Source organism: Pongo pygmaeus, chromosome 3 (assembly GCF_028885625.2).
Source record: "Pongo pygmaeus isolate AG05252 chromosome 3, NHGRI_mPonPyg2-v2.0_pri, whole genome shotgun sequence".
Lineage (NCBI taxonomy): Eukaryota > Metazoa > Chordata > Mammalia > Primates > Hominidae > Pongo > Pongo pygmaeus.
The window spans coordinates 80,381,243-80,525,421 of NC_072376.2; the positions used below are offsets into that span (position 1 = coordinate 80,381,243).

Here is a 144,179-nt window from a genome sequence, read left to right on the forward strand (position 1 = left end):
TTGATTCCTAATAGTTATATTCTTTTGGATGTTATTTGAAGTGCGATTGTTTTCTTAATTTCATTTTGGATATTTCATTGCAATTATGTAAAGTAATTTTTTTGTTTATTGATCTTTTATCCTGAAAATTTGCTTTGTTTATTGTTTCAATATTTTTTCTAGCAGATTCCTAAAGATTTTCTAGATGTAAGGTCATGGCATATGCCAAAAGTTTAACTTCTTTCTTTTCAATGTAGATTTATTTTATTTCATTTTCTTGCCTTTATCTTGACTAGAAGCTCCATTAAAATATTCAATAAAGAGTGGATTTAGTCTTTCTCCATTAAGTATGATGTTAGCTGTGCATTTTTTATAGATAACACTTATCAGTTTGAGAAAGTTTCCCTCTATCCCTACTTTACTGGGTATTGTTATAATGAAGGATATTGAATTTTATTAAATGAATTTTTCTGCATTTATTGAGATGATCATGCAGTTTTATTTCTCTATTCTAATTATAAGCTGTATTATGTTAATAGTTTTTAATGTTAAAGCAACTTTGCATTTCTGATAAAACTTTTACTTATTCAGGGTATATAATTGCTTCTGTATATTCTTGCATTCATTTTGCTAGCAAATTTTGTGGATTTCTGAGTTCATAATCATAAGATTTATCGACCTGTAGTTTTTATTTTTTGTGATATCTTTGTGTGGTTTTACTAGAAGGAATTAGTTAAATATGTTGGTAATGCATTCTTCTTTTCTGTGATTTGAAAGATTATTTTTGAGGAATTGTTAATTTTTCTTCTTTAAATGACTTATAGATTTCAAAATAAACTCATCTTGACCTAGGCAATTCTTTGTGGGTTGCATTTTGGACCAATTCAGTCTCTCTTTTTGTTATAGGTCTATTCAGATGTTCTGTTTCTTTTTGAGTCAGTTTAATATGTGTTCTTGTCTGTGTCTGCCTGTAGTAGAATTTATGTCAAATTAAGTTGGGAGTGTGTGAGGGAGCAGTTCATGGTTGAAATTAATAGGCTCTCCTTGTTTTTACCAGGACTTAGTAGATTTTCTTGAATAAATATTGCTTAATATTATGCTTTATAATTTTAGGTCAATGCCTGGACACTTTAATTTTTTATAGAAAACACAATATTTTAATGCTAAAGATGTGTTTAAATTGTTTCTTTTCTACAATCATGATGTTCTATGAAGATTTAAACTTTTGACTAGTTAACAGATGATTTAAATAGAAAAGTAGCATATGTACTCAGTATACATGTGTATATTCAGCTTGTCAGCATTGAGTTATCTTTCATGAACTTATATATATTTATTTGACACAACCAGGTGGGAGGGGTTCCCAGAGAAACACCAGACAGGCTGTGCACTGGGAGGAGTGCACACTGGAGTGGAGCCACAGAAGTTCATATGATTTGCAGTGAGGAGGAGCCTGGCCCCTCCTCTTCTTGGATGGAATCTGGAATTCAGTCTGTGAGGTGGCAAACCCACTGGCAGGGAAACACACTCTCTCACTTCACTAAGAGCCTCTGTTTCCCCTTTTCTTCCTTTTTAGCTAACAAAACTCTGTCTTATTCACCCTTCAAAGTCTGTGTGCCTAATTTTTCATGGCCATGTGACAAGAACCTTGCTTTTAGCTGAACTAAGAAAAAGTCCCATAACATATAGATACACACACACACACACACACACACATACACACACACAGGCAAAAATGCAAAAACATTCCTCATTTTATTGTGTTTTACAAATATGGTCTTTTTTACAAATTGAAAGCTTATTGCTACCCTGCATTGGGCAAGTTTACCAGTGCCGTCTTTCCAACAAGATGTGCTAACTCTGTCACCATGGCACATTTTGGTAAATTTCACAAAGTTTCAAATATTATTATTATTATTATATCTATTATGAAGATTTGTGATAACTGATTGTTAATATTACTGTAGTAATGTGTTGCGGGCTCCAGAAACTGTATTGGGATAATACGATAAACTTAACTGATAAGTGCTGGTGTCTTCTGACTGCTCTACCAACCAGCCTTTCCCCCATTTCTCTCTCTCTCCTTAGGCCTCCCTATTTCCCAAGGCACAGCAATGTTGAAATCAGGCAAATTAGTAATCCTACAAATGGCCTCTAAGTGTTCAAGGGAAAGGAAGGCTCTCTGATCTCGCAATATCAAAAGCTGGAAATGATTAAACTTATTAAGAAAGGCATGTTGAAAGCTGATACAGGCTCAGATCTGTACCTCTTATGCCAAACAGTTAGCCAAGTTGTGAATATAAAAAAAAAATTTGGGAAGGACATTAAAAGTGCTACACATGTACACATGAATGATATGAAAGTGCAATAGCCTTGTTGGTTGGATAAAAGATCAAACCAGTGACAATATTCCCTAAATTTAGCCAAAGCCTAAACCAGAGCAAGGCCATAATTCTCTCCAATGCTGAGAGGGGTGCAGAAGAAATCTTTGAGTCTAGCGGTGGTTGGTTCATGAAGTTTAAGGGAATAAGCCATCTCCATAACATAAAAGTGCAAAATAAAAGAAGCTACAGAAGGTTATCCAGAAGATGTAGCTAAAATAGTTACTGAAAGTGGCCACACTAAACAGGAGATTTTTCCTTGTGTACAGAGCATCTTTCTCTTGAAAGAAGATACCATTTAGCTCTTTCATATATTCACAGGAGAAGTCATTGTCTAGCTTCAATGCTTCAAAGGACAGGATGACTCTTTCATTAGAGGCTAATGCAGCTGGTGGCTTGAAGTTGAAGCCAATTTTTTTTCCTTTTTTTTTTTTTTTTTTTTTTTGAGATGGAGTCTTACTCTGTCACCCAGGCTGGAGTGCAGTGGCACCATCTCAGCTCAGCGCAAGCTCCACCTCCCAGGTTCATGCCATTCTCCTGCCTCAGCCTCCCGAGTAGCTGGGACTACAGGCACCCGCCACCATGCCCGGCTAACTTTTTGTATTTTTAGTAGAGACGGGGTTTCACTGTGGTCTCAATCTCCTGACCTCATGATTCACCCGCCTTGGCCTCCCAAAGTGGTGGGATTACAGGGGTGAGCCACCGCACCTGGCTGAAGTCACTGTTTATTTACCATTTCGAATATCCTAGGGCCTTAGATAAATTATTCTAAATCTACTCTCTCTGTGCTCTATTAATGGAATATCAAAGCTTGGTTGATAACACATTTCTTTACAGCATAAATTACTAAATATTTTAATCCCACTGTTGAGTTCTATTGCCCAGAAAGAAATATTCCTTTAGAAATATTAGCATTCATTGACATTGTACCTGGTCACCCAAGAGCTCTTATGGAGATACACAGGGAGATTAATGCTGTTTTTATGCCTGATAATACAACATTCATTCTGTAACACATACATCAAAAAGTAATTTCAACTTTTAAGTCAATTAAGGAATATGTTTTGTAAGATCATTGCTGTCATTAATAGCAATTTCTCTGTTGGATATTGTCAAAGTAAATTCAACACTTTCTGGAAAAGTTTCACCTTTCTAGATGATATTAAGAACATTTGAGTCATTAAATGAAGTAAACATATCAACATTAACAGGAATTTGGCAGAATTTGATTTCAAATGTCATAGATAATGTTGACAGCTTCAAGAATTCAATGGAAGAAGTAACCACAGATATGGTAGAAAGGGTAAGGGAACTATTACTGGAATTAGAAGAAGAACCTGAAGTTGTGACTGAATTGCTATAATCTCATGATAAAACTTGAATAGATGAGTTCTTTCTTATGGATCAGCAAAAAAATGTGGTATAGTGAGATAGAACCTACTCCTGGTGAAGATGCTGTGAACATTGTTGAAATGACAACAAAGTATTTAGAATATTACTTAACCTTATTTGATAAAGCAGCAGTAGGGTTTAAGTGGATTGATTCCAACTTTAAAAGAAGTTCTATCATGAGTAAAATGCTATCAAACTGCATTGAATGCTGCAGATAAATCCAAGTCAAAATCACAATGAGATGCTAACTCAAGCCAGTCAGAATGGCTATTTTTAATAAGTCAAAAACAACAGATGCTGGTGAGATTGTGGAGAAAAAGGAACACTTTTACACTGTTGGTGAGAGTTTAAATTTGTTCAACCATTGTGAAAGACAGTGTGGTGATTCCTCAAAGACCTAGAGGCAGAAATATAATTTGTCCTAGCAATTCCATTACTGAGTATATACCCAAAATAACATAAATTGTTCTATTATAAATACAAATGCATGCATATGTTTGTTGTGGCAATATTCACAATAGCAAAGACATGGATTCAACCTAAATGCCCATCAATGACAGGCTGGACAAAGAAAATGTGGTACATATTCTCCTTGGAATACTATGCATCCCTAAAAAAGAATGAGATCATATCCTTTTCAGGGACATGGTTGGAGTTGGAGGCTGTTATTCATAGCAAAGTAATGAAGAAACAGATAACCAAATACCACATGTCCTAACTTATATGTGGTAGCTAAATGAGGAGAAGATATGGACACATGCGGGGTAACAACCCACAGTGGGGACTTTTGGAGGTCAGGGGATGTGAGGAGGGAGAGGATCAGAAAGAACAGCTAATGGATGCTAGGCTTAATACCTGGGTAATGGGATGATCTGTGCAGCAAACCACGATGGCACACATTTACCTTGTAACAAACCTGGACATCCTGCACATGTACTTTGAACTTCAAATAAAAGTTGGAAATTTTTAAAAAAGGAAGGTCAATGGGTGCTGCAAACATTATTTTTGTCTTTTTAAAAGACATTGCCACAGCTCCCCAAACTTTCAGCAGCCACGACCCTGATTAGTTAGCAGCTGTCATTATCAATGCAAGACCCTCCACCTACAAAATGATTACAACTCACTGCAGGCTCAGATGATTGTTAGCATTTTTAAAGCAATGAAGTATTTTCATTACAGTGTGTACATTATTTGTAACATATTTATATTGCAGACTTAATAGACTACAGTATAGTGTAAACATAACAACTATATGCCACGGAAAACCAGAAAATTTTGTTTGACTTACTTCACTTCAGTGTTCTGGGACCAAATCTGCAATATCTTGGAAGTATGTCTTGTATAAGTGAAAATAAAATGAGATCTACTCGTTTAAAAGTATTTTAAGTGTATGATACATTATTGTTAACTATGGCCACAATGTCGTGCAGCAGTGCTCTGAAACCTGCTCTTCTTGTTTTTACTGGAACTTTATACTCATTGAACAGCAACTCTCAATTTCCTCCATTCTCCAGCCACTGGTAACCTCCATTCTACTCTCTGATTGTTTGAGTTTGACTGTTTCAAATTTCTCACACAAGTAGAATCATAAAGTATGTGTCCCATTGAGACTGGCTTATTTCACTTAACATTATTTCCTGAAGATTCATCTATGTTGCTACATATTGCAGGATGGGTGGATCATATGGAAGTTCTATTTTTAATCTTTTGAGCAACCTCTACACTGTTTTCATTTTGGCTATAAAAATTTATATTCCCACTTACAGTGTATGAAAGTTTCAATTTCTCCATTTCCTAGCCAACAATTTTTATTGTGTGTGTATATATGTTTGTGTGTGTTTGTGTCTGTATGTTGATAAAGACATTGTAAGAGGTATGAGGTGATATCGCATTGTAGTTTTGATTTCCCTGATGATGAATTCACATTAATTATTTTTCATACAGCTGTTGTCCATATGTTCTTCTTCCTCAGAGAAATGTCTTTTCAAGTATTTGCCTATTTATTAATCATGGCTTTTTTTTTCTCTTTTTGCTATTGAGTTGTTGCAGTTCCTAATATATTTTAGGTATTAACCTCTCATGAGATATATGATTTGAAAATGTTTCCCATTCCCATTTTATCTTTTCACTCTGTTGACTTATTTGCTGTGCAGAAACTTTTTAGTTTAATACAATTCTACTTTCATATATTTGACCTTGTTACCTGTACTTCTGAGGTCATACCCAATATACCATTGCCCAGACCAATGTCATAAAACTTTTTCCCTGTGTTTTATTGTGAGAGTTTTATAGTTTCAGGGCTTATGTTTAAGTCTTTCATTTGTTTTGTGTTGATTTTTGTATATGACATAAACTAAGGGTTCAATTTTATTCTTTTGCATGTGGACATCCAGTGTTCCCATCCAGTACCATTTCTTGAAGAGACTGACCTTTATTGAGTATATTTGAGACTCATTAAAGATAAGTGCATAGTATATTTGTGACTTTATCATCTGGGCTCTGTATTCTGTTACTTAGATCTCTCTCTATTTATGTCTTTATGTGAATACCATGTTATTTTAATAACTGTAGCTTTTAATATATATTGAAATAAGGAGATGTGATGCCCTATAACTGTTTTACTTTTCCCACATTGTTTTGGCTAGTTACTTCTTCCTGGATCATTATACATTTTAAGATTTTTTTGTCTTTGTATAAGTCATTGGTGTTTCTATAGAGATTACGTTTAATATGTTAATCACCTTAGGTTGTATAGATGTTTCTATAATATTAAATCTTCCAGTCAATATACTATGTCTTTCTAAATTAGTATAATCTTTAATTTCATTCATCAATGTTTTGTAGTTTTTAGTATACGTGTCTTTCTTCCACTGGTTAAAGTTTATTCCTATGCATTTTGTCCTTTTTGAGGCCATTGCAAATTGGAATGTTTTGTTAATTTCCTTTTCTGATAGTTCTTTGTTAATACACAGAAAGGTAAGTGATTTTTGTACGTTGATTTTATATGCTGCAAATTTACTGAATTTATGCACTTGTTCTAGTAATATTTTGTGGCATCTTTAGGGTTTTCCACATATAATATCATGTCCTCTGCAAACAGAGGTTATTTTACTGTTGATTCAGAAGCCTGTTGCTTTTTTTATTTTTCTTGCCTAATTGTTCTGGCTAGGATTTCCAGTATGGTGTATAATAGAAGCAGCAAGAGTGAACATCCTTTCCTTATTGTGAAAACAGATGAAAAGTTTTCAGTTTTTTTTAATCATTGAGTATGATGTTAGCTATGAGCTTTTCATATATTGCCTTTATCAGGTTAAGATAATTTCCTTCTATTTCTTGTTGTGGGAAGTCAGGGACCCTGAATGTAGGGACTGGCTGGAGCTGAGGCAGAAGAACATAAATTGTGAAGATTTCATGGACATTTATCCATTCCCAAAATTAATACTTTTATAATTTCTTACACCTGTCTTTACTACAATCTCTGAACATAAATTGTGAAGATTTCATGGACATTTATCACTTCCCTAATAATACTATTATAATTTCTTATGCTTTTCTTTACTTTAATCTCTTAATCCTGTTCTCTTCATAAGCTAAGAATGTATGTCACCTCAGGACCACTATTGTACAAATTGATTGTAGAACATGTGTGTTTGAACAATACGAAATCTGTTTGTAAAACATATATGTTTGAACAATATGAAATCAGTGGACCCTGAAAAACAACAGAATAACAGCAATTTTCATGGAACAAGGGAAGATAACCATAAGGTCTGACTGCCTGAGGGGTTGGGCAGAATAAGCCATATTTTTCTTCTTGCAGAAAGCCTATAAATGGATGTGCAAGTAGGAGAAATATTGCTGAATTCTTTTCCCAGCAAGGAGTAACCCTGGGGAAGGAATGCATTCCTGGGGGGAGGTCTATGAATGGCCACTCTGGGAGTGTCTGTCTTATGTGGTTGAGATAAGGACTGAAATATGCCCTGGTCTCCTGCAGTACCCTCAGGCTTACTAGGATTGGGACATTCCAGCCTGGAAAATTCTAGCCAGACTGGTTCTCTGCTCTCAAAGCCTGTTTTCTGTTAAGATGTTTATCAAAACAATATGTGAACAGCAGGACATAGAGCCTCATCAGTAATTCTAATTCTGCCTTTGCCTTGTGATCTTTATGGTCCTTTGAAGCATGTGATCCTTGTGACCTACTCCCTGTTCGTACACCCCTTCCTCTTTTAAAATCCCTAATAAAAACTTGCTGGTTTTGTGGCTCAGGGTCGTCAGCACAGTCCTACCAATATGTGATGTCACCCCCAGAGGCCCAGCTGTAAAATTTCTCTCTTTGTACTCCTTCTCTTTATTTCTCAGACCAGCCAACAATTAGGGAAAATAGAAAAGACCTACATTGAAATATTGGGGGCTCGTTCCCCCAATATCATTTCTATTTCTAGTTTGTTTAGAGCTCTCTTTTAAAAACTCATAAACAATTGATTTTTTTCAAATGCTTTGTTTTGCATTTACTGATGTATCAGGTGATTTTTGTTCATCATTGGGTTAAGGTGATATGTCACATTTTCTCATTTTTGTGTGTTCAATTATCCTTAAATCTAGGGATAAATTTGTCATTTATTTTAGGAAAGAAGCAATGCTGAGTCTTGAACATAGTAAAAGCCAAGCAACACTACTGGTCTTGTAATATCAAAAGAAAGAGTGAGACTTTCTTCACAATTTAATTATTGAGTAGTTTCTTTGCAACAGTAAAAACAACCAAATTCTGCTGAAAATGAAAGCAAAGTATTCTGAGTATTTGCAAAATGGTATTAATATTGTGAATGGATGTCTTAATATTGGGTCAATGTATAAAGTGTGAAACACAGCTCAGTAATTTTTGTGTGTGTGCACCACTTGTGAATAGAATAATGTATTCCACATAAATCCATATGGTTTTATATTATTTTTTCTTTTTCCTTGTTTTTAAGTATTTGACTAAGAATATTTCTAACTTTTAAATAGGTACTAAATCTCTGGAAAATAAATTTTGACCTAACAGGGTAAGTTATAAAAATGTGTTTTGTCACAGGAGGAAGGAAATCCTCTATAACAACCTCTTCATGCTGGAATTAACTGGAGGAATTCTGTCTTTTGGTCATTCCAGCTTCAAGCCTTTGATGTAACTAATCCCTTTTCCCCTTCTTTCCTGTTTTAGCAAACTTTCAGAAAGAAAACAGGCAACATCTTGTGATGATGAAGATCACAGTTGCCACACAGGCCAGCAGGAACCCAATCACATGCAAGTTGTGGTTTTGGAACCAGGTGAGGTCGTGGGCTGCAACCCGAAGGTGCTTGGCTCCTTTGTGCTGCATGACAAACTCAATCCAGAAGGCTGCTTGATCCAGGGGCTTAATTGGCAAATCACAGTGAATTCTTGATAACTTCATAGCATTCTCTTTGTAGCTGAAGGATAAACATAAAAATACCAACATTGAAAGTAAATTTATTTACTAAGTCTATGGATGGTCTTTGAAAAGTGTCACATCAATGCTTCAAAGTAAATATTATAGAATTGTCATAGGAATCGAATGTTTTGGTTTGGACAAACGTAGAAAGTTTATTTTTTAAAATGGAATTTTATAATGACAAATATTTTTTAAATTAAAAATGGAAGGTCAGGTGAGGTTAATATCTTTGTAGCAGAGGAAATATTTTGAGCCATTCTATGTGCTACAGGTAAGGCAGTGGAAATGCAATCTGAGATTGATCATCTTGATATTTTATTTTATTTTTTTTTTGAGACAGAGTCTTTCTCTATGGCCCAGATTGGAGTGCAGTGGCATGATTATGGCTCACAGCAGCCTCGACAGTGTGGGCTTAAACAATTCTCCCACCTCTGCCTCCTGAGTAGCTGGGACTGCAGGCGTGCACCGCTTTGCCCAGTAATTTTTAAATATTTCTTTGTAGAGATGGAGTCCTACCAGTTTGCCCAGGATGGTTTCAAACTCTTGGGCTCAAGTGATCCTTTTGCTTTAGCCTTCCAAATTTCTGGGACTACAGGTGTGAACTACCTTTATCGACCCATTTTGATATTCTTAAGGAAAAATTGTTTCACAGCTGGTGTAATATTTCTAAATTAGTCTTTCTCTTTCTACCCTACTATTCTGTATTCTACCATATTTTCCTCCTAGTAGTCAGAATAATTTTTTGAAATAAAAGCCAGATTATGGCATTCATCTGCTAAGATTTTCACCTGGCTTCTCACTATATTAAGAATAAAATTTAAATCTGTCTTTGTTCTACAGAACCCTACATGGGCAGGCATGGGCAACTTCTTCTAACACTTTTCCCATCCACCTTCTCTCCTAGAGGCATTGCCCTTCTATTGTTCTTTGAGCTCCCCAATGTGTTCTCACCTTAGCCCCTTTACACCCGTTGTCCCCTCTCTCCCTCTCTTGGAATATTCCTCCTTACAACAACTTGAGGCTTGCTTCTATATCTTTTTGAGACTTCCCCTTAAATAATACCTGTTAGAGAGGCTTTTCCTGGCCACACTATGGTAGTACCTGTAGGATTTCCTCTATTGTTTTGTGCTTATTTTGCTGTTTAATTCCTGGAACTTAAAAATATGTTACTAGTCTTCTCAAATAAAACTTTAAGTATAAAATACATAAATGTACACAAATTCAATGAGTAGCTCAAAATTTTAACATTACCTTGAACAATATCCTGATGTGAACACCAACTTACCTACTACTCAGATCATAATATGAAACATCACAACCTGCCTAGAAAAACTCTGTCTTCTTGGGCCATTTTAGTCACTACTTTTGTCCTCAAGTTAAAACTACCTTGACTTCTAATAGATTAATATTGCTTGTTTACATAATGAATTATATAATATATACTCGTTTGTGTCTTTTCTTGGGTAGAAGTTATTGGCTAATTCGATTGCTGTAATATGATTCAGTCAATTGACAAATACCACAGATTATCTCTTATTTTTATGACTGATGGATCTTTGGGTTGTTAAGATTTTTGAACACGATTACTAATTCTGGGGTAAGCAAATGTGTGTATATCATTAGATATACATATTAATACATTTTTGATGGGTGTACACTTGAGAGATGAGTTGCTGAGAAAAAGATGCATGTAGAATTATGATGTTATGTTGACTGGCTTTTTAAATACACAAATTTAATTTCCAAAATTTAGAGTTATTTTTTAAGTTGTAATTTTTTGGATAATTTTGAATTTATTTATAGTATGATTAGAGCATTTCCTTTTTATGCTTTTGAATCTTATCACATTTGCTAAGTCTTGATTTTTGGCCCAGTAGAAGTTCAATTCACTAACTATTCCATATACTCTTAATAAATGTGTATTCTCAATATACATTCACACTCACCTCCACACATAAATATGTATGTGTGTGTGTATACACATATATATATGCACACACACATATACACAAACATATATATATGCAATACATATATATGTATACACACACGTATATACAATAGGTTATATTTATGCTCTTCAAATGTTTATTTTTAAATCACTATTTTTTTTTTTTGGTCTGTGTAAATTTAGTATGAGTTCTAGTAGATTCACATTTAAATCTACTATCTTATTCTGTATTTTATTTTCTGTTTTCCAATCTGCCGTATGTTTCTTTTCTAATTCTTTCCTGTTTGCTTTTAAACTATTTTTAATCATTCATTGTCTCACTATCTTCCTGGTAAGGTATTTTCAGTATATTTCCTAAGGTGGTACCTCCTTATATATATTGATAATAGTAATCAATAGTCACAGCATTTTCTACATTATTTCTTTTGGAGCACAGAAAAATTATTACAGATTTATTTCCTCAATATAAAAACTTTGTGCTTCAAGGGACATCTTCAATAAAGTAAAAAAAAGAATCAACCTATAAAGAGTGGGAGAAAATATTTAAAAATCATAGACTGACAAGACATTCCACCAATAATATAAAAATAATTCTTATGAATCAATAGTAAGATAAAAATGTTAGAAATGTTCAAAAGATGGGAATAAAATTTTCTCAAAAGAAGATGAATGACTTGCCAGTAAGTGCATGAAAAGATGGTTAATGTCTTTAGCCACAAGGAAAATGCAAATTAAATCCACAATGAAAGATCATTTTATATCCACTGGGATCCCTGTAACAAAAAGACAGGAGATAACAAGTGTAGGGAAGAGTGTGAAGAAATTGGAACCCTCCTGTACAGCTAGGAGTAATGAAAAATGGTGCAAGTACTTTGAAAAACAGTTTAGCAGTTCTTCATAAACATCAATTTTCCATATGGCTCAGAAATTCCACTCCTAGTGTCTTCTCAAAATTAGTGAAAACAACTTTTTTCACAAAAAATATGTATAGCAGTGTTTATAAAAGCTAAAATTGGAAATAACTGAAATGTCTGAGAGCTGATAAATGGGTAAATTCAAAATGGTACATTCATCAAAGAATATTAGCAATAAAAAGAAAAAAGTTCTGACACTTTCAACAATATGGGTGAAACTAATAAAAGACATTGTATTAAGTCAAAGAAATCATTTATAGAACACCGTAAATCATGATTTAATTTACGTGAAATATCCAGAGAGAACAATCTATTGAGAAACTAAGTTGGTATTTCCCTAGGACTGGAGGTTTATCAACAGTGATTTTATGCATTTTCAGGTTTATTTTAGGGTGATAAAAATGTTCAAAAATTATATTATGGTGATGGCTTTGTAACTATGTAAATGTACTAACTAATTTAGATTTCACTTTTAAATAGGTAAATATTAGGCTAGGCAAATTGTATCAAAATAATGATAATAATAAAAATACATTATTGAGCATGAATACAGTTATACTTTCAGAAATTTTATGTATTGAATTGAAATACTTTATTGTATTTCTCCAAGTTCATTATTTCATTGTATTATAATCTGTCATTCAAAAAACTTATATTTTAAACAATTATCTATATATGTTTAAAAATATTTTTTGTGTAGAAAGTTGTTACAGTAATTATTGACCCATCAAATATATGGGATAAAATGTAACTGAAATAATTGGTGAAAAATAAAAGCAGGTTTCAAGTTGGTTAAATTATTTAAATTCTTTCAAAATTGGTCTCCTAAAAGGGATAAGACATGTATTCAGTGTTGTCAAAAGAATCTGTAAATACCACCTAGTAAAAAAAATTGTCATACTCACACAGGGTCATTAATGACTGTCTTCAGTGCAATGAGCAAATACTTGACATGGTCCTGATGTCCACATTGAGGGCCTTCATGTGAACAATGTTATCAGGTTGATCTGCAAAGGAATGGCCACCATAGGGATCCCGTGATAGATTGCCTCGTAGATGCCACTGGTTTCACCATGAGTCATAAAAGATTTGGTTTTTGGATGACCTAGGATTGAATAAATTTTAGCAAAATTATTCATAAGACTAAAATGAGAAATGCACAATAGAATGCTCTGAAAGGGGCAGTGTCTACTAAATAACAGATTATTACACACAACAAACTCCATTAGAATTGCTTTCAGATTTCAGAGAAAGAAGCACCTAATTCTTCTGGAGGTAAGTGAAGGCCACATGAAGAGGTGGTGGCGTGTGTGACTTCAGACTCAAAAAATGAATTGATATTGCCAGGTGGACAAACTGAAAAAGCACATTCTGAATGAAAAAAATGTGCAAAAAAAGAGAAAAGAAAATCAATAATATTGTGTATGTTAGAGCATTTTCCCTTAAATAAATACTGCGGTCACTGAGTGGGACATGTGGTGTATGCAAGGCAACAGGGAGTGTGGTGGTGGTATTGGAATAGAAGAAGGGCAGGCCACATTACATCAGGAAATGTGTTACCACTTTATGATAAAGATTGAGGATTTAGGCCGGGTGCGGAGGCTCATGCCTGTAATCCCAGCAATTTGAGAGGCAGAGGTAGGTGGATCACCCGAGGTCAGGAGTTCGAGACCAGCCTGGCCAACATGGTGAAACCAGGTCTCTACTAAAACTACAAAAATTAGAGAGGCTTGGGGACAGGTGCCTGTAATCCCAGCTACTCGGGAGGCTGAGGCAGGAGAATCGCTTGAACCTGGGAGGTGAAGGTTGCAGTGAGCCAAGGTCGTGCCAATGCACTCCAGCCTGGGGACAAGAGCAAGACTTCATCTCAAAAAAAAAAAAAAAAGATTGAGGATTTATTTTCAGAAAATGCAGAGTTATTGGTAATAGAAGAGGCACTGTTATTTTTTAGTGTCTTTTGAAATTAACCCTACAGTAGGGAAAAGGACAGGTGTAAAGCTGTACAAATAGGAGACAGAGAGACAATCCAGGAAGTTATTGGGAAACCCCGTGAGAGGTAATTATATCTGAAATAAAGATAATTTGATTCTGAACATAAAGAATGTGAGTGTCTATAACAAAATACCAACTATATAGTTATTTTCCTGGTAAGACTGGAAAATAAATATAAAGTAATCAGGCTTTATATTGAGTTTTTTGATAATAAATGTTCAGTAAGTTTCTTTCAGGTTGAACTATCCCTCTAATTGGCTGTTAGTCATATATTCAGTATTTGTTCTGCAGAGTATTACCAAGAAGGTCATTCTGGGATATCCAGTTGTACAGCTGAGTATTGGATGCTAAAGTATTTGGTCTCTTTCCATCCACAGAACCTGTTGGGGCAAAGAAAATATCTTGTTCCATAAGTAGAACGCCAAAGGTATAAGATGTTAGAACTCTAAAGAAATTGTCAATCAGCTAGTTAAACCCCTTCCATATGATAGATGAAAAAATGAGAACAAGCAATTTTAAGAAATGAGTACCACTAAAAGACTATTGAATATCCACATTTCATGTCTTTACTTTTATTATCAATTTGGTATGTAAGAAAATCATGATGTTTCCAACAGAGAAGCTTAGACACTTAAGAGTATCAATAAAAAATTCAAAAATTTAAGAAATTATTAGACAGTCATTATAATTCTACTGTAAAATACAGTAACAAATTAGTGACAACTTATACATTTATTTTATGTATTTTATACTACCTGTAATCTTCCAAATTTAATGTTAGTTTATTTCTTGAGTGAAATGAAAAGTGTTTACTTATATCTATTTTTCTGTAAGTTATTTTATTAGTGTTTGACATCTTTGATTTATAAAAAAATCTATAAAATCAGTTACCTGTGAGAAATAAATCAGTGCTACATAGGTAGTACATACAACTTCTTGCAGATTACACATTACCCAGCACTACATCCAAGAAAAATTTCGAGTGGCAATTTCTTTCTTTTCTTTTCTTTCTTTTTTTTTTTTTTTTTTGAGACGGAGTCTTGCTCTGTTGCCCAGGCTGGAGTTCAGTGGCACTATCTCAGCTCACTGCAACCCTCGCCTCCTGGGTTCAAGCGATTTTTCTGCCTCAGCCTCTCAAGTAGGTGGGATTACAGGCATGCACTGCCATGCCCAGCTAATTTTTATATTTTTTAGTAGAGACGGGGTTTCACCATGTTGGCCAGGCTGGTCTCAAACTCCTGACCTCAAGTGATCTGCCCGCCTAGGCATCCCAAAGTGCAAGTGGCAATTTCTGAGTCAAATTCAAAGTATAATCATTTTGCCAGTTTTGGAAATTCTTCCAATGTAGGCCAAAAGAGCCAATTGGCAATTTATGAATAAGAATATACACACTAAAAAATTGTAAAATTATATTTTGCTAAATTTTGCTTAACTGATCATTAACACTTAGATGCCGCTATGAAGCATCGACAGCATAGATTAATATGGGCTGCTTTAACCAAGCCATACCCATAGACAGTACCAAAATAAGATACTGATTTTAGATTCCCCAAGCAATCCTTATAAACTGGACTGTAATTTATGAGTGTTTTTCTTGTATTTGCTATGTGGTTGTTAAAGTAACTTTGTGTTTCCAGAAAAAAATTGGCATAGGTCGTTAGGAGAAGGCTATGTCAGGGAGGAAACTAAAAAGTAACTCACAAATACACAAAAACTTCAAGTGTATTCTGCATATTACAAAATAAGTTCCTACTGTATTTCATGGAGTGAGGGCATCTGAACCTCTTTCCATGCCTGGCTTCCTTCTGCTTGACTCCTTCTTATATTCCCTTCTCCTTCCTCAGTCGGGAGGAGGTGTTTATCTGATGGTTAGAGCAGAGGCTTTATGGTACCACATTTTATAATGCATGGAGTCTACCCTAAAAGCAGGATTCTGTTCCCTCCTTTTCTATCATATTTTCCTGTTTAAGACATTAGCAAGGCCCAGTAAACAGGGCAGGCAAGTACTTCTGTTTCTCTAAATCTACTTGGCTAGGTGGATACCTCCAGAATAGTGGTTTGTCAGGCTGGACATCTTTTCTCTGAATGCATTCTGAATTGCCTGCTAAATAGGTCTATTCCAAAATATGCAGAAAGTACAGGAGACCAGATTACTGAGCAAGCCTAAATTGAATGATGCACTTCAGACTTTTTTCAATACCTTATTGTTACTGTAATAGTGCAGTAACTGATTAAAATGTAAGTCATTTTAGATAATATCTATAGTTGTACCATGTTCTCAGGAAACTTGTAAGCAAAAGGGACAAATGACAGGGCAGAATTTGGTGATTTCTGTGTACATGCCTACAATACTATGATAATACCACAACTTCACCTGCACCTCTTAAATATATTTTTTTCTGATCACAATATTAATGTCAGAATTTTTATCAATCAAACACACCCTCGTTATTTTGGTATCTTCCATATATATTTTTGTTTTTGGACCAATATCTGAGATAATCAGAGCTATCATATCAGTTATTTTTTCTGGCAGAAAATTTCTATGATTGGACTCTTTACAGAGTTTAACAGACTCATTCAGTAGCTGTCCACCATTAAGACATTTTTTCTAACCTTTCGTGGAATCTGGGCAAGAGCTGATGCAATCACGTTGGCCCTTTCTTCTGTGATGTTACTGACCATAGACCTAAGTGAGAATGCCATGACACCATTTTCTCCAGAGCTCTGCACAAACTCTTCCATTTTCTGTGAAGAAAGAATTTGTTCTATCACAAAAGAGTGTCAGCATAGCAAACACTATAGAAAAGATTAGTACATACATCTAAGAAGAGAAAATCAAGCGTCATCAGAAATTTTTGGAGTAATGGCTATTTTTTAACTGACCTAACCTCTGTTTCTTTGGAAGAAGTTATGGAATATGATACACATGGCATCTGTTATGCCTATTTGTGTAAACATGTGTGTCTGTGTAAGGAAAAGATGAAAAACAACTACGACACTACAGAAGAAGGAGATAATGCTAGAAAATATTATACCCAGACTCTTCATTTACAATACTGTAATTACTAATATGGGTTCTTGGAAGATGGCATTTGTTGTGTTTAATTCCATATTGTTGTAGTTCTACTAAATTCCTTGTGTCTATTAAGGCAGGGTTTTTTGTTTGTTTGTTCTTTCTGTAGAGTTCTTTTAGTTGGGAGTCATTGGAACCATTACCTGGCTATGAGCAGTGAGGAAAAGTTACTATTGAAATAATTTTATATCTCTGTTTCTTTAGCTCTGTAATTCTTTATACCTCATTTAAAACTTGTCAGATTATCTGTCTTTTTCCCTAAAAAAACAATCTTTAAAAGCTGAGGTTTAATAATGATGGAGATTCAGGAGTCTGATACTGTGGTGCGAAATTTCTGTGAACTAGTCCTGAGAATCTCATTTATAATACAGAATTATGCAGTATATAGTTACATAACTGAGTGATCGTATTTCTCAGGTCATTGCTTAAATATTACTAAGACTTTTTTTTCTGAAATCACACTGCATAAATTGATATGCTACTGGCCAGGCATGGTGGCTCACACCTGTAATCCTAGCACTTTGAGAGGTCGAGGTGGGCAGATCACGAGGTCAAGATATTGGGACCATCCTGGCCAACATGGTGAAACCCCATCTCTACTAAAAATACAAAAATTAGCTGGGCGTGGTGGCACACACCTGTAATCCCAGATACTCGGGAGGCTGAGGCAGGAGAATTGCTTGAACCCGGGAGGTGGAGGTTGCAGTGAGCCGAGATTGTGCCACTGCACTCCAGCCTGGGTGACAGAGCGAGACTCCATCTCAAAACAAAACAAAACAAAATAAAACAAACAAAACAACTGATGTGCTACTTATAACTGCCTGTGAGAGACCCTCATCATCACTTTTCTGTGTCTCACAGGGGCACTTACACCTCAGTGGAAGAATCCACCAGTCATTTTTCCAGTGGAGATCTCTTCACTATCTTGAGTAGCTCATTCACACTGTATAAACCCCTTGTTGAATATGTGTTTGCTTGAAATTTATTGAATTACTCTGAATTGTGGTTTCCTATATGTTCTCATTTGTAAATGTAAATGCGTAGTATAATTCCACATTGCTCAATGCATACGCCTATCAAGACAAAATAAAGAGAAAGAGAAATGTAAAGCCAAAAGTTTTCAGTATATAATGTCAAAATTGAATACCCATCTTTTTGTTGTTGTTGTTTCTTTTGTTTTACATTTATTATTTGATTTATTTTCTCTGTAAAATAATGATGAACCCCTTCCAACATAACACGCATACTTTCAGATCCTAAACATGGGAGGTAAACCTTCTTTTAAAAACTTGTTTAAAAAAAGAAATCCTAAAGTTTGTGTATGCACAACATATATTGCCAAGTATTTTTCAAAAATATAATTTCAGCCTTATGACATTAGTTTTAATTGGACAGTCACTGTATTCCAGGTAGTTCATGGGGCTCCCAGGTATTCTGTGTGACTCATTACCTGTGAGAACCCAAAGTATCTGAAACAGTTCTCAATTTAGAAAGTTTATTTTGTCAAGGATAAGGACATGCTCATGACACTGCCTCAGAAAGTCTCAATGACATGTGCTCAAGGTGGCTGGGGCACAGCTTGGTTTTACACATTTTAGGAAGACATGAGACATCAATCAATATGCATATGATGTACATTGGTTTGGTCAGGAAAGGTGGGGCAATTCAAAGTGATACCTTCATGTCATAGATAAGAGACAAAAGGTTGCATTCTTTTTTGGGTCTTCAATAAGCCTTTTGCTGAATACACAGTATACATATGAGAGAAGGGTTGAGAAATAGTCACTTACGCCTTAGTCTGACTCAGTAGATCTGCATTTTTTCCATAAACGGTGGTGAAGGGATGGCTTTGAGTTCTGTCCTCTTTTGTCCCTCACCTGTGAAGATAAGCTATCAATTTACATTTTCAGGGTGAAATTCAACAGAAATGTTTCAGGTTAAAGATTTTGAGGCCCACAAGGAATTTCCTTGTGGGAAAATTGTAAGGGAGGTATGTAACTTAAAAACAACAACAACAACAAAAACCCAACTTTGTAGCTATCTTACTTAGGAATAAAATGGGAGGCAGGTTTGGCTGATACAGTTTCCAGCTTGACTTCTCTTTGACTTAGTGACTTTGGGTTTTCAAGATTATTTTTCTTTCAGACCTGTAGCCACATTTAATGGAACTTGTGTTTGATGTTTTGCCTCAATGCCTCACTGCCCAGAGTCTTCTTCATCCACCCAATATTGATGTAACATATTGTCTGTTTATAGACTCATCAGTGATCTCATTCTGGGATATCTTTATGAAAATAATACATCAGTGTACAAAATATTAAAGTATGAAAAGCTTAAAAAAAGAATTAAATTTCCCTCATACTCTCTGTCTAGAGATATTCCTCATTTAAATTTGTATGCTTTTATTATGGTTTTTATTCTATTTATATAATTCACTGTGATGTTTATTTAGATAATTTTAATCTTATTGTATATTCCTTTCCATCCTGCATAAAAATTGTGATCTAGTTCTAGTCATCATTTTGTTTCTCAGTTTCCAATGATACTTGTATTATAGCTGACACTGTAATTATACATATTTTGATAAAATGATTGTAATGGCATAGAATGCATGTTGTACACATTTTTACATAGTACTCAATAGTTTTTCAGGGCTTCTGCCCTTCTCTTCCCTCTGTAGTAGTCCCTACTGTCTATTGTTCCCATTTTTGTCTATGTGTACCCCAAGCTTAGCTCCCACTTATAAGTGAGAACACATAGTATTTAGTTTTCTGTTTCTGGGTTAATTATTCTGGTTCGTGTGTGTGTATGCACAAATCTCCATGTATTTGTTTGTTTATCTTGGCTTTAATCTGTCATTTTATTTTCTTTTTTCAAATGTTGCCTGCTTATCTATCTATCTATCTATCTATCATCTATCTATATATTTAAGAATGAGGACATAGAATGATTCACTGGGATATCTTTGTATCTGTGAAGGACTTAGGACCTGGTTGGCTTTGATTTTTATGCTGAACGCATACAACTACTAGACCTTACCTAAAGGGAACCAAAAATTTCATAAAAAAATTATACTTTGATGTGTTACATCAATTCTAGTTTTCTCATTTTACCCTGGTGAATTTATTTCAATTTCTTTACAGAAAAACTTTCTAGTTTTTGTGTGGAAAGTGCAAAGATGATGGTATTATGTAATACAGTAAGGGTTAGTGCATTTCATTTTCACATCTTTAGTTTCCTTTAGTCTGTAATTATCCCTTCATTTTTTGTCTTTGTTAATTTTTGACTTCTAGATGAATTATTGACCAGTTCTTTTATAGAATGATTCTTATTTTACATTTGTTTAATGTTCCTTTATGATTAAGTTGCTATCACACATTTTTTGGAAAGAATACTGCAGACATGTTGTTGTAGTCTTCACATTGCATCATTTTTGGGCAGCAGATAGTGTTGATTTGTCATGCTGGTGATGCCAACTTTGATTTCTTAGTTAAGATGCTGTCTACAGGTTTATTCCCTTTAAAATTATAATTTCTCATTTTGGAATTAGAAGTATCTTGACAGGAGACTTTGAGACTGTAAATATCCTGTTTCCATTACATCCTTTCCCTCTAATTTTAGCATCCATTCAAAGATAATTTTTGCCTGAATTAAATTATTGTGGAGTTTGTCTAATGATTATTATGTCCATAATTTTTTTAACAATTAGTAAGAGAAATTCTACTCTAAGAAAGAACATTTTTTCCCTTTTATTTCCTTATACTGGTTTCTGTCAAAATGATTTCATGAGTATTTGGTTTATTCCAAAGGTTACAATCCACAGCTATCATTATTCCATTGCTCAAATTGGTCCAGATTTGATTCATTGGGACTTCCTTCAGTTTCCTTCTATATTTTTCTGATCTGTTGTCATCATGTTGTATACTTGTTTACTTTCTGGCACCCCTAGATATTTCAGGCACATCCTGTACTTTTGTTGCCTCAGGGGTGATGTCATTTATATCTTGAGGAAGGCATGGTTCGTTTTATTGGAGTATAGTGTCTAGAAGCAAAATTTCAAGTACTTAGGGTGTTCATTTCATCTGGGATATTATTACTTCTAGGCCATTTAAGCATAGACGTTTTGGAAATATATACATAACTTTTCATTAACAACTTAAGAGAATAAATAAATTATCATTTCCACAAAATACAGAAAATGGAGAGTGTAGTAAGCTAAAACATGGTAAATCTAAATAGTAAATGTTTACAGATAAGTTCAAACTAATAATTTAATGTAAAAAGTTATTTTCATTTAATGTCATATAATAGTTATATATCAATTTAAATAAGAAATAAACTCACCTATTATGGTAGAGATTCTCAGATATTTCAATCCAGCTTTTATTTTTGTTTAAAAGAGAAACACCGAATAAAAATTACCCATATTACTATAAAATATATACAGATTTTACAAGAGGCATATACCCAATAGCAAATAAATGAAAATTGATGCAATGCTACAAAAATCAAACAAAGCAGAATTAAGATGCAAAGTATCAAATGTGATAAGTGAATCATTTCATGTGGATAGAAATAATTCACTTTAACAATAATAAATATTTTGAGATTGAAATATATCTCAGAAACTGATAGATTGAACAGAGAAAATAAATTCTGTGAAAGTTGATTGTATTAGCAACAAAAGTAACAAAAATAATATACTGAATCCCGCATCTTCAAATAGAGTATAAATATTCTTTTGAAGTGCACATGAAAACTTTTATAAAATTAAACTAAGTCAATGTCACAGATAAAATCTTCACAAATTCTGAAGTATATATATCATATGTATCTATATAATGCGATACAATTAAAAGAATTATAAACTTAAAGAGAATGTACTACCTTTCAAATATACACATTTAAGAATTTCATTCAGTGGAGCGGACTGTGCTTATCACTCATGACCCAAGTCTTTACTACCTCTTCTGCTCCAAACACATATATCATGTAAAGAAGACAGCATGGAATGTACTCAGATAGGTATACAACTGAGAAAACTTATACACCAGTTGTTAGCATTAGGGAAAATTGTATGAATAGATTCTTATAGGAGTTATAACAAGGTGGTTTTGGAAGGATAAAAAATGTGGCAAAAGCCTTAAAAGTGGAAAACAAAATTTACCTACAGAGTTCTGGGAATTTCTGTTCCAAAAAAATGTAAGTTGTAATAACTAAAAAATTAAAACAAATTAAAATGAAACTGATCTCTCTAGATGACAGCAGAGACATGCAGGAAATGAGAGTTTGCAGAAATTAACAGCTGTTGAAGATTAACTTATGAAAACCACATGAGGAAATAACCAATTCTACACAATAGTAAGATTTTCACCCAAGGTTTATAAATATAGGAAAAAATCAAAATAATTTTTTTTCTCAGAGATGAGAAAATAGTTAACATAAAAATGGAATGGGGTGAGAAGCGTGAATATAAGGAGGAACACTTAGAAATTGTGGAAATTAGAAATACAGTCACTGATTGTGTAAAATGTAATAGAGTTCACAAAATAAAATGGAACTGAATGAACGAATAAAAGAATGAACACAACCTGCAATAAGGTGAATTAGTAAACTTTCTCTTTTTCTGACTGAACCTTGACTGATAGAGCTTCCAACAGAAATCACCTAATACTGTAGGAATTGCCACTAAGCTGATTAAAATATGAAAGTGTTATTTGCTATTACCATATGTTAGAGCCCTCCTGATTGCCTGCTTTACTTCTGAAGCTCTGTCATTATGGTTTCCTGGTTTTAATCACTCATTCTATGTTTCACTGAAATATTTTGAACTGAGTCAATGTGTTTCTCTCAAATTTAATTTTATTCTATCCTGTCTCTTGCCTCCTGCAGGTTCTCACTTTGAGCAATCCAGCTCCAGAGCTTACCTTCTCTGACCTAGGGTTTCTCATTTTTTTTTTTTTTACCAGTTTATCTGAACTTCATTGACCTTGTTCCTTTGCCAATCACTCTGAGCCACTGTCATCATGACTCAGGATTCTAGAATTTGAACAAATTATAAATTTGCCGTTTGTATCTTCTGTACCCCAAAGAAGAACGAGTAGATGGTACCACAAGAGAAAAATGGGTGCAGTACATGAAAAAAACACCTGAATGAGTCACAAACAAAAAGAGATGGTTGATTAGATTTATAATTAAGCATTTGCCAATCAAATCAGTGATACATTTTTATATTATTTGGATTGGTAAAATTTAACATCCACCATAGATGAAGCACCAAATAACTGTCCACTCCAGTGCTGCACAGGTGGGTGTACACAGAAGGAGGTAGTGTTTGAAGGATACCCCTGGGCTCAACTGACTCAAGCTAGCTCAGTCTTGGTAAGAGGGAGACTGGACACTTCTGGTACGGTTGGGCTGCAGACACACTGTACCAACTGTAAGTTCACTTTAGTGAGAATCTTCATATGCCCTCACTTGAAAGAATTTTCTTTTCCAGATAAGTTTATGCCTTTTATTCATCCAAATTTTACCATGATGCTGTGCTCAAAGATACAACAATATTTGAGGTACTAAAAAATAAGAAATTTGAAATATTGTTGTCTGCTATATCAGTTTTCAATTTACTGAAGGTGGAAATTTTACAGATATTAAGAAATAAAGTAAACTGAAAAAACATAGGTGGAGTGAGACTGAGAGAAAAAGAAATGGAGAGAGTCATGGAACTCCTCCAAGCAGGGTGAAAATTATTGGATATTTATTAAGAAAAGAGATGAATGAAATGAAAATTAACATGGCTAAAAAAAGGTCTCAACACAACATTATAAGAGGTAGGGTGAATAAATGAGACTTTTTGAAATTAATCCAACCTAAAAGGGCCCCAAACTAGTCAGTTTCATTTATCACAGTGTAGAGTAGTTTAAAAAGCAGGAATGCAGAGATCACAATTAGAAAACTGCTTAATAATTTCTTCAGATAATGCTGAGGCAGATTAATCAAGATAAAAATTAACGAAAAAAAGGGTTTATTGGTTTAAGGCCCTGCTATTGACCCAAAGCCTTATGTAAGATTGTCAGGAGATGGGGAATAGAAATTCCAGAGACTCCTTAATACGGGACCCCATGTGCTATGCTACCAAGATGCATTGGGGAAGCCTTGACTGAGGTTATAGTTAGGTTGAGAAACCATAAAAATGTAAAGATTAATAGAATTATGAAATTTGTGATATTTAAACAGGCTTAATTTAAAGACAGTGTGTCTTTTTAACTTAAATGTCTTAAGAGATGGACTTTATGTCTGGCTGGAAACACTTGCTCTACCTATTAAGAATATTGTAACACAAAACCTGCTGATAAAGTCCTAAAGGAACTTAAGTAAAGGTTAATGAAATGAAAATGAAAATGTATAGGAAAGTTGGTATTTTTGAACATACTTTATGTGAAGTAGTATCTATTTTATCTGAATGTGTCAAGGTTGAAGGACACTGTATCTAACTAGGAAATGTTTCTTGAATCTAATATTGTATAACAGAAGGTATGCAAATTTGCCCTTCAGCCAACAGTAATTGGACATGCTAAATGAAAACCACTATGGTAGGGTGGAGCCAAGACGGCTGAATAGGAACAGCTCCAGTCTACAGCTCCCAGTGTGAGCGATGCAGAAGATGAATGATTTCTGCATTTCCAACAGAGGTACTGGGTGCATCTCTCTGGGGATTGTTGGACAGTGGGTGCAGGACAGTGGGTGCAGTGCACTGAGCATGAGCCAAAGCAGGGTGAGGCATCGCCTCACCCAGGAAGTGCAAGGGGTCAAGGAATTCCTTTTCCTAACCAAGGAAAGAGTGACAGATGACACTTGGAAAATCGGGTCACTCCCACCCTAATACTGTGCTTTTCCAATGGTCTTAGCAAATGGCACACCAGGAGATTATATCCCACACCTGGCTCAGAAGGTCCTATACCCACGGAGCTTCGCTCATTGCCAGCAAAGCAGTCTGAGATCAAACTGCAAGGTGGAAGCGAGGCTGGGGGAGGGGCACCCTCCATTGCCGAGGCTTGAGTAGGTAAACAAAGCGGCCGGGAAGTTCAAACTGGGTGGAGCCCACCACAGCTCAAGGAGGCCTGCCTGCCTCTATAGAGTCCACCTCTGGGGTCAGGGCATAGCCAAACAAAAGGCAGCAGAAACCTCTGCAGACTTAAATGTCCCTGTTTGACAGCTTTGAAGAGAGCAGTGGTTCTCCCAGCACACAGCTTGAGATCTGAGAACGGACAGACTGCCTCCACAAGTGGGTCCCGGACCCCCGAGTAGCCTAACTGGGAGGCACCCCCCAGTAGGGGCAGATTGACACCTCACACAGCCAGGTACTCTTCTGAGACAAAACTTCCAGAGGAACGATCGGGCAGCAGCATTTGCTGCTCAGAAATATCCACTGTTCTGCAGCCTCCGCTGCTGATACCCAGGCAAACAGGGTCTGGAGTGGACCTCCTGCAAACTCAAACAGACCTGAAGCTGAGGGTCCTGACTGTTAGAAGGAAAACTAACAAAGAGAAAGGACATCCACACCAAAATCCCATCTGTACATCATCATCATCAAAGACCAAAGGTAGATAAAACCACAAAGATGGGGAAAAAATAGAGCAGAAAAACTGAAAATTCTAAAAATTGAGCACCTTTCCTCCTCCAAAGGAACGCAGCTCCTCACCAGCAACAGAACAAAGCTGGATGGAGAATGACTTTGACGAGTTGAGAGAAGGCTTCAGATGATCAAACTACTCTGAGCTAAAGGAGGAAGTTTGAACCCATGGAAAAGAAGTTAAAAATCTTGAAAAAAGATTAGATGAATGGCTAACTAGAATAACCAATGCAGAGAAGTCCTTAAAGGACCTGATGGAGCTGAAAACCACAGCATGAGAACTACGTGACAAGTGCAAAAGCCTCAGTAGCCGATTTGATTAATTGGAAGAAAGGGTATCAGTGATAGAAGATCAAATGAATGAAATGAAGTGAGAAGAGAAGTTTAGAGAAAAAAAGAATAAAAAGAAATGAACAAAGCCTCCAAGAAATATGGGACTATGTGAAAAGACCAAATCTACATCTGATTGGTGTACCTGAAAGTGATGGGGAGAATGGAACCAAGTTGGAAAACACTCTGCAGGATGTTATCCAGGAGAACTTCCCCAATCTAGCAAGACAGGCCAACATTCAAATTCAGGAAATACAGAGAACGCCACAAAGATACTCCTCAAGAAGAGCAACTCCAAGACACATAATTGTCACTTTCACCAAAGTTGAAATGAAGGAAAAAATGTTAAGGGTAGCCAGAGAGAAAGGATGGGTTACCCACAAAGGGAAGCCCATCAGATTAACAGCAGATGTCTTGGTAGAAACTCTACAAGCCAGAAGAGAGTGGGGGCCAATATTCAACATTCTTAAAGAAAAGAATTTTCAACCCAGAATTTCATATCCAGCGAAACTAAGCTTCATAAGTTAAGGACAAATAAAATCCTTTACAGACAAGCAAATGCTGAGAGATTTTGTCACCACCAGGCCTGCCCCACATGTCCAAAAATGATAGACTGGATTAAGAAAATGTGGCACATATACACCATGGAATACTATGCAGCCATAAAAAATGATGAGTTCATGTCCTTTGTAGGGACATGGATGAAATTGGAAATCATCATTCTCAGTAAACTATCGCAAGGACAAAAAACCAAACACCGCATATTTTCAATCATAGATGGGAACTGAACAATGAGAATACATGGACACAGGAAGGGGAACATCACACTCTGGGAATGGTTGTGGAGTGGGGGAGGGGGGATGGATAGCATTAGGAGATATACCTGATGCTATATGGCGAGTTAATGTGTGCAGCACACCAGCATGGCACATGTATACATATGTAACTAACCTGCACATTGTGCACATGTACCCTAAAACTTAAAGTATAATAATAATAATAATAAAAAAGAGCTCCTGAAGGAAGCACTAAACATGGAAAGGAACAACCGGTAGCAGCCGCTGCAAAAGCATGCCAAATTGTAAAGACCATCATGGCTAGGAAGAAACTGCATCAACTAATGAGCAAAGTAACCAGCTAATAACATCCTAATGACAGGATCAAATTCACACATAACAATATTAACCTTAAATGTAAATGGGCTAAATGCACCAATTAAAAGACACAGACTGGCAAATTGAATAAAGAGTCAAGACCCATCAGTGTGCTATATTCAGGAAACCCATCTCATGTGCAGAGACACACATAGGCTCAAAATAAAGGGATGGAGGAAGATCTACCAAGCAAATGGAAAACAAAAAAAGGCAGCGGTTGCAATCCTAGTCCCTGATGAAACAGACTTTAAACCAACAAAGATCAAAAGAGACAAAGAAGGCCATTACATAATGGTAAAGGGATCAATTCAACAAGAAGAGCTAACTATCCTAAATATCTGTACACCCAATACAAGAGCACCCATATTCATAAAGCAAGTCCTGAGTGACCTACAAAGAGATTTAGACTCCCACACAATAATAATGGGAGACTTTAACACCCCACTGTCAACATTAGACAGATCAGCGAGACAGAAAGTCAACAAGGATATCCAGGAATTGAACTCAGCTCTGCACCAAGTGGACCTAATAGACATCTATAGAACTCTCCACCCCAAATCAACAGAATATACATTCTTTTCAGCACCACACCACACCTATTCCAAAATTGACCACATAGTTGGAAGTAAAGCTCTCCTCAATAAATGTAAAAGAACAGAAATTATAACAAACTGTCTCTCAGACCACAGTGCAATCAAACTAGAACTCAGGATTAAGAAACTCACTCAAAACCACTCAAATACATGGAAACTGAACAACCTGCTCCTGAATGACTACTGGGTACATAACGAAATGGAGGCAGAAATAAAGATGTTCTTTGAAACCAACGAGAACAAAGACACAACATACCAGAATCCCTGGGACACATTCAAAGCAGTGTGTGGAGGGAAATTTATAGCACTAAATGCCCACAAGAGGAAGCAGGGAAGATCTAAAACTGACACCCTAACATCACAGTTAAAAGAACTAGAGAAGCAAGAGCAAACCCATTCAAAAGCTAGCAGAAGGCAAGAAATAACTAAGATCAGAACAGAACTGAAGGAAGTAGAGACACAAAAAAACCTTCAAAAAATCAATGAATCCAGGAACTGGTTTTATGAAAGGATCAACAAAATTGATAGACCTCTAGCAAGACTAATAAAGAAGAAAAGAGAGAAGAATCAAATAGATGCAATAAAAAATGATAGTGGGGATATCACCACCAATCCCACAGAAATACAAACTACCATCAGAGAATACTATAAACACCTCTATGCAAATAAACTAGAAAATCTGGAAGAAATGGATAACTTCCTCGACACATACACTCTCCCAAGACTAAACCAGGAAGAAGTTGAATCTCTTAATAGACCAATAAGAGGCTCTGAAATTGAGGCAATAATTAATAGCTTACCAATCAAAAAAACGTCCAGAACCAGACGGATTCACAGCTGAATTCTACCAGAGGTACAAGGAGGAGCTGGTACCATTCTTTCTGAAACTATTCCAATCAATAGAAAAAGAAGGAATCCTCCCTAGCTCATTTTATGAGGCCAGCATCATCCTGATACTGAAGCCTCGCAGAGACAGAACAGAAAAAGAGAATTTTACACCAATATCCCTGATGAACATCGATACAAAAATCCTCAATAAAATATTGGCAAACTGAATCCAGCAGCACATCAAAAAGCTTATCCACCATGATCAAGTGGGCTTCATCCCTGGGATGCAAGGCTGGTTCAACATATGCAAATCAATAAATGTAATCCAGCATATAAACAGAACCAACGACAAAAACTACATGATTATCTCAATAGATGCAGAAAAGGCCTTTGACAAAATTCAACAGCCCTTCATGATAAAAACTCTCAATAAATTATGTATTGATGGGACGTATCTCAAAATAATAAGAGCCATTTATGACAAACCCACAGCCAATATCATACTGAATGGGCAGACACTGGAAGCATTACTTTTGAAAACTGGCACAAGACAGGGATGCCCTCTCTCACCACTCCTATTCAACATAGTGTTGGAAGTTCTGGCCAGGGCAATCAGGCAGGAGAAGGAAATAAAGGGTATTCAATTAGGAAAAGAGGAAGTCAAATTGTCCTTGTTTGCAGATGACATGACTATATATCTAGAAAACTCCATTGTCTCAGCCCAAAATCTCCTTAAGCTGATAGGCAACTTCAGCAAAGTCTCAGGATACAAAATCAATGTGCAAAAATCACAAGCATTCTTATACACCAATAACAGACAAACAGAGAGCCAAATCTTGGGTGAACTCCCATTCACAATTGCTTCAAAGAGAATAAAATACCAGGAATCCAACATACAAGGGATGTGAAGGACCTCTTCAAGGACAACTACAAACCACTGCTCAATGAAATAAAAGAGGATACAAACAAATGGAAGAACATTCCATGCTCATGGGTAGGAAGAATCAATATTGTGAAAATGGCCATGCTGCCCAAGGTAATTTATAGATTCAATGCCATCCCCATCAAGCTACCAATGACTTTCTTCACAGAATTGGAGAATACTACTTTAAAGTTCATATGGAACCAAAAAAGAGCCTGCATTGCCAAGTCAATCCTAAGCCAAAAGAACAAAGCTGGAGGCATCACGCTACCTGACTTCAAGCTATACTACAAGGCTACAGTAACCAAAACGGCATGGTACTGGTACCAAAACAGAGATATAGACCAACGGAACAGAACAGAGGCCTCAGAAATAATGCTGCATATCTACAACTATCTGATCTTTGACAAACCTGACAAAAAGAAGAAATGGGGAAAGGATTCCCTATTTAATAAATGGTGCTGGGAAAACTGGCTAGCCATATGTAGAAAGCTGTAACTGGATCCCTTCCTTACACCTTATACAAAAATTAATTCAAGATATATTAAAGACTTACATGTTAGACCTAAAACCATAAAAACCCTAGAAGAAAACCTAGGCAATACCATTCAGGACATAGGCATGGGCAAGGACTTCATGTCTAAAACACCAAAAGCAATGGCAACAAAAGCCAAAATTGACAAATGGGATCTAATTAAACTCAAGAGCTTCTGCACAGCAAAAGAAACTACCGTCGGAGTGAACAGGCAACCTACAGAATGGGAGAACATTTTTGCAATCTACTCATCTGACAAAGGGCTAATATCCAGAATCTACAATGAACTCAAAAAAATTTACAAGAAAAAAACAAACAACCCCATGAAAAAGTGGGCAAAGGATATGAACAGACACTTCTCAAAAGAAGACATTTATGCAGCCAAAAGACACATGAAAAAATGCTGATCATCACTGGCCATCAGAGAAATGCAAATCAAAACCACAATGAGATACCATCTCACACCAGTTAGAATGGTGATCATTAAAAAGTCAGGAAACAACAGGTGCTGGAGAGGGTGTGGAGAAATAGGAACACTTTTACACTGTTGGTGGGACTGTAAACTAGTTCAACCATTGTGGAAGTCAGTGTGGTGATTCCTCAGGGATCTAGAACCGGAAATACCATTTGACCCAGCCATCCCATTACAGGGTATATACCCAAAGAATTTTAAAACATACTGCTGTAAAGACAAATGCACATGCATTTTTATAGTGGCACTATTCACAATAGCAAAGACTTGGAACCAACCCAAATGTCCAACAATGATAGACTGGATTAAGAAAATGTGGCACATATACACCATGCAATACTATGCAGCCATAAAAAATGATGAGTTCATGTCCTTTATAGGGACATGGATGAAGCTGGAAACCATCATTCTCAGCAAACTATCGCAAGGACAAAAAACCAAACACCGCATGTTCTCACTCATAGGTGGAAATAGAACAATGAGAAAACATGGACACAGGAAGGGGAACATCACACACCAAGGCCTGTTGTGGGGTGGGGGAGGGGGGAGGGATAACATTAAGAGATATACCTTATGTTAAATGATGAGTTAATGGGTGTAGCACACCAACATGACACATGTATACATATGTAGCAAACCTGCACGTTGTGCACATGTACCCTAAAACTTCAAGTATAATAAAAAAAAAAGTTTTTCAGGATGATGGTCCATCCAGAAGTACATAGGAAAAAAAAAAAAAAAGGAAACCACTATGGTATTCCAAGTTCATACAATGTAGAATAGAAGCTGGAGTGTTAGTACAGAAAGCATTATCTGTTCGATAGCCTGGATAAACAACTTCAGGAAAGTTTCAATATACAAAATCAATGTGCAAGAATCACTAGCAGTCCTATATACCAACAAAACCCAAGTCAAGAGCCAAATCAGGAACACAATCCCGTTCACAACTGCCACAAAAAAATAAAATAAAATGTCTAGAAATACAGTTTACCAGGGATGTAAAATATCTTTACAAGGATAACTACAAACCACTGCTCAAAGAAATCAGAGATGATACAAACAAATGGAAAAAAAATCCATGCTCATGGGTAGGAAGAATCAGTACCATTAAAATGGTTATACTGCCCAAAGCAATTTGTAGATTTAATGCTATTCTTATCAAACTGTCAATGACATTTTTCAAAGAATTAGAACAATGTATTTTAAAATTCATATGGAACCAAAAATAAAAAGCCCAAATAACCAAGGCAATTGTAAGCAAAAAGAATGAAGCTGGAGGCATCATATTACCTGACTTCAAACTATGCTACAGGGCTACAGTAACCAAAACAGCATGATACTAGTATAAAAACAGATACATGGATCAATGGGACAGAGTAGAGAACTCAGAAATAAGGTCGCATACCTACAACCGTCTGATCTTTAACAAGCTGACCAAAAAAATGGGGAAAGGACACTCTATTTAATAAACGGTGTTGGGATAACTGGCTAACCCTATGCAGAAGATGGAAACTGGACCCCTTCCTTACACAATATACAAAAATTAACTCAAGATGGACTAAAGACTTAAATGTAAAACTCAACACTATAAAAACTTTGGAAGACAACCTAGGCAATACCATTTTGTACATGGGAACTTGTAAAGATTTCATGATTAAAACACCAAAAGCAACTGCAACAAAAGAAAAAAAATGACAAACAGTATCTAAGTAAACTTAAGAATTTCTGCATAGCAAAATAAAATATTAACAGAGTAAACAAACATACTAAAGAATGGGAGAAAATTTTTGCAAACTATGCATCTGACAAAGGTCTAATATCTAGCATCTACAAGGAACTTAAATACATTTTCAAGAAAAAAAAATTAAAAAGTGAGCAAAGGTCATGAACAAACACTTTTCAAAGGAAGTCATACATGCAACCAACAATCACATAAAAAAAGCTCAACATAACTGATCATTAGATGTAGATGATGGGTTGATGGGTGCAGCAAACCATCACAGCACGTATAAACCTATGTAACAAACCTGCATGTTCTGCACATGTATCCCAGAACTTGAAGTAGAATAAAAAAATTAATTAATTAAAAAAAGAAAAATGTAAATCAAAACCACAATGAGATACCATCTCACACCAGAGTGGCTATTCTTAAAAAGTCAAAAAATTACCAATGCTGATGAAGTCGTGGAGGAAAGGAAACACTTGTACACTCTAAGAGTGTAAATTAGTTCAATCAAGACCAGACTAAATACAGACGTGCATCCAGAAATGTTTTTAGAAAATATATCATATGTTTATAAATACATACGCTAATAAAATGGGAGAGTTCTCCGATTCCCCTGGCAGGATGTGTGACAGGGGTGTGGCTCACCTGTTTGGTCACCCGGCAGCTCAAACCCCTAGGGCAGACGGGCAGGTGCAGAGGTCAGGCAGGTGCAGAGGCCAGAGCAGAGTGTTTTGGACTCTCAGCCCCATGGCAGTGTCTAGGGGTGGGTGCCTGCAACCACAGTGTTACTAAGCTCTGTCAGCTTTGCCATCTGCAGGCGGCTTGTGTGCTAATTAGTCCGATAAACCCTCTGCCTTGTCTCAAGGGCAGAAGGCCAGTGCGACAGTCTTATGTATCCTGAGTTCTTGCCCAGTGTCCCAAAAGAATCGGATCACACGTGAGCGTGAAGGATTGAATGCAAGGTTTTTTGTTGTTGTTGTTTTCTTTTGTTTAGTTTTTGTTTTTTAGAGACGGAGCCTCACTCTGTAGCCCAAGCTGGAGTGCAGTGGCGCCATCTCGGCTCACTGCAACCTTTGACTCTGAGGCTCAAGAGTGAATGCAAGGTTTTATTGAGTGGTGCAGGTGGCTCTCAGCGAGATGGATAGGTAACAGAAAGAGGGATAGACTGGGAAGTTGGTCTTCCCCTGCAGTCGGGCTGCCCAGAGGCAGGACTCTGCTCTGACCGCCGCAACCCCCCCACCACCCGACCCCTCCGCTGAACTATCCTAAGCATCTAGAGAGGTCCCTCCTCTTCTCTATTTCTCTGCCACATCGTTCTGCCGTTGCTAGTCTGCTTGTCTGCTGGTCGTCTGGCCTTGATGTTCAGCTGCTTGTGTGTGTGCCTGCTAAGGTCTCAGGTTTATATGGGCACAGAATGGGGGGCGTGGTGAGCCAGAGAGGTCTTGGAAAATGCAACATTCAGGCTCAAAAACAGGAGTGCCTGTTCTCAATTAGGTCTGTGGGCACATGCCCGAGGGTGAATCCTCACCAGTGACCCTGCTCTTCTCTACCCAGCACTTCGCTGCCCCATCTCCAGTTTCACTAATATATCTAAAAGTCACATGGGATCCCTCCAGTCTAGATTATTGGTGAGACTACTGAAAGCTTCAGGTACAACTTTAACATCTGCTTACCTTGTTTTTTTTTTTCTTTTAAACAGCTTCAGTAATGTATAATTAATGTACTATAAATTCTACCTATTCAAAGTGTACAGTTGATAAGTTTTGACATGTAAACATTCATGAAACCATTACTACAATCAAGATAATAATAGATCAATTGCCCCAACAGTTTTTTCATGTCCCTTTGTAATTGTCTTATACTTCTCCCCAGTCTTCTATACCCAGGTAACCATTCATCTGTTTTCGTTAATAGAGCTTTGCTTGCATGTTATAGAGTTTCATATAAATGGAACCACAGTCTGTATACTTGTTTCACTAGCTTCTTTCACTCAGCATCATTATTTTTATTTTGAGATTCATTTACTCTTCATGTACGAATAGTTCATTCCTTCATAGTGCTGAGAAGTACCTCATTGTATAGATATGCTACAATTTTTTTATTCATTCTCTGTTGGTGGATTCATTCTCTGTTGGACATTTGAATTGTTTCCAATTTGAGGTCATTGCAAATAAAATTACGATGAACATTTGTGTAAAATCTTTGAATGGATATGTGTTTTCATTTCTCTTGGCTAAACACCTAGAAGTAAATTGGCTAGATCACAGGGTAGGTAGATGTTTAACTTTTTGGGAAACTATCAAACTGTTTTCCAAAATGATTTTACCATTTTATATTCCACCAGCAGTGATGGAGAGTTCTGGTTGCTTTATATTCTTGCCAACATTTGATATGACCTGTCTCTTTAATTTCAGCCTTTCTAATATGTGCATAGTACTTCATTCTGGTTTTAGATTGCCTTTCCCTAATAACTAATAATATTAAGCATCTTTTCATGTATCTACTGACCATCTGTATCTTCTTTGGTGACATGTCGTATCCAACATTTTAATTACTTTGTTTTATCATTTATCGAGTTTTAAGAGTTATTTATATGTGTTCTATGTATCTTTTAGCAGATATATGCTTTGTAAAATATTTTTTATTTCAATAGCTTTTGGGGTACAAGTGGTTTTTGGCTATATGTATTAATTGTATTAGTTAATTCTGAGATTTTGTTGCACCCATCACCCAAGTAGTGCATGTTGAACCCAATAGGTAGTATTTATCCCACACCCCATTCCTACCCTCTCCTTTCTGAGTTTCTAAAGCCCATTATATTACTTTATATACCTTTCCATACTCACAGCTTAGCTCTCACTTAAAAGCGAGAACATACATTGTTTGGCTTTCCATTCCTGAGTGATTTCACTTGGAATAATGGCCTCCAGCTCCATTTAAATTGCTGCAAAAGACATTATTTTGTTCCTTCTAATGGCTGAGTAGTATTTAATGATTTATATATACACCTCATTTTATTTATCTACTCTGGTCAGTGTAGACTTAGGTTAGTTCCATATCTTTACAATTGTTAATTGGATTGCAATAAACATATGTGTGCATGTCTTTTTTTTTTTCATATAATGACTCTTTTTTTGGTGGGGGGATAGATACACAGTAAAGGCATTGCTGTATTGAATGGTAGATCTACTTTTGATTTTTTTTTTTTTTTTGAGATGGAGTTTTGTTCTTATTGCCCAGGCTGGGCTGCAGTGGTGTGATCTCGGATCACTGCAACTTTCACCTTCCAGGTTCAAACGATTCTCCTGCCTCAGCCTCCCAAGTAGCTGGGATTGCAGGTGCCCACCACCATGCTCAGCTAATTTTTTGTACTTTTTTTAGTAGAGATGGAGTTTCACTATGTTAGCCAGGCTGGTCTTGAACTCCTGAGCTCGTGATCCACCTTCCTTGGCCTCCCAACGTTCTGGGATTACAGGTGTGAGCCACCGTGCCTGGCCTCAACAGTGTTTTATAGTTCTCCTTGTAGAGACGTTTTATCTTCCTGGTTAAGTATGTTGTTAGGTATTATATTTTTTTGCAGTTAAAAAAGTGATGGAATTTTTAAATTTGATTCTCAGCTTGGATGTTATTGTATAGCAGTGCTACTGATTTGTGTACATTGATTTTGTAACTTGAGATGTAACTAAGTTTGTTTATCAAATCTAGGAGTCTTTTGAAGAAATCTTTAGAGTTTTCTAGGTATACAATCATATCATAAGTGAACAGTGATAGTTTGACTTCATCTTTTTCAGCTTGGATGTCTTTCACTTCTTTTTTTTCCCCTGATTGCTCTGACTAGGACTTCTAGTTCTATATTGAATAGAAGTGATAAAAGTGGGCATCCTTGTCTTGTTCCAGTTCTCAGAGGGAATTTCAACATTTCCCCATTGAGTATAATGTTGGCTGTGAGTTTGTCCTATATGGCTTTTATTACTTTGAGGTAAGTCTCTTCTATGCCTAATTTGTTGAAGGTATTTATTATAAAGCATTGCTGCATATTATCAAATACTTTTTCTGCATCCATTAAGATGATTATATGGCTTTTGTTTTTAAATCTGTTTATGTGATGTATTCCATTTATTGACTTGCATATGTTAAAACATCCCTGTATCCCTGGGATGAAACTCACTTGACCAGGATGTATTATCTTTTTGAGGTGCTATTGGAGTCAGTTAGCTAGTATTTTGTTGAGAATTTTTGCATCTCTGTTCACCAGGGATATTAGTCTGTAAATTTTTTTGTTTTTTGTTATGTCATTTATTAGTCTGCAGTTTTGTTGTTGTTGTTAGATCATTTTCTAGATACTGGCTTCACAGAATGATTTAGGGAGAATTCCCTCTTTCTTTATTTTTGGGAATCGTTTCAGTAGGATTGATACTAATTATTCTCTGAGTGTCTGGTATAATTCAGCTCTGAGTTCTTCTGGACCTGGATATTTTGTTGTTGGTGGTAATTTCTTTAATTTCTAATTCAATCTCACTGTTACTGGTCTGTTCAGGGTTTCTACTTCTTCCTGATTTAATCTAGGAGGGTTTTATGCTTCCAGGAATTTATCTATTTCCTCTAAATTTTTTAGTTTGTGTGTGTAACAGTGATCATAGTAGCCTTGAATAATTTTTTGGATTTCTCTGGTATTGGTTGAATACCTCCTGCTTCATTCCTAATTCCTGCTTGTTTGGATATTCTCTCTTATTTTCTTGGTTAATCTCACTAATGGTCTATTAATTTTGTTTATCTTTTCAGAAAACCAGCTTTTTATTTCACTTACCTTTTGTATTTTTTGTTGTAATTTCATTTAGTTCTGCTCTGATCCTTCCTATTTCTTTCTTTCTGATGGCTTTGGGTTTAGTTTGTTCTTGTTTCTAGTGTTTCTTGAGTTGTGACAATATAGATTGTCAATTTGTGCTCTTTCAGCCTTTTCCATGTAGGCATTTAATGCTATAAACCTTAGTCTTAGCACTACTTTTGCTGTTTCCCAGAAATTTTGATCACTCTGTCACTGTTATCATTCATTTTAAATAATTTATTAATTTCCATCCTGATTTTTACTCAAAAATCATTGAAGAGCAAATTACTTAGTTTTCATGTATTTATATAGCTTTGCGGGTTCTTTTTGGAGTTGATTTCCGGTTTTATTCCACTGTGGTCTAAGAAGATATTTGATATGATTTTGATTTTCCTGATTTTACAGAGAACAATTTTACTGATTTATTTGTCAGATCTAACAATTTTTAAATGAAATCCTTGGGTTTTTCTAGATATTATACTATGTCAAATGCAATGAAGAATAACTTGACTTATTTATTTCCAATTTGAATGTACTTTATTTTATTATTGTTATTTTTTGCTTCTAATTGCGCTAACAACATCTTCTGGTATTATGTTATATAAGAGGACTGACAGTGGGTATCTTTGTCTTGTTCCAGTCCCTAGGAAACGTTCTTTAATTTTTTCTTGTTCAGTATGATTTTAGTCATGGATCATATATGGCCTTTATCATTTTGGAGAATGTTTCCTCTAAAGTCATTTTGATGGTTTGATGATCTAAAACCATTATGATTTATCATAAAGGGATTTGGAATTTTATGGGCTTTTTTTTAGCATGTACTGAAATAATCCTATGATTCTTGGATCTGTTAATATGGTGGGTCATGTTTACTGATTTGCATATATTGAAACATCCTTCCCTCCTCCCTTGCATGAATTCTGTGTTACCCTAGAAAATTATCTTCTTAATGTATTATTAGTTTGGTTTGCTTGTATTTTTTGAGGACTTTTGCATCTATACTTGTATTAGTCCATTTTCACACTGCTAATAAAGACATACCTGAGACTGGGAAGAAGTGGTTTAATTGGACTTAGAGTTCCACATGGCTGGGGAGGCCTCAGAATCATAACGGAAGGTGAAAGGCACTTCTTACATGATGGCAGCAAGAGAAAATGATGAAGAAGTATGAGCGGAAATCTCTGATAAAATCATCAGAGCTCATGAGACTTATTCACTACCACAAGAATGGTATGGGTGAAACTGCCCCGTGATTCAAATTAACTCTCACCATGTCCCTCCCACAACATGTGGAAATTTTGGGAGTACAATTCAAGATGAGATTTGGGTGGGGACACAGAGCCAAACCATATAATTCTACCCCTGGCCCCTCCAAATCTCATGTCCTCCTCACATTTCAAAACCAATCATGCCTTCCCCAATATTCCTCAAAGTCTTAAATCATTTCAGCATTAACCCAAAAGTCCACAGTTCAAAGTCTTATCTGAGACAAGACAAATCCCTTCCACATATGAGCCTGTAAAATCAAAAGCAAGCTAGTTACTTCCTAGATACAATGGGGTTACAGATATTGGGTAAATATAGCCGTTCCAAATGGGAGAAATTGGCCAAAACAAAGGGGTTACAGGACCCATTCAAGTCCAAAATCCACCAGGGCAGTAAAAATTTAAAGCTCCAAAATGATATCCTTTGACTCCAGGTCTCATATCCAGGTCATGCTGATGCAAGAGGAGGATTCCAATGGTCTTGGGCAGTTCAGTCCCTGTGGCCTTGCAGGGTACAGCCTCCACCCTGGCTGCTTTCATGGGCTAGCAATGAGTGTCTATGGCTTTTCCAGTTGCATGGTCCAAGCTGTTTGTGCATGTATCATTCTGGGGTCTGGAGGATGGTGGCCTTCTTCTCACAGCTCCATTAGGCAGTGCCCTGGTGGGGACTCTGTGTGGGGGCTCACAGCACACATTTTCCTTTCATACTGCCTTAGCAGAGTTTCTCCATGATGGTCTCATCCCTGCAGCAAACTTCTGCCTGGACATTCAGGAGTTTCCACACGTCTTTTGAAATCAAGGTGGAGGTTCCCAAACCCCAATTATTGACTTCCATGTACTGCAGGCTCCATACCATGTGGAAGCTGCAAGGCTTGAGGCTTCCACCCTCTGAAGCCATGGTCTGAGTTCTACATTGGCCCATTTAAGCCATGGCTGGAGTGGCTGAGATGAAAGGCACCAAGTCTCTAGACTGCACACAGCATGTGGACCCTGAGCCCTGCCTAGGAGACCATTGTTTTCTCCTAGACCTCTGGGTCTGTGATGGGAAAGGCTGCTGCAAAGGTCTCTGACATTCCTTGGAGACATTTTCCCCATTGTCTTGAGGATTAACATTCAGCTTCTCATTACTAATGCAAATACATGCAGCCAGTTTGAATTTCTCCTCAGAAAATAAGATTTTCTTTTCTATTGCATTATTAGGCTGCAAATTTTCCAAACTTTTATGCTCTGCTTTCCTTTCAAAAAGGAATTCATTTAACAGCACCCAAGTCACCTCTTGAATGCTTTGCTGCTTAGAAATTTCTTCTGTCAGATACCCTAAATCATCTCTCTCAAATTCAAAGTTCCACAAATCTCTAGTGCAGGGGCAAAATGCCACCCGTCTCTTTACTTAAACATAACAAGAGTCACCTCTGCTCCAATTCCTAACAAGTTCCTCATCTCTGTCTAAGACGACCTGAGCCTGGATTTCATTGTCCATACCATTTTCAATACTTTTGTCAAAGTCATTCAACAAGTCTCTATGAAATTCCAAACTTTCCCTCATTTTTCTGTCTTCTTCTGAGCCCTCCAAATTGTTCCAATCTTTGCCTATTACCCAGTTCCAAAGTCACTTCTACATTTTCGGGTATCTTTTCAGCAATGCCCCACCCTACCAGTACCAATTTACTTTATTTTTCTGTTTTCACACTGTTGATAAAGACAAACCAGATACTGTGAAGAAAAAGAGGCTTGGCCAGGCACGGTGACTCACACCTATAATCCCAGCACTTTGGGAGGCCGAGATGGGCAGATCATGAGGTCAGAGGATTGAGACCATCCTGGCTAACACAGTGAAACCGCATCTCTACTCAAAATACAAAAAATTAGCCGGATGCCTTGGTGGGCGCCTGTAGTCCCAGCTACTCGGGAGGCTGAGGCAGGAGAATGGCGTGAACCCAGGAGGCAGAGTTTGCAGTGAGCCGTGATTGAGCCACTGCACTCCAACCTGGGGGACAGAGTGAGACTCTGTCTCAAAAAAAAAAAAAAAAAAAGAAAGAAAAAGAAAAAGAGGCTTAATTAGACTTACAGTTCCACATGGCTGGGGAGGCCTCAGAATCAGAGCAGGAGGTGAATGTCACTTCTTACATGGCAGCAGCAACAGAAAATGTGGAAGATGAAAAAGTGGAAACCCCAGATAAAACCATCGGATCTCATGAGACTCATTTACTATAATGAGAACAGTATGGAAGAAACAGTCCCCATGATTCAAATTAACTCCCATAGGGTCCCTCACACAACACATGGAAATTATGGGAGTACAATTCAAGATTATATTTGGGTGGGGACACTGAGCCAAACCATATCAATTCTCATCAGTGATATTGGCTTGTAGTTTTATTATTTTGTTATGCCCATGCTTTGTTTTCGTGTAAGAGTAACATTATCCGCATAGAATGAGTTTGAATTATTCCCTTTTCTTTTATTTGCCTTTTTCCTTTTTTTTTTTTTTTTTTTTGAAGAGGTTGAGTCAGATTGGTATTAAGCCTTTACATGTTGGGTAGAATTCAAAAGTGGGATCATAAGTTTCTGAACGTTTTTATTTTGATGAAAGACATTTTATTACTTCAATAACAGCTTCAATCCCTTGCCCATTATTATTTGTTTGATGTTTTCAACTGCTTTATAGTTCAATCTTAGTAAGTTTTGAGTCCGGAAATTCATACATTTCTTCTAGGTTTACTATTAATTTATCATAACAATTCTAATAGTTTTGTATTATTTTGGTCTCAGTTTTTATGTTTCTTCTTTTTCCATTTCTGATGGTATTTATTTGGATCTTTTCTATGTTTTTCTTGCTTAACTTAGCTAAAGGTTTGTTAACATCGTTGATCTTTGAAACAAGTCAGGGTCACTGGTCTGGTTGTCTAAGGTGTTATCAGAGCTTGTGATCTCACGACCAAGAAAATTAAGAAGCGTGGATACAAAGGGTGAGGTTGGAGCAAAAATTTAATAACAAAAAAACAAAGCTCTCTGCAGTGGAGAGGGTTCCCTGATGGTTGCTGGGTTACAGTTGTATTCAAAAGCTTTTATGAGGAACTGCTTTCATCTCTGTAACTGAGTAACTTTTCTTATCTGTAAAACTGCCTGCATAGTTTCATCTCTGTAACTGAGTAACTTTTCTTATCTATAAAACTGCCTGCATATCTCCCAGTTATTCTCTGTCATTGTGGATATGTCTCCAGGAAAGCACAAACTGCTGTTTCTTGCATTTGTATAATGATGGGTTTGTTTTAGGTACACCCCCCTCCTCTCTTTGCAAGTTCCCACAGAGCCCACTGTGTACATGTCTGAAAAGAGGAGGACACTTTTTCCTGGGAGCTTGCTAATCATACAAAGAACAAAGGGTTTCTATGCTGGACATTGCATGACTTGCCTGCTTATCTGTGGCTTATCTGTGCAGGTGCACTGTAGCTGTGATTTTTTTTTAGGCAGGCAGCTTCTGCAGTCTGAGATTTTCCCCAAGCTGCTCTATTTTTCCTGTAGTTGTAAGTTTTCAGGAAGGCAGCATTTTTGAGGACCAGCCTTAATTGTTTACCTAAATGATTTTCTCTTTTCTTCTCCATCATCTTCACAAAAAAACAACTTTTTGTCTCATAGATCTTTTGTATTGTGTTTATTTTAGCCTCAAATTTATTTAACTCTGTTCTGGTCTTTATAATTTCTTTCTTTCTATTAGCTTTGGGTTTGGTTTGTTCCTGCTTTTTTAGTTCTTTGATGTATAGTATTAGATCATTTGAAGTCTTTCAACTTTTTTGATATAGATGTTTGTTACAAGAAACGTTCTTTTTACAGTTTTTTGGCCATCTTCCATAGATGTTGGTATGTTGTACTTCCATTTTCATTTGTCTCACAAAATTTTTAAATTTTCTTCTTAATAACTTCATTGACATGTTTGTCATTTAGCAGTATGTTTAATTTCCATGTGTTCATGTCTGTTTTTAAGATTCTTTTTGTAATTTATTTTTAGTTTTATTTCATTGTGGTCAGAAAATATACTTCATATGATACTTGTGTTTTTGAATTTGTACAGGCTTGTTTGGTAGCCTATCATATAATTAAGGGAGACATTTTTTGTGCTAATAAAAAGAATGTCTATTCTACAGCAATTATGTGAAACTTTCTGTATATGTCAGGCCCTTCATATCTAGTGTGTACTTTAACTCTGATGTTTCTGTGTTGATTTTCTTTCTGGATAACCTTTCCATTACAGAGAATGGGGTGTGAAAATCTCCTACTATTGCTGTGTTGCATGCTAGTTTTGCCTTTAGGTCTGTTAATGTTTGCTGTGTATACTTGAGAGCTCAGGTTTTGGTAAGTATAATGACTAAATCTTGCTAAACTGACCCCTTCATTATCATGTAGTTACTGTCTTTTTTTTTTTTTTCAGTCTTTGGTTTGTAATCTGTTTATAACTACACCTGTATTTTTCTGGTTTCTAGTTGCATGGAATATATTTTGCCATCCCTTCACTTTCAGTCTATGTATGCCTTTATAAGTGAAGTGGGTTTCTTTAAGGCAGCATGTTCTTTATTCAGCCATTCTATGTCTTTTAACTGAGAACTGAGACAATTTACATTCATTTTTATTATTGACAAGTAAGGCTTACTAGAGCCATTTTGTTGATTGTTTACTGTTTGTTTTTAGACTCCCCTCTTTCTTCCTTCCTTCCTGTCTTTCTTTGTAATTAGGTGATTGTCTCTGGTAGTATATTTCAAGTTGCTGCTTTTTAAGTACATCAATGATAGTTTTCTTAACTGTGGTTACCAGTAGGCTTACAGAAAACCATTTTAGAGATATAGCATGTTATTTTAAAGAGATCACAACTTAGATTGCAAATAAAATCATAAAATAAATAAGGGCAAAAGTCACAGAAAATGTATATACTTTAACTCAATCACCTACCCATTTTGACTCATAGTTATCTTGATTTACGTATTTGTATATCATCTGTTTCTTAACCGGTTGCTATGGTTGTTATGTTTTCTGGGATAAGTGAAATGCAGAGCACAAATTCAGTATTAGCTTATTCTGGGTTTTTGCATGTACTCAATTTTACCACTTGTTTTTACACCTTGAAAACTTACTTTTTGCATGATAATGTTTTACTCTTTCTGACGAAAAGCTCCCATTAGCATTTTTTGCAAGATGGGTCTGGCGGTGGAGTCTCAGGACTTTTCCTTAGTTCAGCTAAAATTGGGATCCTTGTCTGTCCCATGGCCACAGAAATTTAGGCTCACAGATGGTTTGAATGTCGAGGACTCTGCAAGGCCAGAGTCCCCCTGCTAGAGTGCTTCCTGCCCAAAGCTTGAATCCCAGCTTCCACACAGAAAGAGGAGGGGCCTGGCTCTTCCCCACTGCAAATGGCACAAACTTGCTGAGGTTCCACCCCAGTGAACATTCTTCTCAGTGTTCAAGCTGTTTGGAGATTCTCTGGGGACCCCCTCCTACCTGGCTGTCTCTTTCCCCCCTGTAAAGAAGTATATCTGAATGCTATTTGAAAGAGCATAAGGAAGATCAATCTTTACTGCTGTTTTTGGGAAATGGTGGTCAGAGCTCACTCAGAGGCCTATCTAGGAGTTCTCTCAGCAGAAAGGGCCATTGTCAGAGACTCTGGTTGCATTATTGTTTGGAGTTTGATGCCCTGAAGGCAAGAACAGACAAACTAGGTTATTAGAAAACATGTATCAAAATGAAACAAGGGGAGGGGTAAGGATAGCTCAAAAATTCTGAGGCCTTTTATCACTTTGTACAGGGAGAGAAAAGCCAAAAGCCAGACTGGTAAAATACCCTTTTGCTGTCATGTTGGTCTTCTGGGTTCCCTTCTTCTGGGCCCAATCTTTAGCCAACCAGCTTAAGGTTTGGAAAATTAACTCTTTCCAGTTTGGAAGATGCATCTCAGGGGAATGTCCCAGAGTACAGAGACACAATTACCTATCTGTGAAGAGAGAACAGAGGAGAAGAAAGGAAAAAGAAGGCACCTTTTAAAGAAGCCCCAGGGGGTCAGGATGCATTCAAAATGGATACAGACTGAAGGTGAATGGCTACGCACCTAGGAAGAGGGTGGCAGGTGTCCCTGGTTCTCTTCTCTTTCTAGCAGATACCTGGGGTACATGAGGGAGAAAGAACATCCTCTTTTCTTCTTCTGCCCTTGCTTCCCCGAGTGCTGGTAACCTTGGTATGTGCTGAAACGGGTGTCAAAGCAACATGCACCCATGAACCAGTGGGGCCTAGGGAGTGAGAACATTCGCTCTTACCCACATACCCCCATCTCCCCTGCTTTCAGTAGTCTGGGAATCCCTAGACCTTATCTATGCCATGGATACTAACAAGGCTTTTATCCATGAAACAGGGAGCTTGGGCTTCACTTAATTGGCAGGAAACAGCCACACTCACCTGCACTGTGCATTCTGTTGCACAAAGTAGGGGCTTATCCTGCCTTAGGGACTGACTCTTTTTCAGGTTTGATATCTGCATGTTTTCCTTGGCCTGGCTCTTATAAAACCCCACCCAGGAACTGGGTTTTCTCCTGCCTGTCTGCATGTGTGTTATGTGTAATGTCTGCAGAAAGAGCTCTAAGTGATTTTGGCCTAAAAAAGACAAACACTTGCATCTAATATTTTTTAAAGAGAAGTTAAAAACTGTGGTACCATTCAGTTCATGTGACTTTAATCTTTGAGAAATAGGAAGAGGCTTAAAGATTAATGGTAAAAAGCCAATGTCATTACAGTGTAAGTAGGTGGACTAAATAACACAATGACGTCTTTGTCCATCTCAGGGTCATGAAAATTTAGGCTGGCAGATGGTTCAACAGATGAGTAAAGCAGGGTTTTATTGGGTGAAAAGGAAAAAAAAGGGGAAACAGGGATCTTCCACAAGGCTGGTGACCTCTGCCAAAGTGCTTCCCACTAGCAGCTTGAATCCCAGGTCCCACATGGGATATTTGCTGGGCTCCTCCCTGTTGCAAACAGTGCAAAATTCCTGAGGTTCCACCCCAGTGCACATTCCTCCCAGTGCACAGGCTGGTTGGAGATTCTCTGGGGACCTCCTTCTCCCCTGACTAGCTCAGTGGTCAATTCTATGTTTTGTTTGTCTGGTAAATACTTCATCTCTCATTTATATTTGATTGATAATTATTTTTGTTTCAATATTTTTTGGTGGCATCCTTTTGTGTTGAGCACTTTGAAAACATCATTCCAGTCCTTCCTGGTCTGTATAGTTTCTTTCTGGGAAGTCCATTTCCATAAATATTGGAGCTGTTTTATATGTTATTTGCTTATCACTTGCTGATCTCAGAATCTTTTTTATTTTTATTTTTATTTTTTTTGTCCTTTGTGACTTTATCCCAATTAACAAAATAATCAGTCTTATTTGGGTTTGCATTGTGTTCTAAGACCTTTCTGTTCCTGGACATTTTTATATTTCTCAAGTTTTGAAAAGTTTTTTGCTACTATTTTTTTGAATGAGCTTTCTACCTTTGCTGTTACTCACATCTCTCTTGAACACCAATAATTCTTAGATTGGGCCTTTTGAAGTAATTTTCTATATTTTGTAAGTGGCACTTGCTTTTTTATTCTTTCTTGACTTTTTAAAAATAAAATAACAAGTCTTAGAGCTCACAGATTCTTTTCTGGGCTTGGATCATTCTGTGGTTGAAGACCTCTAATGGATTTTGAATTCAGCAAATGCATTTCTTAGTTCCAAGATTTCTGATTGATTTCTTTGTATTATTTTAACTTTTTTGTTAAATTTCTCGGATAAATTTCTGAAATAACTTTCTGTGTTAACTTAGACATTACTAAGTTTTCTTAAAACTGCTATTTTGTATTCTGGGTCAGAGAGCTCAGAAATTGGGTAATCTTATTAGTGTCAATCACTGGATTTTTGCATTGTCCTTTTGAACAGGTCCTCGTTCCCTGTTCTCTGTTGTTTCTTGTGAATATATGCATGCTTTGCATTGAAGGATTATTTATTTCATTTTTTTTCTGTCTTTTTTTAATGGAATATAGTTGCTTAGAAAATCTTTACTGAAAAGTCACTGCATTCACTTTAGTTCTAGGTGACATGTTAAGCCCAGGTTTACCTCAGCTCATGTGAATGATTAGAGCTCTGCCTGTCCCAAGTGATGGGGGTTCCAAACGGATTATCCTGGAAGTGTGAGAACACTGCCTAAGGGCTTGTTCCCAGTATACCTAAAGAACTTACATCCTACAGCATGCTGTTGCTAAGCAACTACTCTGATTTGATGTCAACTTTTGGCTGAGTTACAAAGAAGAGTTTCCATGTCTAGGAGGTTGGAAGTCCTGCCTCTCTTGTTTGTCTCTGCCTGTCCTCAGGAATGTTTCTCCCTTTATGCACTCATAACATTTCCACTGGGTTAAGGAAAGACTGTTCTACCAGGGAACTTGATAAGATGGGGAAGCTTAGTGACCATATCAGTTTGTCTTTCTCTCATTTATATAAAAATTACTTGACATTGAGTAATTTATAAAGTGAAGAGGCTTAATTGCCTCACATTCTGTATGCCGTACAGGAAGCATAGTGGCTTCTACCTCTCAGTAGGCCTCAGGAAGCTTACAATCATAGTGGAAGGCAAAAGGTCAGCCAACACCTCATATGGCCAGAGCAAGAGGAAGGGAATTGTAGGAGGTGCTACACACTTTTAAACAAACAGATCTCTTGAGAATGCTGTTACAAGAACAGCACCAAAGGGATAGTGCTGAATCATTCATGAAAGATCCACCTGATGATCAATCACCTCCCAGAAAACCCATCTCCAACACTGGGGATTACAACTGAAAATGAGATTTGGGTGGGGACACAGATCCAAATAATATCATAAATCATGAATTGGAGATAGATATTCTGCATTTTTGGTGGAGAACAGAGTTAGAAGTTAGGGGCATTATTAATGTAGACATAGACATATAATTCCCCTACCTACTGTCTACTCAGACTTTTTCTACTTTTATGACACTGGGAGACATGTTATCCTCTTAATTAAGCTTTTGGTTGTTGTGGTGTAGATCTCAGTGCCATATTTTTTTTTTTTTTTTTTTTTTTTTTTTTTGAGTGAAGAAAAAAAGCCTACTTGTCTCTACCCTGCCATTTTGGAACCAGAAGTCTCTTGCTTCATATATTCTTAAAAAATGTTTCTTATCAGATATATGAATTAGAAACTTTTAAAATTCTATGTATTGTCATTACACTTTTTTGATGGTGTCCTTTCAAGAACAAACATATTCATTTATAAGAATATCAGTTTATCCATTTTAACTTAGTTTTTTGTGACTTTGTTGCCTTGTCCTAGAAACCATTGCCAAATTGAAGGTAGAAAAGATTTACTTTTTCTATTCTGGGTTTTGTACTTCTGTTTGTTAACTTTGGGTTGTTGATGTATTTTAAATTAGTTCTTTATGTGTTGTCAGGGAAAGTGTATCTTGTTTTCTTTGGCCTTTGGATAATCAGTATACCAGAAGTATTTGTGGAAAATATTGTTGTTTTTCTATTCAATAGTTTGACATCTTTCTCAAAAATTAAGACACTGCTGTGTAAAAGGATTTCTGGATTCTAAAATCTGTTCCATTTATTTATATGGTGATCTGTGTTCCTGTGTCACACTCTTATAACTATTGATGATATGTTGTTGGTTGAAAATCGGGAAATGCAAGGACTAAATTATTTTTCAAAATATTACTGGTTATTGAGATTGTGCCACTGCACTCCAGCCTGGCCACAGAGCAAGACTCTGTCTCAAAAAAATTATATATATATATACACACACACACACACACACACACACACACACACACATATATACATATATATATTTTGGTCGCCTGTATATCTATATTAATTTAGAATGAGCATGTTTATTTACGCAAAAAACCCAGCTGGGAATTTAATATGGATTTTGGTTAATTTGTATATTAATTAAGATTTTCAATTGAGGAATGTGAGATTTTATTTATTCATTAAGAATTTTATTCCTCAATATTTAGTAACTTTTACAATTTAAGTTTTAAGTTTTGCAATTTATTTTATTTTTTTGAGATGGAGTTTCATTCTGTTACCCAGGTTGGAGTATAATGGTGCGATCTCAGCTCACTACAACCTCCACCTCCCAGGTTCAAGTGATTCTCCTGCTTCAGCCTCCCAAGTAGCTGGGATTACAGGTTCACACCACCATGCCTGGCTAATTTTTTGTATCTTTAGTAGAGCTGGGGTTTCACCATGTTGGCCAGGCTGGTCTCGAACTTCTGACCTCATGATCCTCCCGCCTCGGCCTCCCAAAGTGCTGGGACTACAGGCATGAGCCACCACACCTGGCCTAAGTTTTGCAATTCTTTTAATGTTTTTCAAAAATAATTTTTAATTATATTTTATGTAGGATTTTTGAACATATTATTTTCTTCTGTATTGTTCAATTATGTAACAATACAATTAATATTTGAATGTTGACCATTAGTCCTAAAAATGTGCTTATTTTGTTGTCGATCTAATATTTTCTAGGAAAGTGTAAGATATTCTTTACATAAGGTCATGCCTTTTGTCAACAAAGAGAGTGTACTTATTTCTTACCTTCTAATAAGGATTATTTTTGTTTCATGTTACTTCCTGTTTGCTTTGGCTGGAATCTCCAATATGATGTTGAATAGAAGTAATGAGAATGAATGTCTAGTCTTTTCCTTATTTTAGAAAAAAAGAGTTAATCTTCATAATAGGTGTCTCCAGACAAAAAGAGCCATGTATGTATACACACACATTAGTACACACCTATGAGGGAGGATTTTATTGTAGGAATTTGCTTAGGCTGAGAAATATTATGATATACACTTACACACTTTAGGAAAGCTGATGCTGTAATTCAATCTGAGACTGAAGGCCTTAGAATTAGGAGAAATAGTTGTGTAATTATTTGTCTGAGGATGATGGCCTTAGAACCTGAGGAGCTACAAGTGGGGTTTACTAGTGCAAACCCTAGTGTCCAATGGCTCAATATCCAGAAGCCTCAAATAAAGAAGGCAGAATAATAATGTCCCAGCCAAAGAAAAGAGAAATATTTGTCTTCTTCTGCCTTTTGCTCTATTTGGGTTCTTAACAGATTGGATGATACCTGCCCACAATCATGAGAGATACCTTTAGTCAGTCTACTGATTTAAATACTAATCTCTTTTTAAAGTATTGTTAACATTTGTCACAGAATCATAAAAATATCTATCCTAAAATTCATACAAACCACAAATCAGCCAAAATAGCCAAATAAATCATAAACTAAAAGAAGAAAGCCAGAGGCATCAAATTACCTAATTTCAAACAATGCTAAAAGCCTATAGTAACTAAAACAGTATGGTACTAGTACAAAAACAAAAACATAGAGCAATGGAACAGAATAGAGAACCAAATAATAAAGCCACACACCTACTGCCACCTGATTTTTAATGAAGTCAGGAATAACAAGCAATGAAGAAAGAATCCTCTATTCAATAATTGATGCTGTGATAATTGTATAGTCATATGCAGAAGACTGAAATTTGACCTCTTCCTTTCACCACATGCAGATATCAACTCAAGATGTATTAAATACTTAAATGTAAAATCTAAGACTATATAAATATGAGAAGAAAACCTCAGAAATACCTTCCTGGATACAAGCCCTGGCCAAAGCTTTATGACAATTACCCCAAAAGAAATTGCAACAACAAGAAAAAATTGACAAGTGAGACCTAATTAAACTGAAGAATTTCTGCACAGCAAAACATTCAATAACATAAACAGATAACCTGCAGAATAGGAAAAAACATTTCAATACTATGCATCCAACAAAAGACTAATGTTTAGAATCTAGAAGGAACTTAAACAAATTAACATGCAAAAAAAAAAAAAAAAATCCCACTAAAGAGTGGCCAAAAGAGAACAGACACTTCTCATAAGAATGAGTACACATAGCCAACAAGCATATGAAAAAATACTCAACATTACTAATCATTAGAGAAATGAAAATCATAAAAACCACAATAAGATACCATCTCCTACTAGTCAGAATGAATATTATTAAAAAGCACAAAATGACAGATGTTGGCAAGATTGGGGAGAAAAGAGGATGCTCATACGCTGTTGGTGGGAATGTAAGTTAGTTCAGCCACTGTAGAAAGCAGTTTGAAGATTTTTTGAATAACCTAAAATAGAATTACCATTTTACCCAGCAATCCCATTACTGGGTATATACCCGAAGGACTGTAAGTTGTTCTACCAGAAAGACACATGCACGCCTATGTTTATCAACAGCATCACAGTACTATTCATAATAGCAAAAACGTGGAATCAATGTATATGCCCAACAATGGTGGCCTGGATAAAGAAAATGTGGTACACATATAAATGATGGAACACTATGCAGCAATGAAAAAAAACAAAATCACGTCTCTTGAGCAACACAGATGCAGCAGGAATTCATTACCCTAGGCAAATTACCACCAGAAAGGAAAACCAAATACCACATATTCTCAGTTGTAAGTGGGAGCTAAACATTGAGTACCTATGGACAAAGAGAAAGGAATAATAGGCAATGGGGAATATGTGAAAGTGTAGAATGAGAGATCTATGAGAATCAAAAAACTACCTACCAGATACTGTATTAACTGTCTTGGTGATGAAATAATTTTTACACAAAAACCCTGTGACATGCAATTTACTCATGAAGAAATTGACACTTTAACCTTCTGAACCTAAAGTAAAATTTAGAGGGAGGAAAAATGAAATGCTGTCACAGATAAATCCAGAAATAATTTTTTTTTCTTTAGCTTTTGGTAATCTCTTAAACCAGTCAAGTTGACACATAAAATTAACCATCATAGTTGTGCAATTTTTTTGTGGCATTTATATTGTGCAATATATTTTATGGCATTTTCAGTGCAATTGTATTATTTTATATTGGATAATTAGAATTATGTAAATATACTGATTTTTATATATCAATCTTTTATCCTGACAAGGTTATTTATTTGTTTTTGATCTAATATTTTATACTAGATTTATGAAGATATTCTCTATGTAAAGTTATATCATGTACTGACATATGTAATTGTATTAACTTCCTTTTCAATATGCATGTTTCTTATTTTCTGTCATTGTCTAATTGCCTTAGCTTAAATATACAATGGAATGTTGTCCTGAAATGATAAATAGATCTCTTCATCTTGTTTTTATCTTAGATAGTATTTCACTGATACACATAATAATAGTTTTACACTTTTCATAGTTGTCTTTTATCAGTTTCATGACATTTAACATCATTCTGGTTTTATTTAATATTTTATCATGAAGGTTGTTGAATATTGTGAAATTATTTTTCTGCATTTGTTTCCTATTTTAATAATATAGTATTTCATATTAGTTGAATACATATTATTTATATATAATAATTCTCATGTAAAAGCAACTTTGCCTTTCTGGGATAAGTTCTTCTTGTTTATGATTTCTAATCTGTTCATGTTCCTGAATTTGGCTTCTTTGTCTTCTATTTAGTTTTGTGTCTATATTCATATGAGATATCATTCTATAGTTTTATTTCCTTGTGATGTCTTTGTGTGGTTTTAGTGTTAGGGACTTATAAAATATGTTGGTAAGTTTGTCTCCTTTCCTCCTTATTGGAGGATTAGAAATTATAAGTTTTATTAATTATGTTTTAATTGTTTTGCAATAATTTGTAAATCAAGCAATATGAGCCTTGGCTTTACTGTGTGGTTGTTTTGACTACTATTTCAATCTTTTTTTATTATAAGTCTATTCGTATTTTCAGTTTCTGTCAATTGCATATCATAGTTTGTGTCTTTTGAGAGATTTGCTCATTTTATTGAGTTATATTATTTGTTGGTATGCATTTGCTCCTAGCAATGTAATGTAATATTTTGTATTTCTGTAAAGCATGTAGTAATGTGTAGTCTTTCATATCTGATTTTAATAATGGGAGTCTTCTCTTTTATGAGAGGTAAGTCTACCTAAATATTCTTTATTTTATTTAATTTTGTTAATCTTTTGAATGTACCAAATTTTGATTTTATTTACTTTGTTGTTTTTATTCTTTCATTTGCTTATTTTAGCAATAATCACTTTCTTTTCTTCTGCTTTGGGGGGTTTGTTCATTTTTTCTGGTTCCTTAAAGTATAAAATTGCATATTAATTAAAAATTTTTGTCTTATTAATGTAGGCATTTTAAGGTCATAAATTGTCCTCTAAATATTGCTTTTTAATAAATTTTTGTGTATTTGTTTTTAATATTCTTAAACTTTGTTCTGTTTTCTTTTGATTTTATCTTTGCTATTTTGAATTATGTTGTTTAGTGTGTAATCATTTGTGAATTTCTCAATTTTTTAAAATTGCTGGCATTGAAGGTTATTCCTTTGTATTTTCAGAAAATAACACATACTATTTCAATCCTCTTAAACTTATTGAGGCTTTTCAGGTCAAGTAATGATTTGTTTTGGAAATATTAATATGCACTTGATAATATTAAATATGTAGCTCCTTTTTGGAGTGTGTTATAGATGTGTGTTAGAGCTAGAAGATTTATAGTGTTCTTCTAGTATTATATTTCCTTGTTGATCTTTTTTTTAATTTTTGTGTATTTTTAAGAGTGAAATAGAGGGGGTGGGCCAATGGCTGATTAGAAGCAGCAGTGGTCCATGGCTCTCATGGAGAAGAATGAAAACAGTGAATAAATTCTGCAACTTCAACTGAGGAATTAAGATTCTCAAATTGGGACTGACTTAGCAGTTGGCACAACTCAGAGAGTGAGAAAATGCAGAGTGGGGTGACAGCCCACCCCAGAGTGGCACAAGCCAGGGGAGTCCCTACCCCCAGCCAAAGGAGGTATCTTTACTGGTGATACCTCCAGGTGTGTGAGAGACCGAGGCTACTGCTGTCAGTTGCTATGGGATTGGGTGAAGGGGGATGAATGGAGAAATGAAGACAAAGACAAAAAGATCTGTTTTAAAAGAAGGTGTCAGGGGCTCCTTGCTTCTAGTGAACAAGGGCTTAGAGCTTCTACGGCCCTTCATATTTATTAGGTAAAAAGAGCAGGGAGGGAGAGGTAATGGTTGGTCAGCTGCTTGATTTATCACAGGTACACATAATTTCTTTCTTTGTACAACAGGCTTCAGATATTCCTACAGATAATCACAAGGAACACTGTGCTTGGGGTGTGATTGCCGTCAGCACTCCTTCTGGGGGCAGACATAGTCATCAGTTTTCCAACATCCTGCTTTCATGAGAACAGTTTTCTGTTTGCTCATATAGCCTCCAGTGGTATACTGAGTTGGTCACGACCCTCATTCTTTCAGCCTGTAACATCTCCCCCTTTTTGTTTTTTCATTAATTGAATAAAGGTAATTGCAGGTTCTGCAGCTCTCAATTGCCATTTGGTGGTCCAGCTGAGTTTGAATACTATGAACAAAAAACAGAAACATAATAACATTAATCCAATAGTAACAACAAAGACATTGAGTTGCTGTTTGCAGTAGGTCCAAGGGTTAATGCTCTCTAAACCTTGTTGGAATTCTGCCCAAGCTTTTAAACAGGGCTGAAACACTTGAGTTTGCTTATTGAAGTTAAAGATTTTACTTTGTAAATCATTAATATCAAAAGTAACTTTGGATGTGAAAGCTCCCTGTAAATGGGCCTTTACAAGGCTCCAGGAATATTCACTTTGGTTATATTCTAAATTGGTCACACAAATATGAGTGCGATTAAAATGATAATGCAATTGCTGATGCAGCTGCAAACTTTGTACTTGTTCTCCTAGCCGAAGAACAGTAGTCTTTAACAATGCCACCTCTGTTTATATTTCAGTGTTAATTTTATTTTGAAGCATCCATGCCTGGCCAGCTGTGCATGTCCAATTTTCTACATATTGAGCTGTTTGAATGGAGCAATGCATTGCTACTGAGGTCACCGCAACAGAGGTTATCAATGTAACTAAGGAGACTATAGCAACAATTATCATGCCTAAGGCTCTATGAGCACGATGAGTAAGCTGAGTAAAAAAGAGTTTTATAAGATGTAGAACAGGGGTGGCCACCCAAGGTTCAGACAGATTTATAGGAATCCATAATCTGGGAATGCAACCTAGAATTATTAGGGTGGATATGTCATGTGTCTGTATTGTGCTGTGATTAAGGCAATGATACAGTTGACAGGAATCACAAGTCGACAGGGCATTGTCCACCTGGAGTCGGTCCTTTTTTGCTACTAAGAAAACATAAGGATTAAAGCACAAATTATAAATTGAATGGCAATATTTTCTACCATGATAACATTAAAACTGCATTTAGCATTGTTATTATTATTGAATAGTGTCCCAACTCAAATGCTGCCATTAATAAATGAGAGTGCTGCTTTGCATATCAAATTCTGAATTGGACCTCTCTTTCCTTTATAATGCCATTGAGGCAAAGGTGGGCTAAAGCCTGCACCATGCCAAGTAATTTGTGCAGCAGATTGGGATTGAATCCCAACGTGATGTGGCAGAGATGTTAAAGTTTTGCCACCAGTGGCAGTGAAGCTCATGTCATGAGGTCTGATGCTCATCTCTCACAACCAAGTGACCATGGGTACCCCAGTCAATAATGCCTCCCATAAGCATGGACTGTTGTCTAGCCAGGGAGCCAAGACACTGGGTCCAAGGAGGGGTGTTAGAATTATCAAAGGGAACCCATTCTGTATAATTAATACAATTTGGGCTATGAGACGAGGAGTGATTAGCAACTGCACCAGAAATATTAATAGAGCTGAGGCCCAATAGGCACAAATATTTTCTTTTTTTTATTATTATACTTTAAGTTCTAGGGTACATGTGCACAATTGCAGGTTTGTTACATATGTATACATGAGCCATGTTGGTAAGCTGCACCCATTAACTCATCACTTACATTAGGTATATCTCCTAATGCTTTCCCTCCCCTCTCCCCCCAACCCATGACAGGCCCCAGTGTGTGATGTTCCCCTTCCTGTGTCCAAGTGTTCTCATTGTTCAATTCCCACCTATGAGTGAGAACATGAGGTGTTTGATTTTTGGTCCTTGCGATAGTTTGCTGAGAATGATGGTTTCCAGCCTCATCCATGCCCTTACAAAGGACATGAAATCATTCTTTTTTATGGCTGCATAGTATTCCATGGTGTATATGTGCCACACTTCCTTAATCCAGTCTATCATTGATGGACATTTGGGATGGTTCCAAGTCTTTGCTATTGTGAATAGTGCTGCAATAAACTTACGTGTCCATGTGAGGAAAGACAATTTTGAAACCAAAGTTTGATTTTGGAAAGCCTTTTTAGTATATTTAAAGCACTTGATATTGTAAAACAGAATTCCAAATTACCATAAGTCATTTATTTTGCCAAAGTGATGACTCAGAAACGTTAAAGAAGCAAAAACCTTTTATAACCCTTTTGAATTTAGTTAATATATTCACATAGATAACCTATTCTGCAAGATTAATTTTCAGAATTTTTCTACCACTTGTTTGAAACTTCAGCTTTTTCCTAATTTGAAAAGCCAGGTGTCAGGGAAGACTTTTTTTTTATTGTACTTTAAATTCTAGGGTACATGTGCACAACATGGAAGTTTGTTACATTTGTATACATGGCTTCATGGCACATATATTTTCTATGGTAACTCAATCATGCCTGGGATTAAACTGCAAGGAAACTGCAGTTGAGTGATGTACTCTGGGTAACGCATAAAGTAAGTCCCTCCAATGGAGCAGTATAATTGATACCATTGTTCTGAGAGTCCAATTGCTCTGTGTCAGGGGGAGTTAAGGGTCCTGGTGCCCGTACTCCTTGATCACGATATATCTCAGGAGGATTGCCAGTCCAGAGTACTGGTCATACTACTGGGAGGTTAAGAACATATGTCCAATATGTTTTTACCTCTGCACAGGGAAAACATACTACACAGGATATTACAGCTGGCATCACCATAAACATGGAGTTAGGGGTTTTTGCCTCACCCTGACGCTCTAGCAGTTTCTCAGCTTTTTGTGTGGTTTTCTTGATCTGTCCCCATGTCTTTGCATTCAGATTCAACTGGCTCATGGCTCATATTGGAGGAGCTGAGCCTATGGTTGGGATCCATGGGTCCCTCCAGTCTCCCATTCCATGGTCACATACATGGTGGGGGAACCCACATGGTTTGTCCATGTCCTGTAAAAACACACGCATACCCTCATCCCCACGTTAGTAAATCTACTGGGCCTTTCCATTGCCCTTCTTCTGGGGACTTCTATAATACCTTTAGGTAAACTTTCTTTTTTCCCTCTAACATTTGCCACTGTCATTCTGCCAGAGTCTTATTACCTGTAACAGGAGTTAAAAAATTTAAAGTAAATAAGGCTAAATGTAATTTTGTTTGAGGTGGTAGCTGGTCTCCTACTCCCCCTTTTTGTTTTTTTCAACATACACTGTATGTTACATTAATTACATTAATAAATGTAATGTATGTTTGATGTGCCAACTCTATAATGACTTGTCCTCAGGGATTATAAGAAATGCCTGTCTTATGAGTAATTGCCCATAACTGTAAAAAGTTTTGAAAAGCATGACTAACATAAGCAGGTCCATTGTCAGATTTTATTGGTTTAGGGACATCCATTTGGGTGAATGACAATAAACAGTGCCGCCGTACATGGCCAGCTGTTTCTGTTTGACATGTAGCATGTAACATATGAGAGTAAGTGTCTACAGTCACATGAACACAGTTAAGCTTGCCAAAGGCTGCTATATATGTAATACCCATTTGCCAGATTTCATTTGGAGCTAAGCCTTGTGGGTTACATCCTTTTATGGGTATATCACCAGGGACATACTGGCAAGTGGGACAGGCTTGCACAATAGCTCGAGCCTGGCTATGAGGCAGATGAAACACGAGTAAGGGTGAGGTGTTTTGATGCAGTAATGTATGAAAGACTTGAGCTTGCTGAAACACATAGTCAATCAATTTATCTGCTTTGTCATTGCCTACAGATAGTGGTCCAGGAAGTTGTGTGTGAGAGTGAATATGAGAAATATACAAAGGAGCATCAAGAGAATGAGTAACTTGCTGAAGTCTTAGAACAAGTTAAACAGCTCTGGTTCTAGGGTGCTTTTAATAGTGGCAGTCTCAATGTGACTGGCTACATTTACAACATAGGCTGAATCACAGACAATGTTAATAGGAGTTGAAGCCATGAGCTGTAAAACCTCAATAAGTGCCATTAATTCTGAGTGTTGAGCTGAAACTCCAGACGTTTTTATTATTGAGTATGCTTAGGTCCACAAATAGCTGCTCAGCCTTTGGAAGAGCCATCAGTGAAATAAGTCTGGCCACCTGGAATAGGCTTGTGATGAGTAATCACAGGGAGGATAAAAGGGTGAACTTTATAAAATTGCAAAACTTGCCTGATGGATAGTGGTTGTCTATTATTACCACAAAATCCACAAGAGCAATTTGCCAAGCAGTCAACATTTCCCATGCTGCAGCCTGTTGTTGGAAATCCAAGGGAACAATAATTTTGTCTGGGTCATATCCTGTAAGCATTTTTTATCTATGCCTATCCATAGTTATAAGTTGAGTAATTAAAGATAAATTTGTAAAGATTTTACTGTTTGATTGGATAGAAAAAGCCATTCTATTACCATTACAAGCTTGTCTATAAACGGGACCAAAAGTCCTATTGGAGAGTGGGGGGTTGGAAGAATAAACAGAAGCAAAGGCTTTTGTGGCTGTAGCCAGGAGGCATATCTTCACTGAAGCATTTGTTCTACAAGCTGTAATTCAGCTTCTGCCTCCTTAGTAAGTTGCCAAGGAGAGTCTAATGAAGAATCTCCTTGGAGGGTCTGATAAAGGTGTTTGAGTCAATAAGTAGCAATACCTATCATCAGGTGCAGCCAATTAATATCCCCTAACAATTGTTGGAAATCTTTCAGTGTTTGTAATCTGTCCCTACGGAGAGTTACTTTCTGAAGTCGAACACTTCTTTCAGTAACAATAGTGCTTAAGTACTGATGTCGGGAGGTTGTTTGCACCTTTTCTGGAGCTATTTTGAGATTCCATTTAATCAAAGCCTGTTTTGTTTCTCTGAATAACTGATGTAAAATTTGATCTGTAGGAGTGGCCAAAAGAATATCCTCCATATAATGAACGGTGTAAGCAGTAGGAAACATATTCCCAGGCTCCTTTAATGCCTGTCCTACAAAATGCTGACATAGCATAGGACTGTTAAGCTTGCCTTGTGGTAAAACTTTCCATTGATAATGAGAACCAGGTTGTCTTTGATGGATAGAAAGCACAGAGAAGGCAAATCGAGGCTTATCCATCTCGTGGAAGGGTATAGCAAAGAAATAATCTTTAAGATCTATTACTAAGAGAGGCCAGTACCTTGAAATGGCTGCCGCAGATGCCAGACCTTTCTGTAATGCACCCATTGGTTTAATTTGTGCATTAATGACTCTTTTAGAATTACAAATACTGGTGAATTCCAGGGACTAACTGACCCTTCAATATGTCCTGCATCCAATTGCTCTTTTACTAGCTGATAGAGTTGAGTTAGTTTCTCCTGTGATAGGGGCCATTGATTCATAGAGGCATGGGTGGGACAACAGATTCTTTAAAATTTTTAGGCTCAGAACATGACTCCTGCTGTCCAGCAGAATAAGAAAGAGATAATGGCAGACAGACAGTAAGAAACAAAATCCAAGTGGAGAAATCAGAAGGATCAACTTTAGGACCTTTTTGATGAGCCCGTTTTAATCGTTCTCCTATTCTGTTCCAGATTTCCACATCGAGAGTGCCCATCTGGGGAAACCGTGAGTTATGTACAGTGACCTTCTTCAGCATCTTAGTTAATGTGTGAGAACTAACCTGAGCACCAGATTGTTTAAGTAAAACTTTAAGCAACTGCACATAATGTTGCTCCTCAATAGATAAATTCTGCCCCATGTTACCCTGATTCAGAAAACTTCCCATTCCCAGTACCTCTTTAGGGCACTGACCTTATACCAGCTGCTGGCAGACTTGTTCCAAGGTTTCTTGCTCATCTTGTCAGTTTCACTTTCTCTGCTCCAGCAGACCTTCTTTGCTCATGTGCCTGTCCTGGGCACCACTTGTCACTGCTGGTTGCTACAGGATTGAGCGAAGGGGGATGAATAGAGAAATGAAGACAGAGACACAAAGATCTATTTTAAAAGAAGGTGACAGGGGGCTCCTTGTTTCTAGTGAACAAGGGATCTAAGCTTCTACAGCCCTTCATATTTATAAGGTAGAAATAGCAGGGAGGGAGAGGTAATGGTTGGTCAGCTGCTTGATTTATCACAGGTACACTTAATTGCTTTCTTTGTACAAAAGGCTTCAGATACTTCTATAGATAATCACAAGGAACACTGTGCTTGGGGTGTGACTGTCCTCAGCACTCTTTCTGGGGGCAGACATAGTCATCAGTTTTCCAAATCCTGCTTTCATGAGAACAGTTTTCTGTTTGCTCCAGTGGTATACTGAGTTGGACCCTCATTCTTTCAGCCTGTAACAGAGGGTATTAGGGTCTGGATTGAACTGTAGCAAACAGCAATAGCCCTATAGAAGAAGGGCTTGACTGTTAAAAGAACAAACAAATAGAAAGCTACAGCAGCAACATGAAAAAAAAACCCCATAAAAAACCCGTTCAAAGGTCAGCAACCTCAACAAAGTTGAGAAAGAATCAATGCAAAAACGTTGAAAATTTAAAAAGCCAGAGTGCCTGTTCTTGAAATTATTGAAACAACTCTCCAGCAAGGGCACCTAAGTTAGCCAAGTCTGACATGGCTGAATTTACAAAAGTCAGCTTCAGAAGGTTGGTAATAACAAACTACACTGAGCTAAAGGAGCGTGTTCTAAAACAAGACAAAGAAGCTAAGAATCATAATAAAACAATACAGGGCCGGACACAGTGGCTCACACCTGCAACTCCAGCACTTTGGGAGGCTGAGGCAGCCAGATCCTGAGGTCAGGAGATTGAGACCATCCCGGCCAACATGGTGAAACCCTGTCTGTACTAAAACACAAAAAATTAAGTGGGTGTGGTGGTGCACAACTGTAGTCTCAGCTACTCAGAAAGCTGAAGCAGGGTAATCACTTGAACCCATGAGGTAGACATTGCAGTGAGCTGAGATCATGCCACTACACTCCAGCCTGGTGGCAGAGCAAGACTCCATCTCAAGAAAAATTTACAGGAGCTCATACCCAGAATTGCTCATTTAAAGAGGAACAAAAATGACCCAATGAAGCTGAAAAACACAACATGAGAACTTCACAACAAAATAACAAGTATTGATAGCCAAATAAACCAAGCAGAAGAATGAATCTGAGTGTGCAGACTATTTTTTCTGAAATAAGACAGGCAGACAAAAATAGAGGAGAAAAGAATGAAAAGGAATCAACAAAACCTCCAAGAACTATGGCTCTATATAAAAATACCTATGATTGATTGGGGTACCTGAAAGAGATAGGGATAGTGGAACCAAGTTTGAAAACATACTTTGAGATATAATCCAGGAGAATGTCCCCAACTTAGCAATACAGGGCAACATTTGAATTCAGAAAATCCAGAGAACCCCAGAAAGATGCTCCATGAGAAAATCAATCTCAAGACACATAGTCGTCAGATTCTCCAAGGTCACAATGAAAGAAAAGCATTAAGAGCAGCCAGAGAGAAAGGCCAGGTCACCTACAAAGGAAAGCCCATCAGACTAACAATTAACCTGTCATTGGAAACCCTACAAACCATAAGATATTTGGGACCAATATTCAACATTCTTAAAGAAAAGAATTTGTAATCCAGAATTTCATAACCAGACACACTAAGCTGTGTAAGTGAAAGGGAAATCATATTCCTTTCAGACAAGCAAACGCTGAGGAAATTCATCACCACCAAGCTTGCCTTTCAAGAACTCCAGAGGAAACTACTAAATATTGAAAGGAAATACCATTACCAGTGACTACAAAAAACACACCAAGGTACACAGACCAGTGACACTATAAAACAACCATGTAAACAAGTCTGCAAAATAGCCATCATGATGACAGGACCACATTGACACATAGCAATATTAACCATAAATGTAAATGGACTTAATGCCTCAATTAAAAACACAGAATGGCAAGCTGGATGAAGAGTTAAGCTCCATCAGTATGTTGTCTTCAAGAGACCTATTTCACATGAAAAGACACACATAGGCTCAAAATAAAGGGATGGAGGAAAATTTACCAAGCAGAGGAAAAACAGAAAAAAGGCAGTAGTTACAATTTTTGTTCCTGACAAAACAGATTTTAAACCAACAAATATTAAAAAAAAGGCATTACCTGATGATGAGTTTTCAATTCAACAAAAAAGCTAATTATTCTAAATATATGTGTACCCAATACAGAAGCATCCAGATTCATAAAGCCAGTTCTTAGAGACCTTCAAAATGACTTAAACTCCCACACAATAATAGTGGAAGATTTTAACACTCCACTGACAATATTAGACAGATCATTGAGACAGAAAATTAACAAAGATTTTCAGGACCTGAACTCAGCTTTGGATCAAGTAGACCTAATAGATATCTAGAGAACTCTCCAACTGAAAACAACAGAATATACATTCTTCTCATGACCACATGGCACTTACTCTAAAATTGATCACATTGTTGGAAGTAAAACACTCCTCATCAAATGCAAAAGAACTGAAATCATAACAAACAGTCTCCCATTAAGAAACTCAGTCAAAATCACAAGACTATATGGAACTTGAACAACATGCTCCTGGATGATTCCTGGGTAAATAATAGAATTAGGGCAGAAATTAGGAAGTTCTTTGAAACTAATGAGAACAAAGAGGCAACATACCAGAATCTCTTGGATACAGCTTAAGCAGTGGTAAGAGGAAAAGTTAGAGCGCTAAATGCCCATATCAAAAAACTACAAATATCTCAAGTCAATGACCTAACATCACAAGTAAAAGAACTAGAGGACCAAGAGGAAAACTTCCCAAAGCTAGCAGAAGACAAGAAATAACCAAGATCAGAGCAGAACTGAATGAGATAGAGACACACAAAATCCTTCAAAAAACTCAAGGGATTCAGGAGCTGTATTTTTTTTTTTTTTGAAAAAAAGTTAACAAAATAGACCACAACTGCACTAATAAAGAAGAAAACTAAAAAGAATTAAATAGACACAGTCAGAAATGATAAGGGGGATATCACCACTGACCCCACAAATATACAACCAACCATCAGAGAATACTTTAAAAATCTTTAGCACATAAACTAAAAAATCTAGAAGAAATGGATACATTTCTGGATGCACACACCTTCCCAAGTCTGAACCAGGAAAACATTAAATCCCTGAATAAACCAATAATGAGTTCAAAAATTGAGGCAGTAATAAATAGCCTACCACCACCACCAACAACAAAAATCCCAGGATCAGATAGACTTACAGCTGAATTCTAACAGAGGTACTATTTCTTCTGAAACTATTCCAAATAATCATAAAGGAGGGACTCCAACATCAACATCAACAACAACAACAACAACAAAAACTTCAGGCCAATATCCCTGATGAATATCAAAGCAAAAATCCTCTAAAATACCGACAAACCAAATCCAGCAACACATCAATACATTTATCTATCACAATCAAGATGATTTCATCCTCACAATACAAGTTTGGTTCAATATACAAAAATCAATAAATGTAATTCATCACATAAACAGATCTAAAGACAAAAAACACACAATTATCTCAATAGATGCAGAAAAGGCCTTTCATAAAATTCAGCATTTCTTCACATTAAAAACTCTAAATTAACCAGGTATTAAAGGAACATACCTCAAAATAATAAGAGCCATTTATGATAAATGCACAACCAATATCATACTGAATGGGCAAAAGCTGGAAGCATTTCCTTTGAAAAACAGCACAAGACCACAATGCCGTCTCTCACCACTCCTATTCAACATTTTATTGAAAGTTTTGGTGAGGTCAATCAGTTGTGAGAAATAAATAAAAGTTATTCCATCAGAAGAGTGGAAGTAAAATTATCTTTGTTTGCAGATAACATGATTCTATATCTAGAAAACCCATTGTTTCAGCCCAAAATCTTCTTAAACTGATAAGCAATTTCATTAATCTCAGGATAAAAAAAATCAATGTTCAAAAATTGATAGCTTTCCTGTGCACCAACAACAGGCAAGCAAAGAGCCAAATAGTAAATGAACTTCCATTCACAATGGCTACAATGAAAATAAAATATCTAAGAATTCTACTAGCAAGGGAAGTGAAGGACTTCTTCAAGAAGAACTACAAACCACTGCTCAAGGAAATCAGAGAGGACACCAACAAATGGAAAAACATTCCATGCTCATGGATAGGAAGAATCAATATCATAAAAATCGCCATACTGCCCAAAGTAATTTATAGATTCAATGCTGTTCTCATTGAACTACCACTGACATTCTTTACAGAATTAGAAAAAAAACTATTTTAAAATGTATAAGGAACTAAAAATGAATCAGTAGAGCCAAGACAATCTTAAGCAAATAGAATAAAGCTGGAGGTATCATGCTACCTGACTTCAAACTACACTACAAAGCTATAGTAACCAAAACAGCATAATACTTGCACAAAAACAGACATGTAGCCCAATGGAGTAGAACAGAGACCTCAGAAATTACACCACACATCTACAACAACCATCTGATCTTTGACAAACCTTGTAAAAACAATCAGAAAAGGGTTTACTATTTAATATATGGTTCTGGGAGAACTGACTAGTTGTATGCAGAAAATTAAAACTGGACCCCTTCCTAATACTTTATATGAAAACTAACTCAAGGTGGATTAAAGAATTAAATGTAAGAACAAAAAATTTAAAAACCCTAAAAGAAAATCTAGGTAATACCATACAAGGCTTAGGAACAGGCAAAGATTTTATGATGAAAACACCAAAAGCAATTACAACAAAAGAAAAATGGACAAATGGAATCTAATTAAATTAAAGGTCTCCTGCGTAGCAAAATAAACTATCATTAGAGTGAACAGACAACATATAGAAGGAGAGAACATTTTTCCCAGTTATGCATCTGACAAAGGTCTAATATCCAGACTCTACAAGGAATGTAAACAAATTTACACAAGAAAAAAAAACAACCCCATTAAACACTGGGCAAAGTATATGAACAGACATTTTTCAAAAGACTGTATTCAGGGGGGGCAACAAACATATAAGAAAATGACCAGCATCACTGATTAATAGACAAATGCAGATCAAAACCATATTGAGATACCATCTCATGCCAGACAGAATGGTGATTATTAAAAAGTCAAAAAAACAGATGCTGGTGAGGTTGCAGAGAAAAAAAGGCACTTGTGCACTGTTGGTGGAAATATAAATTAATTCAATCATTGTGGAACACAATGTGGTGATTCCTCAAAGATCTAGAAGCAGAAAGATGATTTGACCCAGCAATTCTATTACTGGATTATATTAATCCATTCTCATGCTGCTAATAAAGTCATACCCAAGACTGTGTAATTCATAAAGGAAAGAGATTTAATTAATTCACAGTTCAGCACGACTGGGGAGGCCTCAGGAAAATCAAGGATGTAAGGGCAGCAAAAACATCCTTCCTAACATGGTGGCAGGAAAAGTAGTGCTGAGCAAAAGGGGCAAAAGCCCCATATAAAACCATCAGATCTCATGGCAACTCACTATCAGGAGAAGAGCAGCATGAGGGTAAACTCCCTCATGATTCAATTACCTTACCTCCCACCAGGTCTCTCCCATGACATGTGGGGATTATGGAAACTACAATTCAAGATGAGATTTTGGTGGAGACACAGCCAAGTCACATTATTCTGCCCCTGGCCACTCCCAAATCTCATGTCCTCACATTTCAAAACACAAGCATGCCTTCAGAGCAGTCCCCAAAGTCTTAACTAATTCCAGCATTAACCCATGAGACCAAGTCCAAAGTTTCATCTAAGACAAGGCAAGTCCCTTTCACCTATGAGTCTGTAAAATCAAACACAGGTTAGTTAGTTCCTAGATACAATGGAGATACAGGCATTGGGTAAATATATGCATTCCAGGTGGGAGAAACTAGCCAAAACAAAGTAGCCACAGCTCTCATCCAAGTCAAATATCTAATAGAGTAATTATTAACCTTAAAGTTCCAAAATGATTTTTTGTCTTCATGTCTCACATCCTGGTCATGCTGATGCAAGGGGTGGGTTCCCATGGCATTGGACAGCTCTGCCCTTATAGCTTTTCAGGGTACAACTGCCATTCTGGCTGTGTTCATGGGCTGGAATTCAGTGTCTGACTTTTCCAGGTGCACAATACAAGTTGTTGGTGGAGCTACCATTCTGGGTTCTGGAGAATGATGGCCCTCTGCTCACAGCTCCACTAGGCAATGCCCCAGTTGGGATTCTGTGAGGGACTCCAACCCCACAGCTTCTTTCTACACTTCCCTAGCAGAGCTTCTGCATGAGGGCTCCACTCCCCTGTAGCACACCTCTGCCTGGACATCCAAGCATTTCCATACATCCTCTGAAATCGAGGCAGAGGCTCCCAAACCTTAATTCTTGACTTCTGTGTTCTTGCAGGCTCAACACCACATGAAAGCTGCCAAGTCTTGGGATTACACCCTCTGAAGCAACTCCTGAGCTGTACCTTGGCCCCTTTTAGCCATGGCTGGGGTGGCTGTGATACAGTTCCTTGATGCTGTAAACAGCAGGGGGGCCCTGGACCCAGCCCAAGAAATGATTTTTTTTTTTCTCCTAGGCCTCTGGACCTGTGATGGAAGGGACTGTTGTGAAGGTCTCTGACATGCCCTGGAGACACATTTCCCCACTGTCTTGGTGATTTACATTCAGCTCCATATTACTTATGCAAATTTCTGCAGCCAGCTTGAATATCTCCCCAGAAACTTGGTTTTACTTTTCTATTGCATTGTCAGGCTGCAAAGTTGTCAAACTTTTATGCGTTGCTTCCTTTTGAATGCTTTGTCACTTTGAAATTTCTTCTGCCAGATACCCTAAATCATCTCCCTCTAGTTCAGAGTTTCATAGATCTCTGGGGCAGGGGCAAAATGCTGCCAATCTCTTTGCTAAAGCATAGCTAGCATGACCTTTACTCCAGTTCCCAACAAGTTTCTCATCTCCATCTGAGACCACCTCAGCCTTGACTTTATTGTTCATATCACTATCGGCATATTGGTCAATACCATTCAATAAGTCTTCTGAGTCCTGTCTTCTGAGTCCTCTAAGTATCTGGGAAGCTTCAAACTTTCCCACATTCTTCTGTCTTCTGATCCCTTTAAACGGTTCCAACCACTGTCTTTTACCCAGTTCCAAAGTTAATTCCACAATATCTGTATCGTTATAGCAGCACCCCACTCTACTGGTACCAATTTACTGTATTAGTCCATTTTCATGCTGCTAATAAAGACATACCTGAGACTGGGTAATTTATAAAGGAGGTAAGAGGTTTAATTGACTCACAGTTCAGCCTGGCTTGAGAGATCTCAGGAAACTTACAATTATGGTTGAAGGGGAAGCAAGCATCCTTCTTCACACGGTGGTAGGAAGGAGAAGTGCCTAGTAAAAGGAGGAAAAGTCCCTTGTAAACCATCACATCTCGTGAGAACTCACTCAATATCACGAGAACAGCAACATGAGGGTAAAGGCCCCCATGATTCAATTACCTCCCACTGGGTCCCTATAACAACACATAGGGATTATGGGAACTACAATTCAAGATGAGATTTCCGTGGGGACACACCCAAACCATATCACAGATATATGCACAAAGGAATATAATCATTCTATTATAAAAGTATATGCATGCATATGTTCATTGGAACCCTATTCACAATAGCAAAGGCGGGAAATCCACCTCAAAGTCCATAAATAATAGACTGGATTAAAAAAATGTGGTAGTATACATCATGGAATACTATGCAGCCATAAAAGGGAACAAGATCAGAGACATGATTGAGCTGGACTTGGAGATATGTGTAGGATATCCTACACGTGCTCCCACATACTTGGAGGACTCAGAAGACAGGAAGATGTGTGAAAATTTGGAACTTCCTAGAGACTTGTTGAATGGTATTGATGAATATGCTGATAGTGATATGAACAATAAAGTACTTTACAGGGACATGGATTGAGCTGGAAGCTGTTATCCTCAGCAAACTAATACAGGAACAGAGAACCAAACACCACATGTTCTTACTTATAAGTAGGAGCTCAACGTTGAAAACACATAAAAGCATGGAGGGGGGAAAAACACACTGGAGCATCAGAAAGAATAGTTAATGGATACTGGGCTTAATACCGAGGTGATGGATTGATGTGTTCAGCCAACCCTCATGGCACACATTTACCTAAGTAACAAAGCTGCACATCATACACATGTTCCCCAGAACTTAAACGTTGACAAAACAAAGGAAGAAGAACAGAAAAAGAAAATTTAGCGTTCCTCTGAAGACACTACCTCCAAAAAGCCTTCATGCCAATTTCTTTGGCCAAGGATGCTCAAGGATGGCCAAAGATGCTCCCCATCTAAGAGGAAAGATGTGGATCTTGCCTCTTAGGCAGCAGGAGAAGAACTAAAGGAACAGCCAGATCACTTTCTCCCAGCTTAATACATTATTGACTAAATTAAAGTCATACTTTACTTTAAATTAAGAGGATTGGTTGAGTGCGTGGCTCAGGCTTGTAATCCCAGCTCTTTGAGAATCCCAGGCTGGTGGATAGCTTGAGCTCAGGAGTTCCAGGCAAATCTGAGGATCATTGGAAAACTGTGTCTCTACAAAAAAAATAATAAAATAAAAATAAATGTAGACTGAGCACAGTGGCTCATGCCTGTAATCCTAGTTTAAAAAAACAAAAAGAGAGAATGAAGGAATAAGGTGTGCATGTGTCATTGCTAAAAGGTCTATTTCTCTCCTTATCTGTTTTTGCTTTATCTATATGAGGCTTTGATGATGGGTGCATGCGTATTTATAATTTTATATATTCATAATGTGTTGACACTTTTATAATAAAAAGTATTCCTCTTTATCTTTAAAAACATTGAACAGTAATCTTTAATGTCTCATGTTACTATAACCACTCCTCATTTATTTTTGTTGCTATTTGCAATGTATATACTTTACATCATTTTATTTCCAACTGCTTATGTCTTTAAGTTTATACAGTGTCTCTCTAGATAGCATATACTTGGAATTTTTAAAAATCTCATCTATAATATTAAACTTTTAATAGGATTTTACATTAATTTATATTTAGTGTTGCTCATATGGCTGGATTTAGATGTTATTTTTCTTTTTTAATACATCATATTTTTATATTTTTCTTTTACATTAATTTATGTTGTTAATGTAACACTTTCATCTCTTCAATAATTTTATATTTTTTCTGCTATTTACTTTGTGAGTAATTGAGGACTTGCCATATATACACATTAAATTATTAGAATAAACTTTAAACCCATTCTGCCTTACTTCCTATATAAACATATTACCTACGTATAATTCCATTCCCTCTTGTACTTTGTGTGACTATTGTTATATTACATTTATGTGTATTCCAAACCTCACACTACATTATTATTAATTTATATAATTTGATGTCTTTTCAGAAACAAAAAATAGAGAGCAAATATTTGTTTATATCATTGGTCACAATTTCTTTTTACTTAACATTTCTGAATCTTTCTTTTTTTTGTATTCAGGTTACCATTTGGTTTTATTTCCACTCCAATACAGTTTTTCATAAAACGGTTGGTTTGGAATCAGGAAGACTCTTTTTATCTGTCTGTTTCTCTCTCTCTAGTTTTGTATAACCAGCTAGTTTGCATCTTTCATAAAGCTATGTTCTTTATATTAATAACTGCCTGCTAACAAAACTCCATATTTTGAAAGTACTCTTAGGGTTGAACTTCTACATATTGATTCAAGTAAAGTAAATTACTCTTGCAAGTGCTTTTGAACACACTTTTTAATGGTCTCTTTCCTTGGGCAAAATCTCCCATTGGTGCTAGAACTGAGGGGCAGGGACAGTGGAACACTTCTCTCTGACTGACATCCATGCTCAAATAGAAAAGTAATAGCCCTTATGTTTAGTTTGCATCTTCCATCATGGAACCACCATCATATAAATAAGTTTGGGCTATAATTATTTGGTACTCAGAATTCTAAGTATGCCATTCCTAAGTAAAACTTCTGCTTATGACTGTGGTTGGATAGAAGAGATAACCCTTTTGACCTTACTTGCCTAGAATTTACCCTCTGTAACGCATCGATTAGGTGTGAGTGGAAAAATTCAGGATGATTTCCTCTCTACAGAAGATACATCTCCCTCTTGTTGGAGTTTTGTGGAGTTGAATCCCTATCATCTTTGTCTGCACCTACCTGGAATGGAGATTTAGTCATACCAAGTTAGGAGGGTGAGCTAGGAAAAATAAGGTTGTAGTTTAAATGTCACAGGCTCTTACTGTTTTACCAAGACTTAGCAGAAGTTTTTGAATTTTTTTCCTACATATCATGAGAACAATTCCTAGTATTTTGAAATAGTTGTATTTTGAAATAGTTGTATTTTGACAATAATTTTTTACTAGTTATTCTTATACTGGGGAGCTGGTTCATGGGTTCATAGCATTTCTCACCTATCAATCAGGAAGGGGCTACATAAATGTTTTCTCCTAATATTTTTTGGTCCTTCTTGTGATAAATTTGCTTAACATTGTTGCTAACTCAGCATCCATGTTTAGGCCTAAGTTCTTTAACACCTAGTGATAGCCATTTTTCTTTTCTTTCTCATGTGTTGTTTCTGATATAGTTCATTTATTTCTTCCACTGACCCCAAAACCAAGCACATTTTATAACTGATGATCATGGTATAACCTATTGTCAACATGAGAGTTATATAATTAATCTCCTCCCTTTACATATTTTTAAAATTTATAATTACATGTTCTTTAAATTAGCCATTCTAAAACTGCCTCATAAAATCTAAGGGTTAACACTCATAGAACTTAATAAAGGAATGGCTTCATAGGCCTTCTATCTCTCATTTTCACACTGCTTGTTGAATTTCCTCCTGCCTATGAATGTCTTGTTGGTTTTCTGCCATCAACTGGTCCTGGACCTGTTGGTTTTCTGCCATCCCTCTGGACCTGGAGCAAATTTCATTTATTTGATGCATTTTGGTTTTACTTCCTCAATGTGTCTTACTTTACACATAAACTTGAACCCACTTCTCCTCTCTTCTGGTCAGCACTCTCCTAAGGAGTGGCTACCTTGGCTTATGGCCAGTCTCAAGAAAGATACTTCAATACCAAATGAGAAAGAAACTACAACAGTATATATCACAATACTTCTGTATATATTTGAGAAAATAGTAATTATGTAATTAAAGTAGAATTTCTAAAAATTGGATATTTTTAATTATGAACAAATACAATGTATGAAATAAAGAAACAACACTCTTTTTTGATGTTAGAAACTTCTTTATATTTTATTTTATTCTATTTTATTGTATATGTTTTGCATTACCTAATGGGCTATAGAATGATGAGAATACTTAATGTCAAGCTGCAGAAGGTGGAGAATAGGGGAATGTGACATGACTGTCTAACAAATACAGAGTTTCCTTTTGTAGTAAAGAAAATGCTCCACGTGTAGATACTGGTGATAGTGGCACAGCATTGTATAGTATTAAATGCCAACAAATTACACCAATTAAGTGGCTAACATGGTGATTTTTATGTTTATAATTTTTACCTTAATTGAAAAAGAAAGATGGTCAGATATGGCCAGATTTGGCCCAGAGGCCATTGTTTGCCAGCACTTGGTTGATATGCTAAATTTAATTTCCACATATTGGAAATAGTAAATGCTGTTTTTTAAAATTTATATTGTAAATATGTCATGTTTACAAATAAAGTCATACAATTATTTGAACAATAAAATTATTGTGGAAATTTTTCTGTTTAATAATGATGATAATTAAGTTGCATTATATTTTGGTATATATGCAACTGTATTTGGTGCTTTGCCATATCAATGAGTTTATTCTCTTAACTCCATGAGGTTGAGAATGTCATTATAATCCTTATCATTTCATTGATGAGGAGCTGAGGCACTGAAAGGTTAATTAATGTTCCCAATCCCACATCATTTCGTAGTGGGATTTGGCAGTGACTTGAATCAAGCCACCTTTGGGTCCAAAGTGGAAACACTCAACCACCAGGTTATGCTGACTCTTCTTTCTGGGTTACAGTTATTTTTACAATATGACACCTACATTTTCCCATTTATGTAGCTATATATTAATTGTAATTTATTATAAATGTAAATTATGTAGAAATATTGGTACCACGGAATAACAAATTGCCCTTACATTTAAACCACAAAACTACAACAATTATTTAATTATCTCTTACAGTTTAGGTGTTGGCTGGAACAAATTATGTGTTTTTTCCACAGAGTTTCTAAACGATAAGGATTTCTTAAGCATAAATATATATTTATATATTATATGTATTATATTACATATATAATATATATTATATGTATTATATTACATATATAATATATATTAAATATAATATATAATATATAAAATATATATGATATATACTATATTAAATAAAATATATAATATATAATATATAATATATATTATATTAAATATAATATATAATATATATTATATTAAATATGATATTATATTAAATATAATCTATAATATATATTATATTATAGATTATATATTAAATATTATATATTATATATTAAATGTGATATATTATGTATTAAATATAATGTATCATATATTAAATATAATACATTATATTAAATATAATATATTACATATTATATATTAAATATAATATATTACATATTATCTATTAAATATAATATATCATATATTTTATTATATATTAAATATAACATATATAGTATTATATATTCAATATAACATATTATATACTATATCATATATTAAATATATTATATACTATATCATATATTAAATATAACATATTATATACTATATCATATATTAAATATAACATATTATATACTATATCATATTAAATATAATATATTATATACTATATCATATATTAAATATAATATAGTATGTACTATATCTTATATTAAATATAATATAGTATGTACTATATCTTATATTAAATATAATATAGTATGTATTATATCATATATTAAATATAATATAGTATGTATTATATCATATATTAAATATAATATAGTATGTATTATATCATATATTAAATATAATATAGTATGTATTATATCATATATTAAATATAATATAGTATGTATTATATCATATATTAAATATAATATAGTATGTATTACATCATATATTAAATATAATATAGTATGTATTATATCATATATTAAATATAATATAGTATATTCTATGATATCATATATTAAATATAATATATTCTATGATATCATATATTAAATATAATATATTCTATGATATCATATATGAAATATAATAGATTATATGATATCATATATGAAATATAATAGATTATATATGAAATATAATAGATTATATATTATAATATATGATATATTAAAATATAAGATATTATATTATCTATTAAATATAATAGATTATATATGATATTATATTATCTATTAAAGATAATATATATGATGTTATATTATCTATTAAAGATAATATATGATATTATATTATCTATTAAAGATAATATATGATATTATATTATCTATTAAATATAATATATATGATATTATATTATCTATTAAATATAATATATATGATATTATGTTATCTATTAAATATATATTATATTATATTATATTTATATTTGAATATATAAATATATATTATATATAATATATATCATATATTATATTTAATAGATAAATATATATTAAATTTATATATTATATATTGTATATTTATATATTTATAATTATACATATATTATAAATATATATGTAATATATATTTAATATATAAATATATATTAAATATATTATATATCATATATTATATTTAATATATATTATATTATATATCTTATATAATATTTATTATATTATAAATCTTATATAATATTCATTATATTATATGTCTTATATAATTTATATTATATCTTATAGAATATATATTACATCTTATATAATATAACATATTATATATTATACATTACATATTATATATTATGTAAATATATATTATATTTAATATATAATATATAATATAATACATAAATATATAAAAATAAATATATGTATATATTATATAAAACAGATATATAATAAATAATTCTTAATTCTATATATAATATATATTACATATAAAATATATATAATATAATTATATACAAAATATATATAATATAATTATATACATTATATGTAATTATATATAATATATAATATATAATATATATAATTATGATATATTATATATAATATAGAATATATATAATTATATATATTATATATTTATGTATTATAAGTAATATATAAATATAAATATTAATATTTTTTATATTCATATAAATATTAATATTATTTATATTCATATAAATATGAATATTTATATTCATATAAATATGAATATTTATATTCATATAAATATTAATATTATTTATATTCATATAAATATGAATATTTATATTCATATAAATATTAATATTATTTATATTCATATAAATATTAATATAAATATAAAAATGTATATTATATATTATATAAGTATTATATATGTACATATAAATATATATATATAGTTGGTTTGTTTTGTTTTTCATGGAAATGTTATTTATCATAGGGTCTTCAGCTATGGCACAGGGCTTTACAGTTAGTTGAGGAGGTGTGAGAAGTAGCAAGTTAGAAAGAGACAGTTGGAGAAATAGAAAAGAGACAGAAATAAAACAAAGAGACAAAGAATGTATACTTTTCTAAGACAGCCTTGAAAGTTAAGCTATATCACTTCTACTGAATTATCTTTGTTGACACAGCCACAAGGTTTGCCAAAGTTCAAAGAAAAAGGACGTGACTTGACAGAAGTATTGTCTAAGTATTTGAATTATATCTCAAAATCACCACATATATAACCTGTTGAAGTAGGCAGCAGCAATCACTAAGTTACTGTAATATTTATTATATATTGACATAGAAATCAGAAAAATCACTAAAATTTTGTGAATTTAGATTTCCATAACTGGTATTTTAAAAAACATTTTAATGTATTTATTTATAGATGTTTAAATATGAAATAGATATTCACAAACAGGCCCAAGATAGATGAAATAAATACTATCCCAGAAATATCTTGAAGACATTGACTAATAGCCATTTAAGTGCTGAAGGGAACATCCTGTTCATACATATGCTTATGTGCAAGGATTTCTGCGTGACAGATTTCTAGCTGTAGAGCCAGTTTCAAATGGTATATTTAAATTTATTTGAAAAGATTATTTTACATTATGCTTCTTCAAGAATAGATTTCTCAGGTTTTTATAGGTTGCAAATATTTTCTAGGATAATGATTTATTGATCTCATTTTTGTTTTCTTAAGCATCAATCACTTTTGTCATCTTTTATAATTATTATCCAGTTTTACATTGAATTTCCTGTTTACACCCTACATCAATTTTCATATTGGACTGTATCCCTCATACTTCACTTAAAGTTTGTCAGAAATTTCCAGTCTTTTTTCAAAAAAAAAAAAGCAATTAAAAGCTGGTGATTAAGAATCACTGACATTCAAGTGTTTGGTATTGTAGTTGGTATTTCTGTGAAATAGGCCAGAGACTCTCATTTGTAATACGGAATTATATAGTATATGGTTACATAGTTGAATGACCATATTTCTCAGGTCATTGTTTAGGTAGGATGTCTTTTGCCCTGAAATCACACTGTTAAATTGATGTGCTGTTTGTAACTGGGTGTGAGGAACTCTCATCATCACTTTGCTATGTCTCACAGGCAGTGCTTGCACCATAGTGGGAGAGGCCACCAGGCCTTTCTCCAGAGGAGTTCCGGTCATTGTCCTGAGTAGCTTTCTCACTTTACATAAAACTCTTGGTGAAGATGTGCTTGCCTGGAATTGATTGACAATTATTCCAACTTGTGGTTCCCAATCTATGCCAATTTTTAAATTTAAATGTTTTCAAATGTAATGACTGGGGTAAAACTTTTTCTTAAGTGTTCTTTACAAATGAGGAAAGAAAATATTGACTGTGCAGGCAACAAATAGCTGAGTATTTTTTAAAATATGATTTTTAATCTTCAGACCTCGGTGTTAACATAAGAGTCATTGTAGTACTATTCCAGGTAATATGTGGGCTAGTCAGGTATTGTGTGTGATTGCAGTAACTTGTAGCCACATTTAATGTAACTTGTGTTCAGTGTTTTGTCTCACTGGCCTGATGCCCAGAGCCTTCTTCATCTACCCAGTGTTAAAATAATATATCCTCTGTTTACAGATTCATCACTGATGTGGGCTGCTTTTTTTCCTCATTCTGTGACAACTTTATAAAAGTGATACAAGATCAATGCAAGAGCAGGCCATGTAGGCTAACACCTGTAATCCCAGCACTTTGGGAGGTTGTGGTGGGTGGATAACCTCAGGTCAGGATTTCAAGACCAGCCTAGCCAATATGGTGAAAACCCATCTCTACCAACAATACAATAAAAAAAAAAAAATTCGTCAGGCGTGGTGGTGAGTGCCTGTAATCCCGGCTACTTGAGAGGTGAGGCAGGAGAATCTCTTGAATCTGGGAGGTGGAGGTTGCAGTGAGCCAAGATCGTGGCACTGCACTCCCACTTGGGTGACAGAGCAAGACTCCATTTCCAAAAAAAAAAAAAAAGATCAGTGCAAGAAGTTTTATAAATATATGAAAAGTTTTAAAAAGAAAATAAAATGCTCCTATAGTTTCTGTCCCAGAGGTGTTACCAATGTAAAAATGGTATATTTTCATTATGGTTTTTATTTTATTTATATAATGTATATATGTGACATTTATTAAGAAAATTTTAATATTATTGTATGTACCTTTTCATCTTTAAAAAAGTTGTCATTTTGTTATATTTATTATTTAGATTCTCAGTTTCCAACTAAATTTGTATTATGGGTGCCAGTGTAATTAAATATTAATCTTTGTTTGATAAAAATATTGTGATGGTGTGATTGCACAGAGTATAAATATTTCTTAATTTAAGATGTTTAGATTACTTCCAATGTTTATATTACGAATATTTTCCATAAATATTGAATATATACAACTTGATTTATTTTTTCTTTTATTTATGCTTTTTATTTTATTTTCATTTATTTATGCTTTTATATAACATATTATGAATCCAATACATTTTTAAGACACTTGATACATTTTGCCAAATGTCTTATTATTTTAAAATATACAGAGTTTTAAGAGAAACTAATATTTAATTGAAAAGCAAGCAATTTGGGGTAAATTAACACTTGATTTATGTAATAAAGAATTAGAGAACAGGTTTCACAACTATTGACTTGGATTCAATTCTTCTTTCTGCAAGCTAATAACAGCTGTTTTTAGTAATTATCATGAGTGTACTACTAGTCATTCTTTTTCTTTTTCTCCTTCTCCACCTACTCTCTTTGCCTTCCTAATGACACTATCATTTTCCTTAATGAGAATGGGAAAACCTTTCAAGAATGGGGTTAGACAGGGGCCAGGCATGGCAGCTCACACTTGTAATTTCAGCACTTTGGGAGGCCAAAGTGGGAGGATCACTTGAAGTCATGAGTATACCACCAGCCTGGCCAGTGTGGTGAAACTCCATCTCTACTGAAAATACAAAAATTAGCCAGGTGTGGTGGCCCAGTCCTGTAATCTCAGCTTCTTTTTAGGCTGAGGCAGAAGAATCACATAAACCTGGGCAGCAGAGATTGCGGCGAGCTGATATTGTGCCACTGTACTCCAGCCTGGGTGACAAAGTGAGACTGTCACAAAAAAAAAAAAAAAAAGAGAAGGATTAGATTGCATAGAAATTTTTTTAGTCTTACCTTTGCTGTTGTCTCTTGAGAAAGTTACCATAAGGAGCCTCAGCAAAGTCTTGCTTTTTGAGTAAGTTTTTTTTTTTTTAAATTAAATAAAATCTATGTTCAACATAGATCTAGGTTTTTTTTTTTTAATGTTTACTTTACTAAGTTCTGGGATACATGTGCAGAGTGTGCAGGTTTGTTACATAGGTGTACATGTGCCATGGTGGTTAGCTGCATCTATCAACCTATCATCTAGGTTTTAAGCCCCATATTCATTAGATATTTGTCCTAATGCTCTCCCTCCACTGGCCCCCACTTCCTGACAGACCCCAGTGTGTGATGTTACCACATTCCCTGTGTCCATGTATTCTCATTGTTCAACTCCCACTTATGATTGAGAACATGCAGTGTTTGATTTTCTGTTCCTGTGTTAGTTTGCTAAGAATGATGGCTTCCAGCTTCATCCATGTCCTTGCAAAGGACATGAACTCATTTTTTATGGCTGCATAGTATTCCATGGTGTGTATGTGCCACATTTTCTTTATCCAGTCTATCATTGATGGACATTTGGATTGGTTCCAAGTCTTTCTGTTATCCCCACTGATGCTTCCTTGGCATTGTGGTATTTCCTTAAGACAATACCTTTCACACAATTTGTATTATTTGTTTATATTCTATTTTTTCAATTAGAATGTAAGGTCTCTGGGGTAGACACTGTGTCTACATTTTTTTCTTCTTAAAATGCAACACTTTCTTGTAGTTGCTGGTAATCACTTTCTAAATATTCTTTAAATGAATGACCAATACTTTCTTATGTGTTACATAATGAAAAAGTTACATTAACCAACCCTATGTTTACATGTTTCCTAGTATCCCTCTTCATTCTGTAATAAAAATGAAATTCACATACTCATGTTTATATGGAAATATATGAGTTTCAAATTGGCATCTGTTTTACCCCACCCATTTCCCATCTTTCTTTCACTGTAAGCAAACACACTGAATGAAAAATAGATAATTATTCCCACTGAAAATTCAAAGCCAGCAAAACTAAACACACAGAAATAAGTTTACTTTAGGCAGCATTTTTGTAGGTTTGCAGTGAAGTCCTCCAATGAAATCAGCATGTAAGTGTGAGCGAGGAAATTCAAAATCAGAGTAATGTGGCTTTTTGAATAAGCCACATTTTAGCTTTCCCCATTGCTTCAGATAAGAGGGAATGTCTTCCTGACGAGAAAAAAGAAAGCAAAGAGTAGACAAATACAAGAGAATTGTCATGGGAATATACCTGGTAATTTTCTGAAAACAGGTAAAATAGTGTAGTGAAAGATATATAAAGTGTATGTGTTTTGATATAGCAACACACACACACACATATATATATATAAATAGATGGGCATAATTTAATTTTTGAGCCCTATATATTTTGCTCAAATGTATTTATAACAAAGCCAACGTGCTAAGAGACTTGTGAGAGGAAACTACTTTTCTTACATCACATCAATATATTCAAAGTCATAAACTATCATTAAAATAAACCACAGAGAATAAAATGTGCATTTTTTTTTTTTTGCTCTCTGAAGCTGTACTAGTAACAGATATACATTTAAACAAGTATTTGAGGTCCGTGATCAATTAAAACAACTCAATAAAACAATTTTCTAAGCAATTCTAAATCTAATTTCCACAATTAATAAGCTAGTCCCTTGATCCTCAGTTCTTGAAGTGAATTGTGTATTTTGAGAGTGTGGCTGAAATTCTTCTACCTACAACTGCCTTTGGTTTATGGTAATGTATTAATAATATTAGTTTTAAAAATAAATATATTTACAAATAACAGCAGAAAAATTTTCTGAAATTATTGAAATAGAGACGTGCTCAATCTTAATTTGACTCATACTTTCTTAATGAAGAGACAAAGTTAAAAAAATTCAGAAATAACTTCATATTCACACTTCAACAAGATGTTTGGCCTTAAAACAAATAATTTTCAATTCTTTAGTGTAGTGTAGAAACATTATAAATTACATATTACCTGTATTGGTTTTTGCATCTGAGATGAAGACAGTATATCCGTCAACTGTGAAGGAAAATTTCTAGTACTGTGGAACAATATTTTAATTTATAAATAAGGAAACAGGTTCACAAGGAGAAAACTTTTCCTCAATGGTAACTAGACAGCTGTGCTAGAAAAATGTGTAACTCCTCAGTCAGTATGTCTGAGTTCTGTAATATGTTTCTTGATGTGTTGAATAACCTTTATAAAGACAAAAAGTGTATAAAGCAAAATAGACGTGATTGTTTAGAGATATCTGAAGTACTTTATTTTACATGTTTATGAGTTCCTGGAATGTCTTGTATGAATGATGCCCACAGGGTTCTAACTGGCCCAATAATTTAAGTCTTTTCATAATAATTGAAAGATTGTCTTATATTTTCATTTTACTATTTCACTTATTAAAAAATACACTTCTCTGACTTTATACAAGCTTATGTTCAAAGTCACAAGAAAGTTAGATCTTCATACCACTAATGGAAAACATTACTTATCAAGTACTTCACTGTTGAACTGATCCCACTTCTCTCATAATAACAGAAATTGTACTGAATCTGTATATCAATTTGGAGATAGTGTATCACCATGACAACAACACTGGGGTTTTATTCATGAATATGAGATACCTTTCCATTTATTTAGATCTTTTCAATTACTTTCCACGGCGTTTTGCAATTTTTATAATGCATGATGTATAATTTTGTGTTAAATTTTTTCCCAAGAATTATATTCTTTTTTGTGGTTATTTGAAGTGTGATTGTTTTCTCAATTTCACTTTTGATTTTTCATTTCAGTTATGTAATTTTTTTGTGTGTTTGTTAATCTTGTATCCTAAATACTAGCTTTATCTATCAGTCTATGTCCAGAGTTTGTTCCTGCCAGTGGGTTCATGGACTCGCTGACTCCAAGAATAAAGCTGTGGACCTTCATAGTGAGTGTTACAGCTCTTAAAGGTGGCACAGACCCAGAGAGTGAGCAGCAGCAAGATTTATTGTGAAGAGCAAAAGAACAAAGCTTCCACAGTGTGGAAGCTGCTGCTGGCTGGGATGGCCAGCTTTTATTCCCTTATTGTCCCCTCCCATGTTCCATTTCTGTCCTATCAGAGTGCCCTTTTTTCAATCCTCCCTGTGATTGGCTCCTTTTAGGATCCTGCTGATTGGTGTATTTTATAGAGCACTGATTGATGTATTTCACAGAGCACTGATTGGTGCATTTTACAATCCTCTTGCTGGCTACAGAGCACTGATTGGTGCATTTTTACAGAGTGCTGATTGGTACATTTTACAATCCTCTTGCTAGTTACATAGCACTGATTGGTGTGTTTTGCAGTCCCAGCTACAGAGTGCTGATTGGTGCATTTTAGAAACCTCTTGTAAGACAGAAAAGTTCTCCAAGTCCCCACTCAACCCAGGAAGTCCAGCTGGCTTCACCTCTCAATGTCCCCTCTAAACATGATACCCCAACTGCTGTTGGGAATTGGGCGATGATTGCTCTAGCTACTTCATGCTGGATGGGACAATGAAGGGGACCTGAAGTTGTGGTGTCCTCCAGAGAGGAAATCCATAGGCCAGTCAAGGGGCCAGGGGACCGATCCAGGGGTCCTCGGTAGAAGTTGTTAGTTGAGCTCATTTGGGGTTCCATTTGTAAGACCATCTATAGCTTGATGGCCTCAGTCTTGGAGGAAACAAATTTGACAAGGAGGTTAAAAATACAGGGTCTTAAGGCAAGTAATAGCAAGATGGCTGTCATGGGACCTAGAAAGGGGAGAAAGCATGCCACCCAACTCCAGAGGTTGGTATAAGAGTTTGAAAGGCATTGTCTGATTTCAGAAGCCTTTTCCTGTAAGTACTGGGCAGTGTCTCATACTATCTCTGACTGGTTAGTGGAAAAGCAACACTCTTCCCCTAAGGAGGTGCAAAGTCCTCCTTTCTCAGCAGTGAGGAGGACTAGGCCTCAGTGGTTTTGTAGAGTCACTGCTGCCAAAGAGTCTATTTGGGATTGTAGAGTAAGAATAGATTTTGTTATTTCTCACAAACTGAGAAATCCTTTGAGTGTGTGGCAGTAGGATAGTGAAGTGGACAAACCTGCTCTTCCGGTTCCTGTAGCAGTAGCCATTCCTAACCCTATAAGAAGGGGTATTAGTTGTATGGCCCTGCCCTGATGAACTTGAACCTTGAGGGACACTGATAGGGTCTGATTTCCTGGGGCAATGTCAATGTTGGGACTTAGGAAGACTAAGGTGCAGGTGCCTGTCCAGTTGGTTGGGAGGCAGATATAGGTTGAAGCTCCACATAAGAAGAATCTTCCTTGGCTGGGTAGACAGACTGGTTTTGTATGTTAAAAAGGTGTGTGAGTTTGTTGTTTTCATTTTCCCATACTCTGAGAGTACTTGCCAAAGTAGCTCCAGTGAGCAGCTGGAAAGGGGTGTTGGGAACAAACTGAGTGGCTCCCTGTGTTCTATTTTTCCATTGGAGAAAAAACTGTTTTGCATGTATTAGGAACCATTCAAGAGACTAATTGAAAGAGGGGAAGAGAAAGGCATTCACTAGTGGTGGGAGCACTGCTGCAGGGGATCCTGGGGTGAATGGTCATTTAGGGAGTATGTTTGCCATTACAAAATGCGGACTGTTTGTTAAGCAGAGAAGAGGTGATAATTTTTGGGGGCCCTGAGAAGCAGACAAGCCATCTGAATGGAGCTGTTTGGGTGACTCGGATGTTACTATGATCAGTTGGGTCTTGAAGTTGTAGGGCGTAATTACACTGATGGGATAGTAGGTGCCCCAGGGGCAGGCCTGATAAGAGATTGTGTTGGATGCATAAAGCGGCTTGGAAAATTAAGATGGTATTCATAGTCACAGGGCCGTGTATGAGCTTTTCATTGCTTGGGTAGTAGATGAGGTTGGAAATGTAAAAGCATAAAAGCTGGATTGCATGTCCTGTTTGGGTATTTTTGGTCCTATCAGAGATGGGGAAGTCAGCTAATGATTGCATATTTAGAAGTTGGAAAGGGTCTTTTCCTTCATAACAGGGGTGTCCAAAGTTTAACTCGGATGTGGTGAATCCAAGATTCCACTCCTGCCACCTTAACTGCAGTGGGGGTAGAGAGGATTACCAAGTATGGTCCTTCCCACAAGGAATCCATAGATGGGGAGGTGGAGGGGAGGGATTTGACGAATACAAGGTCTCCCGATTGGAACAGCTCTGTTCCCTTTTCTCTGTGACATCCTTCGGGTAGGTTTTTTAAGATTTTGTTGATATTTTGCCAAAGAAGTTATATTTTTGACCAAGTTGGCCATTTCCTGATCAAGTAGGAGGTCGCTTGTGAGAAGAGGTCGCCCATACAGCATTTCATATGGATGGAGCCTCGTTTTGTAAGGAAATTTTTTGGATTCTCAATGAGGCTATGGGCAAGAGAGTAGGCCATGGGAGATGAGTTTCTTGTGTTAGTTTCCTTAACTGCCTCTTGAGAGTTTCATTTGCCTTCTTAACCTTCCCTGAGGATTGTGGCCTTGGCACAGTGAAGGTGATATTCTATCCCTAGATCTCTGGAAATTCCCTGAGTTATCATGGCTTTAAAACCCAGATCACTGTCACTTTGTAAGCTTTGGAGAAGCCAAAATCCAGGAATTAATTCATGAATTAGAACTTTAACCACTTCCTGAGACTTCTCTGTCTTGCAGGGGATGGCTTCTATCTAATTTGCAGAGGTATCAACACAGACTAAGAAGTTTTGAAATCCCCTTGACTTAGGCATATTGGTGAAGTCTAACTGCTCATCCTCTCTCGGATAGTGCCCTGTTCTTTGTTTCCCCAGAGAGGCCTTATGATGGACCAAGGGATTATTCCTTTTGCACATCTCACAGGCTTTGACTACTCTTGGCATGGTCTATAAGTGATTTGGCCCTGTTCATACGGATTTAGCCATTTGATGAGTGTTCTCAACACCCATATGAAAAGTTTTCTGGAGGGTCTTAAGTATTTTACACTGGCTGGCTTCAGGTATGAGTATCTTTCCCTCTTCTGTCATTAACCACCCCAAGGGGGGAAAACTATGCCCCTGTGAAAGTTCTCATTCTGTTTTGTTCAGGGAATACTGGGGCTTAATCTCTTGGAGAGTGTTGTTCCATACCAAGGGTCCTTCCATAGGTAATGTGAGGTTCTGCCTGACAGCAATTTTGGCCTCAGAGTCTGCCCGACAGTTTCCTTCTGCCTTTTATCCTTCACCTTTTTGATGGCTGTGGCAGTGTAAGACTGCCACCTACTTGGGTTTTTACACTCCATGCAATAACTTCATGATTTCCATGTGATATTTAATGGGGGTTCCCCCAGAGGTTAGGAACCACCTTTCTTTCCATATTGCAGCATGGGCATGTAGGATTAGATAAGCATACTTGTTATCTGTATGCACATTTATTCTTTTCTTCTTTCCCAGTTCTAAGGCTCAGGTAAGCGTTACTAGTTCTGCTAACTGGGTGCTGGCCCTGGGGGAAGAGGCTTACTTTCAAGTATGGTTACATCACTAACTATGGCATAACCTGCCCTTCATATCTCATTCTCCACAAATGAACTTTCTCAGTATATAGATTAAGGTCAGGATTAGCTAAGGGACTTCTAAGAGATCCTCTCAAGGGGCATAAGTCTGGGCTACAGTTTGTTGACAGTCATGCTCGATTGGTTCCCCATCCTCTGAGAGAAAAGGGGTACTGTTGAGGGCCACATACATGTGTATTTGAAGCAGCAGTTCCTCAAGGTGTGGGGCCTGGTATCTAAGCAGACAGTTGTCTGATAGCCATAAACTTCCTTTGGTACCTAGCATGCCATTTACATCAGGAGTATTCCAGACAGTGAGATACTTCCCTTGTATTATTTTGATATCATCTGATACTAAGATGGCCCCTGACACAACTACCCACAAACAGTGAGGCCAGCCTTTGGCTATAACATCAATTTCCTTACTTAGGTATGCCACTGGTTGTGGGGTTGTCTCACAAGTCTAAGTAAGGACTCCAAGAGCTGTTCCCACTCTCTCTGTGATGTATAAAGATAAGTTTTGTCCTGTGGGAAGGCTTAAGGCTGGAGCTTCTACTGGGGCCTACTTTAGGTTTTGAAGGATGTTTCTGCCTCTGGTTCCCATTCTACTAGATGAGTATTTGCCCTTTGGGTCTCCTTGATTAGAGTATAGAGTGGCCTGGCCATCTTGCTGTATCTGGGATCCATAGTCAGCAAAACCCGGTGATTTCAAGGAACCTCCACAACAGTTTTAATGTCTTAGTGTGAGGATAAGCCAGTATAGACTCATTCGTTCTTTGCTGAGGGCCTTGGTTCCTCTGGCTAAGATTAGGCCTAGATATTCAACTTGTTTTAGGCAGAGCTGGTCTTTTAATTTAGATGCCTTGTACCCTTGATTAGCTAGAAAGTTCAAAAGATCTAGGGTAGCCTGCTGGTATGACCTTCTGAACTGGTAGCCAAAAGTAAATCATCCACATACTGAAGGACCAGAGTGCCTGGACTTGAGAAGTGGCCTAGATCTTGGGCCAGTGCCTGACCAAACAGATGTGGGTTATCCCTAAACTCTTGGGGCAAGATCGTCCACATCATTTGGGACAAGTGGTCTATGGGATCCTCAAAGGCAAAGAGAAATTTGGAGTCAGAGTGCAGGAGAAGGCATCCTTGAGGTCCAGAACAGTGAATCATTCTACTTCCTCTGGTATTTGAGAGTGCAGTGTATAGTGGTTGGGTACAGCTGGAAATAGAGGAATTGCTGCCTCATTGATGAGGCTAAGATCTTGCACTAGTCTCCACTGACCATTTGGTTTTTGTTCTCCTAGAATTGGAGTGTTGCAGGGACTGCTGCATTTTCTTACTAAGGCTTGAATGTTTAAATGTCTAACAATATCCTGTAATCCTTTATGAGCTTCAGGCCTTAAGGGATATTGCCTTTGATAAGAAAAAGTGGTGGGGTCTTTTAGCCTCATTTGAACTGTGTGGGCATTTTTTTTTTTGCCCTTCCTAATTGTCCTTCCAATGCCCAGATATCAGAGTTGATTCCCTCCTCAAGTAGGGGACAACAAATGTGTAACTTGTTTCCCATATTCGTATAGATAATAGCTCCAGCTCTGGTTAATATGTCCCTCCCTAGTAAGGGTGTGGGATTTCTGGGCATAATAAGAAAGTCATGTGAAGAGTGCAAAATCTCCCAGTTGCAACTGAGGAGATGGGAGAAATACCTGGTTACAGGCTGTCCCAGGATTCCTCGAAGGGAAATGGACCTAGAGGACAGCCATCTGGGGCAGGAGATTAACACTGAGAATGCCATGCCAATGTGCAAGAGAAAGTCAATTTCCTGGCCCTTAATGGATAAACTTATCCAAGGCTCAGTGAGGGTGATGACATGAGCTGGTACTTGCCCTGGGCACCCTCAGTCCTGTTGTTGGATCATCTAGTTGGGGACTTCTGGACCAGAGAACCTTTGTCCTCTGGGGCAGTGCACCTTCCAGTGATTGTATTGGCATAGTGGACATGGGTGAGGGGGTGGCTTGTTTCTTATTGGACAATCTTCTCTAAAGTGTGCTTGCAAACTACACTGATAACAAGCCCTACTGGGTGATTGGCCTGCTCCATTTTCTGTCCTCTCTGAATCACTAAAGTTTGTTTGTCTGAGGGCCATGAGTAAGGCTGCAGCCTTTTTCTGCTATTGCTTTTCCTTTTTGGCCTTTTCCTCTTGGTCCTTATTATAGAACACTGAGGTTGCCAGGTTTAATAATGCCTCCATATTTTGTTCAGGACCCAGGGCTCACTTTTGGAGCTTTCTCCTGATATCTATGGCTGATTGGATAATAAACTTATCTTTTAGGATCAATTGACCCTTGAGGGAGTTGGGCAACAGGGGAGTATATGTTCTTAAGGCCTTCTATAGCCGCTTGAGGAAGGGAGAAGTATTTCCTTCCTTTCCCTGAGTTATGGTGACATCATTGAATAGTTCATGGGCTTTTTCCTAATTCTCCTTAGTCCTTCTAGAACACAGGCCCACAGATATTTGCAACTCCAGTAGCCATGATCTGAGTCTAGGTCTCAGTGGGGATCCATACTGGGGACAGCTTGCTGACCAGTAGGGAATTTGTCCCTTTCTTAGGCTGTCATTCTATCATTTACTTGACTAAGATACCAAGTATCTCCAAACTCTTGGGCTGCAGCTAAAGCTGCATTCTTTTCATTAAAGGACAGGATTTGATCTAACAATAGCATGACATCTCTCCAAGTGAGGTTGAATGAAGGGGGCCTGCCCCTCACACCTGTGGGTATTTCTTGTCAGGTGGAGATGAGAGACTGAGAAAAGAAATAAGACACAGAGACAAAGTATAGAGAAAGAACAGTGGGCCCAGGGGACCAGCACACTCACCATGTGAGGACCTGCACTGGTGCCAGTCTCCAAGTTCCCTCAGTATTTATTGATTACTATTTTCACTATCACCACAAGGGGAGTGTGGCAGGAGAACAGAGTGAACAGGCTGATGGTGGGGAAAAGGTCAACAGGAAAACATGTGCGTAATGGAATCTGCATCATAAATAAGTTCAAGGGAAGGTACTGTGTCCGGATGTGCATGTAGGCTAGATTTATGTTTCTCTTTACCCAAACATCTCAGTGTAGCAAAGAGTAACACAGCAATATTGCTGCCAGCATATCTCATCTTCAGCCAAATGGTGGTTTTCTCCTATCTCAGAATAGAAAGAATGGTTGGCATTATATGGAGACATTCCATTCCCAGAGACATGCAGAAAACAGAAGCCTTCCTCTTATCTCAACTGCAAAAAAAGCCTTCCTCTTTTAATAATCCTCCTCAGCACAGACCTTTTATGAGTGTTGGGCTGGGGGACAGTAAGGTCTTTCCCTTCCCATGAGGCCATATCTCAGGCTGTCTCAGTGGGAGAAACCTTGGACAATACCCAGGCTTTCTTGGGCAGAGGTCCCTGTGGCTTTCTGCAGTGCATTGTGTCCCTGTTTAATAGAGAATGGAGAATGGCAATGACTTTTAGCAAGCATACTGTCTGCAAACATATTGTTAACAAGGCACATCCTGCAAAGCCCTAAATCCCTTAAAGCTTGATTCAATACAGCACATGTTTCTGTGAGCATAGGGTTGGGGCTAAAGTTACAGGTTAATAGCATTACAGATTAACAGCATCTCAAAGCAGAATAATTTTTCCTTGTACAGATCAAAATGGAGTTGCTTATGCCTTCCTTTTTTACATAGACACAGTAACAATCTGATCTCTCTTTCTTTTCCCCACAGTCAAAGGCTTGCCCTAGACCCTGTGGGACATCTATATACCTATCAGGATCATTTGAAAACTTCCCCAGGTCTACCTTTATCTGCTTTAAATCAGAGAGAGAAAAGGGAACATTTTTCCCGGGTTGGGCCAAATTCCCCTCCCCCTACAGCTTGAAGGGGACATAACCAATAGCCCGGGGGTTTTTGTGGTCCCTTGGAGATTTCTTTGCTTGTGTGCTTCTGGGTGGGGGAGATTAGAGGAGGCTTATCATTAATATGAAGGGGACCTGTAGGGAGGCTAGGATATGAAAGTAAGCTGAGAGAGATGTAAACTGCAAGCTTTGCATAGCTGTGGATTATCCTTAAATGAAAAGAGAGCTTGGACATAAGGTATCTCACTCCATTTGCTTTCTCTCTTACAGAAAATTTGAAGCTGCAGGATAGTATTATAATTTATACTTCCCTCAGGTGGCCATTTTTCCCCCTCAGAGAGAGACTATTGGGGACAGGACATAGTGCAGAAAAAAAATAAGCCACTTCTTTTTGAGGGTTTGTAGGTCAAATTTGTCCCAATGGCTTAGGATGCATTTCAAGGGTGAGCCTATTGATGCCTGAATGTTTCCCATCTGAAAGAAAAAACTGCCTGCAGTTTTGACCTTTTCTTTTTTTTTTTTGCCTGACAAAGAACCTGCAATGGTTCCTGGACCCTGCTGTTTGGAATAGTTGCACTCACCGAAGCAGCAGCAGAAACACTGGTTTTCCTCCTAGACCACAAAGAAGACTGAGTAAGGTCAGATTTAGTAGCTCTTACTGATGCATTCTCAGAAAATTGCACCCTTGCCTTCCTCTTAGACCACAAAAAGGACCGAGAAAAATCGGATTTAGTGGCCCTTTCCAATGCATTCTCAAAAAATCTGTTAGAGTCCTAAGCATTCTCCTGTTAGTATTGGGACCTTGCCCTTGTCCCATAAAGATGATATGCTTCAAAATGGAGTGGGGGCCCATACTCTGAGGGAGGGAAGTGATCTCCAGGTTTGGAAGAGTGATGCCTTTTGTCCTCCCTTCTCATCATATGAATAGGAAGGATATAATTTCTGAGGATATAATTTCTCCACATATCCTAGCTTCAGGAATAGCCTTTGTTAGGCCTGCTAGTCTGAGGAGGGATTCTAAAATTCCAGATAGTCCCCCACAATGGGACTTTGGGCAAAAATTATGTCTTTCTCATTGGTGCACCCACGTGCATAAAGAAGGGAACAGAGTTTTGAAATTTATACTACAAATCATTCTTATAGGAGAAACTAGAAAAGCACCAGAGACAGGAAGTTGTTTTTAGAAGCAGGACTAGCCTCAGAGAAAAGAGGCAAGAGGAAGTTTGTTTGACAGGCATTAGGACCCAGGAGGCAAGGGTCAGGATAGATAGGATAGATGGGCGGGTCTCACTTGGGAAGTTCTGCTAATAGCTGCAGGGTCAACCAACTTTTTGTCGGGACCCTAGAGCTGAATGGCTTTCCTGTCTGTTGACCCTCAGCTCAGTCCAGAAGTACAGGAAAAGTGGAAGCTGGTTCCCAGCAAACCAACACTCCTGACTCCAAAGAGTTGGGGGTTGTTAGAGAGCTGTTTCCCAGAAAGCCTGACACTCATGCCTTTAGTCTGGCAGCTGAGCTAGTCACTTTTAACTGGTTGACAGGTGCGTGGTGGTTAGCCCCCAAACTCTAAGGAAAAATAGGACAGAATAGCAAGCAAAAGGGGTCTAATGGCACTCACCATGTGGCAACATCCCAGACGAGCCCCCAAGATGTTTCTGGACTTTATTCCTGCTGGTGAGTTTATGGTTTCAATGACTTCAAGAATGAAGCTGCAGACCTTCACAGGGAGTGTTACAGCTCTTAAAGGTGGCACAGACCCAAAGAAAGATTTATTGTGAAGAGCAAAAGAACAAAGCTTCCACAGCATGGAAGGGGACCCAAGCATGTTGCCACTGCTGGCTGGGGTGGCCAGCTTTTATTCTCTTATTGGCCCCTCCCATGTTCCATTTCTCTCCTATCAGAGTGCCCTTTTTTCAATCCTCCATGCGATTGGCTACTTTTAGAATCCTGCTGATTGGTGCATTTTACAGAGAACTGATTTGTTCATTTTACAGAGCACTAATTGGTGCATTTTACAGCCACCTTGCTAGCTACCAAGCGCTGATTGGTGAGTTTTACAATCCTAGCTACAGAGTGCAGATTGGTGTGTTTTACAATCCTAGCTACAGAGTGCTGATTGGTGTGTTTTACAATCCTCTTGTAAGACGGAAATGTTATCCAAGTTCCCAGAAGTCCAGCTGGCTTCACCTCTCAAGTCTAATGTTTTCTAGCAGATTTCTAAATATTTTCTCTATGTAAAATCATGTCATATGCCAATATGTTAAACATAACATATTGGCATAAGTTAATATGCCAATATTATATTATATTATATTATAATTATATTATATTATATTATTATAGTTATATTATATTAATATGTTTAAGATAAGTTAAACAACTTTTTCCTTCCCTATATAGATTACTTTATTTCATATTCTTGTCTATTTTTCTTAACTAGAACCTCTAGTGGGATGTTGATTAGGAGTAGGGAGAGTGGATTTAGCCTTTCTACACTAAGTATAATGCTAGCTATGTGTTTTCTTATAGATGTCACTTATCAGGTTTGCATCAGGCTAGGTTTCCCTCAACAATTAGAACAGTCAGTTTTCAGTAAACCTTTACTATAATTTTTATGAATCCATAAGTTAGGCTTTAAAGAACTAGACTTTTACCTGAGTACAAGGGCTGGAATGAGAAAACAAACCCATTCAGACCCCACCTTGGTTTTCATAGCCCTTACAATCTGATAGAATAATAATAGTGTTCTTACACATACACCTCATACCAGGGTCCACTTAAAATTAAGAAACGTTCTAAGACTAGGTAAAGCTTTCCAGACCCCAGAGAATAGTTAAAGATTAGATGGAGATTGAATAAAACACTCCTGCTTGTAGGTGCACTCCCACAAATAGGCATGCAGTTTAAAATATATCTAAGCACTAGAAAAACACTTGTGACTTTGAATTGGTCTGGTAAGTGAGTTACTCCAACCTTCTCCCTGTAACAAATTGCATAAACAAACTCCCTTCTTTCTCACTTTGTTTGCATCTTGTTACCAGACCATGAGAACAAGCAGATGGGCCTTGTTCTATCTGGGAACAGTTTGAGGAACTTTACCTCTATTCCTACTTTATTGAATATTGTTATGATGAAACATACTGGATTTCATTAAATAATTTTTTCTGCATTCATGGAAAGATAATGAATTTCTCATCCTTCATTATAATCATATTGTGTATTACATTAATCGAGAGTGTTACAGGATCTTTGGGGTGTTGCTTTTCTGGTCAGAAATATCTGTGGCCAGTGGCACCTTTGCCCAAGTTCTTGTCATGCAGCCAGGAATAATGAGGTACACAGACAAGTGAGGAGTTGGCAAGACAAAGAGGAGTTTTACGGAGTGTTAGAACAGCTCAGAGGAGACATGCAGTGGTTAGCTCCACTTTGTAGGCAGGTCGTCCCATCAGTTTTCAGCTCTCAGCAGAGGGGAGGCCCTGGGGAGTGTAGCTCCTCTCTGCAGCTGGTTGTCTTGATGTCTCTGCAGGTCTCTGAAGCTCTCAGCTGAGAGGGTAGTTCCTCTCTGCAGCTGGCCATACTGTCATCTGCTCAGCTCTGGCTGAGTCCATGGCTTTAGTGGGCCTCACTGGGGAAAAAGTGCATGATAATTCATCTGTGAGAAGCCATGGGTGGGCCCGGCGGAGGAACAACAAGTTCCCACTTCGGTCTATGAGACAGACAGGCAACCTAGTCCCCAGCTTTCAGGCTTTCCCTGGTCCTGAAGATGGGGATCACTGGGGACACACTCCTTTCTGCCTGGGAATCAGCCTGCCTCCTGCTGTCACTCATGGTGCCCGGGCTCAGTCCCAATTTGCTTTGAGATCAAAGTGGACACTGACATTAGGAAGAAGCCAGGCAGTGAGAGCAGGCACTTCTGAGCCTTTGAGGGCAGAGGAGCTTTCCCAGCAGCTGCCATCAATAATTTAAATGTTAAAGCAACTTTGCATTGCTGAGATTAATTTCACTTATTTATGGCGTATAATTACTTAGGTATATGCCTATATTCAGTTTGCTAAGACATTATTGTGGAATTTTGTGTCTATAATCATAAGTGCTATTGATCTGTAGTTTTCTTTTTTTGTGATGTCTTCTTGTGGTTTTAGCAGAAGGGGTCAATGAAATATGTTGGTAATGTTTTCTCCTCTTCTATTATTTGGAGGATTGTTTTTTGAAGAGTTGTTATGTTTTTCTCCTTAAATGATTTGTAGAATTCTAAAGTAAAGCTTTCTTGGCCTGGGCTTTTTTTGTGGGCTGCCTTTTGATTACTAATTCAATCTTTCTTTTTGTTATAGGTCTATTCAGGTTTCCTATTTCCTCTCCAGTTTATTCTATAGTTGTTCTTGTCTGCATCTATCTGTAGTAAAATTCTGCCACACTGAGTTTTGAGGGGATGAGGGAAGAGTTTATGTTTGCAAAGTAAGAGGCGATCCCTGTTTTTATCAAGTCTTAGGAGATTTACTTGAATAAATATTGCTCTGCATTGTGCTTCATATTTTTATTTTTAGAACAATACATGGCCAATTTAATTTTTTATATTAAAGCAATTTTTAATGCTAACCAGGCACTTAAATTGTATCTTTTTCACAATCATGATGTTGTATTGGGATATTAACTTTTGATAAGTGAATAGACTTAATTTGAAAACAAAAGTTTAGGATATATACTCAGTTTACTTATGTAGTGTTAAATCAAGTTTGGCCTAAAGTTGCCTCCTACATATTTTAAGTTTGGCCTAAAAGTTTCTCTGTACATCATGAACTATAATAAGTGGAGGTGTAAACAGAGCATAACCTACACTTGGGGCAGTCATCAAGTTTTGGCCAAACAAATGTAGCCAGTTATTTGAACTTTGTTTAAATATGGTAAACACTGAGCTTTAACCAATTCAGTTGTTCCTGTACCTCACTTCCACTTTCTGTATGTCACTTTCATTTTTCTGTCCATAAATCTTATTTCACCATGTGGCTGCACTGGAGTCTCAGAGCCTACTCTGACTCAGGAGGCTGAACAATTTGTGAATTGTCCTCTGCTCAATTAAACTCTTTTAAATTTAATTCAGCTGAAGTTTGTCATTTATCAGTGTATTTATCAAGTCAGCTCTGAGTTATCTTTTGTAAACTCTCATGTTTACACACACCACACACACACACACACACACACGAATTCCTTCTGTCATTTTGCTTTATTTTATCATGCTTCACAGATATGGCCTTATTTTTTTTTTTACAAGTTGAACCCTTGTGGTAACCCTACATTAAGCAAGTCTACCAATGCTATCTTTCCAATATCTAACACATGCTAACTGTGTCACTGTGGCATATTTTGATAAATCTCACAAAGTTTCAAGCATTTTTGCTATTATTATATCAGTTTTGATGTCCTGTGACAATTGCTTATTGATGTTACTGTTTTAATTGTTTGAGGGACATCACAAAATGCATGCATGTAATATGGTAAATAGAACTGATAAGTGTTGTGTGTATTCTGACTGTTCCACCAACCAGCTGTTTCCCATTTTTCTCCCTCTCCTCAGGCTTCCCTATTTCCTGAGACACAACAATATTGAAATTAAGCAAATTAATAACCCTACAAATGGCTTCTGAGAGTTCAAGGAAAAGGAAGGGTCGCATGTCTCTCACTTAAAATCAAACTAGAAGTGATTAAGCTTAATGATGAAGGTATGTTTAAAGCTGAGATAGGGCAAAGCCCATACTTGTGTCAAACATTTAGCCAAATTTTGAATATAAATAAACTGTTGATGAAGGACATTCAAAGTGCTACAACAATATATACAAAGGATAAGAATATGTAACAGCCTTATTGCTGATATGAAGAAAGTTTTAATTTTCTGGATTAAAGAAAAAACCAGTGAAGATATTTTCTTCTGCCAAATCCTAAACCAGAGCAAGGCTCTAACTCTTTCCAATTCTGAAAAGTGTAAGGAAGTTTCAGAAAAAATTTGAATCTAGCAGAAGTTGGTTTATAAGGTTTAAGGAAAGAAGCCATATCCATAAAGCAAAAGTGCAAGATAAAGGAAGCCTCTGTAAGTTATCCAGAAGACATAGCTAAAATAATTAATGAAGGTGGCTACACTAAACAATAGCTTTTCCATGTGGACAAAACAACCTCCTATTGAAAGAAGATACTATCTAAGACTTTCATAGCTACAGAGAAGTCAATGCCTAGCTTCACAGTTTCAAAGGATAGGATGACTCTTTTATTAGAGGCTAATGAAGCTGATTACTGGAAGTTGAAACCAATGCCAATTTACCACTTGGAAAATCCTAGGGCCCTAAAGAAATGTACTAAATCTATTCTGTGCTCTATCAATGGAACCACAAAACTTGGATGGAAGCATAGCTGTTTACAGCATAATTTACTGAATATTTTAATCCCACTTTTGAGATCTACTGCTTATGAACAAATGTTCCCTTCAAAATATTAGTGCTCATTGACAATAGGTCTGGTCACTCAGGAAGATGAGATATACACAGAAATTAATATTGCTTTTATGTCCACTAATACAACATTCATTCTGTAGCCCCTGGATCAAAAGGTAATTTCAACTTTTAAGTTATTGCACTTAAGAAGTACATTTTGTAAGAATATAGCTTCCATTGACAGCATTTCCTTTGTTGGATATTCGTAAAGTAAACTGAGCATTTTATAAAAAAGATTCATCTTTCTAGATGACATTAAGAACATTTGAGAGTCATGGGAAGAGGTCAAAATATCGACATCACCAGGAGTTTTTAGGAAGTTGATTCCAACCATCATGAATAATATTGAGAGGTTTAAGACTTCAATGGAGGAAGTAACTACAAATGTGGTAGCAATTGTAAGTGAAGTGTAATTAGAAGTGGAATCTGAAGATATGACTGAATTGCTTCAATTTAATGATGGAACTTGAATAGATGAGGAGTTGCTTCATATGAATGAACAAAGAAAGGGGTATATTGAGATGAAAAATACTCTTGGTGAAAATGCCATGAACATTTTTGAAATGAAAGCAAAGAATTTATACTATTACTTAAACTTATTTAATGAAGCAGCAGTAAGGTTTAAGTGGATTGATTGCAGTTTTAAAAGAATATCTACTAAGGGTAAAAAGCTATTATACAGCATTATTAAACAGCATTGCATGCTACACAGAAATTTTTTATGAAAGAAAGGCTCAGTGGATGCAATAAAAATCATTCTGGTCTTACTGAAATTGTGATCCTCCACAAGTAAAAAGATTACAGCTCACACAAGGATCAGATGATTGTTAGCATTTTCCAGCAATAAAGTATTTTTAATTGAGTTATGTACATTTTTATACATAACGCTATTTCAGACTTAATGGAATACAGACAATGTAGACATAATTTTATACACCATGGAAATCCAAAAAAAAATTGTATAACTTGCTTGATTGCAATATTTGCTTTATTGCAGTGATCTGAAACCAAACGTGTAATATCGCGAAGGTATGCCTTGTATTAGTGTAAACACTTAATGTGAGATCTACTTTTTTAAAGATATTTTAAGTGTATAATACACTATTGGTAACTATGGCCACAATATAGTGCAGCAGTTCTCTTAAACTTACTCATCTTATTGGGAACTGGAGGAAAAGCCAATCATTCTATTCTTTAACAAAGAGACTGGCAGTCCCTGCCATAGAGATCTTTGGAACTTTGAGCTTGAGAGATATAATTTAGGGTATCCAGTGGAAGAGATTTCAAAACAGCAAAGCATTCAAGATGCGACCTGGCTGTTCCTAACAGCATACAGTTACATGTGTTCACAAAAAAATGGTCTGAAATTGGAACTTATGTTTAAAAGGGAAACAGAGCATAAAAGTTTGAAAAATTTGCAGTCTGACCATGTGGTATAAAAGAAAACCCCATTGAAATTCAAGCTGGCTGCAAAAATTGCATAAGTAAAGAGAAACTGAATGTTAGTAGCCAACACAATGGGAAAAATTTCTCCAGAATATTTCAGAGATCTTCACAGCAGTCACTCTCATCACAGACCTTTAGGCCTAGGAGGGAAAAATTGTTTCGTGCTGTAGGCCTTGTGCCCAGCTGCTCTGTGAAGCCTCAGGACACGGCTCCCTGCATCCCATCTGCTCCAGCTCCAGCTGTGGCTACAAGGCATCAAGATACAGCTTGGGCCATGGATTCAGAGGGTGCAAGCCCCATATTTTGTTGTCTTGCATGTGGTGTCAGCCCTCCAGGTTCACAGAACGCTGAAGTTGAGATTTGGAAACTTCTGCCCAGATTTCAGGGGATGTATGGAAATGCCTGGATGTCCAGACAGAAGTTTGCTGCAGGGGCAGAACCCTCATGTAGAACCTCTACTAGGGAAATACAAAGGGAAATGTGGGGTGGAGTCCCCACACAGTTTCCCCACTGGGGCACTGAGTAGTGTAGCTGTGAAAAGAAGGCTTTCATCTTCCAAACAGCACAATGGTAGATTCACATATAGCTTGCACCGTGCACTTGGAAAAGCCACAGGCACTCAATGCCAGCCTATGAAAGCAGCAATGGGGGCTGTGCCCCCCTGTGGAGCCACAGGGATAGAGCTGCCAAAGGCCACTGAAGCCCACCCCTTGCATCAGCGGGAACTGGATGAGAGACAAGGAATTATAGGAGACTGTTTGAAGCTTTAAGATTTAATGACTGCCATATGGGGTTACAGGCTTGCACGGAGCCTGTAACTCCTTTGTTTTGGCCAATTTCTCCCATTTGGAATGGGAATATTTACCCAATTCCTGTACCCCATTGTATCTTGGAAGTAACCAACTTGTTTTTTATTTTACAGGCTCATAGGTAGAGGAAGTTGCCTTGTCTCAGATGTGACTTTGGACGTAGACTTTTTTGTTAATACTGAAATGCATTAAGACTTTGGGGTACTGTTGAGAAGGGATAATTGTATTTTGAAATGTGAGAAGGACATGAGATTTGAGAGGGGCTGAGGTGGGGATAACATGATTTGGCCTTGTGTCACACCCAAATTTCACATTGAATTCTAATCCCCACATGTCAGGAGAGGGACATGGTAGGAGGCAATTGGATCACAGGGGTGGATTTTCCCCATGGTGTTATCATGATAGTGAGTGAGTTCTCAGCATATCTAATGGTTTTAAAACTGTGGCACTTCTCTCTCTCTCTTTCTCTCTCATGTTGCCATATAAGAAATGCTTTACTTTCTTTTTGCACTCACCCGTGATTATAAGTTTCCTCAGATCTCTCCAACCATGAGGAACTATGAGTCAACTAAACTTTTTCTTGTAAATTACTGAATCTCAGGTAGTACTTTACAACAGTGTGGAAACAGACAAATACAGCATGTTATTTTAATTACATTAGCTCTAAATATAATTTGAAATAAGGAAATGTGATGCCTTTAGCTGTTTCTACATTTTGCATATTGTTTTGGCTATTTAGAGTGTTTCCAGGATCATAAATTATAGAATTTTTTTGTTTTTATAGAATATGTCATTGGGATTTTGATAGGGATTACATTGAATCTGTAAATCACTTCAGGTTGTATAGATACTTCAACATTGTTAAATATTTCAGTCAACATAATGTATCTTTCCAAATTAGTGTATTCTTTCCTTTCATTCATCAATGTCTTATAGTTTTTAGTATAGAAGTTTTTTTTTTATCTACTTGGTTAAGTTTATTCCTATATGTATTGTTTTTTTGGTGCTATTATAAATTGGATAGTTTCTTCATAGTTGCCTGTTAGTATACTGAACAATAACCTAATTTTGTATGTTGATTTTATATCCTGAAAATTTATGAAATTTGTTTTAATTCTACTAGTATTTTGTAGAGTCTTTACAGTTTTCCACGTATCATATAATGTCATCTGCAAACAGAGGTTGTTTTACTTCTTTTCTTATTTAGAAACCTGTTTTATTTTTATTTTTCTTGCTGAATTGTTCTAGCTAGGACTTCCAGTACTATGTGAAATAGAAGCAGCAAGAGTGAGCATCATTATCTGGTCCTGACACTAGATAAAAATTTTTGAGATTTTTTTATTGAGTATGAATTTAGCTGTGAAGTTTTCATATGCATCATTCCTCATGTTAAGGTGATTTTCTTATATTTCCAGGGTGTTGAAATGTGTCTTTTTTACTCATAGAAACATTGTTGAATTTTTCAAATGCTTTTATTTGCATCTGTTGAGATAACAATTGCTTACTATTCATTATTTTGTTAATGTGGTATATCACATTTGTTAATTTTGAACATTATCTTTCATTCCAGGGATAAACTTGTAATGTCTTTTAGGAAAGAAGTGACACTGAGTATGGATGTGTAGAAGAAGCCAAGCAATACTACTGTTCTTGCAATATCAATAGGAAGAATAGGAAGAGTGAGACTTTTTACACAATTTAATTATTGAATAGTTTCCTTGGCAACAGTAAAAACAATAGAAATCTGCTCAAAATGAAGCCAAAATATTCTGAGTGTATGCAAAACAGTACTGACACTGTAAGTGAACTTCTGAATACAGTAATTTCCATGCATAGTGTATGAAACATCATTAAGCTCAGTAAAGTTTTTCGTGTCATTTATGAATTAGAATAATAGCCTTAAAACCCCATAAGGGTTTTTATTATTTTTATTTTTTCTGGTTTTTAACTACTTTTAACTAGTTTTTAACACTGTTTTTCCTAGTTTTTAAATATTTGACTTGGATTATTTCCAATTTAAATAGATACTAAGTCTCTGGGAAAGAAGTTTTTCACTTAACAGGGTCAATTGTGAAATGATGTTTTGTCACAGGGGGAAGGAAATTATCCATTCCCACCATTTGATGCTAGAATAAACTGCATGACTCCTAGTTTTCAGTCATTTCAACTTCAGGCCTTTGACATAACTAATCCTTTTTCTCCTTCTTTCCTGTTTTGACAAACTTTTGGAAACAAAACAGCAACATTTTGTGATGATGAATATCACAGTTGCCTCACAGGCCAGCAGGAACCCAATCACATCCAAAGAATGGTACTGAAACGAGGTGAGGTTGTGGGCTGCAACCCGAAGGTGCTTGGCTCCTTTGTGGTGCATGACAAACTCAATCCAGAAGACTGCTTGATCCAGGGGCTTCGTTGGCTGATCATGATGAATCTTTGGTAATTTCATAGTGTTCTCTTTATAGCCAAGGATAAACAGAAAAATACAAACATAGAAAGTAAATTTATTTCCTAAGTATATCAAGACTATGGAAGGTCTTTGAAAAATGTTGCACAAATAATTCAAAGTAAATGTTATAGAATTGACATAGAAATTGAATATTTTAAATTGAATCATCACAGAAAGTTTGGTTTTAAATTATAATTTTATCATAGGCAAAATTTTTTAAAGTGAAAATGGGGTCAGGTGGGAAAGTTAATGTCTTTCAACCAGAGGAAATATGATGAGCCACTCCAAGTGCTGTAAGTAAGATAGTAGAAATGCAATCTGAGAATGATCATTTTGATGGACATATTTCTTGAGAGACGGTTGTGCTCCGTTGCTCAGGCTGGAGTATATTCCCTTCATCAGGGCTCACAGTAGCCCTGATCTTGTGGGTTTAAGCAATCATGACACCTGAGCCTCCTGAGTAGCTGGGACTACGAGCTCAAACACTCTGCCTGGCTTATTTTTAAATTTGTTTGTGGTAATGGAATCTCGCTAATGTTGCCCAGGCTGGTCTTAAACTCCTGGGTTCAAACATCACTCCTGATTCACCTCCCAAAGTGCAGGGACTACAGGCATGAACTACCGTGTCTGGACTATTTTGATATTTTAAGAAATAATTGTGTTCAGTGGTTGAAATGCCCTCTAACTAATCTCTCCACTTCTACTCTACTCTTCTGTCTTCCTCTGTATTTTCCTTCCAGTAGCCAGAATAATGTTTTTTTGAAACTAATGTCAGATTATGACACTCCACTGATTAAGATTTCCATCTGGCTTCTCATCACATTAAGAAGAAAATCTGTAATGGGAACACATGAATGAACACATGGAGGGGAACAACACACACTGGGACCTAGCAGAGGGGAGAGGGTGGTAGGTAGGAGGAGATCAGAAAAAATAACTTGTGTTTACTAGGCTTAATATCTGGGTGACAAAATAATCTGTACAACAAACCCAGAAACAACAAGTTTGCCTATATAACAAACCTGCATTTGTTCCCCTGAACATAAAGTAAAAGTTAAATAAAAAATAAAATAAAAAAGAATGACATTCTTTTTAATAGAAAAAATAGAAAGGAATAAGATCTCTTTTTGGTCTACAGAACTTGACATGGTCAGGCACTGGCAACTTCTCCTAAGACTTTCCCCTGCATAGTCTCTTCTAGGGACACTGGGCTTCTATTAATCTTGAAGCTCCCAAAGGTGTTCTCACCTTAGACCCTTTACACCTTTTGTTCCCTCTCTCCCTTTTCAGAGCATTCTTTCTTGCAATAAAATGAGGCTTGATTCTGTCTCTTTTTGAGACTTCCCCTTAAATGATCCTTGTTAGAGAGGCTTTTCCTGGCCACACTATATAGTACCTGTAGAATTTTCTCCAGTGTTTCGTGCTTATTTTGCTATTTAATTTCTAGAACTTTAAAATATTTTACATACCTTCTAAAATAAAATCTTATATATGAGATACATAAGATAAATATACACACACTAGTGAGTAATTTAAAATTTTAAGATTATGTTAAACATTATCCTGAAGTAAAGACACCTACTGCTTAGGTTCTCGGTTGTTAAAACCTGCCTAGAACTCTCTCTTTTTGGATCATTTTAGTCACTACATTCATTCTCAATTTAAGTATTAATCTGACTTCTAATTTTGTAGATTAGCATTGCTTGTTTATATAATTGAATTATATAATATATACTTATTTGTGTCTGTTTTGTTTTGTAGCAGTTATTGGTTAATTACATTGCTGTATAGTATTCAGTTGATTGACAAATACCACAGAGTATCTCTTTATTTTATAACTGATGGACACCTGGCTTGTTTACATTTTTGGACATCATTAGTTATCCTGGTATAAATATATATATATATCATTAGATTTACATATTAATTTCTGCTGGGTATATAATTGGAAGAAGAGTAGCTGTAATAAAGGTGCATATATAATTATAATATTTTGTTGACTGAATTTTGTAAAAATGCATTTTTAATTTCCAAAATTTAGAGAATTTTTTAGTTATCATTCTTTGGATGATTTCTAACTTATTTCTAGTATAATACATGCACACACATATGTGTATGTATACATATATTCACATTTTTATGCTACATATAAAGGTATATACATATATATCACGTTACATTTAATTATGCTCTTCAAAAGTTTTATTTCCTTAATCATTATTTTGTCATCTTTTTTTCTGTTTAAATTTAATATGAGTACTGGTGGATTCAGAATCTACCATCTTATTCTGTATTTTCTATTTTCCAACCTGTCTTATTTTTTTCAATTATTTCCTATTTTTAATCATTCATTGTCTTACTATTTTTTGTGTAAAGTATTTTAAGGTATTCCTTTATGTGGTACCTTTTATATAACAACAATCTTGATAGTAGTAATAAATTCTGAATTAATGATAGCTGATCTAGATATAGCATTTTCCACATTTTTTCCTTTGGAGTATGGAAAAATTAATTATTTTGCTTTTATTCTTTCAGTATTAAAAACTTGTGCTTCAAAGTTCATCTACAAGAAAGTAAGATAAATAAAAAATCAACCCCTCCAGTCAAAGAAAATATTTGAAATTCATATATCTGATGAGAAATTATATTCATAATATAAAAAGAAGTCTTATGAATCAACAATAAGTAAAAAATTTACAACGTGTACAAAAGATTGAAATAGAAATTTATGTAAAGCAGATATATGAATGGTCAGTAAGTGCGTGAAAAGATGGTTAATATCTCTAGCCAGAAGGAAATGTAAAGCAAGACCACAATGAGACACCACTTTACACCCAATGGAATGGCTATAAGATAAAGAAAGGTGATAACAAGTTTTGGGAAAAGTGTGAAGAAATTGGAACCCTCCTGTACAGCTGGTGTTAATGAAGAATGGGGTAAGTACTTTGAAAAACAGTTTAGTGGTTTTTCATCCACATACACATAAAGTTCCACAATCACTCTGCAATTCCACTGCTAGTATCTCCTCAAAAGAAGGGAAAATCTGTTTTTACCCAAAACTATGTATAGCAAGGTTCCTCAGAGCAAAAATTTGAAATAACTAAAGTGTCCATTACCTGATAATCATGTAAATTCAAAGTGTGTATTCATGCTGAGGAATATTATATAGCAAAAACAAAACAAAGTACTGATATGTTCAACATGAATGAAACTGAAAAAAAAATTATGAGAAGTGAAAGAAGTCATTTACAAAACCCCATAAATTGTGTGACTTCATTTATATGAAATATACAGGGAGTATAATCTAATGAGAAATACAACAATTTGATATTTACCTAGACTAGGGGTTTATGGAGAGTGACTTAATGCATTATGTTTTATTTTGGAGTCATAAAAATGTTCAAAAATTGTATTATGGTGATGGATTCGTAATTAAACACATCAAATATATTTAAATTTTACACTTTAAATAGGTGAGTTTTATGCTTATAAATTATAAGTTGGGAAAAAGCTGAGTGTTGGGAAGAAAGCTGAGGTAGGGCTTGCATATCTGACATAATGTCCTCTGGAATGTGTCTAGACTTGCTGCCTCCTTGCTTCTAGCCTTCCTAGGACACTAGATTGATTGTATTCCCATTATCTCAAGTAGCAGGACATGTTCCTTATAAATGCTAAACCATCACAGCTGTAGATCATGCGCCAGTCCTTTTGACCTCTACATCTCACCAACCATTTCTTTCTTGAATTACCAATAAATAGCATGGGCTCCCAGAGCTCTGGGCCTTTGCAGCCTCCACAATTGTGATGGCCCCCTCGTCCCAACTTTCTCTCTCAAACTGTCTTTTTCTCAATCCTTTGACTCCGCCAGACTTTGTCACCCCTATGACCTGGTGTTGGGTCTGATCACTCCAACAGTATATCCCATCACATTTCTTAAAATAATATTTTTTTTAGGGAAACAGGTTATACTTTCAGAAATGTTATTTATTGGGTTTGAATATTTTATTATGTTTCTCCAAGTTCATTATTCCTTTTCATTGTGTATTCTGTAATTTTAAAAAATGTGTATTCATAATAATTATTTATATGTCTTTAACATTATTTTTATGTAGAATAGTTGTTGCAGAAATTGATGACTTATTAAATGTATGAGTTTCAAATGTAACTTTGAAATTACTATCTGGTAGAAAGTAAAAGCAGATTTACAATTACTTAAATCATTTAAATTCTTTCAAAATTAGTCTCTTACATAAAGGATGAAACTCATTGTTACTGCTGACAAGAGAAGCTATCTATAAATACCACCTAGTGAAAAATATTGTTATACTGACAAAGGATCATTAATTACTGTCTTCAGCGCATTCTGCAAGTCTGTACTAAACATTGTGGTGAAATCCAATCTAGCAGCTTCTCCTTTGACCTGCGTGTGAACAATATTATCAGGCTGTTCCAAAAACAAAGGAAGGCCTACCACAGGGATCCCATGGTAGATTGCCTCATAGATGCCATTGCTTCCACTATAAATGATAAAAGCTTTGGTTTTTGGGTGACCTAGGATTGGATTAATTTTAGCAAAATTAATAATTATAAGTAAAGAGTAAAATGAGAAATAAACAATATGAGGCACTGAAAGAATCAATATTCTCTAGATAGTATTATTATGCCCATAAAACTGCATGGAAATTGCGTTTAGATTTCAGAGAAAGAAGTACCTACTTCTGCTGGTGAGATAACTGATGGCTATATGAAGATGTGGTGGTGTATGTGACTTCAGGCTAGAAAAATGAATTAAGGTTGCCAGGTGGACAAAATGATGAAACATATTTTGAACAAAAACATTAAAATGTGCAAAAGATAAAAGAATAAGATTGGACATGTAAGAACAGGTTATCTTAAAAAAATAGTGCAGTCACTCAGCGTGATATGTGGGGTGTGCAAGGCAGCAGGGAGTGGGGTAGATGTGGTGCTGGGACAGAGGAAGGATAGGCCACACTTCATCATAAAAAATGTTGTCACTTTATGTGAAGATTGGGGATTTATTCCCATAGAAAATGCAGTCAGTGGTAATGGAAGAGGAACTGTTATTTTTCAGTGTCATTTGAAATAACCCTGTAGTATCAGAAAGGACAGGTATAAAGTTGTAGAAATAGGAGACAGAGAGACAACCCAGGAAGTTATTGAGAGACCTATGAATAGTAATTACACCTAAAATAAAAATACTTTGATTCCAATGATAAAGAATACAAGTGTATATAATAAAATGACAACTATTACAGTTCTCCTTTTCCTCACAAGAATGGAAAATAAATATGAAAAAGTAATATTTTATTTTTAGTTTTTTAATAATAAATATTCGATAAGCATGTTTCATGTTGAACTATTATCACTCTAATTGGCTGTTATTCATATATTACATATTTGTTCTCTAGAGTCTTACCAAGAAGGTCATTCTAGTGTATCCACTTGTACAGTCGAGTATTGGATCCTAAAGTATTTGTTTTTTTGCCATTAAGTCTCCATAGAACCTGTGAGGGTGAGGAAAATATCTTGTGCCATGAGTAGAACTCCAAAGTTATAGCATGTTAGAACTCTATAGAGATTGACAATCAGCTAGTTAAATCCCTTTTATATGAAAAATGAAGAAATGAGAACAAGACATTAAGTAATGAAAACTACTAAAATTACGAGGTAAATTGAATACTGCCATTTTATGTCCTTACTTTAAAAATGTTTGGTATATAAGGAAATCATAATATTTCCAACATAGTAGCTTAGACACATTGGAGTATCAATGAAAAATTTAAATATTTAAGAAATTGTTAGCCATTCATTATTATTCTCATGTAAAAAGTGGTAACTAATTAGTGATGACCTATGCATTTATTTTATGTATTTATTCTAGCTGTCTTCTTCCAAATTTAATATTAATTTATTTTTGAATGATATAAGAAGGCTTTACATCTATCTAATAGTTTATTAGATTGACATCTTTGATTTACAAAAAAACAACAGCTATAAAATCAGCTACATTTGAGAATGCTATGTAGGTAGTGTGTATAATTTCTTTCAGATTATAATTTATCCTGCTCTACTTCAAAAAAAATTTCAAGTGTCGATTTTTGACATAAATTCAGAGTATTATCAGTATTGCTATTTATGCAAGTATTTTCAATGTAGGAAAAAAAAAAGCCGTTTGCAATTTAGGAATAACAATATAGCTGCTGAAAGTGTATAAAATTGTGTGTTTTGCCAAATTTTGCTTACCTGATCATTAACATTTAAATGATGAACTACAAAGCATGACCAGCACTGAATAATATAGTTTGCTTTAGCCAAGCCATTCCCATGCCCATTACCAAAAAAGGTAACTGATTTTAGAATTCCCAAGCAATCCTGATAAACTGAAGTACAATTTACAAGTGTTTACTTTGAATTTGCTACGGGAATGTTAAAGTAACTTTGTGTTTTCAGAAAAAATTTAGCATAGGTCCTTAGAAGAACACTACATCAGTTAAAAAAAGTAACTCACAAATACAGAAAAATTGCAAGTGTATTCTACGTATTAGAAAATAAGTTCCTACTATATTTTATGGAGTAGGGGCATTTGAACCTCTTTCCATGAGTGATATCCTTCTCCTTGACTCCTTCTTGATTTCTTTTCTCCTTCCTCAATCTGAAGGAGGTGTTAACTGGTGGTTAGAGCAGAGGTTTTGTGGGGTCATATTTTATAATGTAAGAGGCTATCCTATAAGCAGGATTCCATTTCCACCTGTTACATTAAATTTTCCTGCTTAAGGCATTAACAGGGTCCAGTCCTGCAGGCCAGGCAAGTTTTCTATTTTCTCTAAATTTTGTCAGCTAGGTGGTTACCTGGAATAGTGGTTTGTCAGGGTAGGACATCCTTTTTCTGAATAGCACCCTGAACAGCACACTAAATAGGGCTATTGCAACATGTATAGGAAACGCCAGAGGCCAGATTATATGACAAGCCTAAATTCCATGATGTATTTCAGACTTTCTTCAATACCTGCTTATTGTTACTGTGATAGTGCAGTACCTCAATAACATTTGACTCCTTTTTGGGAATATCTATAGTGTGTACAATGCCCTCAGAAACTCTGTAAGAAAAATGAGAAAATTACAGGGCAGAATTTGGTGATTGCTACGTACATGTCTATAATATCATGATAATACCAAAACTTCACATGCAACTTTTAAATTTCTTTCTTTCTTGTCACAATGTTAATGCCAATATTATTATCAATGAAAACTCTCCTTTTTGCTATTTTAGCATCTTCCATATATATTTTTATTTTTGAACAGATATCTGAGATAATTAGAACTATTCTATCAGTTAATGTTGCAGGCAGAAAATTTCAATGACTGGACTCTTTACAGTTTAATGGACTCATTCAGTGGCTGTTCACCATGAAAGCACTTTATCTGACCTTTTGTGGGATCTCAGCAAGGGCTGATGCAATCACATTGGCCTTTTCTTCTGTCATATTACTGACCATTGACCCCAGAGAAAACACCACAACATCATTTTCTCCAGAGCTCTGCACAAACTCTTCCATTTCCTGTGAAGTCAGAATTTGCTCCATCACAAAAGTGTCAGCACAGCAAGCACTATTGAAGGGATTCTAACAAACATCTAAACAGAGAAAATCAAGTATTATCAGGAATTTTTGGAGTACTGGCTGTGTTCTTAACTGATCTAATTTCTCAGTTTCTTTAAAAGGAAATGTGTAATATGAGATTGATGGTCTCCATTATGTATATCTGTGGACATATGAGTGTGTACCCATGTAGGTATGTGTGTATAAGAAGAAATGAAACAGTTATTATACTGTAGTAGAAGAAAATAACACTGGAAAATATTATACACAGACTCTTCATTTATAATATTATGATTATTAATATGGGTTATTGGAAGGTAGATTTACTTCATTTTAATTCTATGTCACTGTAGTTTTAGTAAATATCTGTGGTCAAAGGAACCTTTTCCTCTAGAATTCTTTTAGTTAGGAGTCCTTGGAGCCATTACACCTGCCTTTGAGCAATGGGGAAAAGTTACAACTGCAAAGAATTTATGTCAATGTTTCCTTAGCTCTATAATTCTTTATACCTCACTTGAAATTTCCCAGAGTTTCTGTCTTCCTACTCCCCCATCCTCTACAAAAGAAATTAAAGTCTGAAGTTTAAGAATCACTGACATTCTGGGGTCTGGTATTGTGGTTTGAAATTTCTGTGAAGAACTCCTAAGAATCCCATTTACAATATAGAATTATACAGTATACAGTTAAATAATTGAGTAAGCTTATTTCTCAGGTCATTGTTTTGATGTGACTTTCACATTTATTTTTTCTAAAATCACACTGATAAATTGATGTGCTATTTATAACTGCCTGTAAAGGAACCTCTTCATCACTTTGCTGTGTCTCACAGGGAGCACTTGGGAAATTCCACCAGGAGAGGTGGAAAGGCCACCAGACCTTTCTCCAGTGGAGACCTGCTTACTCTCTAGAGTAGCTCCCTCACACTATACAAAGCCCTGATGAATAAGTGTTTGTTTAGAATTGATTGATAGTTATTCTGACTGATGTGTGACAATGCTTTCCTATTTTTAAATTTAGATGCACTCTATAATTCCAGATTGTGATGTGTATTCTCATCCAGAAGAAAGAAAGAGAAAGAAGAAGAAAGAAAGGAAGAAAGAAAGAAAGAAAGAAAGAAAGAAAGAAAGAAAGAAAGAAAGAAAGAAAGGAAGGAAGGAAGGAGAAAGGAAAAGAAAGGAAAGGAAAGGAAAGCAATGGAAAGGAAAGGAAAGGAAAGGGAAAAGATTTGGGAAGGGAACAGAAAGGAAAGGAAGGAGGGAGGAAAGGAGGAAGGAAGGAGAGAGAGAGAAAGAGAAAGAAAGAAAGAAGAAAGAAGGAAAGAAAGAAAGAAAGAAAAAGTATACCCAAAAGTTTCCTGGATATTATGTCAAAATTGTGTGCTCATCTTTTTACTGTTGTTGTTATTTTTGTCTTGTATTAATTATTATTTTTTTCTTTTTGTAAAGTAATGACAAACCACTTCCAACATAACAAATGGATATACTTTTAGATCTTAATCATAGGGGTAAACCTTCTTTTTATAACTATTGTTTACCAAAACAAAGAATAAAACTTCTGATGGTTGTCCATGCACACCATATATTGCCAAGTATTTTTGAAAAATATAATTTCAAACTTATAACATCATTGTTAACATGAGAGTCATTTCAATACTATTCCAAGTAATAAGTGGGACATCCAGGTATTCTGCGTGGTTCCAGTTACCTGTGGCCATATTTAATGTAACTTGCATTAAATGTTTTATCTTACTGGCTTGCTGCCCAAAGTCATCTTTATTGAAGTTATAAAATGTGTTTATAGATTCATCACTGATCTCATTCTGTGCTATATTTGTAAAAATAACATAAGATGAATGTAAGAAATGTTGTAACAGTATAAAAATTAAAAAAAATAAATTTCTCCCATACTCTCTGTCTAAAAATATTCTCCATATAAAATGTGTATGCATTTTATGGTCATCTTTATGTTTAAATAACTCAATGTAAATATGTGATGTTTATTTAGAACATTTTTATCTTATTGGATGTAACTTTTTATCCTACTGAAAAATTGTGATCTTGTTTTATTCATCATTTTATTCTTCAATTTCCAACTATATTTGTATTATGGCTTTCAGTAAAATAATTGTAATTGCTTGGTTTGTGCATTCTATAAGTTATTAATCATTTCTTAATGTAAGATATTTAAATTACTACCACTGTTTATTTTGTATCTGCCACAAATATTGAATTTTTCCATCATGATTTAGTTTTCCTCTGTATAGTTTCATGTGAGTATATCATGAAGCCAATGGCTATATGTATTTTTAAAACACTTAATACTTTTTACCAACTGTCTTATTCTTTTAACATATATAAAAATTATCTGAGAATCTAATACTTAATGGAAAGGCAAGAAATTTAGAGTAACAATTATTTTATGTAGTAAAGAACTAAAGACAGGCTTCACAACTATTGACTTAAATTCAAATCTTCATTCTGCAAGTTAATAACAAGAGCTAGTAGCAGCAATAATCACTTTTGTATTACTAGTCATTCTTGCCCTTATCCTCCTTCTCTACCTGCTCTCTTCCACCTTCTACTGGCATTATCAATTTTCTTTAATGTTAACAGTGATTTTTTTTGAGAATAATAAGAGATAATAATAATAACTGGAGACTGCAAAGAATTTTTATTCATTTTACCTCTGCTTTTGTCATTTGAGAAAGTTTCCATATAGAGCTTAAGCAATTTTTATTCAACATAATTATTGGATTTTATCTTGACTAAGATTTCAGTTTTATGTTGCTTCTAATAAGAAGGTAGACAAAAAGGATCTCTTAAGAGATTATATAGGAGTCACTTCCAAGATGGCAGAATAGGAAGAGCGCCAGTCTACAGCTCCCAGGAAGATTGACAGAGAAGATGAGTGATTCCTGGATTTCCAACTGAGGCACCTGGTTCATCTCACTGGGACTGGTTGGACAGTGGGTGAAGCCCATGGAGAGCAAACTGAAGCAGGGTGGGGTGTCAACTCACCTGGGAAGCACAAGGGCTAGGGGGATTTCCCTTTCCTAGCCAAGGGAAGCAGTGAGTGACTGTACCTTGAAGAACGGTACACTACTGCCCAAATACTGTGCTTTTCTCATGGTATTCACAACCAGCAGACCAGGAGGTTCCCTCCCATGCCTGTCTTGGTGGGTCCCACACACACAGAGCCTTGCTCGCTGCTAGCACAGGAGTCTGAGATCAACTTGGGATGCTGGAGCTTGGTGAGGGGAGGGATGTCTGCCATTGCTGAGGCTTGATTAGGCGGTTCCATGCTCACAGTGTAAACAAAGTGGCAGGGAAGCTTAAACTGGGCAGAGCCCACTGCAGCTCAGCAAGGCCTACTGCATCTCTAGATTTCACCTCTGGGGGCAGGGCATATCTGAACAAAAGGCAGCAGACAGCTTTTTCAGGCTTAAATGTCCTTGCCTCACCGCTCTGAAGAGAGCAGTGTTTCTCCCAGCACAGAGTTCAAACTCTGATAATGGACAGACTGCCTCCTCAAGTGGGTCCCTGACAGCTGTGAAGCCTGACTGGAAGACATCTCCCAGTAGGGGCCAACAGACACCTCATACAAGCGGGCAACCCCCTGGGATGAAGCTTCCAGAGGAAGGATCAGGCAGCAATATTTGCTGTTCTGCAGGCTCTGCTGGTGATACCAGGAAAACAGGGTCTGGAGTGGACCTCCAGCAAACTCCAACAGACCTGCAGCTGAGGGTCCTGACTGTTAGAAGGAAAACTAACAAACAGAAAAGAATATCATCAACATCAACAAAAAGGATATCTACACCAAAAACCCATCCGTAGGTCACCAACATCAAAGACCAAAGGTAGATAAAACCACAAAGATGAGGAGAAACCAGAGCAGAAAGGGTGAAAATTCCAAAAACCAGAAAGCCTCTTCTCCTCCAAAGGAACACAACTCCTCACCAGAAAGGGAACAAAACTGGATGGAGAATGAGTTTGATGAGTTGACAGAAGTAGGCTTCAGAACATCCACAATAACAAAGTTCTCTGAGCTAAAGGAGGATGCTCTAACCCATTGCAAGGAAGCTAAAAACCTTGAAAAAGGGTTAAATGAATGGGGATCTAGAATAACCAGTGTAGAGAAGAGCATAAATGACCTGATGGAGCTGAAAACCACAGTACGAGAAGTTCGTGAAGCATACACAAGCTTTGATAGTCAATTTGATCAAGTGGAAGGAAGGATGTCAGTGATTGAAGATCAAATTAATGAAATAAACTGAGAAGACAAGATTAGAGAAAAAAAGTGAAAAGAAATGAACAAAGCCTCCAAGAAATATGGAACTATGTGAAAAGACCAAATCTATGTTTGCTTAGTGTACCCAAAACTGATGGGGGGAATGGAACCAAGTTACAAAACATTCTTCAGGATATTATCCAGGAAAACTTCCCTAACCTAGCAAGGAAGGCCAATATTCAAATTCAGGAAATACAGAGAACACCACAAAGATACTCCTCGAGAAGAGCAACCACAACACACATAATTGTCAGATTCTCCAAAGTTGAAATGAAGGAAAAAATGTTAAGGGCAGCCAGAGAGAAAGGTCGGGTTACCCAGAATGTGAAGCCCATCAGACTAACAGTGAATCTCTCAGCAGAAACCTTACAAGCCCAAAGAGAGTGGGGGCCAATATTCAACATTCTTAAATAAAAGAATTTTCAGCCCAGAATTTCATATCCAGCCAAACTAAGCTACATAAGTGAAGGAGAAATAAAATCCTTTACAGACAAGCAAATGCTGAGAGATTTTGTCACCACCAGGTCTGCCTTACAAGAGCTCCTGAAGGAAGCACTAAACATGGAAAGGAACAACTAGTACCAATCACTGCAAAAACATACCAAATTGTAAAGACCATTGACACTATGAAGAAACTGCATCAATTAAAGGGTGAAATAACCAGCTAGCATCATAATGACAGGATCAATTTCATACATAACAATATTAACCTTAAATGTAAATAGGCTAAATACCCCAACTAAAAGACAAAGTCTGGCAAATTGGATAACGAGTCAAAACCCATTGGTGTGTTGTATTCAGGAGACCCATCTCATATGCAAAGACACACATAGTCTTAAAATAAAGAGATGGAGGAAGACATCTACCAAGCAAATGGAAAGAAAAAAAAAAGGGCGGTTGCACTCGAGATCTCTGATAAAGCAGACTTTAAATGAGCAAAGAGAAAAATAAGGCCATTACATAACATTAAAGGGGTCAATTCAACGGGAAGATCTAGCTATCTTAAATATACTAAATATATATGCACCCAATACAGGAGCACCCAGATTGATAAAGCAAGTTCTTAGAGACCTGCAAAGAGACTTAGATTCCCATACAATAATAATAGGAGATTTTAACACCCCACTGTCAATATTAGACAGATTAATAAGACAGAAAATTAACAAAGATATCCAGGACTTGAACTCAGCTCTTGACCAAGCGGACCTAATAGACATCTACAGAACTCTCCACCGCAAATCAACAGAATATACATTCTTCTCAGCACCACATCGCAGTTATTCTAAAATTGACAACATAATTGGCAGTAAAAGACTCCTCAGCAAATGTAAAACAACAGAAAACACAACTGTGATTTCTGCAGAGTCAGACAGACTGTAGTCTGAGAGACAGACCACAATTTGATTGCACACAGTGCAATCAAATTACAATTCAGGATTAAGAAACTCACTCAAAACCAGACAACTGCATGGAAACTGAACAACCTGCCTCTGAATGACTACTGGAAATATAACAAAATGAAGGCAGAAATAAAGATGTTGTTTGAAACCAATGAGAACAAAGACACAATGTACCAGAATCTCTGGGACACATTTAAAGCAGTGTGTAGGGGGAAATTTATAGCACTAAATGCCCACAAGAGAAAGCAGGAAAGTTCTAAAATTGACACCCTAACCTCACCATTAAAAGAACTAGAGAAGCAAGGGCAAACAAATTCAAAAGCTAGCAGAAGACAAGAAATAACTGAGATCAGAGCAGAACTGAAGGAGATAGAGACACAAAAAAACCTTCAAAAAATCAATGAATGCAGGAGCTGGTTTTTTGAAAAGATCAACAAAATTGATATACTGCTAGCAAGACTAATAAAGAAGAAAAGAGAGAAAAATCAAATAGATGTAATAAAAAATGATAAAGGGGATATCACCACCAATCCCACAGAAATACAAACTACCATAAGAGAAAACTATAAACACCTCTACGCAAATAAACTATAAAATCTGGAAGAAATGGATAAGTTCCTGGACGCACACACTCTCCCTATACTAAACCAGGAAGAAGTTGAAACTCTGATTAGACCAATAACAGACTCTGAAATTGAGGCAATAATTAATAGCCTAGCAACCAAAAAAATTCAAAGACCAGAAGGATTTACAGCCAAATTCTACCAGAGGTACAAAGAGGAGTTGATACCATTCCATCTAAAACTATTCCAATCAATAGAAAAAGGGAATCCTCCCTAACTCATTTTATGAGGCCAGCATCAACCTGATACCAAAGCTGGGCAGAGACACAACAAAAAAAGAGAATTTTAGGCCAATATACTTGATGAACATCGACGTGAAAATCCTGAATAAAATACTAGCAAACCAAATCCAGCAGCACATCAAAAAGCTTATCCACCATGATCAAGTTGGCTTCATCCCTGGGATGCAAGGCTGGTTCAACATAAACAAATCAATAAATGTAATCCATCACATAAACAGAACCAATGACAAAAAGCACATGATTATCTCAATAGACGCAGAAAAGGCCTTTGACAAAATTCAACAGCCTTTCATGCTAAAAACTCTCAATAAACTAGGTATTGAAGGAACATATCTCAGAATAATGAGAGTTATTTGTGACAAACCCAAGCGAATATCATACTGAATGTGCAAAAGCTGGAAGCATTCCCTTTGAAAACCGGCACAAGACAAAGATGTCCTCTCTCACCACTCCTATTCAACATAGTATTGGAAATTCCATCCAGGGCAATCAGGCAAGTGAAAGAAATAAAGGGTATTCAATTAGGAAAAGAGGAAGCCAAATTGTCTCTGCTTGCAGATGATATGATTGTATAATTAGAAAACCCCATCGTCTCAGCCCAGAATCTCCTTAAGATGATATGCAACTTTAGCAAAGTTTCAGGATACAAAATCAATGTGCAAAAATCGCAAGCATTCCTATACACCAAGAACAAATAGAGAGCCAAATCATGAGTGAACTCCCATTCACAATTGCTACAAAGAGAATAAAATACCTAGGAATTCAACTAACAAGGAATGTGAAGGACCTCTTCAAGGAGTACTACAAACCACTGCTCAATGAAATAAAAGAGGACAGAAACAAATGGAAGATCATTCCATGCTCATGGATAGGAAGAATCAACATCATGAAAATGGCCATACTGCCCAAGGTAATTTATAGATTCAATGCTATACCCATCAAGCTACCACTGACTTTCTTTACAGAATTGGAAAAAACTACTTTAAATTTCATATGTAACCAAAAGGGATCCCTCATAGCCAAGAGAATCCTCAGTAAAAAGAATGAAGCTGGAGGCATCATGGTACCTGACTTCAAACTATACTACAAGGCTACAGTAACCAAAACAGCATGGTACTGGTACCAAAACAGATATATAGAACAATGGAACAGAACAGAGGCCTCAGAAATAACACCACACATTTACAACTATCTGATCTTTGACAAGCCTGACAAAAACAATAACTGGAGAAAGACTCCCTATTTCATAAATGGCACTGGGAAAATGTGCTAGCCATATGTAGAAAGCTGAAACTGAATCCCTTCCTTACACCTTACACAAAAATTAACTCAAGATGGATTAAAGACTTAAATGTAAGACCTAAATCCACAAAAACCCTAGAAGAATACCTAGGCAATAACATTCAGGACGTAAGCATGGGCAAAGCTTTCACTAGTAAAACAACAAAAGCAATGGCAATGAAAGCCAAAATTGACAAATGGGATCTAATTAAACTAAAGCACTTCTGCAGAGCAAAAGAAACTATAATCAGAGTGAACAGGCAACCTACGGAATGGGAGAAAAGTTTTGTGATCTATCCATCTGACAAAGGGATAATATTCAGAATCTACAAAGAACTTAGACAAATTTACAGGAAAAAAACACATGACACCATTAAAAACTGGGCAAAGGATATGAACAGACACTTCTCAAAAGAAGACATTCATGCAGCCAACAGACATATGAAAAAATTATCATCATCACTGGTCATCAGAGAAATGCAAATCAAAACCACAATGAGATACCATCTCATGCCAGTTAGAATGGCGATCATTAAAAAGTCAGGAAACAACAGATGCTGGAGAGAATGTGGAGAAATAGGAATGCTTTTACACTGTTGGTGGGAGTGTAAACTAGTTCAGTCGTTGTGGAAGACAGTGTGGTGATTCCTCAGGGATCTAGAACTAGAAATACCATTTGGCCCAGCAATCCCATTACTGGGTATATACCCAGCAGATTATAAATCATGCTACTATAAAGACACGTGCACACGTATGTTTATTGCGGCACTACTCACAATAGTAAAGACTTGGACCCAACCCAAATGTCCATCAATGATAGACTGGATAAAGAAAATGTGTCACATATACACCATGAAATAGTATGCAGCTATAAAAAAGGATGAGTTCATGTCCTTTGCAGGGATGTGGATGAAGCTGGAAACCATCATTCTCAGAAAAATATCAGAAGGATAGAAAACCAGACACCACGTGTTCTCACTCATAAGTGGGAGTCACTCATAAGTCCATGAGAACACATGGACACACGGCAGGGAACATCACACACGGGGGCCTGTTTCGGGGTTGGAGGATGAAGGAGGTATAGCGTTAGGAGAAATACCTGATGTAAATGACGAGTTGATGGGTGCAGCAAACCAACATGGCACATGTTTATCTGTGTAACAAACCTGCACATTGTGCACATGCACCCTAGAACTTAAAGTATAATAATAAAAAAAGATTATATAATGTAGTAAAGAATGCTTGCTTTCTATTTATGTCTTAACAGATTGATCTTAAAGTAAAATATACCACATTCTTGTGTTCCTTCTAAGAAATATCATCCTATATTCTGGCAGAACTCTTTTGTAATTCAAATCTAACGGCAGTTTTCAGAAACAATTGGTAGGTACTATGTCCTTTCTTACATGTGCACTGTTCATTTTCTCTGCGCTTCTCTTTCAGGCAGCTACAATGTCGAGACCCAGGCTCCCCAGAGAGCTTTAGTGATGTATCCTACAGGCTTGGCATAAGGCAGAAAGCACCAGCTCTAATAGGATAAACTGACCCTTTTATGTCCTAAGATGTAGACCTCTGGGATCTTGGTGACAAACGGTTTAAATGCTGGAGAGAAAGCAAGTAAACACTGGATGTGGCTGCAAATATTTTGAGGGCACATATTAAAACTGATGAGAAATGGTGTACAATTTAAGCTAGAATACTGGTGAAGAGCCTCAACCCTTACAGTACAACTTTAGCATCTCAGCTTGTTCATCTGACTGCCCAAACTTAAGCATCTACATTTAAACAAGTCCACACAGCATCTGTCCTCTAGGAGTTTGTTAATGAATATAATCTTTATTTGTTGGAAAACCTGTCCCTATTAAATGAAAAATTATATCTCAAATGGCTGTCACATGTTAGCTGGTTGATAGTATCAGAAGCAATAACAAAAATCACAATAATTACAATGTTAATAATATTTAAGGATAACTATATGTCGAAGACAAAGTGTTTTGCCTGTATTAACAATTTTTCCACATAAAACAATATGAAGTTAGTGATAATATTGTAAAAGCAGGCATAAGTATCCCTATCAAAATTCCAGACCATTTTTCCTTTATCTGTTGCTTACACTCATGCAAAATTTCCTAATAATTTGCACATTTACAGTCTGATCTTTCTGCTGCCTAATCCATTGAACACCTTGGGAGCTTTTTCAAAAAGGAAAGCCTAATTATCTCACTTCATTTCTTAACACATTTTAGTAGCTCCCCATTGTTCTTTATAGATATTTTTAACTCATAATTATTGGGATCCAACTTACCTCTCTAGCATCATCTGCCTTTTTACTCAGCTTTTTTCTGCAAACAAATTTTGGAGTCCTAGGAACTGCCCTTACTTCTCTAAATGCTTTCCTTTTTTGTCTTCCTCTCCCCATCACCCTTTCACCTATTCTGGCACATTGTTGAGGACTCACTTTCATTATCAATGACTTTGGAATCTCTTCTGGATGTTCCCTTAGGATTGTGGTGTTCCCTCATAACACATTTTGGACTTGTCTTTTTATTTGCTTATATCCTATCTTTCAAGGTAGATTGTAAGGCATGAGGGAGCAGAAACTATATGTATTCTCTGAAAATCCAGCGTTAACCTGTAGTATGTAGTAATCACCTTATAATTACTCTCTGGAGGAATTACTCATAGTTTCTTTTGTGTTACAAAATGAAAGCTTTAGTTTAACCAACTCTGTTTTCAAAGTCTCCCTAGTATCCCTCTTTGTTGTTTAATGATAATGAAATTCACATACTTGTGATGGTAGAGAAATATGTGAGGTTCTAATGGCAGGGTAACTTTATGGGACCTCCCATGTCTCTCTCACTGTGAGTCAAACAGTCTGAACGAAAAATGTGCAGCCGTTTTTTTTTTTTTTTTTTGAAAATACGAAGCTACCAAATCAAACCAGAATATTTTTACTTTAGGCAGGGGTTTGACTGGTTTACAGTGGAGTCCTCCAACCAAATCAACATTCGATATGGTTGGGCAAGGAATTTTCCAAATCCAAATAGGTTTGAAATAGCCACATTTCCGCCTTCCCCATTGTCTCAAGTAATCTAGTGGGTCTTCCTAATGGGGGAAAAATCCAAAAGACAACAACAACAAAAGGTGACTGACACAAGAGAATTGTCATGTGAATATACAGATATTTTCTTGCAATGATTTGGAAAAATGTAACCAATGATATGTAAAATGTCTGTCCATTGATAAATATATACAAAATTTTCATATATAGGCATAATTTAATTTTCATGTGTTGCATATGATGCTTATAAATATGTATAATGAAGGCAAAATGATCAGAAAATTGTGAGAGGAAATTACATTTTTAACATAATTTAGTATATTCACAATCACAAGTAATCATTAAGATTAGCCACAATGGGCTTAAATATGCATTTGTTTCCTCTCTAAAACAGCAAAGGTAACAAATGCACATTTAAACAACTCTTGGAGCTCCAAAATCAATTCATCTTACCATACCATATAAACAGCTTTCTAAGAAATAGTCTAGTTTCCATAATTTATTAAGCTAGTCCCTTGATCTCTAGTTCTGTAATTGAACTGTGAGTTTTTTGTGTATGGTTGAAATCCTTGTGTATGGTTGAAATACCTATTATTGCTTTTGGTTCTTGTTAAGATCCTATTAATATTACATTTGAAAACAAATATATTTACAAATAACAGCTGGAATATTTTCAGAAATTATTGAAATAGAGATTATGCTCCCTTGTAACTTGGTTTGTATTTTCCTTAATGGAGAGGTGTCATTTAATAAAATATAGATTAAAATCTTGAATTTTCATTTTCAAGATTTCAGTCCTTGAAATAATTTCCAAGCTGTTAGTGAAGGAATGTATAAACATTTTAAACCTCAAGTTCTAGGTTTTTATTTCTAGAATAGAGCCAGTATATCTCTAAACTGAAGAAATCGTTTAAGTTATGTGGAAAAATATTTTAATTTCTAAATAAGAAAACTGAGGTGCACACAGAGAAACAACTTTCTCAGTGTTGCTTTGATAGTTGTGCTAGAAATATGTGTAACTTTTCAATCTACATGTCTGCCTTCATCAGGAGGTTTCTCAATGTATCTATTGACTTTTAAGATATGAAAATAATGTGTAGTAAAATGGAAATCTGCTTGCTTAAATAAATCATAAGTGCTTTACTTCACAGGTTTATGACTTCTGGAGTGCCTGGAGGAGTGAGGGTTATAGGGTTCAAATTGATCCGATAATGTCAGCCTTTTCATAGTATTTGTGAGATTGATTGATCATCTTATATTTTCATTTCATTACTTCACTTAAAGGAACACTCTTCTCTGACTTTATATAAACTCACCTTCAAATGCACAAAGAAAGTTAGGACTTAATAACCACCAAGCAGACACATGACTTACCTGGAACATTGCTGTAAAACTGGTCCCACTTCTTTAAAACAATCCCTTGAAACCAAAAGTCAAAATAAAGCACATATATCATATTTTTTACCCTCTCTAGGACTATCATATCATCACTTAATTCTGACATAACAACAGGTACACAGGAAGGTGGGAATAGAAGTCCTACATTGTACTTCTCAAGTAAGTATCTGGGAGAGACACGGAGAATATACAAAAAAGGTATTTTTTTCTTTTTTTTCTTTTTTATTATTATTATACTTTAAGTTTTAGGGTACATGTGCACAATGTGCAGGTTAGTTACATATGTATACATGTGCCATGCTGGTGTGCTGCACCCATTAACTCATCATTTAGCATTAGGTATATCTCCTAATGCTATCCCTCCCCTCTCCCCCCACTCCACAACAGTCCCCAGAGTGTGATGTTCCCCTTGCTGTGTCCATGTGTTCTCATTGTTCAATTCCCATCTATGAGTGAGAACATGCGGTGTTTGGTTTTTTGTCCTTGCGATAGTTTACTGAGAATGATGATTTCCAATTTCATCCATGTCCCTACAAAGGACATGAACTCATCATTTTTTATGGCTGCATAGTGTTCCATGGTGTATATATGCCACATTTTCTTAATCCAGTCTATCATTGTTGGACATTTGGGTGGGTTCCAAGTCTTCGCTATTGTGAATAGTGCTGCAATAAACATATGTGTGCATGTGTCTTTATAGCAGCATTATTTATAATCCTTTGGGTATATACCCAGTAATGGGATGGCTGGGTCAAATGGTATTTCTAGTTCTAGATCCCTGAGGAATGGCCACACTGACTTCCACAATGGTTGAACTAGTTTACAGTCCCACCAACAGTGTAAAAGTGTTCTTATTTCTCTACATCCTCTCCAGTACCTGTTGTTTCCTGACTTTTTAATGATTGCCATTCTAACTGGTGTGAGATGGTATCTCATTGTGGTTTTGATTTGCATTTCTCTGATGGCCAGTGATGATGAGCATTTTTTCATGTGTCTTTTGGTTGCATAAATGTCTTCTTTTGAGAAGTGTCTGTTCATATCCTTTGCTCACTTTTTGATGGGGTTGTTTGTTTTTTTCTTGCAAATTTGTTGGAGTTCATTGTAGATTCTGGATATTCGCCCTTTGTTAGATGAGTAGGTTGTGAAAATTTTCTCCCATTTTGTAGGTTGCCTGTTCACTCTGATGGTAGTTTCTTTTGCTGTGCAGAAGCTCTTTAGTTTAATTAGATCCCATTTGTCAATTTTGGCTTTTGTTGCCATTGCTTTTGGTGTTTTAGACATGAAGTCCTTGCCCATGCCTATGTCCTGAATGGTAATGCCTAGGTTTTCTTCTAGTGTTTTCATGGTTTTAGGTTTAACATTTAAGTCTTGAATCAATCTTGAATTAATTTTTGTATAAGGTGTAAGGAAGGGATCCAGTTTCAGCTTTCTACATATGGCTAGCCAGTTTTCCCAGCACCATTTATTAAATAGGGAATCCTTTCCCCATTGCTTGTTTTTCTCAGGTATTTTAAGAAGCTCAGCCACCAGGTCACCACAGGGACCATAGGCATCTGCGAGAACAACATCAAACTTTGACTGTTGTAGTTTTATCATAAGTTTCTTGTTCAAAACTAAATCTTCAAAGAGTTTTTAATACCATTATTAAGTTTCCAAAGTATTCTTTGTGCTTGTGAAAAATAATCCCAGAAAGTACCTTTTGGGATATTGTATATCCATCTAGCGAACCATGTCCCAATAAAATTCTCTAAATCATTTTTAGTTAAAAATGTAGGAAAAACTTCAAATTTAATAGCAGATGATTTGCTGGTATCAACAAGAATGGAAGCTGAAGATGTCAACACAGTCACCTCATGGTCTCTGCTAACAAGTTCATCCAGGACTGTCTTTATATTTAACCAATGGCTGTATTCTGTTGGCCACACTAGCACCTTTCCACCACCCCCAGAGCTGAAGTAAATACTGAATTGTATCAGCAGAAGAACTGAAGTCCATTTGAGAGTCATCCTCGTGCAAAGTGATAATATTTTTCCAGTCACCATTACTTTCTCATGCTTATATACTGAGGTAAATTAATCAAGTTAAAACATAACTCCTTCAATTCAAAGTTAATACATTATATGAGCACCCTGAGTGCATGGATGGCAAGGAGACTAACAAAGTTCGATTACCTCATATTTACTCAAGGATGTTCGATGTTTCTGTTATGTTTATATTTGCTGTCATCCACCTAACATTAATGACCTTGCAAGTATCTTGTTTTATATAATGTATTCTATAATAGTGTCAAGAACAGTAGCAAATGAGAGTCCTGCAGACCCCTTGACACAGAATAAGAGATAACGTGATTGTACAATGGAAATAGCATTTTTGAATATCATGGTTCAAGGAATATCTTGTAAAACTTTGTTGAAGTATAATTCCCATACCACATGATTCATCAATTATTTAAAATTAAATGTTTCCTAATAAATTCACAGATTTGTGCACCTAACTTAACAATCAGTTTTAGCTAAAAAAAATCCTACATATTTGCTCTTCTCTCCCCACCTGAACTTCTGCATCCACTCTGCCCTGGGCAACCAGTAATCTAATTTCTCCCTTTATAAATTTGCCTATTTGGGATCTTTATAAATTAAATGAAACTATATAATATGTGGTCTTTTGTGGCTGGCTTCTTTTATTTAGTTTAATGTTTTAAAGGTCTATCCATACAATAGTGTATATAAGGACTTCATTTTGATTGCCAAATAGTATCAGATGCTGTTTATAAACACAATTTATTTATTCATTTATCAGTTGATGGACATTGGTTTTCTTCCACTTTTGGCCATTATGAATAGCATGGATTAACATTGATGTACATGCTTTCTGTGGACATGTTTTTATTTTTCTTGGGTATATTCCTAGAAAGGCAATTATTGAATTATGTGGTAAATGTATGTGCAACCTTTTGATGAATTGCTAGACTTTTTCACAGTGGGTGAATAATTTTCCATTCTCACCAACAATGTATGAGGGTTTCAATGTCTTCACAACCGTTCCAACCCTTGTCTTTGACATAACAAAAAAGGTTATTTTTTATTTTAATTTATAAACACATGCACTCTAACAGACAGAAAGAAAAGAAGGTTTCTTTCCACATATTGGAGGGAAAAGTGAATAAATTAACCACTAACTTACCTAATAACATCACTGTAAAACTGATCCCACTTCTTTTTGTTAAAAGTCTCAAATGCAAAGTCAAAATGAAGAAAATGCAACAGATTCTTCACCTTTTCTATAACTGTATTTTGGTACTAAGTTCTGATATGACAACAGTTACATCAGAAGGAGGTAATGTAAGTCCTCCACAGAGTTCTTGGTACATACTGCCATTTGTAAATTGATGATAGTAGATCAAATGTATAACAAATGTTTAACAGATTAAGCTGTTCAGATAGCAGCTCACTACTGAGTAATGACTTCTGCAAGAATGACATAAATTCTGCATTCTTGTTGTTCCTTATAAGTTTCTTGTTCAAAACAGCATGCTCACAGAGCTTTTGAACAGTATCAGAACATTCATAATATGTATATTTTACATCTCTGAATCATATGCCAATGATTTACTCTTTGGAAACTTATACATCCCCATCTTGATCAATTTCATAAAAATGAAATCAAGTTCATTCTCAGTAAAAGATGTGAGATGAACCTCAAATTTAACAGCAGATTGTTGGAATCAATGAGGATGGATGCTGAAGGTGATAAGCACAGTTACCTCATGGTGTTTCTGAGCAAGTTCATCAAGTATCATTATTAAATTGATATAAAGACTGTATTTCATTGGCAACACCAGCACATTCTCACAGGACTCAGAGCTAGAATACAACTGTCAGCATAAGAAACAAAAAAGCTCATTTCTTAGACAACCTGTTAAAATGATATCTTTCTGTACAACTTTCTCTAACTTAGTACATATGAATATCAATCAATGTCACAATGATTTAAGTACTGACAATAGGAGTTTTGGAAAGCAAGTGAATAAAGAAAAGGATGATTGATTTTGTGTTTGTATGTGTGAATAATGAATTTCAGTCTTATTTTAAATGTGGCTGTCTACAGAACAAGAGACAATTTAATTGTATATAAAGAGTTTCTAGTATAAGAAAGCAGCATTGCATTAACAAAGAGGCAGTGGTGTGATCTATTCTTATTTATGTAAACACTCTTGATAGACTGTCTTCGTTTTCTCTATATATTTTCACACTTATTATATTCACTTCATTTCATGTTTCTTGACATTGTTTTTCTGACTATAGAAATCCCATTAATTTTATCCAAACAGACATGTTTTAAGTACAATTTCAGTTACTTTGCTTTATTTGAAAATATTTTCCCTAAATCAAAATATTTTCCCTTCCTGAATATTTGCAACATTCTTTATGTTTCTCACTTTTAGAAAGTATTTATCTTCTAAATGCCTACTCCTGAACTTGTTTCACAGATTGCCTTGTAATTCAGGTAAGTTGTATTTTTAAAAAAATCTCACCAGAAATTTCCATCAAAGTAGAATTAAGAAGGAAAAGATGCATGTGACAAAATAGACAAATATGTTTTTATTCTATTAATGGTCTGTTAACCTGCAATGAGGTAAATCTTTCTTAAAAGGATATTCAAACCAAGTTTCTGAGAAAATATTGCCTGCAGAGTGTCAATATTGTTCAACGTTTTTATTGTCCTTGAGTGCATGCATTATGTGTCACCCAGATTCCCCTTTTGGGAATATAGAAATTACTTTCCAGCTGATGAAGTGATTAACAACTGACATACCTCACCTAGAAGCTGTCTCTCTCAGTACAACCCTGCTGAAAGCTATCTAGCATATAGTGACCTTTCTAAGACAGCCCATATCCAATGCCTGGTCACATGTAGGACTCTAAAGGCCCATTCTCCCCTTTTCAATTTGGACAAATTCTGAAGGGCTAACTTAGCTTCAGAGCTCCCAGTGGGTGAGATGAAACCTATGCTGAGACTGCATGTCTTAGCATGCTCAGGGCGCTATATAGAAAAATACCATACATTGCATAGCATATAGACACAAAGCATTTATTTGTCACAGTTCTTGAGGCTGAAAGATTCACAATCAAGATGCTGGTATTGGGCATTCCTCCAAGATGGCAACTCGTCACCATGTCTTAATGGGGAAAAGAGATGAATGAGTTATTGTGAGCATATTTTTCAAAAGAATTAATTCCATTAATGAGAACTCTGCCTTCATGACCTAAACACCTCCTAAAAGATTCTATCTGCTAATACAGTAATTTTGGTTATTAGAATTTTAACTTATGAATTTTGGGGGCACTCAAACATTCAGACCATTGCACTGAATTATGTCCTAATTTGTTCCACTATCCAATCCTGCTCCCTACTTTTTCACAGATGTTATTTCCAGGAAAACTCCCGAATTATCTCCCTCAAAAAATATTCAGCTTAGAGTCTACTTTTTTTAGGCACCAAACATTTGATAATATGTACCAAGAGAGGTCAGAAAAAAAGAACAGACAACAAAATGAGATTGTAGAGTTGGATCATTCACTAACAGTTGTAATGAGAACCTTATTACTACTAGTAGGGAGAACACAAATCACCCCTGGAATGTGATAATTTAAATTTTTCATACATTCAGTAATGGTAAATTATTATGGTAATCTTTTGAAAGGGAAAACATTAGTTATTAGGGTATATCACATATTTATCAGTATGGGAAAAGTAGAAATTATGACCATAATAGAGGCAAATTTTTTTCTGCAGAATTAATGCTTGGGAGAAAATAATAGAAGAGTGAGGACTAATAACCATCAAATTAAGGCAAATGGTGAAAGCCAGAAAAGTCTCCTTGGAAGTGTTACCAGAAAAAGGGGTCTTGATTCAGACACCAAGAGAAGGTTCTTGGATTCCACACAGGAAAGAATTCAAGGTGAGTCACAGAATGCCGTGAGAAAAGATAGTTTATTGAAAGCTATGACATTACAGAGTAGGGCATCCTCAGAAGACAAGGAGTTGAATGCAACACCTTTGTTTTAAGTTTTTCTTATGTAGGAGCCTTGTCTCTGTAAAGATTAATTAAGCTGTGTCTAGTACTGGGTGGTCAGACAACAGGACAAAATTGATTATTCTATTTATTCCAAGAAAACCATCCTTGACACTTTCCTGTGTGAATACATTGAAACATAACTGTTATTATCTTGAAAGAATATATCGTTATGGGTATTGGGACATCTGGACTCTTCATTGCAGGTGTGTGTGTTTATAGGGAGCTAAACTTAAAATTGCATTACTCTGTCCCTCCTAGGCTCCTGCTTCCCTAACTGCAGCATATACAGAGACTGTCACTTCATGCAGAAGCTCCTGGTCCCCACCACCAAGTGAATCTGAATCATAAGTCCAGGACTGAATTTTAAAAATAAGACTAGTTCAGTTCTTGCTGAATTCCTAGCCTAGTCTAATCACTAACCAGGTTCAGAGTCTCAATTTAGATAGAGTGAAATTATAAGACGTTTGAAAAATCATTCATTGTAGTTAAAATCTTCAGTTTCTAGACTCCCCTGAACTCTGAATCTGCAAAAGCAGTCCACTCCTTTCTGTTAAGGGATAGCGTTTTTCCATTATTTGAAGATGATATAATGTCCTCTTCCTTGCACGACATTTTATGCCTCCCCTGCAATTTGTGCTTCTTATGATTTCAATTATTTGAAGTGTATTCAGGCTTGCTTCATGACAAAGGTTGTTGTTGATCTTAGAATATATTCCATGTAAAAATGAGTAGAATATATATTCTGTGGTTGTAGGGTGGAGTATTCTGTAGGTCCAATTGGTCAAGCATCAAGTTTAAGTGCAGAGTTTATTTCTCAGATTTTTTTTCCTCAATAAGCTATCTAATGCTGTCAGTGTGGTGTCAGCTCCTGACACTATTATTGTATGATTGTCTAAGTCTTTTCATAGGCCAAGAAGTACTTGTTTTATACATCTGTTTGCACCAATGTTGGATGAGTGTATATTTAGGATAATAAAAACTGTTTGTCGGATTGCAGCTTTTATTATTAGGTAAGGCCATTCATTGTCCTTTTAAATTTTTATTGACTTGAAGCCTGTTTTATATAAGAATAGTCACTCCTTCTCTTTTTCATTTCCTGTTTACAGGATAGATATTTCTGTACCCTTTCATTTTGGGCCTACTGTATAATTACAGGTAAGATGGATCTATTGAATACAACATACGCTTTTTTCTGGCTTATCAGACACTCCCTGTCTTTTAAGTGGTCCATTTAGCCTTTGTACATTCAGTGAGAGTCTCTGTATATGCTGCAAGGTTAGTATTGATATTTGTGATTTTGTTCCTTTCATGGTGTGGTTAGCTGGTTGTTATACAGACATGACGGCATAGTTGCTTTATAGTGACTGTGGACTCTGTATTTAATTGTGCTTTTTTGGTAGAAAGTGTAATTCTTTTGAATCTATGTGTAGCATCCCCTTAAGGACTTTTTATGTGGCTGGTCTACTAGAAATATATTCTGTCGGCATTTGCTTGCAAAAGAAGATTTTTTTTTTTCTCTTTCTGTTAGTAAGTTTAGTTCAGCAGGATACAAAATTGTTGGTTGGAATTTCTTTTCCTTAAGGACACTGAAAACTGGCCCCAAGTCTCTTCTGACTTATAAACTTCCTTCTGAGAGGTCTGCTGCTAGCTTGAAGGGATTCACTCTGTAGGTGTCCTGCTCCTTCTTGAAGACTGGTTCTTTAAATCAACCAGTCATACAAAAATAAGGAAAAAAATTAAGAAAAATGAACAAAACATCTGAGAAAATACAATTATTTAAAAAGACCAAATCTCTGACTCATTGGCCTTCTTGAGAGAGAAGTAGAGGGAATAAGCAACTTGGAGAATATATTTGAGGACCTGACTATAGTCAGGTCTATAGGGGCTCCCTTGGGGAGAAGTCTGGTAGCAAAATAGGCCACACCCCCACTGAAACAACCCTGTGGAGGAACCTACACAAGACCATGCATTTGTGTGCCCCAGCTCTCCAACAGTGCAGAGAGTGTAGTCTCCTTCCTTGTTCAAGTGATGAGCATAGCCACCAGCTGGGCACTTCTAAGCTGCAGGCTGCAGCTCTGGGGCACTAGGACCCTGTTTGTAGCTCACTTCTCTGGTCACTTGGGGTTGGATTTTGGGTTCAGTGTAAAATCTGGTGGGCTTCCAAAGTGCCAGAATGCATTCAGATGGAGCAAAGCACTCAAACTGGCAAACAGAGGCTGTACTGTGTACAAGCTTCTATGGGGCAGCCAGATAGGGGCCCTTGGGTTGAGGGGTCTGGTGGGTGGGTATTCCTGCAGAACATATGTTTCACATTTCCATTTGAAAGTAGGTCCTCCTGTCTCCCCATTGGTTAGCTAAGGCCAGGACCTGTTAGACATAGATGTGCATGGTATGTGGGCACTTATGTTTGGGCTCCACCAGAGGTGACCTATGCATAAAAGTCCCTGGCTTTTTGTCTGCAGCTACATCTCTGTGTAATCTCTGGGAGACCACACTGCCAGTCCACATATCCTTGAAGGTATGGAGCCCCATCTAGCCATGATTCCAGATGTCTACAGTGAGAGGGAGCTGTCTACTAGTCCTTTCACTCACCCTTCCCTAGAAACTGTTCAGGGCAGAGAGCCAGCTGTAGTATTCAGGCACCCCATTCAGTGTTCTCAGCCCTCTTCCTCTTCAGCCTCAGTGACTACTCCTTTTCTCCATCCACATTCAGCATTTTCTCTCCAAAGATCTGGTATGATAAAAAAAACCTGGTGTTCCCCCGGTGGCAGTGGCACGTCCTGACTGCATCTAGTTGACCATCTTGAACACATTCCTGTGTAGATATCCTTTGGAGAATTCTCTCTTGACATCCCTTGAGCATTTTTTAATGGAGTTGCTTGTGTATAGTTTGTTAATTTGTTTAAGTTCCTTACAGATTTTTGATATTAGACCTTTATCATATGCATAGCTTGCAATTATATTCTCCCATTCTGTAAGTCATCTGTTTATTCTGTTGATAGTTATTTTTGTTACACAGAAGCTTTTTAGTTCAATTATATTCTATTCTCTTGATTTTATTCTAGGGTTTTATAGTGTTAGGTTACTGTATTAGCCTGTTCTCATGCTGTTAATAAAGACATACCTGAGACTGGGTAATTTATAAAGGAAAGAAGTTTAATAGATTCACAGTTACACATGGCTTGGGGGCCTCAAAATCGTGACAAAAGGCAAGTGAAAAGTCAAGTCATGTATTACCTGGAGGCAGGCAAAAGAGCTTGTGTAGGAAAACTCTCCTTTATAAAGCTATAAGATCTCAAGAAACTTATTCACTGTTATGAGAATAGCATGGAAAAGATTCACTACCATGATTCAATTACATCTCACCAAGTTCCTCCCACAGCATGTGGGAATTATGGGAGCTACAATTCAAGAAGAAATTTGGGTGAGGACACAGCCAAGTCATATCATTCTTCCCTTGGCCCCTTCCAAATATCAGGTCCTCACATTTCAAAACAAATCATGCACTCCCATCAGTTCCCCAAATTCTTAACTAATTTCAGCATTAACTCAAAAGTTCACACTCCAAAGTCTCATCTGAGATAAGGCAAGTCCTTTCTGCTTATGAGCCTAAAAATCAAAAGCAAGTTAGTTACTTTCTAGATACAATGAGGATACAGGCATTGGGTAAATACAGTCCTTCTAAATGGCAGAAACTGACCAAAACAAAGCAGGTACAGGCCCCATGGAAGTCTGAAATTCAGGTAAGGCAGTAAAATCCAGGGAGCAGTCATCTCCAAAATTATCTTCTTTGACTCCGTGTCTCACATACAGGTCACACTGATGTAAAAGATGGACTCTCATGGCCTTGGGTAGCTCAACCCCTGTGGCTTTGCAGGGTACAGCCCTCCTCTTGGCTGTTTTCATGGGCTGGCATTGAGTGTCTGGCTTTTCCAGTTGGATGGTCCAAACTGCTTGTGATATATCATTCTGGGGTCTGGAGGAAGGTGGCCATCTTATCCCAGCTCCACTAGGCAGTGCTCTGGTTGGGACTCTATGTGTGTTTGTTGGGTTGGGGGGTTTGCTCACACCACACATTTTTGTTTCATACTGCCCTAGCAGAATTTCTCCATGATGGTCTCGCCCCTCAAGCAAACTTCTGCCTGAACATCCAGGCATTTCCATACATCTTCTGAAATCTAGGCAGAGGTTCCCAAGCCTCAGTTATTGACTTCTGTGTACCCACAGGCTCAACCCCATACCAAAGCTGACAATCTGCCAAGGCTTGGGGGTTGTCCCACTGAGGCCATGGCTTGAGTTCTGTGTTGGCCCATTTTAGTCACAGCTGAGACACAGGGGATCGAGTTCTGAGACTGCACAAAGCAGCAAGGTGCTGAGCCTGGCCTACAAAACCATTTTTTCTTTATAGGCCTCTCAGCCTGTAATGGGAAGGGCTACAGCCGGAAAGACCTCTGACGTGCCCTGAAGACATATTCCTCATTGCCTTGGCTATTGACAATTGGTTTCTAATTACTTATGCAAGTTTCTGCAGCCAGCTTGAATTTCTCCTCAGAAAATGGTTTTTTTCTTTTATATCACATAATGAAGCTATGAATTTTCCAAACTTTTATGCTCTGCTTCCCTTTTCAACATAAGTTCCAATTCCAAACCATATCTTTTTGAATACGTAAAATGGAATGCTTTTGACTGTACCCAATTCACCTCTTGAATACTTTGCTGCTTAGTAATTTCTTCCACCAGATGCCCTAAATCATGTCTGTCATGTTAAAAGTTAAAAATCTCTAGGGTGGGAGGAAAATGTGACCAGTCTTTGCTAAAACATAGCAGAGTCACCTTTGCTTCAGTTACCAACTAGTTCATCATTTACATCTGAAACCACCTCTGCTGGGACCTTATTGTCCATGTCATTATCGGCATTTTGGTCAAAGCATTCAACAAGTCTCTAGAAAGTTTCAAACTTTCCCACATCCTTCTGTTTTCTTCTGAGTCTTCCAAACTGTTCCAACCTCTGCCTATTACCCAGTTCTAAAGTTGCTTCCATGTTTTCTGATATCTTTACAGCAGTACCCCACTACCTAGTACCAATTTACTGTATTAGTCTATTCTTATGCTGTTAATAAAGACATACCCAAGGCTAGTTAATTTATAAAGGAAAGAGTTTTAATGGACTCACAGTTTCACATAACCAGGGAGACCTCACAATTATGGCAGAAGGTGAAAGAGGAGTAAAGTCACATCTTACATTGAGGCAGGTAAGAGAGCTTGTGTAGGGAAAGTCGCCTTTATAGAAAAATTAGATCTCATGCGACTTATTTACTATCACCAGAACAACATGGGAAATACCCATCACTATAATTAAATTACCTCCCACTGGATCCCTCCCACAACACCTGTAAATTATGGGAGCTACAATTCAAGATGAGATTTGGGTGGGGACACAGCAAAAACATATTAGTTAAACATTTACATCTTTAACCAATCTTCCGTTGACTTTTGCATATGGTAAAAAGAAGACATCTAAATTCAGTCTTTGGCATAGGGCTAGCCAGTTATTTCCGCACCATTTAATGAATAGTGAGTTGTTTTCCCTTTGCTTGTTCTTATTGACTTTGTCTAAATCAGATGACTGTAGGTGTAAAGGTTTATTTCTGGTTTCTTAACTGGTTCCATTGGTCTATGTGTCTGTTTTTGTACCAGTACCTTGCTGTTTCAATTACTGTAGCCTTCTGTTATAGTTTGAAGTTGGGTATTGTATGCCTCTGGTTTTGTTTTTTGTGCTTAGAACTGTTTTGACTTTTGGGCAACTTTCAGTTTCATAGAAATTTTAGAAATCTTTTTTCTAATTTCATTGAAAATGTTCATAGTAGTTTAACAGAAATAGCACTGAATCAGTAAATTACTTTGGTAAGTATGGTCATTTTAACAATATTAATTCTTCCTATAATTGAGCATGAAACGTATTTCTTTTTGTTGGTATTGTTTCTAATTTTTTCAACAGCATTTTGTAATGTTTGGGGTAGAGATTTCTTACCTCCCTGGTTAGCTGTATTTCTAGGTAATTTATTTGTGGCTGTTGTAAATGGTAGTGCATTCTTGATTTGGCTCTCAGCTTGGATGTTGTTGGTATAAAAAAATGTTACTGATATTTGTACATACATTTTGTCTCTCGAAACTTTGCTGAAGTTGTTTTTCAGAAGTAGGAGCTTTTGGACAGAGGCTTTAGGGTTTTCTACATATAAAATAATACCACATTTGAAGAAAGATAGTTTGTCTTTCTCTCCTTCTATTTGGATGCCTTTTATTTTTCTCTCTTGCTCTGGCAAGTACTTCCAACATTATGATGAATAGCAGTGGTTAGAGTGGACGTTATTGTTTCGTTCCAGTTCTCAAGAGGAATCCTTTGAGATTTTGCCCATTCAGTGTGATGTTGACTGTGGGTTTTCACAGATGGCTTCTATTATTTTGGAGTATTTTTCTTTAACACATAATTTGTTCAGGGTTTTTTAGAGTGAGATTGAGACCAAACAATCATACAAAACATCAACAAAACTGAAAGTTTGTTATTTTAAAGAATAAATAAGGTGGATAAATCACTAGATAGACTAAAAAAGAATAAAAGAGAGATGACCCAAATAAACACAATCAGAAATGACAAAGAGGAGATCATCACTGACCCCAGGAAAAACAAAATACTTGTAAAGACATGAACATCTCTATGCACACAAACTTAAAAACCTAGAAGAAGCAAATACATTTCTGGACACTTACATCCTCTCAGAGTTGAACCAGGTAGAAATAGAAATCCTGAACTGACCCAAAATGAGTTCCAAAATTGAATCAGTAATATAAAGTCCAGCAAACAAAAAAGGCCTGAATCAGATAGACTCAGAGCTAAATTCCTTTATACATATAAAAAGAAATACTAGCCATCCTACCGAAACTATTTCAAAAAATTGAGGAGGACAGACTTCTCCTTAACTCACTCTATGAGGCCAAGATTGCTCTGATACCAAAACCTGATAGAGACACAGAAAGAAACGAAAATGTTAGGCCAGTATCCACCATGAACATAGACACAAAAATCCTCCACAAAGTACTAACTAGTTGAATTCAGCAGCACATCAAAACCTAACCACCACAATCAAGTAGGCACTAATCCTAGGATGCAAGATTCGTTAAACATATGAAAATACATAAATGAGATTCATCACCTACATAGGACTAAAAAGAAATACACCATGATCATTTCAACAGATGCAGCAAAGGCTTTCAAAAAATTCAACATCACTTTTGTTTTTTATTTTGAATTACTCTCATGAGAAATAGAATTTAATACTTGTGCTCAAACTTCAGGAGATAGTGGGAACAGACTACTACTAAGATGTCTTCATAATCTTGGGAAAAACTGTGGCTACTACAACATGAAACTTGTGTGCGGGAACTGCCTTGGCAGTGAATGAAAGAGGGAATCAGAAGGCTTATGACAGTGGATATATTAACACAGATATCCTATATAGCGCTGGAAATCTATTGAATGTTTGCTGAAGTTATAATGAATGTTCAATATGTCTGTCCTCTGAGGGATAAGTCTTTTTGGACTTACCCAACCAATCTCACTGATATAATTTATCATCAGATATTGAAATAATAGAGACCTTCAGAAGGCAGATGGTCATAATAAATAAGAACACTAAGACTGGGGTGTTATCCAGAAATACCTAATTTATGAAAGCTGTGTGTATAGTAATAGAGAAGACAGCACTAGGGCAAAATAGATAGGTGACCAAGGGAATTTCTCAATCTATAATATCAGAAGAGTTCAAGAATGTATACTAAAAAGTTGAGGGCAGCTGTCCTCACTAGAAATCACAGTACATTGTCAACGGTCAGGACCTAAGTGTGTTTTCAGACCTGAAATTTATTGACTGAAGAAGACACCAGGCCTTCTGGGGAAAAAAAATCTGTAAAACCAAGTAAATTCACTTGCTACTGAATCCATATTTCTTTTTTCCTGAAATGGACAGTGGCATCCCTAGTATATTGATGAGGAACTGATGATTTCCTCAGTCTCCAAAATGCATAATTTTTTATATCCACTTTGTCTTTACAAAAATCGTAAGATTGTATCATTGGCTTCTGGATACAAGTCATTTTATTGGAAAAGGCCAAGTGGATTCTCTGCATTAGTTTCTTGGGCTGCCTAAAACAGAAGTGATTCTCTGATAGCTATCTAAGCCAGAAGGTCAAAATCTGTGTTCTCAGGGTTCATTTGTTCTGAAGGCTTTAAGAGAGAAACAATTCAATGCCTGTCTCTTGGCCTTTATTGGTTGCCGACAAATCTTGGAGTCCCATGGCTTGTGTTTTCTCTCCAACTTCTCTTTCCTCAGCATCGTCTTTTCTTTTCTTTCTTACTACTTTTCTCCTGCCTTTATTATTTTCAAAAATTTTTCTTTGTTTGTTTGTTTTGAATTTTGTGTAGAAACTGTGTCTTGCTATGTTGACTTGGCTGGTCTTGAACTCCTGGCCTCAAGGGATCCTCCTGCATTTCTCCTGATAAAATATCTGTCATTGGATTTAGAGCACATCACAAATCCAGAATAAACTTGTCTTGATTTTCTTACTTTATATACGTTGGCAAATATGTTTTCTCCATTAGAGTCACTTTAATATATTCTGGAGATTACTCACTGACACATTTTTGGCGAAGACATCTATTCAATTCACTACATGCAGGAAGCTTCTTCATTCCTCCATTACCACAGATGTCAGATGACCCAGAAAATTGAAAATAATATTGCATTACATGCCTGGGGATTGTGAAAATTGAAGGCTTAAAGGCTTAAAGGATGCAGGATGATGGGCTCCATTACATCTTTGATTAAAAGTCTGACCATTGCAAAAGCCAACAGATCCTAGAGTCTGGTAGTGGACTCCTGCAATTTCCACCAAGTAGTTGCCCCACTATCATCCCCTGTGCCAGATGGAGTATCTTTGCTAGACCAGATGAACATTCATATTATTAAAATGTCTGTACTTCTGGGAGTGATTAATGGATTTATTGCAATCTCTACTAAATTCCTATGGTATTTCTTATAGAATTGAAAAAAAATCTTAAAATTTATATTAAAACACAAAAGACTGTTAACATCCAAACCTGATTTTTTAAAAAAGCACAGGATGATCTTATATATTACTTTTTAAAAAGCAACTATAAGACTTTATATAAAAAAGACTTTCTTTTTTTATAGATTAGAACTGAATCTACTCAATTTTATTCAAGATTAAATCTGGCCACTACTTCTTCACCTCAGAATGTTAAATTTTTATAGGGTTATTCCAAAGTAGCTTAATTATGCCCTGTTCTGCATGGGCAAGCCAGGAGACAGTAAGTTCAGAGACTTATGGCCCAACTTCTTCGGACTGACTTTTGTTCCAATTTTGGGGATTGACTTTTGGTCTTTCTTTTCTTTTACCATCAAAATGTAAGTGGATTCATTTTGATCCATGTCATCTCTCTCAAAAGAAATATGCTATTTCCAAATGTTAAACTGTACTTAGCTTGGAAAAGAAGGGCTAGTAACATGGATAAGAGTTATCATTCTATATCTAGCTATCATTATATAATGGAAGCCAGACCTTGTCAACTCACTCTTTTAGCAAAATTTTAAACTCACTAATAGATGATTGAAATGATAACATGATTTCCTCTAATGCTGCTCACAGGCTTCCCACTTTACTTAGAAAATATATTATTACAGAGCCTGGTTGATAGATGAAGTAAGGCATTCACTTGATTTTCTTATGTTATAGACAAAAGCTGGGTTTCGGTCCATAGTATCAAAATGTCATTGTTATTTATATTGATATAACTGTCTGAAAACAGTGCAAATCAAGATTTGCAGTGTTTAAAGAAATCTGAATTTTGAAATTTTACCTCCTTTTTTGGGAAGCAATTTTAAGAATCAGATATAGAGTTTAAAATTTAAATAAATTTCTGTTGGATCTAGGAAAGATTATTGTGCTATATTTGTGTTTTTCTCTGTGAAATTTTTGATCATCAATTCCAACCACAATACATTTTCTCCAGAGATTTCAGTGAATTCTTTGATTTCCTGTAAAGAAATAATTTGTACATCAATAAAATAAATGTATTATATAAATTTCAAAAATAGATGCATATAATTTTTAATAGCTTTATTGAAGGAAGTACAATTAATATATCAAAAAACTGCAAGTGTTTTACACATGTATATTTATATTTTATATATAAATTGATATAATTATATATATATATATATATATATATAAGTTGATGAATCTGGACATATGCATGCACCCATAAAGCTATTATTATAAGAGTGAAGGTAATAAACATATCCATCACCTACAAAAGCTCTCTTTGTCACTTTCTGTTTTTGATGGTAATAATGCTTAACATGAGATTTACCCTCTTAATACATTATTATGTGTACAATCCCATGTTGTTAACTATAGGCACTATATTGTAGAGCAAATCTCTATGCTTATTCATAAGCATAAGTGAAACTTTATACCCACCAAACAACAGCTCCCCATTTCTCTCTCTCTCAAACCCCTGGAAAACTCTAATTTATTATCTCCTTCAATTAGTTTGCCTATTTTACTTAACTAATATAGGTGGAATCATAAAATATTTGTCCTTCTTGAACTTGCTTAATTCACTTAGCATAATATCCTCTAGGTTTATCCATGTTGTCACAAATGTATGTTTTGTCAAACCTTGGCAACTGAATTAACATTTCTATTGCTTCCATATACAGAGAAATGATTCAAACTGAACTTGTGAAAATTATTATATTGATATTAAATTAAAATGCTCATAAACAGTTTTTGAATTTTTGTAAGATCAGATATGGAGAAAAATACAAAATTTATCTTTATTTTAATGAATGAAAAATATTTAGGATCTTGAAATAATTGGCACTGTGAAACTAATGAGGAAAATTAAGATTTTCAGATTGTTCTACTGTGTTTTGATTATTATTGACATAACATAAAATACCTTATATTTCTATATTTACTTTAAAATACATGTTAATATGTATACATATATATTGAGAGAGAGACATTGTGAGTAAATTAGTGTGTATGTGTAGGTGGGTGTGTATATGTTTTCTTTAATGGATAATCTAGCAGCGGTTATCTAGTGTAAGTCATGTACTAATTAATATTACATCAGAAACAACTCCTAAAACTACTTTAATTTTTAATATTTTCTGTGCCTTCTTTCTAATAAATACATATACGTATGGAACAATACTGTCTGAATTTGTTTCCTTTTATTATACCCCATAAGAGTATCGGGAAGGGGTGTGAGGACAGGCAGGCAGAGATGGGAGAAACAGAGACAGAGAGAGAAAGAAAGAAAGAGAGAGAACTTATTATAGTGAAACCTTATTTATCTTTGTATCATGAGGGGCTAGCTCAGGACCTGGCATGAGTGGAGCTCATAAAGTGTATATTAAAATAAATAGGACACTTATGACATGGGTTAGGTCATTCATATTCCAAATTTAATGTAAGAGGTTTGTTCTAGTCTAAATATATATCTTAGGCTTTACAATACAGTAGAATATTGTTACTTTTTATACATATGATATAGGTTTAATTTTGAGAGCACTCACAATATTTATTAAAAAATGCTCCTCAAATAAACTGAAACATATATTTCTACATAAATATAATGTAATGTTACTGATTTTATTATTGAGTCTCCATTTTTTTCTCATAAAAAGAACTTACAATGGTAATACATAAGTAAAACTGTAATAATTATACTACTAGGCACATAAAAGATTTGAATTGAAGAATAATTTTACAATAATCTGGGTTAGGTTATGATTTAAATTTAGAATTATGGTATTCTAAATTCTCAAACAGATATCATGAATATTTTTTAGTGATGGCACTGAATTTAATAGAATTTTAAATGTGCATCATTTATGGGAGCTGACATAGAGGAATCATGATTAAGTAAATCAAAATAGTATTAATGCTCAATGATGTGTGGTAGAGAGAAATATTTAATTTTTAAGTTAGAATTTAAGCACTCAAAAACAGGAATCACAGGAATAACAAAAGCACATAGCTCTGAACTACGCACACCAGATAAGCTTAAAATTTATTTTGCAAATGTTTTTGCAGTTTAGTCCTTTGCATCAGTTTATATTGTGGGAAAGTAAGGGATCAAGAACAGCTGAAATGATACAACATATAAAAATGTCAGATAATTTTTATTATAAGCAGATATAAGCTGAATTTGAAAACACCATTGATAAGAAATTAAAGGGGAATATATTTCCCACTTGTTCCTTTTATATAAAAGTCCAAAACCTAAAATTATGATTCTTTACAGAAATGTCACTCCACTTTTCTGTCGTTTGTCAAAAAAAGAACAAAATCAATATTTATTTTTAGGAATATATTACTGCATCATGAACCTAAACTTAATTCTGACTCTAGAAACCAAGTTAAACCATTAAGAAATGTAAACCATGTGCAAATGAGAATAAATGCAATAAAATCACATCCGATATAAAAGGCACAGAGATACTACAAAGACTAAGAAACATCAGAAAGGGTTTAGGGGAAAATATAATAAATATTCCTTTTCTAAAATGTTGTGGTAGCAATAGTTTATTGCTTAGGCTACAAAAAGTATTGTCAGTATTTTCATTCTTACTGAAATGAGTATGAAACCTCAGGCTCACTCCATCAGTATCTTTTTTAATCTATTACTGTACTACAGTATCATTTCAACAATGTTAAAGATTTAATCACAATTTAAATATTATACACTAATAATTAGGATAAAAAACCTTTACTATGACCTATTCTATTCATCCCATTCTGGAAATATAACGTATAATACTAGCAGATCACAAGTTACATAGACCAAAACCCTCTGAAAACCAAAAACAAACAAACAAACAAAAAATACAAAACAAAACTTTCAAACTCTGCATTTAAGACATGTTTTTCTTCAAACCTGATGTGCTGCCAGTAATATGCAAAGAAGAGGTGAGACATCCGGCATTTCCATGGGAAACCAAAAACGAATACACAAATGAAATGTTGAGAAGCCCATCCATCAATTCTCCATAGTAAGCTAAAGGGTCAGCAAAACTAATAAACTTGACTGCCACAGTGTAACTCCTCATTTTTTTATTTTATTTTATTTTATTATTATTATAGTTTAAGTTTTAGGGTACATGTGCAGAATGTGCAGGTTTGTTACATACGTATACATGTGTCATGTTGGTATACTGCACCCATTAACTCGTCATTTAGCATTGTCTCTGCTCTAACCCCAGGCTGGAGTGCAGCAGCAGCACTGTCTCGGCTCACTGAAACCCTCACTTCCTGAGTTCAAGCGATTCTCCCACGTCAGCTTCCTAAGTAGCTAGGACTGCAGGTGCTTGCCACCACACCTGGCTAATTTTTGTAGTTTTAGTAGAGACAGGGTTTCACCAGTTGCCCAGACTGGTCTCCCACTCCTGGGCTCAAGCAATCGGCCTGCCTCAGCATTCCAAAGTGCTGGGATTACAGGCACAAGCCACCATGCTCAGCCTGATTTTAATTATACAATTATTCACTTTTGTTTTTTTAGCCTAGAAAACAATTTCAAAATTTTATTGATCTTTTCACAAAAAGAAAGCAACAACTCAGTTTTGCTGATTTTTCTCTATTTTCTATTGTATTTTTTTCTGCTATAATCTTTATTATTATTTTCTTTCTGATAATTTGGTCAGTTCTTTGATATGTAAAGTTAGATTGCTTCAGATGGTTCTTCTTTTTTAACATAGACATTTATTACTATAAACTATCCTCATAGTACTGTTTTTGCTATCTTTGTAAGTTCAGGTTCCTTTTTTTTCATTTCTTTTTGTGTATCTTCTACAACAAGCTTGTCCAACCTGCAGCGTAGAGAGCTGCATGCAGCTCAGGATGGCTTTGAATGTGGCCCAGCACTAACTTGTAAACTTTCTTCAAACATTGTGATTTCTCTTGTGATTTTTTCCCAGCTCATCAGCTATGGCTAGTGTTAGTGTATTTTACATGTGGCCCAAGGCAATTCTACTTTTCCCAATGTGGTCCAGGGAAGGCAAAATTTGGACACTCTTGTTCTATAGGTATATTTTGTGGTTACCATGAGGATTGCATAAAATATTTTATAATAAACATTATATAATAAAAATATTTTAAAAAATAATAAATATAATATAAATATGAATTAGTTTTATATAATTATTTATAAAATAATTATAAATTATAAAAATTAAAATATAAATGAATAATAAATAAAAATATTTCAAAATAACAGTCCACTTTAAACCAAAAACAAACCTTTAATTATATATGAAAACTCTATTCCTTTACATCTCCCATTCCTACTTTATGTTAGTAATATCACTAGTTACATATTTTATGTTGTGTCCCAATTAATATAAATGTAATGTTACTTTTATGCTTTTCTCTTTTAAATAGCATATCATAATTAAAGGTAACTTGTGAATCAACATTAAAAACTTACAGGACTTAATATTTAATTACTTATTTATCTCTACCAGATAGATTTATATTTTTGCATTCATTCATTTTGCTACCTAGCCTCCCTCATTTCAACTTGAATGACTCCTTTTTGCTTTTCTTGTAGAACAGGTGTGGTAATAATCACCTTCTTCAACCTTTTTTCTTAACCTGAGAAAATATTCCATTTTCCATAATTTCTGAATGACACGTTTGCCAAATGAATGTCTTGTGTGGTAGGGTTGTTTTTCTTATTTTTCTTTCAACACTTTGAATATATTACATCACTTACTTTTGGTTTAAAAAGATATCTGCTGGTATCTTCTTGATAACATCATGTGAGTTCCCTTTTATGTCATGATTCATTTTTCTTTTTCTGCTTCCAAGATTCTTACTTTGTCTGTGACTTTTGAAAGATTGATTATAATGTTTATTGGTGTAAAATTTTTAAATTGATCTCAGTGCACATTAGTTGTGTTTTAAAACAATTCTGTGTCCATTTTCTTTCTCAAATTTAGGAATTTTCTGCCTGTCATTATTTCTTTAAATAGACTTTTTGTCTCAATCTTTTCCTCTTCACCCATGAGGACTCTTATAATACATAACCGGTCAGGTTAACAATGTCCCATAAGTCTCAGGCTTTCTTCACTTTATTATCACATTCTTTTTGCTCCTCTCCCTTAATAGTTTCAAATTGCCAATATTTTCAAATTCTTGAATTATTTTTTCTAGCTGATCAAGTAATCTATTGAATTTCTCTAGTAAATTTTTCAATTTAGTTATTGTGTTATTTAGCTCCAGAATTATATTTGGTTCTTTTCTATACTTTTTATGTCTTTCTTGATACTCTTATTTCATATATGTATTATTTTCCTGATTTTTAAAAACTTGTCAATGTTCTTTTAGCTAATCGAGCATCTTTATTATTCTTGAAATTTTTGATAGATATTTAATATAATTTGAAATTTTTGATAGATATTTAATATAATTTGAATTTTTTGACAGGTAATTAATAGGTCTTTGTTCATTCAGGGTTGAAAAAATGGTAAATAGGTCATACTTTCCAATGTCTGCATGTTTTGCATTTCTTTGTTTAAATTTTGAAATTTAAAGAAACACCCACATCTCCCAGTCTTTATGTACTGGCTTAGTGTAAGGGAAGACCTTCATCTATCACCCCAGCTAGAGATTCTGGGAGCTTTGCAAACCACTCCAAGAGCTGCGTCCTCTCCGGGATTTTGACTGTAATTACCAAGTTAAATACAATCTTTTGTTTGTTTGTTTTCAGGATTTTGTAATTTTGCTTCTCCTGGTGTAATTCTGTAGTAATAATGCAGCTTTTCTGGTACTGCCCTAAACTGCCACACTGCCTTTATTCCCAGGCATTCAAAGGCTTGGGTTTGTATAAGTGATTTAAATTCGGTGACAGAAATCAGACCCTTGGGAAGTCCCCTAAGGAGCCAGAACATTAGACCACATTTCACTCTTTTTTCACTCCTGTGGGAAAAGTGATGACTAAGGATTTTTTTTCTCCTGATTGTGTAATGCTGTACTGGCTAGAGAAGGATCTATAGAGAGTATATGATACAACATTTCTCAGATATTTCAATAAAATTCTTCTTGGCTTTGCTATTTTCTGGAGTGCTGTAACCTTCTCACTGGTTTCTGGGATTATCATCATGGCAATTTGGTCTATATGATATTGTTAAGTCTCTTTCTGCATGGGGTACAGGGACAGGGCATTCCTACTCTGTCACCTTTACAACATCAATTTTGCCACCATACCATGTGCAAATTTTAAAGACTGTGTGATGAAAATATGGGAATTTACTGTTATTTGTTAGGTCTAGAAGTGAGATTCTAGGTAATTATTAACAATTCCTTTGAGATTTTCCTTTGTTTGCAATAATTGATATAATTTAAAAAACAAAATGTGATATTACAAGAAAATTTCTGAAATGAGATGAGATCTGATAGCATTGATTTGGTGACTTTATATCATTTATTTGGTCCTTGTTGGATACATAGAATGTGTTATTTAATGTATACACTTTAAAATTTATAACACACACATATAGAATTAAAATTTAATTTACATCTCATCACAATATGCTCAACCTAAATTGAATATGGTCCAAAGTTTTGTTAATATATTAATAGTCCAAAATTTAGAATATCTGTGCTGGGAGCTTCTTACAGGAATAAGAGAACAAACCTGGGCAGGCTCCTGGTAAGAAAGTGCTGGTTAAGATACAACATATTACAACTGCAAGGCCAGTTGGATTCTGATTGCAACTGATCTCAAAAGGCAATGCCAGATTGATGAAGGAGAGTCTTATGAGCAACAGCTCTTGAGAGGCAGGGAGTCCCATGTACAGTGAGTGTCCAACCAAAAAAGCCCCAGAGTGTCAGCAGGCTCAACTCCAGAAATGGATTCCCATCTGTCACAGCATGTTAATCAATTGCTGTCTTTAATTACAGAGAAAAGATGAGACTTAAAAGAGATATCATCAGCTTTTCCTAGATTATGATAATATTGTAAAAGTCAAAAAACATATCAGTGTATAAACTTAAGAAACTTTAAAAATGTAGTAAATAATTTTATTTACACTTAATTGTATAAACAAGAAAAATACATATATTTATTTTTATATTCTCATTTTAAAATTGGAATTAATTTATAGATATACCTTATCAACATGCATAAGAATTTCAAAATTTTCAAAAACCCAATTGAGCCAATTTATTTATTTAGTAAATCAAGTCCTTAAATTAAAACTATATATAGACATATCACTAAGATTATATGACAGTAAACAAAATGAAAAGTTTAATATATTTGCTTAATTAGTGTAAAGATTATTAAACTATATTTAGTTTAGTGTAGAGCTTTACATATCAAAATATTTAATATATATTATTATTTGTTAAACAGGTATTCTAATACCTTAAATTTTTACCATGTAAGCAATTATTTGATGAATTTGCAATTCTCAAAGATTGAGACTGAAAAGCTGTATAATGATCTTACTTTCAGAGCAAGCATCTCTTTATTTTTCTACAGTAAATTATACTTTTGATTATAGATATTAGAATTATGAGTATTCATTTTTAAAGAATAGACATTTAAATCTTCTTAAGTGTACTATCAAATAAATTTTATAAGCTCAGTAATTAAAACCATATATTCTTAAAGGTTACGTATCTCAAAATAATCTGTTCACCTTGAATATCTTATAGACATTTTCTCTATGTGAGAAAAAAATAGGTTCTTTCATTATTTGAGGGCAATAATGAGAACTCTCTCTTTATCAGCAAGAAAACACAAAAAAATATTGGTTGAGTGATGGCAGAAATGTAGGCCATGACATCTAGATGAGGTATATGGAAATATAGCAAACTTTTCCAAGTGTAACGCACTATCATCATTATTAGCAATTCATTTTCTGAGATCAGTGATGCTAGGTATGTAGAAGGGCTTATTTAAATTGAAATAGAAAAATCATTATGTTTCTCATAACAAGCCAATCTCATAGAACACTTAACCTGATTTGTGTGGTTTACTGAATTTTGTGTATTTTACATTTTTTACTTCTTTACATCCATGTGTTTGGGCACACACCAGGAATCAGCATATTGCCTGTCACCCTATCATTTAAGGTTACAGAAGTAATGACATCATGAAAACAGTGATATCAGAAATAGGAAAATTTAGATGTATTCATGTCCTTGTGTCACAAAGGAGAGAAGAGAGTAAGGACACCTAGGAAAATACAATGAAAGAATGAGATATACTCACAACTCCATGATCGTGGAATTCTAGGCTACATAGCTAAGATAAGATAACAGAATAGATAATATGAAAATAGGAAGGTAACATGTTTTCACCAAATTCTTTGTGGCTGGAATTAACAGGATTACCACATCAGGTCTTTCCTAAATTTGGAAAGATCTATTCCCTCTTTTCTATCTTTCTAGTTTTATTAATTTTTTTGACAAGAAAATAAACAACATCTTGTGACCAAGAATATAGCAGTTGCCACCCAGGCAAGTAGGAGCCCAATCACATCTATAGAGTAGTGCTGGAACCCGGTGAAGTTGTGGGCAGCTGATCGCAGGTGCTTGGCTCCTTTGTGGCACATGACAAACTCAATCCACAAGACTGCTCAATCCAGAGGATTTACAGGTTGATTATGGTGAATTCTTGATAATCTCATAGCATTATATTTATAACTGGAAGGCAAAAACACACATAGAACTTAGAAAGTTGTAGTTTTGTTTTCATAAAAGACAGGTAGATAAACCGTAGTATATGTTATGCAAGCCAAAAACTTTTTCAGTAAAAGATTGATTCTGGTTGTGACATGAATATTGTTGGTTGCATAATATTAAACA

General features: G+C 35.8%; 2 pseudogenes; both read right to left on the bottom strand.

The window, feature by feature from the left end:
* Positions 1 to 8,917: 8,917 nt before the first annotated feature.
* Positions 8,918 to 121,143, bottom strand: LOC134739305 (UDP-glucuronosyltransferase 2B17-like; annotated as a pseudogene).
* A 22,593-nt stretch (positions 121,144 to 143,736) lies between these two features.
* Positions 143,737 to 144,179, bottom strand: part of LOC134739518 (UDP-glucuronosyltransferase 2A3-like) — a 23,207-nt pseudogene continuing 22,764 nt past the window's right edge.